Consider the following 144,179-nt stretch of genomic DNA (forward strand, 5'->3'; position numbering starts at 1 on the left):
TTCTGCATTTCTCAAAAAAAAGAAAACCACATAAGATATGAGTTTGAATCCCAGCTTTGCCACTTGTTTATTAATAGGGTACACTTGAATGAATCACAGCCTTTTCGAGCTTATCTTTTCATTAGTAAATGGGGATAATATAATTTTAAAATACTATCTATTTTCCCAAGGTTATTATGAGGAAAGTGCTTTGTATATCTTAAAAGCCTACTTTGCACTGAGATATCATTTTTCAATGATATCTGGAACTAACATTTTTCTAACTCCTTTAAAAATTCATCTCATTATTGCTTTATTCTATTTGGAAAAGTTGTCTTTTCTCAACATGTTGATTAATCACAGAATGCTAATGATATCAACTACAAATACTAAAATCACAATTTTGGAAATAAATCCATAATTTTTATTCCACTAACAATTAGCCATAGATGTAATAATTTTTTAAAAAGGGTACAATGCACTTCATTACAATCCAAGACTATTATAAAAGAATAAAAGGAAGACTCATTAGATTGCTAAGGAAGTGCTTCACTTTCCATCAAAAATTATGTTTACTACCTCTGTGACCTGAGACAAGTCCATTCACCTTTACAGGGCCTCAGACAGATCCTCTAGTGCAAGGGTCCTCAAACTACGGCCCATGGGCTAGATGCGGCAGCTGAGGACGATTATCCCCCTCTCATCCAGGGCTATGAAGTTTGTTTGTTTAAAGGCCCACAAAACAAAGTTTTTGTTTTTACTATAGTCTGGCCCTCCAACAGTCTGAGGGACAGTGAACTGGCCCCCTATTTAAAACGTTTGAGGACCCCTGCTTAGCACAAGGCCTGGCCTATAGCAGGTGCCACACAAATGCTAATTAATTAACTTAGGAGTCCTAATCAATAAGAGAAGTGGGACTAGATCACCAAAGAGCTCTGGTAGGTCTAGAACTAAAATCAAACAAAGATAAAAATTAATGGCTATTGAATGAGCTATAATTCTAACCATGTGTTCAAGATGCTTACCAAATAGTGCAGGAAAAAATCTGTAAATGGAAGAAAATCTTAAATTTGGTTTTATTTTTAGATATATTTAGCATAGAAAAAATAAAACACAATGAATATGTGCAAACTAATATTGTTTTAAACTCAATATAAATGCATAGCATAGTACAGAATCAACTCATGGAAGATATTCTCCTAAATTCATTCTTCTGAACTCCAATTTGGAAAAGAAAAACTACTTTCTCATCTTTAAAAGAATAGATATCAATCAGTTCCTCTAAATTTTAATGCCTGAATTGTAATTAACAGATTAAATTTAGACCATTTGCCAACCCAAGGTCTCATCAACTGTGAGCTGCAGTAGTTACTATTTATCAAAACAAAAATATTTTTAAGGCTACTCCTGGGTACAACAGTATAGATATTGCATTAATATCATCAATAAGTTATCCTGATGTTTACATAGTAATTTCCTCATAGATAAAATTTAGTTGTATGAAATGAATGTTAACTTAATTTCAAAGGAAATTAAACCTCAAGTATAAAAAAGTAAACGGAATAAATGACAGCCTAATTAATACTGCTTCCAAGTTTTATAAAGAAATAAAATTGAAAAATTATAGGATCTGGAGATAGTAGTAACTACTCTCTTTTAAATTATTTATTCTGTCTTAAATTATCAGTAAATGGATTAAGCCAGAAAGATTAACACTGTCAACCACAGACCTTGAGAAATAATTTAAGAAGAATATTATAAATGAAGCTGAGTTAATGTTCCACGGCCTAGATTTCAATTTCATTTCTCTCTACTAGAAATACTAACTTACAATACAGTCAAGACAATGTGCAAAAAAAAAAATAATAATAATCTTCCTGTAATTTATAAAGCAATAACCAAAAAATCCTATAAACTACACAATCCATTAGCTGTTAAAGTCACTGAGAAAGTTTAGTTCATTCTTCTTATCAACATACAAGCTACCATGTATAGTTTACTTCTAAACTCCTCAGAATTTTCTCAACATAAGTTAAAAAAAAATTCCCCTAATTATGTCATCGAAGATAGAGTTATCAGTCCTATTTTTAGATCACAGTATACATGGCATTTCTCAATTCAGCAACAGAAAGGCACAATTAATAAGCAGTAAAATACAGTACCTGAATCATTATAGAGAAATCTAGAATGAATGCAAACCAAAATACTTTAAACTGTACACAGTACTAAAAGAAAAAACAAAAGTTTTTAAAACCAAAAAATTTTGAATGCAGAAGTTAATTTTACTTCAAATTTGGTCCATTAAATGCCTCCTCTAGACCAGCAAGTTTACCATGAAAGGTGATAAGAAGAGACAATAAACAGATAAATGGTTTGCATACTAATTTTGTTTTCATTAACCATGTAATTAAATTAAGAAATGGCTCACATTCTAGATAAAGAAAAAAAAATTTTTTTTGCCAAGCTATCACAACGTACCTGGATTAAATCCAAATACAAAGGCATAACTGAAGGAATATTATTTGTTTATTTATACAGCCCCATTGTTTATTTAGACTCACATATAATATATTAGGTACATAAATATATAATTACATACCTTAAAATATATTATATGTAGATCTACAACCCAAATGCATAAAATACCCCAAAACATCATACTTAAGGGATGTCCATAATGTTCACAATGTTGAAACTTCTCAGCATTCTCCAAAACAATATCCAGATGCAGTGGTAAAAAGCGCACTCTCTGCTTTATGTTCACTTAAATACTTAAAATTCCTGCAAAAGCATTGAATTGACTTTTGCCTCAGAATTATTCTCACATACTGCCTTTCTCATAAATGATAGGCCATCAGGAAAGGCCAATAAAGAAAAATAAGCAAGGAACCAAAAATGTGATAGAGAAGCCAACCATTCCATAGGTTATATAACGATAAGTAAGTTCAACTTCCATGCACTGTCTTGCTTTTCGAATATCATCACTTTTTATACCAAATATTTTACAGGCCAATGGGATGGTGATCTTTTTCATTACAATTCTAATTAGTAGCAAAAATACCATTCCTATTAGAATCCGCAATATGATTTTTCCAAAACGAGTCACAGTGATGAAGGGAACAGTTAATGGCAATGTATCAAGAGGAGGATCTGACATTAGACCAATGCAGTAAGCAGCATGAGATCCACATGCAATTCCTGCACCACTGCCCAGGATCTGAGCTGTATCTCCTCGTGATGTACTCCAAGTGTCAAGGGTGAAGGAAAAGATCCCCAAGGCTAAATGTAAACTGATGATAATTAGTGGAGAATATTTGTAAGTTTGGTTGAAGTTATCAATCAGCTCCACATATGGATAGAAGACAGCCAAGATAAAAAGTGCATACAGGAATCCAGCAATAATGTCCTGAAGATAGAAAGAAAAAAACAGTTTTAGTCAGGTGTAATTTTGCTCTTTTAAAGTTAAAACTTTTTAACATTCAGAAAACTAAAGGACTATTAACTTTAGGAAAACAATAATATGAAGAAAACAATCTACATAATAGGCATAAAACAGAATAAATAGAAGATTAAAAAAAATTCTGCCATTTTTATATTAAACCAAAGCTTAAGAGATGCACTCTCAAATAAATGAAATCTTCTCTAAAATTTGAGGTGTAAGTTGTCATAATAAAAAAAATCATAGAAATGTGAATTGTAAAGAGTTCAAAAAAAGATGTTTACCTTTTGATAAAATATTCCAATAAAATTTCTATAGATATGAGGCCAGATAATGCAATAACAAATGAAAGACTAAATTTTGGAGCTATGGACTGATTAGAGGAGGAATATGTCTCTTTTGTCAGATCTGGTCTGAGATTCAGGTCACCTAAGATTATGGACAGCCTTAATTAACTTCATTAAAAAATGTTAGAGGTGAGATGAAGAAGGATTAATTACTATAGGTATCCATTATCTTATATTAAAGTAATTATTTTTGCCATAATTTTTTTCTTAAAAATATATCAATTTCTTTTAAACATTATTCAATGCTTAATAATCCTCCTCTGCCCTTTAAGAATTTCCCTTTAGTTCTGATAAAGGCCTCATTTCCAAAATATATAGAGAATTAACTCTAATTTATAAAAAATCAAGCCATTCTCCAATTGAAAAATGGTCAAAGGATATGAACAGACAATTCTCAGATGAAGAAATTGAAACTATTTCTAGTCATATGAAAAGATGCTCCAAGTCATTATTAATCAGAGAAATGCAAATTAAGACAACTCTAAGATACCACTACACACCTGTCAGATTGGCTAAGATGACAGGAAAAAATAATGATGATTGTTGGAGGGGATGTGGGAAAACTGGGACATTGATGCATTGTTGGTGGAGTTGTGAACGAATCCAACCATTCTGGAGAGCAGTTTGGAACTATGCTCAAAAAGTTATCAAACTGTGCATACCCTTTGATCCAGCAGTGTTACTACTGGGCTTATATCCCAAAGAGATACTAAAGAAAGGAAACCTGTATGTGCACGAATGTTTGTGGCAGCCCTCTTTGTAGTGGCTAGAAACTAGAAACTGAGTGGATGCCCATCAGTTGGAGAATGGCTGAATAAATTGTGGTATATGAATATTATGGAATATTATTGTTCTGTAAGAAATGACCAACAGGATGATTTCAGAAAGGCCTGGAGAGACTTACACGAACTGATGCTGAGTGAAATGAGCAGGACCAGGAGATCATTATATACTTCAACAACAATACTATATGATGACCAGTTCTGATGGACCTGGCTATCCTCAGCAATGAGATCAACCAAATCAGTTCCAATGGAGCAGTAATGAACTGAACCAACTACGTCCAGCGAAAGAATTCTGGGAGATGACTGAAAACCATTACATTGAATTCCCAATCCCTATATTTTTGCCCACCTGCATTTCTGATTTCCTTCACAAGCTAATTGTACAATATTTCAGAGTCTGATTCTTTTTGTACAGCAAAATAACAGTTTGGTCATGTATACTTATTGTGTATCTAATTTATATTTTAATATATTTAACATCTATTGGTCATCCTGCCATCTGGGGGAGGGGGTGGGGGGTAAGAGGTGAAAAATTGGAACAAGAGGTTTGGCAATTGTTAATGGCTGTAAACTTACCCATACATATAACTTGTAAATAAAAGGCTATTAAATTTAAAAAAAAAAAAAAAAAAAAAAAGAATTTCCCTTTATACAACTAGGGAAAAAAAGGTCAAACATGTGACTCATCATTCCCCAATGATAAATAGTGAAGGAATATGAACTGCAGTTTCCAGAAGAAGAAAACCAAGCTATTAATAACTATGACAAAAGAGTGGTTTAAATTACTAATAATTAGACCAATGAAAATTAAACAATTTTGAGATTCTACTTCATATCTTTTATTCATTCAATGAATTTTTATTAAATGCCTACTATGTGCCAGACACTGTGCTGAGAACTGAGGATGCAAGAGGCAAAAAGGCAGTCCCTACTCCTCAAGGAGCTTATTCTCAAACTAGGTAAAGGTAACACAAAACAGAAAAACAGCAAATGCTAGTGAGGTTGTGGGAGAATAGATTTAATAATGTATTGTTTTTGCTTGTGGAGCTATGAATTTGTCTGACCATTTTGGAAAGCAACTGGGAAATAGGCTCGAAAAGCGATTAAACTGTGCATACTCTTTGACCTAGCAATACCATGATTAGGACTTCTGCATAACCCAAAGCTGGAGTAGCTAGGTGGTTCAGTGGATAGAGTGTTAGGGCTGGAGTCAGGAAAACCTGAGTTCAAATTTAGCCTCAAGATACTTTCTAGTTGTATGAACCTGGAAAAAGCAACTGAACTACTCTTTTGCCTTAATCTTATGGAGAAGGAAATGCCAAGATCTTTGTAAAGAAAACCTTATGGCTGCTGCACTGGCATGCTAAGGTCTACAGGGTCACAAAGCCAGGCCTGAACAATAACAGCAATGTTTAAGAAACAAATGTTTAAGAAACTCTGATAAATACAGAGGAAACATGTAAAGATTTACATGAACTGATAAAAACATGATGTAAACAAAGATATGGAAACAATCTAATGATGAAAATGGAAACAGAAAGAACAATCATTAAATAATCAAAGATTAATGTTCAGAAATTATAAAGAACAAAATAAATAGAAGACATTTTCAGAGCCTAAGAAAGTATCCTGACACCTAATGGGCACTAACATTTTTTTATCAATGATTAAAAGAATTTCCATGGAACAGTAGAGATGAATGAAAATAGCAAATCATCAACTAACTTTTAAAAGGCTTGTTCTTTAAAAACTTTTAAAGAATGAAAAATTGCAAATGAAAAATTTACAAAATCTCATTCCTTAAGTTGTCTTAAGAGTTTTATATAAATAAATTTCAGAGTAAAGAATTCTACTATTATAATAATTTCAAACACTCATAAAACTTTAATTTTAAAAAGTACTTTACCTATATTAACTCATTTGTCCCTAATGACAGCTCTGTAAGAAAAGTAGAGCAAGTGTTAAGAGGACTAATGATCAATGTTATCCAATTATGTCTATTTTGTAGATAAGAAAACAGGCTCAGAGAAATGGACAACTTGTCCTAAGATACACAGCTAGTATGCACCATACCTGCAATTTCTAAGTTTAATGGACTGGTTTACATTATACTATTTATCTGCTCTGTTTCAAACACAACTTTATCTGACTGCTATAGGAATCGGAGAGGGAAATACTTTAACATGGGGCTCTAGGTCTAGTCTTTAAACCTCAGACTTAAGATATTAAAAAACAAAAAAACAAAACAACCAAAAACAAAAACACACCAAACCTCCAAAGTTTTAGTCTTTCACAAACCCATGTGTGACTGTCCTTTGCTTATTACTGTGTTCTCTCCTACCCATTAAATGGGATTTTTTATGGAAGAAAGAACAAAAACAAACAAATGCCTCTGTATATTTGGTTATAACAACAGAAAGCTGTTAATTATTTTTTCTATTCACCATTAATAATGTTTTAGATTTTAAAACTATATACTATGCTGAAACATTTAATAACTTTTTTTTAATATCAAGTGGAACTATGTGATTGTGGTATCAAAAATCAGGACAACTTGGGAAGAAATGTGTATTGACTCTGAGGCTAGTACTTTGTAGCCCTGACTTAGTTAACAAGCTCTTAGCTCAGAGCTTGAAGAGCTCTAAACATCATTAAAGAGCAGCTACACATCTGCACCCAGAGAGGGAATTCCCTTACCTGTTTTGTAAGACAAATATCTAAAACTTAGTTCATTCTTCACATATTAGCTATCACAAGGATTTCTACTTCCATGAAATCATACATGTTATAAAATGTGTTTTATGAGGTTAATACAAATGAAATTAACCTATATTAAGAATTTTTAAAAACTAAAGCCTATTTTAGGCAGAATGTATTTCCTCTAAAATTTTGTTTTTAAATAAAGTTTGTTTCACATTATCTTATTAAACTTTTTTTTTTAAACTGGACTCACTGAAATGTCTTAAATTTTTTTTTAACCACTGAACTTTAACCATAGAAAACTTTTGAAACTGAAAGCTATTCACCTAAGTCAATTTGTACTTTTACATAAAAATATTACCTGGTGGCTATAATGGTTAAACTATTTAATCATTTAAGACAGTGTCCTTGCCAGTAAGAGCAAATAAACTTGATAAAATTGGCCTAGAACCAAGGAACAAATAATTAACATAATGAATATGAGGGACCCTGTATTTGAGCCAGTAAAAAGTCCATCTGATGCCAAAAATTAGCACGAAAAGTATAAACTAATAATAAAAAGCTCACTTTTATTAGTTAAATTTAATTAAAATTTCTGCAAATAAGCACTCCAACAAATTAAATTTATGATTAAAAATATTTTTTAAAGTAAAACATATTGCAAAGAGTTAAGGTAAGTATTGTGGAAAACTTTTGAGCTCTAAAAATGATCAGAGGGGTCACAGGATGAATGAGCTAAAAAGTTTTAGAAATAATTTGTCCAAACTATGAATCTTCTATATGATATACCTGACAAATTATTCATCCAGCCTATATTCAAATATCTTCAGAGCACTAATGACCACTATAAAACTTATGGTATAATACTATTTCCAAAAAAATTCATAATGTCGTAGATTCCCAAAAGACTCATAGAATATTAGAGCAGGTAAAGATCTGAAAATCACCTATTTTATACAAAAGAAAATTGAGGCCTCATAAGATTAATATGTTGCTTTTTTCTGTCTCAAGGAATGAAATTTCTGATAATAAAATATACTGTTACAAGACAGTTCTTTTATTAATAGAGGTACTGCCATAGCTTAATAATTTCAATATCCATCACTATTTTTCCAAAATAGTTGCATAACTACAAAAAGACTTTTAAATATGCTGTAGTTGTAGGCCCAAGCTATAATACATTAAGTAGTAATATCACAAATGCATAAGAACAAAATAATTCTTCAGAGATGATTTGATTCAAATAATTTTCAAATAAGGTTTGATTTTTTTAAGTAATTAAAATTTGAAAGTTTGTTTTAAACAAAAAAATTATATTAAGCTCTTTTACTACTTTCCAGTAGACTATGGAAACTATTACAACTAACAGCAACATTGAGAAAATATAATAAATTATTATATGTTGTTTCCCCCCAATAAAATGTTTGTGAGAAAAAGATTCCTTCATTTTTGTCTTTATATTCCCAGTGACCACAGTACTACTTAGTAAGAGGTCAGTCAATACTTTATAGTTTAATTATAAAATTATATTTTATATTACATTTTAATTAAAAAATAGAGCACAAAATAAATGCTGAATAAAGTTGCCATTGTGGAATTCAGAGTAGATTTTTACAATTCCTAATCATTGAACTCAGATGACTGCTCTAAAAAGTCATATAGTCATTCATTCATAAATTACAGAAAAATCACTGCTTGCTCTTCCAAACTAATTTTAGAGTAAACACTGAGGAGAGTAACACAGTATCAAAGAAACTAACTTGAATTAAGAAAGATATTAAAATTTAAAGTATTAGCAATTTAGGAGGTTATCATTTGTGATTTTGTCAAGTGCCATAATGTAAATAAAAAGGGGTTATCAGTAACAACTCAAATATTGAGTAATAAAAATTGGTAAGATAGAACCTTATTGATTTTGCATAGTCATGTCTATACAATTATTACTGATAATTCTATCAACTTGTCCTTGATCTGAACTTTTTAATGTCAAGAAAACAAAGGGCATGTTCCATTAGTGATAACACACAAAAGCCTAAAAAAAACAGTAGCTCTTCTGACTGATAGGCTGTTCTGCAGAACTGACCTTGAAAGTCAAAGGAGGAAGATGGTCAAAATCATGGATAATGCTATCATATACCCATTTCTTTCATACATCTTTTTTAACTTATTCAAAGACTTAACCTCACTAAAGATATTAAAAAAAAAGTGAACTTGGGTTCACTTTTTTAAATGATCTTGGATCATAGGATCAGAAATATCTTATACTTCACTAAATAATGTACACACAAAGCACAATCTTAGGGAATTATATCAATGTATATTTCCTTTCTACTTTTCAACAACTGTTGACCATGTCTGATCTCAGCTTTGCCACTTATAAATTGGGAATGGGATTTACAAGACCTATTTCAAGTTGTGAGAAAATCCCTTTGTAAATCTCAATATGCTATATAAAAATTGATTATTATAAGTACTACCTTTTAAATCAAAATTTAAAGGAGAACATAAAATCTTTGAGGAAACAAATTATTTATTTTTTAAAAAATTTCTACTGTCCAGAATAGGACCTAGCACATAATAAATGCCTAATAAATTCTGTTACATTTAAAGAGATACACCCACTCAATCAACAAACATTTATGAGATGTCTGGGAAACAAAGACAAAAAAGAAGCAGTCCCTATCCTCACAGAGTTTATAATCTAATCCTGGAAAACATGTACATAGACAGATAGACAAAAAAATAATAATAATAATAATTTGGAATAAAGGCAACTAGCAACTGGGGAAAATCAGGAAAAGCTTCATGTAGAAGGCAGCTTTTCAGCTGAGGTTTGAAAGAAATAAAGGATTCCTATTTTATAAGGCAAAGGAGAAAATGAGCACATTTCAGGTATGAAATATAGCCAGTGCTAAGGCACAGAGATGGATTTACCTGAAGATGAGTAATGTACTTTAAAGCTTGAAAGGTAAGCTGAAAGAATTTGTAAATGGTTTTAAAAACTAATCAGAGGAGTTTCTATTTATGGCTTGAAGTAACAAGAAATCATTAGAGTTTATCAAGTTGGTCAGACCTGTGCTTTAGGAAAATCACTTTGGCAGTTAGTTATGAGGAGGTTAGATTGTAGTGGGGAGAAACTATATTTAAAATGGCAGTTATTCTTGAGAATATGTAAGTTTTTAAGACCAGATTTCTTATTTATATCTAATAAACATGTTTGAAAAATAAATTTCAAATCAAAAAGTTAAAAAGGGACCTATCTGGGGCAGCTAGGTGGCACAGTGGATAGAGCACCAGCTCTGAAGTCAGGAGATCTGAGTTCAAATCTGGTCTCAGACACTTAACACTTCCTAGCTGTGTGACCCTAGGCAAGTCACTTAACCCCAACTGCCTCAAAAAAAAAAAAAAAAAAAAAGAGCCCTATCAGTCATTTGTCTACCTCAAAGAAATGTCTAAAACGCTACTACTTTGTTAACCTACCTATTCTATTAAAAAAAATTTTTTTAAACTTGTTATAACTGATTTTCAGGAAATCCATTATATGAAAACTTTCATAATTTTCAGAGAAAAACTAAAATAAAGGACATAGGGTATCCAGATAATACATTCATCAGTTGAAACATATATATATATAATAAAAATTATTCTGACCATAAACTTAAGGGAAAAGGATCAGAAAGAAAAAAAAAAAGTATTCCAGAAATAAAATGGCAATTTAAAGGATTTATAAATAATTAAAAGCAAACAAATTTGTCATTAAAGTGCGGTTTGATGCCTTCTAGAAATCACTAAGTAATAGTAAATGCTATCTGGAAGTAAGGAATCTGAATGAGAGAGAGAGAGAGAGGAGGAGGAAGAGAAGAATATATTTAATATCAGAATTCCTTAGAACACAATCTCTTCATGTGCAAAATGAGGGAACTAGACTAAATCTAAAGTCCCTTTCATTTCTAATGTTTTATGATTCTAAGCACAGCCATAAAACCTGAACCTTTCCTTAAGACTGCTATTATACAAGCTGAAAAGCACATGCCCACTAAATCACCTGATGTTCTATCCTACTGATAAATAGCATGCAGTTGTACAGTCACATAAAAGATCTCACCTACTAGAGAAAGTATTGAACTATTGCCAATTAGCAGTAACTGAAATGGGATTTTTTAAAGTATACTTTGGGTTCACTTTTTCAGCAACTGTCAGTTTTCATAACTAGACCAGGGCAAGGCTTGAATAAGAAGAAAATTAAAATCTGGAAGACTAGGTGAATGTCAGTAGATGGAAGGAAATGTGAAAATCTCTTCCTCATTCACAGGCATTACCCTTCCCCAACTGATATTAGCTGATTGTTACTAACAAATACTTGAGTATCCATAACATATAAAAAAGCTAAAGTCTTTACCTTTGAGAAGTTTATATTCTAAATGAGACAAGGCAGATACACAAGTATCAAAAAAGTGCTTTTTCTTCTGTTCCTATTTTTTCTTTTCACTTTAAATTTTCATTCAGTTGCTTTAACCTACAAAAAAATTTGGATATTCAAGCTTATGTTCCCATTAGATTTATTTTAAAATTATGTAAATCAAATTTTCTTTAAAACTTTGGCAAGGTTAAAGCATAACTATTGATTGACTTAAAGGTATTGCTAGAACTGATTTAGAAGCCTATTTAGTGAAGGGAAGAGATTTTAATTACTGTATTTAAATTTTGGTAAGCTGCACTACATGTTGATATTTTTGGAAAACAAATTAAAAGAACTGCAAATTATTTTCCCATTTAGATTTCATATGAGTTTATCATTGTGATAAAATTGCTTGTTAATTCTGCAAGATATAAGAAATATGAAGGGCAACATTTTTCTTACCAGAATGGAGTGCATTCCCAAGTAAATCCTACTCAGACAAACCAGAGAACACCAGCAGGTAGCAAAAACCAGTCCATATATAAGAGGATACTACAGGGGGAAAAAAGAGAAAAAGTTATATTTGAATTGAGCTTAATATAATAAATGCTCTAATATTCTAAGATGTAAATAAACCAGGGCTCCTTTTTAGCATTCATTTCTAGAAAAGGCTCCAGATCATACTAGCTCATCAGTCTAGGAGGGGATAGGGTAAAAAATAAACAGACACAATAACAAGACTAAACTTTGGGAATCTTTTAGGATTATGACATTGACTTCCTAACTTTGATTTCCCAGGCCTGAATTTTTACCCACCAAGTCTATGTGACCCTCTCTCTCAACCTATAATTTGACCTCAAATAATTGATCTCAGTTAATATTTTCTCTTCTTTTAACACAGATTCTTTCTCCCTATTTCTAGGCACATATGGGCCCTCCTTTAACTCTGGAATTTGCCCACTCACAAGCAGTTGTCTATAATGCCTCAGATGGAATATGACATAAGTAAACCATGGATATTCTGTGATTACTTGCCCAGCAGAAAAATCATAAACACATTAAAGACATGAAGATTTATGTAAGTATTGATTAAGAGAGTCCCTGTTCAATGTGCTAAGTTTCTCAATCAATATGATGAGAGTAACTTTGCTAATTGAATTTGTATAACTATGTCAGAGAATAATATCTCCTTTAGTTATGGGAACTCTGGATCCTCAAAAAATCCTGCCAATTTGAATCGAGGAATTTCTAAGAATCATATATTTTATGGAGAATGGGAAAGGCAGTCAAGAAGAGGCTAAATGTAAGAGCCCCCCCAAGTTAATGACAACAATAATTGTTATTTCTAAAGTTCTTAAAAATTTGCAAAGCATTTTATAAATTTCTGTAAAAACCTTGGAAGGCAGATGCTAGTATTATCCCTGTTTTATAAATGCAGAAACCAAGGCAGACAGAGTAACGTTAAATGACTTGCCCAGGGTCACAAAGCTAATAAGTTTCTGTGACCTGATTTGAACTCAGGTCTTGATTCCTGGTTCAACATTTAATTAACTCTGCCAGCTAAGGTACAAGGGAGCTATTCCGAATTCTCTCTCCCATGGATCACTGTGCCTCAAAGCACCAAAATTTGATTTTCTGGAACAGGAAATATTTAACAGAAATGAGAATATAAAATATAGTGGAGGAAAAGTGTTAGTTAACAGTAAAGATCCTGTTCAATTTGATGAGTTTCCCAACCAACCTGATGAGATCAAGGGATAATGTGGCTCTTTGTTTGTCAGCATCTCAGAGGCACCTTACCAAGAAGTACATGTGTAAATTCTGGCACATTAGTGATTGGGTATTAATGAATACACGCTTTGAAAGTAATGAGATGCCTGAGAATTAGGAGGATAAATTCACATCAGAGGAACTACTCCTTCCTGTGCTCTACACAAGTGAGCCAATAATTGGTCCTTTTCTCCCTTCAGGACGTGGAGTTTTAGGATTTATGTCAAAATGGTGGCTTGCTACAGAAGTACATGGTTTATGGCCTGAGAGGAAAGCTCTTAATGATAGACTTTCCCAGCTCAATAAGTGGTAGCAATTGGAAGATACGGATTTCCCATTGAAGAATGTGACAGAAATAAATAGATGTGCAGCCTTTTAGCATATGAGAAGTTCATGAACAATGTCTATAGCACCAATTCCTGGTGAAGACAGAGACTTCTGGATTTCCTAGTCAATGTGATTCTAAAAGCAAGCATTTTATCAGAAGAGGAAAATTTTTTGAATAGCACTAGTTTTGGTAATTACTTTGCAGGCAACCCCTAGTTCAAGATTTAAAGGATTTTATATTCAAAAGACGAGAAATTTTTTGATTCAGGATACACTTCAGAAAAAAGGGAGAAAGCTAGAGTTGTAGCATGGCCATGCATGACTCAAACAATGCAATCCAATGAGAAGGGAATAGTTCAGCAGTCCCTCAAAATATGTTTATGATGTTATATATCATTTTGGGAGACTGTATAGAACTTTGTGAAAATAAGGGCTTTACTGGAATGTCTGCAACCTTTGACATTGCTGATCACCCAGATTAAACTCTCTAATACTTTCAAGTGTCTCTCTGGGTTCAGTAGGGCCTTCTTTTCTAATTTCTCTTTTTATTTCTTCATTTGATGATCTCATCAGTTCTCATTGATTTAAATCTACCTATCTTGCCCTTACCTATTGCTGCTGACCTCCAGTCTCACATCTCCAACTGACTTTATAAGACATCTTGAATTCAGTATGTCCAAAACAGAACTTAGTATGTTTCCCTCTCCTTCTCTCTTCCTAACTTCTCTATTATCCTCTGAGTTCCTCAGACTCACAATCTCCACATTATTATGGACTCATCACTATCTCCCTCCCCCCACATCTAATCTCTCTTTTTTTAATAAAGCTTTTTATTTTCAAAACATATGTACGGATAATTTGACAACATTGACCCTTGCATAGCTTTGTGTTTCAAATTTTCTCCTCCTTCTCCTCACCCCTTTCTCCAACACAGGCAATCTATTATATGTCAAACATGTTAAAATATGTTAAATCCAATATGTACAAACATATTTATACAATTCTCTTGCTGCACAAGAAAAATCAGATCAAAAAAAAGAAAGTAAATGAGTAAGAAAATAAAATGCAAGCAAACAACAACAAAAAGAATGAGAATGCTATGTTGTGATCCACATTCTGTTCCTACAATCCTCTCTCTGGATGTAGATGGTTGTCTTCAATACAAGATCACTGGAACTGGTTATCAATCATCTCATTATCGAAAAGAATCATGTTCATCAGAATTGATCATCATATAATATTGATGTTGCCATGTACAATGATTTCCTGGTTCTACTCATTTTACTTAGTATCAGTTCATGAGGTCTCTCCAGGCCTCTCTGAAAGCATCCTGTTGGTAGTTTCTTACAGAACAATAATATTCACAACATTCATATATACCATAATTTATTTAACCATTCTCCAAATAATGGGGAGACATTGTTTCTAGATTCTAGCCACTACAAACAGGGCTGCCACAAACATTTTTGCACATGTGGGTCCCTTGCCCTCCTTTAAGATCTGTTTGGAATATAAGCCCAGTAGAGACACTGCTAGATCATAGGGTATGCACAGTTTGATAACTTTTTGAGCATAGTTAGTTCCAAATTGTTCTCCAGAATGGTTGGATCCCTTCACAGTTCCACCAACAATGTATTAGTATCCCTGTTTTCCCACATCCCTCCAGCATTCAGCATTAACTTTTCTTGTCATCTTAGCCAATCTGAAAGATGTGTAGTGATATCTCAGAGTTGTCTTAATTTGCATTTCTCTGGTCAATAGTGCCATATCCAATATCTTACAAAGGCCTGTCAATTTCTGTTAGAATCCTTACAAAGTGTTAAGTCATTAGAGTTGATAGAAACAATGCTTGTGTTTACACCTTTAAGAGTTTACACATTAGAGCTCACATATTGGAGTTCACAAGTACTCCACAAGTACTCCAAGTACACACAATACTCACAAGTATTGGAGTCTCACAAGGAGAAAAATATTTGTACCTTTGTACAGGATACAAAGTTAACTTTGTAACTTTGTGAATTCACACCTCCCATAATCCCACTCTCAGAGGAGGAGTCAATCTTTGAATTTACATCTCTAAAAGAACATAAAAAGAGCTGAGTTCAGTCAGGAGAAGTCAGTTGAAAAAGATTGAAAGCCAAAAGTCAGTGAGTTTGGGAGATTGACAAGCTAGAGACTGCAGTCGGGCAGAACAAAGGATTCGGAGGAATAGAAACAAGATTCAGAGAGAGCTGGAGGCTAAAGATGGCAGACAAGCTGCAAGAGCTCTTGGAACCAAGGAGGGAAATAGGCCTCTAAGAAATATAACCAGGCTATTTTAAAGGAGACAATAAAGGATTTAAACTTTTAACACCTGGCTGTGTTTGAGGTGATTATTACTTGGAACTGAAACTACGGATGCCTCCAGAAACCTTCCCAAGAAACCTGCTCACAGAGAACCATCATATTATACAAAAGAAGAGAAGACCACAAATTTCACCTTTGAAACATCTCTCAAATACACCCCCTTCTCAACTTTGACACAGGCACTACCTTGGTGTAGGCCTTTATTTCCTCACATTTGTACTACTGCAATAGTCTGCTGGTGGATCTGCCTGCCTCAAATCTCTCCCTACTCTAAGCCATCCTATATTCCGCCACCAAAGTAATTTTCCTAAAACTTAGGTTTGATCATGTCCCCCGCCTCTACTAAATAAATTCCAGTGGTTCCCCATTACCTTCAGGATCAAATATAAAAACCTGCATTTGTTATTCAATGCCCTTCATAACCTATCCTGCTCCTACCTTTCTAGTCTGCTTACACCTTACAAACTGGTTGATTCTGGCTGTTCCACAAAAGACATTTTTGGCTCTGGGCATTTTCTCTGGCTGTCCCCTACGCTTTGAATGCTCCTTACTTACCTCCATTCACTGATTTCCCTGGCTTCTCCTAAATCCCAACAACTCTTTCCTAACTCTTCTTAATTCGATCACCTTGTCTTTTAATTATTTCTTACTTATGCTATATATGGTTTATTTGTATATGTTTGTTTGCATGTTATATCCTCTATTAGATTGAAAGATTCTTGAGGTCTGAGACATTCTTTTGCTTCTTTTTTGTTTTTTTTAAATCATCAGTGCTTAGCACAATGCCTAGTACAAAAGGTGCTTAGGAAACATTGCTAAATTGGTTGATGAACAAAAGGTGTCCTGAAAGAAACTTAAATTTGGTTCCTTTCTTGGGGAACTACTGATGGGTTGAGTAACATAAATACTTTCCATATATCTATCTATTCTTGGGCATCTCTGGGTCTTCTGCATGTTATGCATTTTCTGTTGAATTAAAATAAAGGCTATGTCAGCATTTCTACTCTTTTTATTATTATCTGCTTGCAATTTTGTTTTCCTTCTCAGATTATTTTTATCTTCTTTCTAAAGCTGATTTTTCTTGTGCAGCAAGATAACTGTATAAATATGTATACATATATCATATTTAACATATATTTTAATATATTTAACATGTATTGTACTACCTGCCATCTGGGGGAAGGGATGGGAGGGAAGAAGAAGAAAAGTTGGAACAGGAGATTTTACTATTTGCTATTATTTTGCTATTTAGTATCTGCTATTACTTACAAATAGTATTTGCTATTACTTTAGCTATTCATATTATTATCTACCTGACAGAGTTAAGATAAAACATAACAATATACGTAAACATATTCTGTTAAATATTATCTCTAATAAATTTGTCATTCAAAAAGAAACTTTTGATACTTGAAAGATCTGAAATGACTTGACTTGTATTAAGTTGATTAAGTTGATCGTATTAAATGATCTTACATAGTTCTTTGAGATGATCTTGCTATTCCTTATCCAAGACAGTTAAACTAAAAATGAAATGGACAAGGAACATTTTTGCTCTATTATATCACTTACCAAAAAAAAAAAAAAAATCCTATTTTTCTCCCATCAACTTGTCCTTCTTTGATTTCCCCCTGGATTTTTAAATGAGTGATATATTTTTGAAGTAAATGGTCCAAGTTTATATTTATTTTAATTACATAAGGTTGCTTTTTTCCTTAAGTTGCTAGTCTCATACTCAAGACCCTTCCTCATAGTTAGAAATCTATTATAACTTATGCTACATTCAGTTTAAGTTTTCAAAAATCCAGGGTGAGCATCTGATGGTCATGCGGCACAGAGCATGGTCCCAAGAATTGAGTATGTATGCTTTCTGATGATCAGCAGATAAGTATAAAAAGGCTCATCTCACCACATAGGTCATTCATGACAACTTACAAAACTAGGAAAAATATCAGACAGCCCACCCTGAGGGCAAAATGTGCTTAGAATTCCATCTATAAACATTAATTTAGCTCTTGATTCTCTTAAGTGTGAGATTGTTACTTACCCACCCAGCGATATAACATAGCATTGCAATCTTATCAAACTTGACTTCTCAGTATAAATGAAAACAATTGATTATATTAAGTGCTTACTATGTGCCAGGCACCATGCTAAGTGTAGAAGGGGGAAAAAAAGGAACTTAAGAGCTAAATGGAAGGTTGGTTCAAAGATTCTATTTAGACAAGTAAATAAAGGACTCTGGAATTTTTTTTATGTGATCTAAAGACAACAAGAAACAGTTTCATTGGTCACTTGGTTGTCTCATATTGTAATGTTTCAATTACCAAGATCTATAGCAGAGGATGAAGAGGTAGAGAAAAACTATGAAGAAATCAATAAGATTACAAATACTTCAATATTTAATGATTCTGGGCACATTTGGCATAAGGAAAGAAAGCAAAACAATAACACTTATTATTTACATAGTACTTTAAAGTTTGCAAAGAGCTTTCATGTTATCTCATTTGATCCTCATAACAATCCTGTGAGATAATCCCATTTTACAAAAAAGGAACTGAGGCATTAAGTTACTTGCCTAGGGTCCCAGAGCTGAGGCAGAATTTTAACTCAGGTTTTCCTAAGTCCAAGTCCAACACACTGTTCACTGTACCACCTAGATGTTCCACAGAGCAGGAAAAGGAAACCAGAGTACAGGACTTGTAAACTATATACTACAATTGTAACCGGAATACTATCTATAAGAAAGTCAAAATGTACTAGACATAGTGAGCACCAAGTAACAGCTTCCTAATTCTAATGAAATAGTTTATATTTTAGTAAATAGGCAATAACTGATTTATATAGGAGTCATTTCTTCATGAATTCATCAAACATTTACCATCAAATGCTTAGCATAAAATAGGTAGTATGCTATGTTGCTAGATTCACAGACACAAAGATGAAATAATCCCTTTTCTCAGGGAGCCTACATTATATGGTGGAAACAATACATTCAAAGAAAAATAACTAAAACATACATACAAAGTAGTGACAAAGTAATTTCTTGGAGCATTAGTACCTGGGATAGGGTGGGAAGAGAGATCAAAATGAACTATCTATCTGCAGGAGGTGGCACTTGAAAGGAGGTTGGAAGGAAGCTAGGAATTATTTTTAAATTAGCTATCCATGTAACATTCAGGCCACTGAGCTGTTAGAACAAAAACCATAAGAAGAAGAAAAAATAAAAATGAGAAGTTATGGCACACAACTGAGACAACTTCAACATGACCTATTTAAATAAGCTACTGAAAAATTGTAAACTGTTAACAAAAGACACAATTACCTCACCATTTTCTAAAGAAATTTAGCCTATATAAGTCAACTGCCACAACAAAGACAACACTGATAAGGCAGTCCTCATCTAGGTAACACTTGGTTTTTCAGTCAAGAAGGGTAATGTATATAGCCAGAACAATATTGGTTTAGAATAATGGAAGAAGAACGAGTAGGATTTAATTACCTCATGAATAAAACAAGAAACAAAGGATGGAAAAAACAAGTCCAAAGAAAGCTTGATGAGAAACTCCACCATGCCAAAACATGTAAGGGAGGAGGGAAGGAGGGAGGGAGGGAGGAAAGAAGGAAAGAAGGGAAGGAAAAAGAAAGGAAGGAAGGAAGGGAGGGAGGGAGGAAGGAAGGAAGGGAGAGAGGGAGGAAAGAAGGGAGGGAGAGAAATAAGGAGGGAAGGACAAATAATGAACAGACAAAAAAATGACAAAGATCTTAAAATATTCCTAAGACAAACTTTTCACCAACAATAACAATAGAGGTAATGATGTGGGTTGTGATCCCTTTAAGAAACTAGATTGATTTATTCCTTTCTGAACCCTTCCTAGCTGATGCATTATCAATTCAGGAAGCAAGGACCTTGATTCACAAATCCTGGTCAGATCCCTTTGAATTCCAATAGGAGATCAGGCTCTCCCAGCTCCCATTCTACTGATCTGCTCAGGTTTCCCAACCCCCATCAAGCAAACTCTAGCCCCCCATTGAAATCCAGCAAGAAGCCAACTTGGGACTCCACTCATGGGCCCCTTTAGTCAAATCTCTCATTATAAAAGAGTCAAGCTGGTGCCCTCTCTTTGCAGAGGGTTGAAACATGTCAGCACCATGCCTGGCACTAAGGACTCTCTGTCCACTGGAACCCTGTTTCCGGTGCCCTCCTCTCTTTTTTTCTCACCTAATTCCTTAACTATACTTTAACCTTACTTCCAAACCCCATAATAAACGTCTTTTATCAATCTAGGTTTTCGGGCCTGTAAATTCCTTTGCGGGGGACTCTCGAGCCGCTACTAGACCTCATTTAACTCTGTATCCTTACGCTGAATCCAAAAGGGTTTCAAGGGAGCTCTATTTGACTCCCTGTACCCCAAACCTGCCACTGGACCTCAATTAAACCCTAATTTCATTTAGATACTCCATATCTAGATCTCATCATTACCACATTTGGATTCCAACATCACAATGCTGTAATGAGAAAGGAAAAATGATACTAAAAAAAAAAAAAGAGAGAAAAAAAAAAAAAAAAAACCAAGACTGGAAGAACAGTAGAATGAGACAAGACATATAGAAAACAGGTCCATGCTAGTAAATCTGAAGTTCACTGTGAAGATGTCACAGGATCAATTTTCAAAGAGGAAACCAAAAAGTAGAAGAAAAAATCTTAATATCTAAAGGTCATTACACACACATAAAGGATAGAGAAAATGTAAATAAAAAGAATTTTGAAAGAAAATGGGGGGGGGGGGAGGAAGGAAAGAGAAAGAGAGAGAGAGAGAGAGAGAGAGAGAACACACTCAAGTTTCCCAAATAGGATTCCTTCTATACTTGACAGACTGTAATCTTATCAAGGGAAAGATACTTTCTACAACAATGCAAAACATAACCTATCCTGTCTATGTGCCTAATCTAAGTCCTTCTATATAAAAAGGCCACTCAATGTTTTGAGGGCTTTCTCCTGAAGCCCTTAACTTTATATATGTACTACTGGAACACATGACCTTGATTTTATACCTTATATCACTATGAGTGGCTCATTTTCTTTTCTAGTCATAAACCTGTGACAGCATCTTTTATGTCTTCTCTTGTACAATTATTCTTTAATCATAAGTTGTGCATTCGTGCCCTACACATACACATACACACACACAGCTATATACAGCTTCAGTGACTCTGATAAGATTCTATAAGCAAGTATGTTCTAGACTTCAATCTAGTCCTAAATCCAGACTAACACTTTAATCAAATCCCATGCATGACCATTCCCAATAAGATCAGGAGTGAAACAAGGTTGTCCACTATCACTATTACTATTTAATATTGTATTAGAAATGCTAGCTTTGGCAATAAGAACTAAGAAAGATATTAAAGGAATAAGAATAGGCAATGAGGAAACCAAATTATCACTCTTTGCTGATGATATGATGGTATACATAGAGAGCCCCAGAGATTCTACTAAAAAGTTATTAGAAATAATCCACAATTTTAGCAAAGTTGCTGGTTATAAAATAAACCCACATAAGTCATCAGCATTCTTATATATCACTAACAAAATCCAACAGTCAGAGTTACAAAGAGAAATTCCATTTAAAGTAACTACTGATAGTATAAAATATTTAGGAATCTATCTGCCAAGGGAAAATCAGAAACTTTATGAACAAAACTACAAAACACTTTCCATACAAATTAAGTCTGATCTAACTAACTGGAAAAATATTAAATGCTCTTGGATTGGGCGAACAAATATAATAAAGATGACAATACTACCTAAACTAATCTATTTATTTAGCGCTATACCAATCAGACTTCCCAAAAACTATTTTGATGACCTAGAAAAAATAACAACAAAGTTCATATGGAAAAACAAAAGGTCAAGAATTTCAAGGGAATTAATGAGAAAAAAAAAATCAAATGAAGGCGGCCTAGCTGTACCAGATCTAAAATTATAAGGCAGCAGTTACTAAAACTATCTGGTATTGGCTAAGAAATAGATTAGTTGATCAATGGAATAGGTTAGGTTCAAAGGATAAAACAGCCAATAACTTTAATTATCTAGTGTTTGACAAACCCAAAGACCCCAGTTTTTGGGATAAGAATGCATTATTTGACAAAAATTGCAGGGAAAATTGGAAATTAGTATGGCAGAAACTAGGCATTGACCCACACTTAACACCGTACACCAAGATAAGGTCAAAATGGGTTCATGATCTAGGCATAAAGAATGAGATCATAAATAAATTGGAAGAGCATAGGATAATTTACCTCTTAGACCTGTGGAAGAGGAAGGAATTTATGACCAAAGAAGAACTAGAGATCACTATTAACTAAAAAATTGAAATTTTTGATTATATCAAATTGAAAAGTTTTTGTACAAACAAAACTAATGCAGGCAAGATTAGAAGGGAAACAATAAACTGGGAAAACATTTTTACAGTCAAAGGTTCTGATAAAGGACTCATTTCCAAAATATATAGAGAATTGACTCTAATTTATAAGAAATCAAGCCATTCTCCAATTGATAAATGGTCAAAGGATATGAACAGACAATTCTCAGACGAAGAAATTAAAACTATTACTACTCATATGAAAGAGTGTTCCAAAAATCACTATTGATCAGAGAAATGCAAATTAAGACAACTCTGAGATACCAGTATACACCTGTCAGATTGGCCAGAATGACAGGGAAAGATAATGCAGAATGTTGGAGGAGATGTGGGAAAACAGGGACACTGATACATTGCTGGTGGAATTGTGAATACATCTAGCCATTATGGAGAGCAATTTGGAACTATGCCCAAAAAGTTATCAAACTGTGCATATCCTTTGATCCAGCAGTGTCTCTACTGGGCTTATACCCCAAACAGATGCTAAAAAAGGGAAAGGGACCTGTATGTGCCAAAATGTTTGTGGCAGCCCTGTTTGTAGTGGCCAGAAGCTGGAAAATGAATGGATGCCCATCAATTGCAGAATGGCTGGGTAAATTGTGGTATATGAATGTTATGAAATATTATTGTTCTGTAAGAAATGACCAGCAGGATGAATACAGAGAGGATTGGCGAGACTTACATGAACTGATGCTGAGTGAAATGAGCAGAACCAAGAAATCATTATATACTTCAACAACGATACTGTATGAGGATGTATTCTGATGGAAGTGGATTTCTTCAACAAAGGGAAGATCTAACTTAGTTTCAATTGATCAAGGATGGACAGAAGCAGCTACACCCAAAGAAAGAACACTAGGAAATGAATGTAAACTGCTTGCATTTTTGTTCTTCTTCCCGGGTTATTTATACCTTCTAAATCCAATTCTCCCTGAGCAACAAGAAAACTGTTCGCTTCTGCACACACATATATTGTATCCAAGATCTATTGTAATCTATTTAACATGTATAGGGCTGCTTGCCATCTTGGGGAGAGGGTGGAGGGAGGGAGGGGAAAAATCGGAACAGAAGTGAGTGCAAGGGATAATGTTGTAAAAAATTACCCTGGTATAGGTTCTGTCAATAAAAAGTTATTTAATAAAATAAATAAATAAATAAAAACAAAAACAAAACAAAACAAAAAAACAAATCCCATGCATGGTATACTAAATATTTTCTTCATTAGGGAAATCAAATATTTATTATATACAAATATACATTACATATTATATTACATAATCTAAAAAGATTAACTAGCATGATGTAACTTTTTTAGTAAAACTATTCAAAAAAAATCTATGAACTCATAAAATCTATGAAACATATATGCACATAATGGAAGAGTGCTATTTTCTATATTAAATTTTTAAATCTGGTTAACCAGCAGATTTCCCACAGCAATATTCCACAATAGAGCACATTTCTGCCAATATACAACTAACTGAAAGATGTAAAAGATACAATATCCCGATTATTTGTAAATTTTTTTAAAAAGCTTTAGATCTACTAGAGCAAAATGTCAACTTAAAATTATTTCTATTATTTCTTCATGCAGACATCAAGATCATTCAAAATTCCTTGAAAGTTATACAAAAAGAAACTTGTTCACTCTTTCCAATTGTAAGATGAGGCATAAAACAAAGAGATATATTTGTCAAAAAGCATTCAGATTGTGATGCTCTTAATTAGAAGATAACATCTGGCTGACCTCATCAAGCCCTGGAATTCTCTGTAGAACCTTTTGGGAAATGCAACTATTAACCACTCAAAAGAGTTTAATATGACTCTCCAGAAAGAAAAAAAAATCCAACTAAATAATGAATGTCTAATGTCCAGATAGATATGGTGGTATGGACAACCTAAAAAGCTGGTCCATCAGCTTTTTGTCCATCTGGGACAAAAGGTACAAATGGCAATGAATTGAGGTCAGAATTAACCACCTGAAGGAGAGCAGCCTGGATAAACTTCACAAAATTGCAGTTATTTTATTAATTCCAAACTTGTCCCAGAAACAAAGGGCCATCTTTTTAATTGCAATAGTCTAGTAGTGTTCAAAAGGTTATGGGACAAGAAACACAATGGTTTCTTAAGAACTGAAACTGAGTACTACACAGAGGGGAAAGAGGAGAGGTATATGGTAGATGGAAGAGGATAAAAACATATTACAAATAAATGAATTAGATTAAGAACAACATATTAAAAGATGTCACCTGGAAAATGTATGATTGAGAAAGAAGATGAATGGGTCACATTGAGAGGAATGACAGTTTGAATGTTCCATCTTTCAACATCAGGAGAAAACAAGTATGGCCTCCAGCATGTTGGGCATATTCCCGGGGATGAATTTATGGGAGGATGTGAGTAACAATTGGGAGAAGGAAATAGCAAACCACTTCAGTATCTTTGCCAAGAAAACCCCAAATGGGGGTCACAAATAATCATTCACAACTGAAAAATGACTGAACATAGTGAGCAAGAATACATAGAATGGGCAGACATTGATGGGTTGTCATTTGCATCCCTGTTGGATCATACAGCCATATGAATACAACATTCTATATGATAGCCAATTCAAATATGAATTCGGTCAATTTATTTTAAAAGTACTAAGATAAAGAGGGAGAAAGTAGAATTCATGGATGAAACAAAGCCTATCACTACAATAATTGCAGTCTTTGGCCTATGATTACAAAGCTACCAAAACCCAAGCTCACTTTTAGCCAACTCTCTGCTTCAAGCAGCTTGCTAACTTTCAGTACCTGATCCACTTTTCAAAACTTTCTTTTCAATTTTACAATCTGAGAATAACTAAATGGCATAAAGAGTTCCTCTGCCAAGATCTACAGAATTCTATTCAAAGATAAATGAGTGATAATTATTTTTTCAGGGAATGATGTGTATAAAATCATATAATTACATAGGCAAAAGGTTTTAGTATCATAATTTTACAGCTGGGAAGGGTATTAGAGATCATCTAATCTAACTATTAAAGATGGTCTAACATTAAATCAGTCTACTATTAGAGACCATTTAGTCTAACCATTTTATAGTTGAAAAAACTGAATTCCAATGCCTTTCCCAAAGTCAAAAAGTCAAGTGGCAGAGTTTGAACTTGAGTTTTCATAAACTGGTCCTCTGATTTTAAATATAGTGCTTTCCAAGATTTTATATGCTAAATAAATTCTGGTTTCTAGGTTGTTCTAGTATTTCCCAACATCTAGAAGTAATCACTAAATGGCATAAAGAGTTCCTCTGCCAAGATCTACAGAATTCTATTCAAAGGTAAATGAGTGAGAATTATTTTTTCAGGGAATGATGTGTATAAATTCATATAATTACATAGGCAAAAGGTTTTAGTATCATAATTTTACAGCTGGAAAGGGTATTAGAGATCATCTAGTCTAACTATTAGAGATGGTCTAACATTAGAGACCATTTAGTCTAACCATTTTATAGTTGAAAAAACTGAATTCCAATGCCTTTCCCAAAGTCAAAAAGTCAAGTGGCAGAGTTTGAACTTGAGTTTTGAGTTTTCATAAACTGGTCCTCTGATTTTAAATACAGTGCTTTCCAAGATTTTATATGCTAAATAAATTCTGGTTTCTAGGTTGTTCTAATATTTCCCAATATCTAAAAGTAATCCTAGTATCATATACATGGCACAAGGGGAAAAAAAAAAAGAGCAGGTTTTATCTAGAATGGTTGTGAGAATTTCTAACATGGCTCCTTAGTTAGCTCCTATTTGTGAAATAATTCTCCAGACTATATCAGTCTTCTGGTGAGAATAAAGAAGCACAAAAGAGAAGAAAAAAACAAAACATTTAAGACTCCTTAATGCACCTTGGACATCCCAAATCTACAATGGATGCTCTTAGAGCTCCTGGGTAAGGAGGCCAGTCTGGCACTTCCTTGAAAGCCTAAATATTGGAATAAAGTTAAACCACGGTACTGTTGGCCACTAGGGGGCCCCAATCTCACATATACTAAATTGGGAGCCCTCAGAACCTTTGATTCCTTGACTCAAATTTGTTATATTTTATTTCAAGGAGTATAGAAACATAACATCACAAAATGTTTTTACTGAAAAGGATATTATAAGGATCTCTGGCATTAAGTATAACTACAGTTCAAAATAACTTCTAACAAATTTAGAGAAAAGTCTATTGTAAAATTTTACTAGATATTAGCAAACAATTTTTAGAATTAGCATTTCCAGGTGGGATTCAAATGGACAGTAATTTTAAAACATTCTTTCTAAGCATTTAAGAAGAAAATGAATCCTAGCTACTGTGTATTAGAAAGGCAGAGAATTTCCCTGAATATTATAGATATTCATTATAGATACAGATTCCTATTAGAAAGCAAGCTCTTTCAGCAAAGGGACTTTAAAAATTTTGACTCTGTGCCCTAGAACCTACCTATTAGTGACTTTCATGTATATATAGGTTTAGTAATGGATTAAATTATGCCAGATATTAAAAAACAAATGAAATAAAAACAAGATATAACCACAATTGAAAATTTTTCTGATAGTTTTTATTTCACTAAACTCAAACATTAGTTTTTCCATTACATTTAGCAGTTTTAAAAAGACCATAATAGATGTGACATTTAAACAGATGAAAATAGAAAAGTCAAATATTAAATTTACTAAGGTTAGAATGAATAATTAAATCAGAATAACATAAGAATTTTAAAAAATTTTAAACTACAACACTGAAAAATTCTAGTTTTGATTTATGCATTAGTTTGGCTCCCTTTCTAACAAGTAAAAAAAGACCCAAGTTATTAGACAAGTAATAGATTAGATTCAGCAGGAATACACAATATAATTTTATGTCAATTCTGCAATGTAAAGTTACAGAATGTTAAGCATTAATCTAGCAATGATACTTTTTTATTATAGCTTTATATAAATATATATATTATATATAACTTTATATACAAAACATATGCATGGGTAATTTTTCAACAATGACCCTTGCAAAAACTTGTTTCAATTTTTTCCCCTCCTTCCCTCCATCCCCCACCCTGGATGGCAGGTAGTCCCATACATGTTAAATATGTTAAAGTATATATTAAATATAAATGTATGTATACATATTTATACAGTTATCTTGTTGCACAAGAAAGATTGGATTTAGAAAGAAGGTAAAAATAACCCGAGAAGAAAAAAACAAATGCAAGCAAACAATAACAGAAAGAGTGGAAATGTTATGTTGTGGTCCATACTTATTTCCCAGTGTTCTTTCTCTGGGTGTAGCTGGTTCTGTTCATTACAGGTCACTTGGAACTGATTTGGATCCTCTAGCAATGATAGTTTTTGAAATAGGTTATAATACCTTCTTTAACAAAAATTACCTAGAATCTGAGGGAGGAACAGAGAGAAAGAATCCCATGCCTTGTAATCCATCTTCCAAGGCCTCACCCCAGGCTAGAAATGCTTTTTTCCCCAATTCAGTATTAACTAATTCCACTAAAAGCCAGAACCTTTAAGATTACTGGGCCATCACCTGGCATAAGATTACTGAGCAATTTCCTGAAACAAGTTTATTACTATGGCTCATTCTTGGTCTACCCTCTTGGTACTATCCAAAAAGATAGAGAAATAGAGACAATCCCCACAGGCCATCATTTTACTTAATAGAGTCCTATAGGACGCTACATGACTCACTTGCAGTACAGTAGGAACAAATCCTATTCAAAGCTCAGAGAGCAGCATTCCAGGCTCTCGGGGGTGCTTAATAGAGGAGATGGGACAAGAATAGTTAATGAACTTTCAAGATATAGAAACAGAAACTATAGATCAAATCTAGCTCCTTCCAGAATAGGAAGTTCAGATGTTCCAAAAGAAGGGGGCTAAGGGAGAAAATTTGCTTTTTGGAAGAAGCAGAGTTGGATTAATATAGGGTAAGCCCTCATCAACTCCTTTTTTCTCTATTTGATCCCATCTTTGTTGGCTATTCCCACTTCTTCTCTGTTACTTGACAGTCTCTTCCTTCAGTTTTTTCAAACTAATCAAATATTTTATTCTATTTGTATTTAACAACAGAGTCATGAATGCAGATCTTATGGGAATGAAGACAAAATTGTTTGTAACTTTTGTTTTCCAAAAACAGGGGGCAAATTTAGGCTTAATGTCTGTTGTTATAGAAGCCACCCGTTAATGGCTGCTGGGGATCTAACTCTGATCAGCAGAATAGATCTCTTCATGTGAGAGGATAATAACAATAACACAAGGAGACTGAGATTCACTGACCTCTCTCCTCTTGCCTCTGATTTATTTCATTCTCAATTCACCAGCAACATCTGAGTCAGTAAAGGCTGGTTTGCAATTCCATCAAGTCCCAAAAAGCTGTGGGGCTTTTAGAGAACCGACCTGCCCCTTCACACTTAGGTTATGTGCGAGTCTGTGAGAAAGAAATTTCTACTAATCAAAGATGCCCAAAAGGCAGAAATTAAAGAACACAAACCATCTCTGCTAGTCCTCCCTAGACAACCATATATTCTAAGAAATTGTAGTATATATAGCAGCCACACCCCAGTAAATAGTTTTGGCAACTTGGCTAAGCCAGTTTGAGGGTAACCAACAAGTTTCAAACTAGTTTCTGACTCAGGGGTATAGCTACCCCAAGCATGTTAAAACTTTCCCCTGGCAGAAGGGGCAGATGAAAATGTCAAGATGTTAAGAAACACCCTATTTTCCAGAGCTAAGGCCCAACAAGCAAGCTGTTCCCTAAGCTTAGTATAACAACTGCCCTTTGTACTCACCCTTTGGATGATCTTGGCCACAGCAAAATCCCAGAATTGTTTCATACAATTACTGTATTGCTTTGACCAGTACCAGGTGTTCCCTGAGTTCAGACATGTGATATCCATGTTCTGGTCATGAAGCCCTGCTATAAAATAAACTTGTCACATTGTTGCTGTTACCCCTCATTGTCGGGACTACAGCTCACTGTACAGCTAATTGGTATAAGTATTGAGATCTCCCCACATTAAAGTAGGGCCCCCCCCAACTAGGGGTGGGACTCCAGAACTTATGTCCTTGCTTACAAACCATTTCCCTTACTTTGAAATTAAGCTTCTCTGACTCTTTGTCTCTAGCCAGTTCTGAAACTGGTCACAAGGTTAGAGCCTGCTTCTGTCCCTTTGACTAGAATAATTTGTTTCAACTGCCAGGAAGGTGACTGAAGCAGGTTCCATTAAGTGCTGAGATCTTAAATCACCCACTGCCCTGCATCCTAGGCCATCCCAATCACACTAACTTTTGTCTTGCCATTGGACTTCGACGCCTTTGAAAGAAATAGTAAGACTTGGGACTTTGTGCAACTCCACTCATTTAAATCCAATTAATCATAAGTCAAGACATCTAGTCCTCTTTGAAAAACACAAACAACAAACAACAATGTTGCTCCTGGTTCTGCCCTCTCCAGGGCCAAGAAGAACACATCTAATCTCTCTTCTACAAAAAGCCCTTAAAATATTTAAAAATAATTATTGCATTCTTTCATTAGTCTTCTTCCCAGGGAAAACATTCCCAGTTTCTTCAATGAGACTTCAGATGGTTTGATCAAGGCCCTTCATTTTCCTAGTAATTTCTTCTGGATGTTCTCCAGCTTATCAATGTGCTTCCTAAACTGTAGTGCCAATAATTAAACGTGATACTCTCATTAATGAAAATATAGTCTTTACTTTCAAAGTGAGCATCCAACATGGGATATTTAACTGTTTTTAAGTTCAGCTCTCGGAAAATAAATAATCATTTTCTGATAACAAATCATAAAAATGTAACAAATAGATGGAGACTATTATTCATAAGTTTTATTTATACAACATTTTAAAAATACACATTTTATTAATGTCTTTTGCTTACATCATTTATTTCTTTTTTTTTAAGTTTTTTTTTAATAGCCTTTTATTTACAGGTTATATGCACGGGTAACTTTACAGCATTAACAATTGGCAAATCTCTTGTTCCAATTTTTCACCTCTTACTTCCCCACCCCCTCCCCCAGATGGCAGGATGACCAGTAGATGTTAAATATATTAAAATATAAATTTGATACACAATAAGTATACATGACCAAACGGTTATTTTGCTGTACAAAAAGAATCAGACTCTGAAATGTTGTACAATTAGCTTGTGAAGGAAATCAAAAATGCAGGTGGGCATAAATATAGGGATTGGGAATTCAATGTTAGTCATCACCCAGAGTTCTTTCTCTGGGCGTAGCTGGTTCAGTTCATTACTGCTCCATTGGAAATGATTTGGTTGATCTCATTGCTGAAGATGGCCAGGTCCATCAGAACTGGTCATCATATAGTATTGTTGTTGAAGTATATGATCTCCTGGTCCTGCTCATTTCACTCAGCATCAGTTCGTGTAAGTCTCTCCAGGCCTTTCTGAAATCATCCTGTTGGTCATTTCTTACAGAACAATAATATTCCATAACATTCATATCCCGCAATTTACCCAGCCATTCTCCAACTGATGGGCATCCATTCAGTTTCCAGTTTCTAGCCACTACAAAAAGGGCTGCCACAAACATTCGTGCACATACAGGTCCCTTTCCCTTCTTTTATAATCTCTTTGGGATATAAGCCCAGTAGTAACACTGCTGGATCAAAGGGTATGCACAGTTTGATAACTTTTTGAGCATAGTTCCAAACTACTCTCCAGAATGGTTGGATTCGTTGACAACTCCAACAACAATGCATCAATGTCCCAGTTTTCCCGTATCCCCTCCAACAATCATCATTATTTTTTCCTGTCATCTTAGCCAATCTGACAGGTGTGTAGTGGTATTTTAGAGTTGTCTTAATTTGCATTTCTCTGTACATCATTTATTTCTAATACACCAAGTTCCCTTCTCCCATCCCTCATGATGGAATCTTCCTTATAATAAAATTAAGCACAAACTCATAAAATATGTAGCACTTATTAGAGCTAGAACCTAGAACATTACTTGCAGAGTTGATGAAGTAGTCTAGAAATCACACAAGAAACTGTAAAGTACTTTACCACAGGTGATCAAGCTCTACTGGGCGATTCTGGATATTGTGTCTGTTGGTAGTCCTTGGATTAGAAAAGAAAGAAATGAAAAGTAGATAGATCTGGGTTCTCATGCCTACCTACAAAATTTGATTCTTTATATTATGAAGCTATACAACTTAAATGGCTAAAGCTAAGAGGTGGAAATGTATTAAAGAACATAATTCATTGGATGCCCATCAATTGGAGAATGGCTAAATAAACTGTGGTATATAAATGTGTTATGGAATATTATTGTTCTATAACAGAACAGAATAATTTCAGAAAGGCCCAGAGAGATTTACATGAACTGATGCTGAGTGAAATGAGCAGGACCAAAAGATCATTATATACTTCAACAATACTATATGATGATCAATTTTGATGGACATGGCCCTCTTCAACAATGAAATGAACCAAATTGGTTCCGATAGAGCAGAAATGAATTGAACCAGCTACATCCAGCAAAAGAACTCTGGGAATTGAGTATGAACCACTACATAGAATTCCCAATCCCTATATTTTTGTCTGCCTGCACTTTAGATTTCCTTCACAGGCTAATTGTACACTATTTCAAAGTCTAATTCTTTTTGTACAGCAAAATAACTGTATGGACATATATACATATATTGTATTTAACATGTACTTTAATATATTTAACATGTATTGGTCAACCTGTCATCTGGGGGAGGAGGTGAGGGGAAGGAAGGAAAAAATTGGAACAAAAGGTTTTGCAATTGTCAATGCTGAAAAATTACCCATGCATATATCTTGTAAATAAAAAGCTATAATAAAAAAAATTTTTTTTAAAAAAAGAACATAATTCATTTCACTTACCACTCCCCCCATCAGTAAGAAGTTAAAAGAGAATAAGGTAAAAATTAGAGAGGGAAGAGTATCTACAATTGGTGATGTCAAGAAAAACTATATAAAGTAAATGAAGCTACAAAAAATAAAATGCCTATAGTTAGTACCAGAAAAAAATTCTATTCACTTTTATACTAGGCTAATCATTTAAGAGCTTGAATTTCCATTAATAAGACATATTTTTGTCTCCAAGTATTTATTAAGACATTTGAGTATCAGGCCTTGTAATAGGCTGAGGCTTGAGTTGATGCACTGAGGTCCCAAGCACATAGGCTAAATAGTAATTGGACTATACTCTATTAATATACATGATTGGATAAAGAATGGCCCTCGTCCACTCTCTGTGCAAGTCCTGATGTGTTGTATAGGAAATGACGATTTTGGTGGGTGGAGGCAGAGAGAGAGACAGGAAGAGAAGCTGGGAGAGATTGAGCCTGGGTTCTGTACTCCTAGCTGCTGGTCGTGTGGCTGCTGGTCTAGCTAGCTTCTTGACTCCGCTACACACATTGCTATTGCCCATTCTCTTCCACCTCCGATCTTTCTTCACTGAGAATAAAGACTGACGATTTTCCCCTAACCCGAATTCCTGACTCCGGCTGATTTTAAAATACACGGTCTTCACAAGGCCTAGTGCTAAGTGAAGATACAAAGAGGGCAAACTATGTGGTTCCTGGTCTCGGGGGCTCAAAATCTATTAAGGGAGACAACAAACAAAATATTTGCAGGATAAATTGAACATAATTAACTGAAGGAAGCCATTAAAATTAAAAAGGATTGAGAAAGGCTTCCTATAGAAAATGGGATGTCAATTAGTTTTTGAAGGAAGCCAGGGAAGTCAGGAAGCAAACATGAAAATAAAGAGAATTATAGGTATAAGAGAAACCCAAAGAAAATGCCTAGAGCCAAGAGATTTGAGTGTCTCCTTCCTAAAACAGCAAGGTCAGTATCACTGCATCAAAAAGTAAGATAATGGAGTATTTACTAAGACACTCTAGAAGATAAGAAAGTTTGGAAAGAAGGGTGGGTTATGAAAAGCTTTAAATGCCAAAGAGATGATTTCATAGTTGATCCAAGAAGTGACAGGGAGCCACTGGAATTTATTGAGTATGGGGGTAACATGGTTGGATTGGCAGTTTAGGGAAACAGAACATGTAGACTATCATCTTGTATATGTACTAGTCTACAGAGTTCTTGGGGGAGCATTATATTACTAGATATAAAAGTCCTTGATCCAAAGAGTGGCTCATTTTTTACTCTCTCATAATTATATCATGACTTTGTGGCAAATTTATTTTGATACATCTTTCATACTAAAAATTCTTCATCCATACTATAAATTCTTAAGCTTCACAATGTACTTAATATACATAGTTTGTTTTTTTTTTTTTGTTTTTGTTTTTGTGGCTAGAATTTTATTAAAGGCCATTGAGAGCAATACAATTATCTGGGACAAGACCTGATAGGATATACACCTTTTATACTAATGCACAAATTAATGTATGCTGCAAGACCATCCCAGAGTGGCAAATTTTATTAGCCACAGCTCCAAATTTTGCACATGGGTCTCCATTAAAGATGACCAGACTATATTACATAATTGGCAATGGACTTTTGAGGAGAAGATTTCTAAGGTTCCTCTTAAAGGACCCACCATCTTTACAGACGCATCTAAACAAAATATTTGTGCTTATACATAGGTTTTCTATGAACATTTTAAAAATTGTACATCGAGTATGACAGACAATTTTCAGATGATGAAATTGAAACTATTTCCACTCATATGAAAGTGTTCCAAATCACTATTGATCAGAGAAATGCAAATTAAGACAACTCTGAAATACCACTACACACCTGACAGATTGGCTAAGATGACAGGAAAAAATAATGATGAATGTTGGAGGGGATGCGGGAAAACTGGGACACTGATGCATTGTTGGTGGAGTTGTGAACGAATCCAACCATTCTGGAGAGCAATCTGGAATTATGCCCAAAAAAGTTATCAAACTGTGCATATCCTTTGATCCAGCGGTGCTACTATTGGGCTTATATCCCAAAAAAAAATACTAAAGAAGGGAAAGGGACCTGTATGTGCCAAAATGTTTGTGGCAGCCCTGTTTGTAGTAGTTAGAAACTGGAAAATGAATGGATGCCCATCAATTGGAGAATGGTTGGGTAAATTGTGGTATGTGGATATTATTGAATATTATTGTTCTGTAAGAAATGACCAGCAGGATGAATACAGTGAGGCTTGGAGAGACTTACATGAACTGATGTTAAGTGAAATGCGTAGAACTAGGAGATCATTATATACTTTAACAATGATACTGTATGAGGATGTATTCTGATGGAAGTGGATTTCTTCGACAAAGAGAAGATCTAATTCAGTTCCAGTTGATCAATGATGAACAGAAGCAGCTACACCCAAAGAAAGAACACTGGGAAATGAGTGTAAACTGCTTGCATTTTTGTTCTTCTTCCCAGGTTATTTTTACCTTCTGAATCCAATTTTTCCCGTGCAACAAGAGAACTGTTCGATTCTGCATACATATATTGTATCTAGGATATACTGTGGCATATTTAACATGTATAAGACTGCTTGCCATCTAGGGGAGGGGGTGGAGGGAAGGAGGGAAAAGCTGGAATAGAAGTGAGCTCAAGGGATAATGTTATAAAAAATTACCCAGGCATATGTTGTCAATAAAAAGTTACAATTACAAAAAAAATTAATAAATGTACATTCAGGCTAATTATGCTATTTTTGGTGAAAGAAAAGCATTACTCATAAAAATATACTGCTTTTCAGCATATTTCTTCAAAGATCTATTATTTCATTGGCATAAACACTTCACTATTCAGATAATAATCTATAATTTAGCAGTTGCTATTTTTCTTTGATAGAAAAATTATAATGCAACCAACTTGAGGATTCCTTCACTTTAACTAGACTGGCCCTTAGAAAACACACATAAAATTCATCAACTGGAACTATGCCCAAAGCCTTTCCTGTTTGATAGCACCTAATGCAGACTGCAGTCCATAGGCACAACCTTTCAGAACTCAGGATCACTTCTGTGGTACAAGACAGTAGAGTAGCATGCTCTGAGAGCTTGGGAGAAAAATATGACATAATTATGTCTATAGAAGTACAAATCAGTATCCATAATACTTGTGATGGCTATGTTGTTCAAAATGGTAGGGAAAGGGAACAGATGACAGAAATCCAGATAAGACCTCTTTTTTTGTTTGTTTTGTTTTTTGCTTTTTACTGAGGCAACTGGGGTTAAGTTATTTGCCCAAGGTCACACAGCCAGGAAGCGTTAAGTGTAGGAGGCCAGATTTGGACTCAGGTCCTCCTGACTTCAGGGAATGCTCTTTTTATAGACACTTTTCCCATCGACTCTAAACGGATTCAAGAAGCATTTTATTAAATGCAAAGTAGATTTTTAAAAAATTTTTTTAAAGATTCCTGACCCAGAGTAGCTTAAATTCTAGTGAGGGTAAGGAATAGGATATAAAAAGATAAGCAATATAGATGATAATCTAAAAAAGATAAAGGGAGTATCAACAGCCATGGGGAACAGGAAAAGTCTTCCCATATTAGGTAGCACATGGCCTGACACTTGGAAAGAAATTAGTTATTCTAAAAGGCAGAAGAAAGGAGAGACTACATTCTTATGTATGAGAGATCTCCTGTTTAAGAGACAGGGATAATAATAGTAAAATGGTGAATTGAGAAACAAGTAGACCCGTTTTTAAATAGTTCATTCATCGTAATGGTCAGGAAATTACCTTTATTAAGTGTAAATAAGCCATGCCTCTTCCCCTAAACATTGAACTCATATTTCCCCAACTGGCTAATATAATTATCTAGCAACTGCTACCAAGAGTCCAAAACAGTCTGGATCCCTCCCATTCCAACAGAACATTCCTGAATACCACACCAGTCATGTTTATTTCAAGCACCTCATCTATTCCAAAGTCATTCCACATACAGAACACCTAAATGCATCTAATCTCCCTCACACTCATTCCAGCAACATCTTGTTGTTGTTTAATAAGTAGTAGTTAATGAATTATAATTATTGTACATGCTGACCTTTTTTTTTATCTCTAAAGTTTGCATTGTTTTCTTTCCCAAGGCTGCTAATTTTCAGTGAAAATTTAATCAAATACAAATCTGATTTAATTGTATCAATTTGGACAGTCACAGTTAAAGAACAAATTGGCATCTATGAATAGTGAAAAAGAACAGTGGGCTGAGTCATTGGTCTACACTTAACAGATAAGACTGCCACACTCCAAGAGAAGCATAAAAGATGAAGGTGCAAGGAGAGAAGAGCTGATCCTCTATTTCTTCTCAATTTTGCATCCCTACATTCTTACTTAGATGGTAAGAACTATTTAGCACATAAAACCTGCCAACCAAAGAAGAGAATGAAGAGGCAGCTGGGTAGATAAGTCAATAGCCCACAGGACTTGGAATCTAAAAGACCTGAATTTAGGGGACTTCCGGCCAAGATGGCGGCGAGGAGGCACACAACTGTGTAAGCTCCGCATTTTCTCTCAGAATCCATCTCATTACAAGCCTCTGAATTAATGCCTGACTGAAAAAAAGACCCACAAACAGTTACCAAGAGAAGACATCCTTGAGATTCGCCAGGAAAGGTCTGCTTTTGCTCGAGGGCGGGACGTTTTAGATCGGGCACAGGCTGAGGGCAGGCAGCTCACAGCCGAGCAGACCGGAGGGGATGGGGTGTAATCTCAGCCGTCTCTGCGGGGAGAGCTTTGCTACAGGATTGAATACTTTGCCCTGGCAGCAAGTCAGTAGCCCAGCAGAGAAGCTAAAAACACCAGGGGTGAAGAATACAACCCCAAACAGCTGGAGTTCCTTGAGACCAGCCACCCCTCCCCCACAGCGTCTCAGCACGCTCTCAGAGTCTTAGAGTCCAGGCTCAGCACAGTCCTGCTAGTGCCTCATTGCTGCCCCCACAGTCTGTAGAGGAAGCTCGGTAACGCTACCCAGCCCCTCCCCCAAAAAAGCAGATTCCATTTGTGGTTTTTCTTTTTTTTCTTTGCTAGTTTGTCTCTGATTCTTCTCTGACAAAATGAGCAAAAAGTTAAAAAGGACTTTAATGATTGACAGCTTTTATACAGACAGAGAACAGACTCTAAACCCTGAGGAGACTAAAAACAGATTATCTCCAGGTGAAGCCCCACAGGAGGAGATCATCTGTGCCTCAGCACAGACGAATCTCATAGAAGAAATTAAAAAGGCTCTCACAAGAGAGGTAGAAGAAAAATGGGAAAAGGAGAGGGAGGCTTGGGAAGAGAGAATGGAGAAGTCATTCCACTCATTTAAAGACAGAATGGATAAAGAAAACAAATCCTTGAAAAATAGGATTAGTGAACTGGAAACATAAAATAGCTCACTAAAGAATAAAATGGGCGAAATGGAAAAACATTCCATAGAACAAATTGGACAATTAGAAAAAGATATAAAAAAAGTGAGTGAAGAAAACACTTCATTGAAAATAAGAATAGAACAAATGGAATTGAATGACTCGAGGATACAAGAATCAGTCAAGCAAGACCAAAAAAACCAAACAATGGAGAAAAATGTGAAATTCCTTCTGGGGAAAACAACAGACCTGGAAAACAGGTCTAGGAGAGACAATCTTAGAATCATTGGACTCAGAAAAATACGATGAAAAAAAGAGCCTGGACACTATTTTCCAGGAAATTATCAAAGAGAACTATCCAGAAGTCATAGAAACAGAGGGTAAAATAGACATTGAAAGGATTCATCAATCACCCACTGAAAGGGATCCTAAAATCAAAACACCAAGAAATATAGTGGCCAAATGCCAGAACCCTCAAACAAAGGAAAAAATACTCCAAGCAGCTAGAAAAACCCAATTCAAATATAGAGGAGCCACAATAAGGATCACCCAAGATCTAGCAGCATCCACATTAAAAGATCAAGGGCCTGGAATATGATATTCGAAGGCTAGGAACCTCGGTATGCAACCAAAATAACTTAGTCAGAATGAGCATCTTTTCCAGGAAGAAGATGGTCATTCAACGAAATAAGTGAATTTCACCTATTTTGGTGAAAAACCAGAACTTAACAAGAAGTTTGATCTGCAAATATAGAACTCAAGAAAAACCTAAAAAGGTAAAAAGAAATCTTGGGAACTATATTTCTGCTGTAAAGATGTATAAAAATACATGCATACCTTGTTCTAGAAATTAGAGGTGGAAAGGACATTGTATCAGAAAAGGGTAAAGTGGGTACTATATCTCTACAAAGAGGCAAAGGAAACCTATTATATCTGAGAGAAAGAATGGAGGGGATGAATATAGTGGGTATTTTACTGCCATAAGAATTGACTTTAAGAGAAAAATGTTAGACATATTCAATATATGAAACTTCTCCCATCTCATTGAAAAGTGAGAAGGGAAAAGTGAAAAGGGAAGGAATAAGCTAAGCAGAAGGGAATACAGAAACTGAGAGGGAAAGGAGTAAGATAGGGGGAGGAACTCTAAGGTGGGGGGGAGGGATACTAAAAAGGGAGGGCTGTAAGAAGCAAGTGGTGCTCACAAGTTTAATACTGGGAAGGGGAGAAGGGGGAAAGAAGGGAGAAAAGCATAAATAGGGGTTAACAAGATGGCAAGTAATAGAGAATTGATAATTTTAACCATAAATGTGAACGGGGTAAACTCCCCCATAAAGAGGAAGCGATTAGCAGAATGGATTAAAAGCCAGAATCCTACAATATGTTGTTTACAGGAAACACACCTGAAGTAGGGAGATACATGCAGAATAAAGGTAAAAGGATGGAGCAAAATCTACTATGCTTCAGGTGAAGTCAAAAAAGCAGGGGTAGCCATCCTGATCTCAGATCAAGCAAAAACAAAAATTGATCTAATTAAAAGAGATAAGGAAGGGCACTACATCTTGCTAAAGGGTAACATAAATAATGAAGCAATATCAATATTTTTTTTTAACTTTATTTTTTTATTTTTATTTTTTTTTATTTCATAGCCTTTTATTTACAGGATATATACATGGGTAACTTTACAGCATTAACAATTGCCAAACCTCTTGTTCCAATTTTTCACCTCTTACCCCCCCCCCCTCCCCTAGATGGCAGGATGACCAGTAGATGTTAAATATATTAAAATATAAATTAGATACACAATAAGTATACCTGACCAAAACGTTATTTGCTGTAGAAAAAGAATCAGACTCTGAAATATTGTATAATTAGCTTGTGAAGGAAATCAAAAATGCAGGTGTGCATAAATATAGGGATTGGGAATTCAATGTAATGGTTTTTAGTCATCTCCCAGAGTTCTTTTTCTGGGCATAGCTATTCAGTTCATTATGCTCCATTAGAAATGATTTGGTTGATCTCGTCTGAGGATGGCCTGGTCCATCAGAACTGGTCATCATATAGTATTGTTGTTGAAGTATATAATGATCTCCTGGTCCTGCTCATTTCACTCAGCATCAGTTCATGTAAGTCTCTCAGGCCTTTCTGAAATTATCCTGTTGGTCATTTCTTACAGAACAGTAATATTCCATAATTTTCATATACCACAATTTATTCAACCATTCTCCAACTGATGGACATCCATTCAGTTTCCAGTTTTTAACCACTATAAAAAGGGCTGCCACAAACATTCGTGCACATACAAGGTCCCTTTCCTTCTTTATAATCTCTTTGGGATATAATCCCAGTAGTAACTACTGCTGGATCAAAGGGTATGCACAGTTTGATAACTTTTGAGTATAGTTCCAAACTACTCCAAAATGGTTGGATCTGTTCACAACTCCACCAACAATGCATCAATGTCCCAGTTTTCCCGCATCCCTCCAACAATCATCATTATTTTTCCTGTCATCTTAGCCAATCTGACAGGTGTGTAGTGTATCTTAGAGTTGTCTTAATTTGCATTTCTCTGATTAATAATGACTTGGAGCATCTTTTCATATGACTAGAAATAGTTTCAATTTCTTCATCTGAGAATTGTCTGTTCATATCCTTTGACCATTTTCAATTGAGAATGGCTTGATTTTTATAAATTAGAGTTAATTCTCTATATATTTTGGAAATGAGGCCTTTATCAGAACCTTTGACTGTAAAAATATTTTCCCAGTTTATTGCTTCCCTTCTAATCTTGTCTGCATTAGTTTTGTTTGTACAAAAACTTTTCAGTTTGGTATAATCGAAATTTTCTATTTTGTGATCAGTAATGATCTCTAGTTCAAGCAATATCAATATTAAACATATATGCACCAAGTGGTGTAGCATCTAAATTCTTAAAAGAGAAATTAAGAGAGCTGCAAGAAGAAATAGATAGCAAAACTATAATAGTGGGAGATCTCAACCTGCACTCTCAGAATTAGATAAATCAAATCACAAAATAAATAAGAAAGAAGTCAAAGAGGTAAATAGAATACTAGAAAAGTTAGATATGATAGACCTCTGGAGAAAACGAAATGGAGACAGAAAGGAGTACACTTTCTTTTCAGCAGTTCATGGAACCTATACAAAAATAGACCATATATTAGGACATAAAACCTCAAACTCAAATGCAGTAAGGCAGAAATAGTGAATGCATCCTTTTCAGACCACGATGCAATAAAAATTACACTCAACAAAAAGCCAGGGGAAAGTAGACCAAAAAATAATTGGAAACTAAATAATCTCATACTAAAGAATGATTGGGTGAAACAGAAAATCATAGACATAATTAATAACTTCACCCAAGAAAATGACAATAATGAGACATCATATCAAAATGTGTGGGATGCAACCAAAGCAGTAATAAGGAGAAATTTCATATCTCTAGAGGCTTACTTGCATAAAGTAGAGAAAGAGAAGGTCAACGAATTGGGCTTACAACTAAAAATGCTAGAAAACGAACAAATTAAAAACCCCAAGTCAAACACTAAACTTGAAATTCTAAAATAAAAGGAGAGATCAATAAAATTGAAAGTAAAAAACTATTGAATTAATTAATAAACTAAGAGTTGGTTCTATGAAAACCAACAAAATAGACAAACCCTTAGTAAATCTGATTAAAAAAAGGAAAGAGGAAAATCAAATTGTTAGTCTTAAAATGAAAAGGAGAACTCACTAATGAAGAGGAAATTAGAGCAATAATTAGGAATTACTTTGCCAACTTTATGGCAATAAATTGACAACTTAAATGAAATGGAAGAATACCTTCAAAATATAGCTTGCCCAGATTAACAGAGGAAGAAGTAAATATCCTAAACAGTCCCATCTTAGAAAAGAAATAGAACAAGCTATTAACCAACCCCTAAGAAAAAATCTAGACCAGATGGATTTACATGTGAATTCTACCAAACATTTAAAGAACAATCAACCCCAATGCTATATAAACTATTTGAAAAAATAGGGACTGAAGGGGTCCTACCAAACTCCTTTTACAACACAGACATGGTACTGATACCTAAACCAGGTAGGCTGAAAACAGAGAAAGAAAAGTATAGACCAATCTCTCTAATGAATATCAATGCTAAAATCTTAAATAAAATATTAGCAAAAAGATTACAGAAAATCATCCACAGGATAATACACTATGATCAAGTAGGATTTATACCAGGAATGCAGGGCTGGTTCAATATTAGGAAAACTATTAGCATAATTGACTATATCAATAAGCAAACTAACAAAAGCCATATGATCATCTCAATAGATGCAGAAAAAGCATTTGATAAAATCCAACATCCATTCCTAAAAACAGTTGAGAGTATAGGAATAAATGGACTTTTCTTAAAATAGTCAGGAGATATATTAAAACCATCAGTAAGCATCATATGCAATGGCGAAAAACTGGAATCTTTCCAGTAAGATCTGAGGAAGCAAGGTTGCCCACTGTCACCATTATTATTCAATATTGTATTAGAAACACTAGCCTCGCAATAAGAGTGAGAAAGAGATTAAAGGAGTCAGAATAGGCAGTGAGAAAGCCAAACTATCACTCTTGCAGATGATATGATGGTATACTTAGAGAACCCTAAGATTCTACAAAAGCTATTAGAAATAATCCATAACTTTAGCAAAGTTGCAGGTTATAAAATAAATCCCCATAAATCCTCAGCATTTTATACATTACCAACAAAATCAACAGCAAGAGATACAAAGAGAAATTCCATTCAGAATAACTATCGATAGCATAAAATATTTGGGAATCATCTACCAAAGGAAAGTCAGGAATTATATGAGCTAAATTACAAAAACTTTCCACACAAATAAAGTCAGACTTAAACAATTGGAAAAATATCAAGTGCTCCTGGATAGGTCAGTGTTAATATAATAAAGATGACAATACTTCCTAAACTAATCTATTTCTTTATTACTATACCAATCAGACTTCCAAGAAAATATTTTAATGATCTAGAAAAAATAACATAATTCATATGGAATAATAAAAGGTCAAGAATCTCAAGAAATTAATGAAAAAAAAATTAAATGAAGGTGGCCTAGCTGTACCTGATCTAAAACTATATTATAAAGCAGCAGTCACCAAAACCATTTGGTATTGGCTAAGAAATAGATTAGTTGATCAGTGGAACAGGCTAGGTTCACAAGACAGAATAGTCAACTATAGCAATTTCGTGTTTCACAAACCCAAAGATCCTCACTTTGGGATAAGAATTCATTATTTGACAAAAACTGTGGGATAACTGGAAATTAGTATGTAGAGAATTAGGCATGGACCCACACTTAACATCGTATACCAAGTTACGATCAAAATGGATCCATGATTTAGACATAAAGAACTAGATTATAAACAAAATTGGAGGAACATAGGATAGTTTATCTCTCAGACTTGTGGAAAAGGAAGAAATTTGTGACTAAAGACTAACTAGAGACCATTACTGATCACAAAATAGAAATTTTGATTACATCAAATTAAAAGCTTCTGTAAAACAAAATTAATGTAAACAAGATTAGAAGGAAGCAACAAACTGGGAAAACATCTTCTACAGTTAAAGGTTCTGATAAAGGCCTCATTTCCAAAATATATAGAGAGCTGACTCTAATTTATAAGAAACCAAGCCATTCTCCAATTGATAAATAGTCAAAGGATATGAACAGACAATTTTCAGATGATGAATTGAAATCATTACCACTCATATGAAAGAGTGTTCCAAATCATTATTAATCAGAGAAATGCAAATTAAGACAACTCTGGATACCACTACACACCTGTCAGATTGGCTAAGATGACAGGAAAAATAATGATGAGTGTTGGAGGGGATGGGAAAACTGGACACTAATACATTGTTGGTGAGCTGTGAACGAATCCAACCATTCTGAGAGCAATCTGAATTATGCCCAAAAGTTATCAAACTATGCATACCCTTTGATCCAGCAGTGTTTCTACTAGGCTTATACCCCAAGAGATACTAAAGAAGGGAAAGGGACCAGTATGTGCCAAAATGTTTGTGGCAGCCCTGTTTGTAGTGGCTAGAAGCTGGAAACTGAGTGGATGCCCATCAATTGAGAATGGTTGGGAAATTGTGGTATATGAATGTTATGGAATATTATTGTTCTGTAAGAAATGACCAGCAAGATGAATACAGAGAAGCTTGGAGAGAATTACATGAACTGATGCCAAGTGAAATGAGCAGAACCAAGAGATCATTATATACATCAACAACGATACTGTATGAAGATGTAATCTGATGGAAGTGGATTTCTTTGACAAAGAGACCTAATTCAGTTTCAATTGATCAATGATGGACAGAAGCAGCTACACCCAAAGAAAAAAACACTGGGAAATGAATGTAAACTGTTTGTATTTTGTTTTCTTCCCGGGTTATTTTTACTTTCTGAATCCAATTCTCCCTGTGCAACAAGAAAACTGTTTGGATCTGCACATATACATTGTATCTAGGATATACTAGAACATATTCAACATATATAGAGGACTGCTTGCCATCTAGGGGAGGGGGTGGAGGGTAGGAGGGAAAAATCGGAACAGAAGTGAGTGCAAGGGATAATGTTGTAAAAAAAAAAAATTACCCTGGCATGGATTCTGTCAATAAAAAGTTACTATAATAAATTAAAAAAAAAAAAAAGACCTGAATTTAAATCCAGCCTCAAACACTTATTAGCTATGTGACCTCAGCAAAGTCACAACCTCTGCCTGTTTCAGTTTCTCCCTCTATAAAAAGCAAATGGCACTTACTGAGAAAAATGATTTAATATTGGTAAAGTACTTTGTAAACGTGAAAGTGTCATGTAAATGCTAGTTATCTTTCTAGCTTCTCAAGCTGCTTGCAATTATCTGGAAGAGAAATGGTAAAAATGGGAATAAGAAAAGAGTACGTTATTAGACAGCAAAGATAGAGGGTGAATGAAGAAAAGCAAGATAGAGAAGAAAGGAAATAGGAAAGGTTTTTAATATAAGACAAAAACTCAACAGTGAAAAATTAAGGGGAGAAAAATGAGAAAGAAAATATAGGGGAACAAAAAAATGGCAAACTGAATTTTGCATACAATTTTCTCTTAGATGAACCAAAATGAAACAATTTATCAAAAATTTGAAAGTAATTTTCTAGTCTCTAAACCAGAAAACCAATAACCACTTGTCAAATGTGGACATACTTTAAATTTGTGATGAATGTCCTCATTTGACAGATGTTCTGTAACTATCTTTGTTCTCAGGAAGTTGAATCCATTAATTCATTAATAAATTTATGTATGTATCTCAAGAAACTTGAATGATGAAATTTTGGGAGGATGAAGGAAAGAAAGAGGAAATTCAGGATCTGTGATTTTCATTGGCATAGGATTAAAAAAAGTATAGGGAATGTACACAAGGTAATCAAGACCAATGCAGATAAGCAATTGCTTTGCAAATTCATACTCGGACAGTATCATAGACTACTAATGTCATATGCCTTGAGTCATAAAGTCAATTTGTGTCAAAGGTAAAGATTTGAATCCAGGACTTCAAAACACTGAGGCTCAATTTATACACGTGCTTATGCATGCACACACACACACACAGACACACACGCACACAATTTAGCAAATCTTTTGTATATATGTAAAATGACCTCTTAATTCAATTATTAATTTATAGCATATTGAATAATAACTATTTTAATAATTTAAAATTTGTAAAACAATGTACACAGTGAAACCAAAATTGTCAGTATCTTTCCCTGATAATTAAAACGAGTTACCTAAATGAAACCAGTTGGATATATATATATATATATATATATATATATATATATTTTTTTTAACCACTGCAGAAAGCATATCCTATAAAGATTGGGGACAAATCTATCAAAAACTTCCCTTCAGTTACTAAACTAATCAGTTTTCTTATCCTAATTCTAGAGCATACAGTATTCTAGAATATAGTTTTCTACAAATATTTACCATATATACTTAGAATTCACATAAGCAGTTTCCAATTTAAATTTCAAGGTAATTGAAGACCCTTCTTAATGTCTAATTATCTATCTAGCCTACTTATAGAGAAATTATAGCATTTTAAATAATTATGATGAACAGTTATATTTAATAAGAAGTCTTTTGGACCTCAGCTCATATTGTAACAATATGCCTGTATTGTATATCAAGTATAGGGAAACTTTTACCCATATCTATAAAAGCCTTTTAGGATGAATTTCCTGAATCTGTAATGATTCTAATATTAAAATAAGGATTTCATTTTTTATTTATCTCTAGGACCAAGAACAGTGTCTATAGTGTTATGCCACAGTTCTCTTTTATTGTCCTGACTCAATTTCCCTAATTATCCTGCCCCAGTCCTGCCTCAGTTTCCCTAACTGTTCTGCCTCAGTTTATAATTGCTCTGCTCAACCACCCCTCCCTCCTAATCATGATGATCCAGATAAGGAGAAAGACCTTCTATCTTAGGCATCATCAGAATGTTGGGAGCCTCTCCCCATTCTGTAATCCCAATTATCCAATATCCCCCATGCCTCCCCTTCTCCCTGTCAGAACCAGATTGTCAGAGTCCTGTTCCCACTCTCAGCACCCTGACTCTGCCCCTACCTTACTCTACTCCTAGAATCTGAGCCACGTGTATGTATATATGTCATTGAGAACTCACATTGTTAGCTGGATTCTGGGAGATGATAGTCTCATTCAGCCCTGAGACCAAACCATGGATCCATTTGGTCCCAGTAAATCTCTCCCTTTTAAATAAATTATTAAATACTCTCTAATCTCTATCTTGCCTCAGTTTCTCTGGAATTACAATAGAAACTTTTAAAGACTTGTTAATTAGCCTATTCATTCCCATTCTATTTTTTATATCTGACATGTTACAGGAATGAGTAATATACAAATAATAGAAATTAAAAGTATGAAATTATATTATCTTAAAAATGAGCATATTTTGAACAACCACAGAAAAGAAATTTAAGCTTTTAGTAGAGATTTATTTCTGAATGGGGGACATCTATCCTTCATTCACCTTTTAGCAGAGCTACCAAAGAAGGGCTAAAAGGCAAAAAGGTAAAGAACAACAAGAAAAAATAAAGAGTTTGGATAATTCACAATTCAATTTCTGAAAAGTCTATTTAAGGGAAAACTGTGTATATAAAGAGCCCATGAATGATAATCAAGTAAAATTAATCAGAGATGCTACCAGATCTTCATATCAACTTGATGAGATTCCCAGGCATAGAAATTTGTTGGAAGCACATCTTCCAGCAAGTAGAAGTGCCTTAAATTGACAGAAAGCCTTTGATTGGCTTTCAGTGTCTGGTACCCATCTTCCAAGATGATTGACAAGTACAGCAGAGTAAATAGATTAATTTCAGAAGAGCTGCCCCTGCAAATGTTCTATAGAAGTGACCTATGAAATTATTTGGCCCTATTTCATCAGGTGCTCCCCTCCCTTGGAACTTTCAGCAATATTGAGGAGAGATTTTCCACTCTTATAGAAAATGGTGATTTGTAGAAGAAGCCTATGTTCAGCAGTGTATTTTGCCTAATTGGTCTGAGGTTCCTGGGTCTCAGGTACAACTTCTACTTTTGTTTCCTTTCCTGAGAAGAGATTAGAGAATTCCTGAGAATGGGCTCACCCTGCCTTAAGAGTTACACACCCAAGTTTGAGAGTTCTAGCAATAGATGTCTAACTTGAGATTTTCGTTAATGGTATTCTTGGAGAAGGAAGAGAAATGCCAATATAGGCCATGAGTCTGGAAGACTTGGGCCATATCATGGCTAGGAGAGAGAAGCATGAGTTACTGGTCTTGACAATTCTTCCCTGCTATTATCATAAGTTACTGGAGGGGGAGGGGACAACAAAGAAGGATTATATTTAGCTGCCTCCAAACTGTCTTCATGTTCCAGAAGGAGTCTAATGGACTAAATGCTTTGTGTTTCTGAATAGGACTCCCATGGATCCTTTATATCTTAAGCATTTTCTGTGTTGGGTGAATTAAAGGCTCTCTCCTAAAACCAAAGCCCATTTAGTATACTGAGTGTTCTTTGGGATATAGAAAACTTTATCCACACCTGCAAAAGCCTAAATTTTGTTTTGGAGATTTACCTAAAACAAAGCTCTGATGCTGAGGCAACAAACCAAAGAGAAAATATGACTGAAGATAGGCTTCTATTTATGATATTCTATGACTGGGGGAAGGGCTGTTACAAATATAACACCAACTAGATTTCCCACCAGAAGTTACCTTACTTAATTTTGATGACTTTCTCTAATTAAATTTTGTGACTTCTTTGAACAGCAATATAAATCTGCAAGTATTTTTATATTATGAGTAATTTGATCAATGGTGGAAATAATGATTTAACTCTGATTACCTTCAAATGTATTAATATATCCAAAAAGATACACACGAATCTATGATGTTTCTAATGTAGTCTCTTTATTGATGGAGGATGCAGCTCATCTAAACCTACCATCTTGTCCATGTCCTCATGGACAATCCTGAGGAGAAAAACAGGGACAGAAATCTAAATTTGGGAATCATCAGCAATGTTAAGGAAGGGAAAGAAAGGAAAAGGAAAGGGGAGATAAAGAAGAGGGACCAGAACAGAATGTTGGGCTAAATAGAACATGGCAGATAGATAACCCCACAAAAGAACCTAAGAAGTGGTTAGATTAGAAGAACTGAGATCATAGTATTGTAAATTTAGAGCTGCATGAGATCTTATAAGCTATCAAGTCAAACTTCCTCTTTTTAATAAATGAGGAAACTAAGGAAGAAGTTAAGTTATTAAGTCAACAGGTATTATTAAACATTTACAAAGTGCCATGCACAGTCCTAAATGGTGGGGATAAAAAAAAGGTTGGGGGGGGGGGAGGTGGGAAAAACAGTCTCTGTTTCCAAGGAGCTCACAGTCTAATGAAAAAAGAAAACATGCAAACAAGTACAAAACATTTAAAGGAGGAATTGAAGGTTAAGTGACAACTTGCTTAAGGGCACATAGCTAGTGTCTAAAATATGAGTTGAGCTCAAGTCTTCTTGACCAAATCTAGCATTCCATTCTCTATACTACTTAGCTGCCTCCTAAAAAAAAGAACAGTATCATAAAACCAAAGGAAGAACTAGAAGGAGGAAGTAGTATGAAAAGTCATGGAAAAGCAAGAAATCTTAGGACTGAAAAAAGGTCTTGAATTTGTTAACTAAGACAAAACATTAAATATTAAAAACATAGATCTAGAGCAAAAGATTGGGTGTGGATTAGGACCTAAATTAAGAACAGAAGGATATAAATTATGCTTAGAAGTTGAGAAGGGGAAGGAGACCTAGAAGGAAAGAATATGCCTGCAGGGAATCCTTGAGTAGGGCGCTAAGAGTTTGGCAGCCTTACAAGACCATCTGGGGAAAATGAGAAGATCTGATGAAAAAATATCTTGGACAGATTTTGGAGGAAGGAAAATTTGGAATACACATTCCCTACCAGCAAGTAGGCCTTAGAAGAACAAAATCAGATTGATTTTTAGGACCTATCTGAATTATGAATTATGAAGTCCCAAAATCCATAAAAATCTTTTATATTGGATACTGATGACAGAAATTCTTATAACAGAGGGAAACATTTTTCATTATCTTCTTAGAGATAAAAGACTTAAGGCATAAAAGCATGCTTGAGTTTCACATGAGTTTCGCATGAATGAGTGATAATTACCCTGAAGCTCAAGAACACATTTTTAAAAATCCCAAACAGATTGTCAAGTCCTTTCCCGTTTTTGATTGGGAGAGAAGATGATGTAAGCAGAGAATTGTCTACAGGAAAAAGAAAGAGGGATTCACATCGTCAGATGGTAGTCTAAGGATAGGGGGAAAAAAAGGCAAAACTTCTCAGCAAGCAAGTTGGTCTAAAGTTATCCTTTTACCTTCCATTTAGCATAGAGAAAATAAAAGCTATGTACTAAGGTACTTTTTAATGCAGCTTCACATGATTTATGACGTTTTTACCTTTTTCTTAACACTTCAAATGAAGGAGTTTTGTTCCCAGGGAATTCATTAATCAAAATATCACTTTAGTGTAACTGATTCTCATGTAGCCTATTACAGTTTAGTGATTCTTTTTTTTTTTATAGGATTCAACTATTTTACTTCACAGAATGTAGACTGACCATCCATTCATCCATCCATCTTATCTACTATTTCCTTCTTTGAATAAAGTTAACAAGACAGCAACATTTGAGATTTTTTTTTTTTAGGTTATCAAAAACCTCTAGAGTGGGAATTTTCTTTACCATTGATGGAGGGTAGGGGGCTTAGATTGATGGGAACTTGCCAATAACTTTTATACATGGAGAGTAGTCTGAGGCTGAGAGATTTTTCTCTCACCATGGAAATTATTTTAAGTGTCAAAGAAAGGAGCTGAATCCTCTTCTTTCTATAGAACTATAGAATTATCACTCTTGCCATATTGTCTCTCAACATTTAATTTTCATTGTGTTAAATTAAAAGTTTTCTAAAATTTTTCATATCCATCCCAGTTCTATTAATAGGGATGGCATAGAAACAGAGTATCAAATCTGGAGTAGGATTCAAATTCTGCTTCAAACACTTACTTGCTATGTGACTTTGGGCAAGTAATTTAGATTCTTTCGGTTTTTTCATCTGTAAAATGGGGATAACAACATAATAATTCATGATGGTTGAAAATTAAATATTTTAAATTAAATATTTAATTTATTTATTAGTTAAATTAAGTATCTTCAAGCCTTTTGCAAGGCTATATAAATGTTAGCTATTATGAAGATAAAATGAGATTAAATTTTGTTTTATGAACTTTTAAACACTATATCAATGTTAGCTTATTATTACTGGAAGACTCTTTTACTGTCTTCATCATTCTTTTTAACTTAACTTTCTTCCTGATTGTCCATAATTACCCAAGTCCATGCCCTTTTTTCACTTTGAAAAGATTTGAATGATGGTTAAATCAACATAGATTTTGGACTACTCTTTAATATCTAGATGCTATTATTATGTTAAAATATTAAAGTATAAACAGTTCTCATTTTGCATAAATTTGCATTATGGAAATTTGACTTTAGGAAAAGAATTCTGAAAGAAATTGATGCTCCAAAAAAAAAAAAAAAAAAAAAAAAAAAAACCTAGGTTAACTTTACTGTAGAGTACTGTGGCTCCTGCCCACCCCCTTTGCCACTCAAACCTTCCAAATGAAAGCAGAATAGTAGAAAATGAGAGACACCACAATTGCCAGATATCTGGGTTGCCTTGAGATCTCCTGAATCCATCTATATCCATACTACCCTTGTAGTGTCTGTCTTCCCCTGTCATCAGACCTCTTCTGTCTGTGTCTGGCCTCAAGGTAGCTGGCCCCTACCTCCATGTATACCTCCTCTGGCTCTAGCTCCTCTTTCTCTGACTCCAATGTGTCCCTCAATCTTGTACAGGCTCTCTCCCTCCACCAGTTTCTGGGCCTATTTCTTTCTTACCTCCCTCGCTTCCCTATCTCAGCAGGTAAATTTAATTTATGTAAAAATCACTTAGAGATTTATAGAACTGTCCATTTACATTAAGCAATGAATTGTCTTCTTAAAATCTGTTACACTTGTACTTACTGCTCTGTGCCTCAATTTCTTCATCTATAAAACAAAAATATTTAAATTAACAATCTCTAAAGTAACTGCTCACTCTAGGTCCTATGGTCTTAGAAAATGCTTAATGATATGTCTGCCCTTTATAAGGGAATAAAAGAACTAGTCTTATATCATTAAAGCCACATGATAAAAATTATATATATATATATATATGTATGTATATATATAATACATATAACATATATCTATGTATATACTTATATATATTTATATATACATATACACACATATCTCACAATTTCTGAAATTTATATACCAATAAGACTTGTGATACTATGTGCCATGGTTATACCTAATTGGCAGATTCATCTAAGATCCCAGGATTCTAGAGTTGGTAGGAACCTCAGAAGCCATTTAAATGGTTTAAAATATAGAAATGACTAATTCCTAGTGAAGAATGATGAAGTAAAGAAAAACAGAAAGAGAAACAAGTTTCCTTATTGAAGCATATACTACAGAGTATATGTACTGAGTATAGTAGAATGAGGAGTTGGCAAGCCTTGCACACAGCAAAGTCTAACGATAGAAGATTCCAATTACACAGAGATTTTCTGGAGTTCGTTCTCTGTCTGAAGGGTTTCAAATTCATGTCTTATTAGGATTAGTTAAAAGTAGTAGTTATATTTAGCCTAGAGAAGAGATGGCTCAAAAAGGAAGAAGGATCATAATAATGATGTTTAAGTAGTTGAAGAACTATTACACAAAAAAAGGATTAGATTTGTTCAATTTAGTCTCAATAGACATTAACAAAAACAATGGATGGAAGTTACAAAAAAGAAAAAATTTAAGTTTGATGTTGGAAAAACCTTTCTAGTCATTATTGTTGTTCTATCATTCAATTGTGTCTGATTCTGTATGACTCCACAGACTCCAGCATCCCATAGGGTTTCCCTGGCAAAGATCCTGAAGTGCTTTGCCATTTCCTGCTTCAGTAGATTAAGGCAAGCAGAAGTTTAATGACTTATCTATATGTCACACATCTAGAAAGTGTCTGAGGTTGGATTTGAACTCAGGTCTTCTTGACCCCAGCCCAGCACTCTAGCTACTGAGGTAGTATCTAGCTGCCTCTTTCCTAGTTATTACAGCTATTCAAAAAATGCAATGAGATTTCTGGGGGAAGCGATCCTTTTCAAATAGTTTTCAAACAGAGGCTAAATGCCCACTTGCTATTTTACAGTGGAGGTTCCTTTCCAGTTTGGGATTGTGGGATTACAATCTAACCCATCCCTGAACAAGAATCTTCTATATACGTACACACACACACACACACACACACACACACACACACACACACACGGTCTTCACCAAGCTTTTGCTAAAAATCCTCTAGCAGAGGGAAATCACTATCTCTCAGACAGCACATTCCACTTTTTAAAAATATTTAATCATTTGGAAGTTTTTTCCATGATGCCTCAACCTCTTTTTCTGCAATTTCTATCCATCAAAATCAATTCTTTCCTTTGGGAGCAAGCAGAACTATTATAAACATTAGTACATTAAACATGTATCTGTGAAAGGGCATTTGGGTCCAGAAGTGAATAAGAGAAAGAAAGCTTTATGGACTTGGGAAATCGCTTTTAATAATTCCAACCTCTTCACAAAGAAAACCAATCCAGCCAAGATTAGAAGGAAAGCAACAAACAGCAAGTTCTCTGATAAAGAGCTCGTTTCTAAAACGGAACACATAGAGAAACAAGTTAAACTTAAAAGAATAATGAATCATTCCTGAATTGATAAATGGTCAAAGGAGAGGAACAGTTTTCAGAAGAAATCAGAGCTATTTATAATCATGTTTAAAATGCTCTCAGTCACTAGTGATTAGAGAAATGCAAAGTAAAACAACTCTGAAGTACCTATCAGACTGGCTACTATCACAGAAAAGGAAAAGAACAAACATTGAAAGGGGATGTAGAAAAACTGGGATACTAATGAACGATGTGCACGATGAAACCATTCTGGCAAGCAATATGGAACTATGCCCAAAAAGTTACATGATATGAAAAGGTATGGTAATCCATATCCTTTGACCATTACTAAATATGCTTTTCAAGAGATCAAAAAAATAGAAAAAAGTCCTATATGTACAAAAATATTTGTAGCTTATCTTTTTGTAGAGGCAAAGAAGTGAAAAGTGAAAAGAATCCATCAATTGGACAAATTTGTAAAAAGAGGATAACATCTACCTCAAGAGTTGTTGTGACAATCAAAATAATATTCAATCAAACGATATTTGTAAAGTATTCTACAAATTTTAAATTGCTTTATAAATGCTAGTTATTTTAAATCTCTAAACTTAAGGTTTATATTGCAACTAAGCCAAAAATATCATGTAAAATTTTAAATCAAAAAGTTTGGCTAATACATATACAATCTCTGTATTACTAAGTCTCTGGGTGTATATTTATGTGACAACTAAAAATTGAATATGAACTAATGGATCCAGTAGCAAATTAATAAATTGTGCTTCATCCCACAGAGAGAATAAAGCCCTTAACCCAAAACACTGTTTTAGCACAAATATTCCTTTAATGGTACTCTATGAAAAACATCTTCCCAAGAATCAAAGTTATGGACAATTATAGATCAATACCAGACAAAATAGCCTATATTACCAAGGATTCAAGAACTGGCATGAAAGATGTTTGAGAAAACATATGATTAGAAAAGGAATTTATATAATACAGACAGACAGTTTTGAGTTCTGTTATTAATTCTGATATTAATAAAAAGTAATAAGACCCAGAAGAGGACCTTCAGTACACTGGGCAGATCCTCTGTGATGGAAATGTAGGAGAATACCATGCAGAATCACATAGAATGAGAAAGTATGAATGCATTTCAGTATACATATATGTGTGTGCGTGTGTGTGTGTATACACACACATATCGATGGGGGGGGAGGGAGAAGAAATAACTATAAACAAAACTGTGGAACTAGTGAAGAAATATTAAACATTTATATGTTTTCAAGTTACTAAATGCTCTCTCATACATCATCCCAATTGATCTTATCAACTTTGTGAAATTGATAGGGCATGTAATATTTTAAAATCAACACTTGAAGGGAAAAGTTATTACTGAAATACCAAAAATAACCAACCTTAGCTACTTCTTAGATTTTCCTTTCTACAACTGGATCCCAAGTACTGTAGTATGCTAATTAACTTGCTGACTGGTTTTTATGGTTGATTTTGGCTTTTTGTTTTGTTTTGCTATTTTAATTTTCTATTTTTAAAATCTGTTGAAGTTGGTAATGATGTAAAGGCATGAATTTTTAGAAGAAGCAAAAATAATTATCTATGCTATCTCTTCTAGAAAAACTTCTTAGATGAAATGTGATGTGAGAGGGTTTCTTACATGTACTTATGGAAAGCAATGAATGTAGGTACAAAAGAGTTGTAAGTAATGTGATTAAATACTGAGTGAGGTCAGTAACAAAATTCAAATTCATTTGCAAGACTGGCTTAAACCAAATGTTAAAAAGTCATCAATGGAACTGACTAAATTTTGATTATTTAAAAATATTTATTTCAGGAAACATATATACATATAATGATTTTTCAGTCCTCTCTGACTCTTTTGAGACACTATTTGGGGTTTTCTTGGCAAAGATACCAGAGTATTTTGTCATTTCCTTCTCCAGCTCATTTTACAGAAATTGAGGCCAAAAAAAAAAACCCTTAACTTACATATGTTCATGCTTCTAAATCTGAGTTTTTGAGATTTACACTCAGGCAGATGAGTCTTCCTAACTCCAGGTCCCTGAACTATAATCAGTATGCCGCCTAACATAAAAATCCACAATAAATACCTGACAATAAGAGATTGACATGTTCATAAAGAGAAATATGTTTTCTAATTCATGTTATACACAAATCTAACTAATAAAATAAGAATAATAATCATTAATATTAATATAAGACAATGGTTCTAAAAACTTTTCATGCCAGAATTACCAATTCCCAAGACTGTAGCAAATGCACTAAAGCAAAATGTTCTGCCTTATTAACTGCTTGAGGCACTACAGTTTCAATCTCTCATTCTGATGTCACAAATAACTTTGAAAGGGTAGCAAGTTAGGAAGGCAGACAAGTAGAATGGCAATACAAATGCCATTTGAGGTTTATTCCCAGAGCTAAAAGAATTTTTTCCATAGGATCAAGGAGGTGGGGCTCAGAAAGGAATACTGTTGCTTGGGAGAATAACATTCTTTCCTCAAAATGTATTTTTGGAATATATCCACAGAGGAAATCATACTAAGTAAATAGACCCACATAAAAATTAACAGTCACTTTGTGAAGGGGTTAAGAAGGTAAAATAAATGGATTCCATGAATTAGGTTAAGAATGGCTAATCAAAAAAAAACTAAACATTCAATCTTGAGGAGAATTTTGACAACAGAAAGGGGTGTTATTTCAACGTAAGGTAAAAGAGATAGTATGAAAACTTAACTTTGAGAGTAGGGTTCATGGGAAATAGTTATAGCAGGTGTTGGGCAGAGGGCTCAATTCAAACTTGTGAGCTATAGGTTCATGAGACTTTTTTTTTTTCCAAATTGGGGAAGGGGCTTCAGATTCCTATTTTAACAATTTCACCTTCCCTTCACCATTCCTCCCTAGAAACATGAAAACCCCATGAATAACACCAAAGCAGCTGACCTATTATATACTATTTTAAGGAAAGGCAGAACAGGCATATAGCTTTTCACATGACTAAAAGACTAGAAAATCACAAAGATCAGGTAGGTTCTTTCTCTTATCGTCATATACTGGTTCTGGTAGAACTTTCATTAGACAAATTTTCAAATCACTAAGAATAAAATTTTTCTTCAAATGCAAAAGCATTTTATTTTTTAAGAAGAGGTTTTTTAAAATGTAAGGGTTTTAAAATTAAAATTAATTTAAAAACTAATTTTATAAGACTTATTTTTTGTAATTTTAAAGTCAATAAAAAGTCTTCATTATAACCATGCCCCCCAAAATTTAAAAGATCAACTTACAAATAAAATATACTAAATTGGACAAAAAAGTTGCATCTGACTCAAACATGTCAAAAATATCAAGATTTACACTTCATAAATGACTCATATTTCATGCCAGTGTCTAAAGACCAAGGAACAGCATTTGCTTTGCATGAATAGCCAAAAACAGCTTTCTTATCTACACTAAGATGAATAGAACATAAATAAGTACTGACTAAAGGAGATTAAGAAGAGAATCTGCATAGAAAATACTGTACATCTGGAGATGATGTGTTGTAGCCTAGAAAAGAATAAACTTTTAGGTTGGACATGAGACCTATCCTCAAGTGTCTGAAGGGCTATTAATTAATATGGAAGAAGGGTTAGACATGTTTTGCTTAGCCCAGAAGCCACAACTAAAATAAATGGTTGAAGTTAGATAAAAGTCAATTTAGGCTTGATATTAGAAACTTATCCAAAAGAGGAATGGACTGTTTTAAAAAATAGTTTGTTTTTCCTCACTGGAGGCTGTCAAAAACTAGATGAGTGCTTGAAGGCCACATAAGGGATTCTTGTTCAGGTGGGTATGGGTTTAACTATATGGCCTCAGAGACCCCTTCTACCTTAGTTTCTTTAATGAAAAAATCTGAAGATAGCAAAAAACAAAATATTAGCATTCCAAGACATTCTAAACCCCATTGCTCAATAACTAAGCTTAAATTAGGAAGTGTTAATTTTACTTTGAAAGATTTTCAGAGTTCATTTACACAAGCAAAAAAATGTGAGCACCACTTTGAGATGTGAATTATTACTTAAAAACTGTTTCCTATGTAGTTGAAATCTATTGCCATATGAAGCAGATAAATCACATTATTATAGTACAATCCTGCTACTAGCACAGTGAATGGAATTCCATCTTTGGAAGTCAGAAGACCTAGGTTCCAGTCCCAGCTCTGTCAAAATACGTTCTCTCTATGGTCCAGATATGTGGCTTAAATTCTCCAGACTTCAGTTTCCTTACACTGTAAAATGAGGTTTGTTGGGCCAGATATAAAATTCTTCAAATAAGTGATTAGTGCAGAGATGTCATTTTTATAAGCTCTTGTTACATCAACAGAGACGCACTATAGAATACACAGGGGAAATTATTTCATCTTTCAGTATTAACCAAATCTATGATATAGTGAGGTAGCTTCTAATGGGATTTTTAGTAAGAACGTATCTCTAAACTTAAGGTGGTTTGATTGTTTTTTGAGATGGAAAAGAAAAGTCTTCACTCTTAGAAAGATCATCCCAAAGCTCGACTAATCTGCAGTACCTCTTCTTTAAAATTTGGGAAAGGACACATTAAGCAGATATAATATTCTACATATATATATATATATATATATATATATATATATATAATATGAAAAACTGGTTGTAAAAACAAGAATATTTATGAAGAAGGAAAAAGGGGGTATAGGAGGGCAAGATAATCAAGAATTTTAAAATCTACTTTTTGGAGCTGAGTTGGTCCTTCTTCTTAAATAACCACTGTAAATTAGAATCATATTTTTTATCTAATCTGTGTCTTCCTTAAAAATAAGGACATAGCATGACTAGTTTGAAGTCGGAAGACATAAGCTATTCAAAATACATTTTTTAAAAAACCACACATTTTACAGATTTTGAAATAAAAAGTAGTAGTTCAGCACACGAAACTAATTAGTGATCCAGAAAATAAAATGCTTTTGCCTTTAAAAGCAAATAACCACACCCCTTTAAAAAAAAAAAAAAAAAGAGTTCCTAAGTCTACTACTAAATTTCATTAGCTCTAAGTGCATTTTTAGCCTGAACTATAGTCCTTCATAGTATGCCTATTATTAACATTCCTGACCTGCAGAAGTACACTTTGAAATTATACTCAGGTTGTGTTGTCACAGAAAAGGAATACTTTGCATCTCAATTCATTCTGTGTACTGAGTCATAGACTGCTTGGGTCTTAACTACCTTACAATTACCTTGAGGAATGGGTTGATTTATCTGGATCCTCCCTAAGTAAGCTTAAACTAGGATCAGAAATTTTATTAAAAGCATCTCAAATAAGCAGCCCTTTAACATACTAAGAACTGTTTGCTTCCTTTAGATCTAGAGGAAGATTTGTTCTTTTGATGTTGGGATATACAAGTGCTCTCTGAATAATTACATACTGACTGGCAGTTAATCGTGCAAAACTACGGGAAAGAGCATGTGGAAGGGGGCTCGTTAAAACTCGAAGGGCAAAAGTTACTTACTTAAAGCCTCCGATTTCTACTAAACCTTCCACCCACCCCACCCCGCTTCTAGCAGCTCATTGGCGCCTTCAAGTTTTGCAGATTTCTTCAAGGCTAGACTCCAGGAACACCTCCTGCAAGTCCTTAATCTTGCAGCTTTCCCCTTGAGACCATTCCCAATTTATCTTATCTGCACCTTAGGGTTTTTTGGTTTTTTTTGCTTTTTTGCACTATGGTCTTCCTCCAAGAGACTGTGAGTTCCTGGAAAGCAGGGATTGTCTTTTGCTTTTTTCTGTGTCCCCAGGACTGAGCTCAGTGCCTGGCACATATTAAGTATTTAATTAGTGCTTTAGTTGATTGACTTCTCAAACCATATAGGAACTTCTCCCCCAGTTCAATTTCAACCACCTAGCCGGATACCAATCGGCCCCCAAACAAATCTTGGAGGTAGGCAGAGGTGGGTGGGAGAGGAAGGGACTGCACGAGATAAGGGAAGGGGAGAGAAAAGCGAACGAGGTCGAAGGCAACTGAAAAGAAGGGAAAGGAAGGGATAATTAGGGTACGGGAAGGAAAGGGGAAAGGAGGCGGCGAGAGGAGAGGGCACGCTTACCTGCCAGCGGCCGTAGGTGAGGAGGACAAGGGAGAGGGGTATGGCTGTGCCAGACATGGCATGAGTGGAGGGCATGCTGTATTCTGAGTTATAGAAAACCTCTAACTTGATCACCGGCGGCGAGGCGGGCCGGGGCCATCGGATGACGTCTTTGGCACACTGGCCCAGGTACATGACCAGGACCCACATGATCACCAGCCTCCGGCCCACCAAGGCATCCAGGTTCCAGATCCAGAAGGGGAAGAAGGTGATGTAGAAGAGCTCGTTGCCCAGCTCGGTGCCAAAGCAGAACAAGTAGAAGAGAAGCCAGTTCCGCACTCCGTACACTTCCCCTTCCTCCCCGGTGAGGGAGTTGCGCCGCAGACCCTGCACTCTGTTCCGGAGGGTCGCCTCGCCCGCGGTCGCGACCGGGTCGCCGCCGGCCTCCGGCAGTCCGTTCCTTACGCCGTTGCTGGCGCCGCAGCTCCGGGGCTTGCCTCCGCCGCCCTCCGAGATGGCCGGCCGGTCCGGATTGCGGCCGCCCCCCGCCTCCGGGGCCGTGCCGGGCTCCCCCCCGGGCCGAGCGTCAGCCCCGGCCGCTCGCGGCTCCTCCACGCCGCACAGCCGCTGGAAGCTGGCCACTTTCTGCGGGTCCCGCAGGCAGGCCAGCAGCGCGGTCAGGCGCTGTCTCAGCGACATGATAACGGGGTCCCCCGGAGCTCTTGGCGCTGCCCCGCCGCCCTACCCAGGGGTGGGGTGAGGGCTCCGTCCCGGCGCCGCGGAGGCAGCGGCGGCAGGAGCAGCGGCGGCAGGAGCAGCGGCGGCAGGAGCAGCGGCGGCAGGAGCAGCGGCGGCAGGAGCAGCGGCGGCAGGAGCAGCGGCGGCAGGAGCAGCGGCGGCAGGAGCGCCAACCCAAGCGGCCGCAGCGCCTCCCTCTGTCGGTCGGGTTCCGCTGGATGACGACGGCACCCCAGGCCTCAACGGCAGCCGCCCGCGCGCCGCCCTCTCTCCTCGCCCCCCTCGCCCCCGTCCCTCCCCCCGTTCGCTTGGCCGCCGCCGAGGCTTCTGAGCCAGCACGCGCTCGTGCGCCTCCCGCCGGTTCTCGCCCCCACAGAAAGGGCGGGGGCGCGCAAGGGACCGGGGGAAAGCGGCGCGGGCTGGGGTGGGGGAGGAGCGCGTTCCAGCGCCGCGATTGGGGGAAGGGATTGCTGCTCTGCGTGGGAGGGATGGAGGGAAAGGGTGGTTTGGTGCTTGTCGTCTGTTTGGTTTTTTGTGTTTTGTTTTACTTCCTAGTTCCACGAAGACGGGCGGGGCCGGACGCTTATTTAATCGATCTTACTATCCCGGGATAATTTGTTTCGAAAAATACCTATCCCCGTCTCTACCCCAACCCTTTCCCCCGTGCTCATAGAGTACGTTGGTTTCGTTTTGTAGGAGGCTTGAGGAGTCATAGCAACTTTAGTATCAGTTTGGGGATGCCAGTGGGAGCGGGAATTAGCCTACCCGGACCTTACTGGCAAGCGTCGAGCGCGCTTGTACCTCTTGTCGACGGAGACTCAAAGGCGAGCTAAGAGGAACTGCAAAATACGCACCTGCTGCAGGAGGTTTTATGGGGGCACTTGCGGGGGATGTCCATAAACTGTTAACGTCACCGTGATGGTAAAGCCAGTACTGGAATTCTGAAATTTACCAGAATTTACTAGGAAGGTTTTGAGTTGAACATTTTATTTAAAAGACAGTTTCTGTTTTTTGTTTTTTTTAATTCTGAATGGGGGGGAAGGGAATGACCCCCAATTTTCAAAAATTTCATTTCAAGAAAAGGAATTTGTGGAAGTCTAAGTACCTTTGGCCACAAGTTTAAAGCATGTTTTGTTTCATGGAATTGGCCAGTTCATCCTGACTGGGATAGATGATACGTACGATTTCCCATTCAAAAAACTCATTTGGCTAAAGGCATTGCCGTCATAACAGTAGTCTACATATGGCACAAAATGCTTTAACGCTTCGGATTTCATTCGATCCAACAGCCCGGTGATGTTGAAGCTGGATATGAACCCCGGTTTACAAATGAGGAAACTGAGGCTGAGAGATTAAGTCACTTGTAAAAGGTCAAGCAGTCAGTAAATTATCTGAGGTAGGAATTGAATTCAAATATCCTTGACCCTATCCATTAGTCCACCTAACTATATATGACTGAAACTTCGAATAGATTTTTGGATTCTTTAAATCCCTTTCAGAGACAGTATGGTAATTTTTACTTGAAAATTCCTCTATTCTAAAATCGCAGAAAATTAGTTCTCTTGTTTTATTTGAATAGTAAAAAAACATTTACCTGGAAAGCAGAACCAATCATTTGTCCAGGTTCTACTATTGACTTATTTTAGAGAAATCAGAGAGCTTTCTGGGCGTCAGAAACACCATTTATAAACTATGGCGTATACCATAACATTTGAAGTTACATTTAGGGAGAGATAGTTTGAATCCATTTCATCACTGTGAGAAAAATTGAGTGAACAATCTTAAAAGTCGAACAGAGAAAACGACTGCTCAAGAAATATAAAAAGCATGTCAATAATTAAAAGGTTGGAGTTGATCTCTGAGATTCCTTCCAGTTCTTAACAATTTCTTTGGACAGATTTCCTTTTTTCTTTCCTTCCAAAAAAAAAAAAAAAAACTAATGCTACTTTCCTTACCCGTAGTTCACCCAGAAAATACTGAACTACTCCAATTTCAATAAGAAAATGTAGTATTTGTGCTTCAGGAGAATTAACAAAATGTAGGATAAAATTATATAAAGACTTAAAAGAAGCTATAAACAAAAATAGGTGGAAAAGCTGTATGAAACTGTAAATGAGGCAGAGAATGGGATTACGGCATATGATGGGAGTAGTAATGCCTTCCAAATAGGTGACACCATGGATGAAGTGCTGGATCTAGAGTCAGGAAAATTCATCTTCAGTTCAAATCTGGCCTCAGACGTTTATAAGTTGTCTGTCCCTGGGCAAGTCACTTAACTCTGCCTCAGTTTTCTCATCTGAGGAGGAGAAGGAAATCACAAACCATTCTATTATTTTTGCCAAGAAAACCCCAAATGAGGCCATGAAGAGTAGGACACAACAACTAAAACAATTTTTTCCTGATTTCATGAAGCAGAGTAACTTATAGCCTTACACTTGAAGAAGAGGAAGAAAATTAGTTTGGTGGGTAGAAAAGGAAGGGCCATTTTTAGACAAGGCTTTTCTTTTCAAATTTTGCCCAAGGAATTCTGGATCACATGCACTTTTTAAGACCAAAGATAATCGAGAAATAGGGAAGGACTTAATTTATAGTAGGCTGACTCATTCTGCCTCTTAGGGCAAAATTTTAGTTCTTTGCCTTAGCAGATTTTTCTTTTCTTAGAATGTAATGTTCTCTTTGAAGTTAATAGGAGCAGAAAATGAGGGGTAGAAAGAGCCTCTGAACCTATGAGTTTATTGAAGGGGAAAAATTACAAGCTCTGTACTTCTGATTTGCTTGACAAACCTCAAAGTGCCTGGTATTGTCCTTTTGGTACAATAAATATTTGTAAATAATAATAAAGTTTTAATTATAAATAGCAGGAAGCCTGGAGAAAAGAACAAAGATTAGTACTTTTACTGTTTTTCACATTGATCTATTATAACAATTGCACATTAAAATTTAATTGAAATTGAAATATATTATTGGATTCAAATACATATAATTTTGTAATAGGCATTTCTTTTTTTGCAAGAAGGAATTCATTTTTTTAAATGAAATTTGTAAGAAACCTATGTTTGATCTGGAGAAATTCTTAGTGGAGAGATTCTAAGACTAAATGGATTTAAGTATATTGGTTAGAAGGGTTGTGTTATACCCAGAGGTCTACAATTAGCTAGTTAAATATCCTTTCACTAATTGAAATGAAAGTTATAGGATAAAAATAGAAAATTAGAAGGAGACTGGGATATTGTACACTGGAATTTTGATTCCCTTGGAGGGAAATCTAAACACCCAGAAAGCATTATTTTTGTTGTTGATACTTTGACTTCTCTATGGATTTATTTGAAAGAAATAAGCAAGTGCTAAAAAAAACCAACCAAACAAACAAAACCAACAACAAAATACTTTTGGCCTTGAACATTTTATCTTATTAGGAAAGCAATTTAAAAAACTAAAATGTAAACATCTCCTTTGACCTCTGAAGATTACTGTATTACTACTGTACATCCACTTTTGCAAAATGAACTCAAAAAGTACTTTAGAAATATACCTTTAAAAAAAACCCACAAAAGTCATTCATATGAAGTTCAAAAAAACATTCAGTAGGAAAATATAAATATGCAATTTAAATAGTGTCAGTTTAATATTCATCTGTTACCTACTTCCTAATAGGCAAACCTATTGTATGATGTTTAAACTATGAACTTTCTTTTGTTGTCATTTTCAGTTGTGTCCCACTCTCTGTGACCCTATTTGGAGTTTTCTTGGCAAAGATACTGGAGCGATTTTCCATTTTCTTCCCCAGCTTATTTTGCAGATTAGGAAACTGAGGCAAACAGGGTTAAATAACTTGCCCAGAATCCCAAAGTTAGAAAGTTTTTCTTCTATTTTCCATTCCCTTGCAGCCTCTTCGTCTTTATCACTGTCTCCCTAAGCCCTATTAAACTTATTTTAAAACTCTGGCCATGCTGTTCTTTATAAAGAAAGGAAATGAACAAGCTCATTTTGTTTTATATTGCCTTTCATATATCACTCTACAGATTTAAAGACATGTATTCTTGTCACAAACCTTCCCATAAAAGTGTCCTACAAGTTTTAGTGGTTTTTATTGCTTAAAACTGCACTCAGATGCTTGGTACACCCGGAATTACCAGAGGTTTGAAGAGGGAGATTGTTGATAATATATACTGATTGAATCAATTAAGGGCCTGAAATTATTTTTCTCTCATTAAGAATTGAATTGTTTTCAATCTTTGTATTTATGATGATGATGTATTAACATTTTGACTTCAGACCTTCAACTCTAAAATATTCCAGAGGTTTTTGTTTGTTTAAAATTGTGTTAAAATATTTCTATATTTTTGTTTATGTTATCAATATGGCTTCCCTCCATCAATACAGATTACAAGCTTCCTGGCCTCTACATTTTATTCATTCTCTTCAATATTTTCTTAATAATCTTCCATAAATGATCCACTCATTTTTATTAAACATCTCTTAGAGCTTTTCACATTTTGTGGGTATTAACTTTATACTAAGGCTACTTATTGGATTTTTTTCCCCCTGAAGCAATTGGGGTTAAGTGACTTGCCCAGGATTACACAGTTAGGAAGTGTTAAGTGTGTGAGGTCACATTTGAACTCAGGTCCTCCTGACTTCAGGGCTGCTATGCTATCCACTGCGCCACCTAGATGCCCCTTATTGGATGCCACACTCTCTATATAATTTCTTTATGATACTTTGTTACTTTTTGCTAAAAAAAAAAATTTCTAAAATGTTGGTTGACTTTTCTAGTTAATTTTTTTTTTCATGGTAATCATAACCAAATTATTTCTTTAGTAATAGTGAACTTTCAGTGCCTTGGTATCGGCAATGGGAACAAAGAATCATAGAATTTTGGAATTAGAAGGAATCTTAGAAATCATTTCATTTTTTTGCATGATTACACAAGTATAACCTATATTGAAATGCTTTTATTCTCAATAAAGGGGAGTGGGAAGGAGGGAAGGGAAAAAAATCAGGAACTCAAAGTTTTAAAAATGAAAGTTAAAAATTGTTTTTACGTGTAATTGGGGGAAAATAAAATACTAAATAAAATTTTTGAAAAGTCATTTCTGCACATTTATCATCATATTTCAATGATCACCAAAGAGTATCTTATAATGTTATAATAATACTATTATAATGATTCTATCATGTAATAATACTAATTTTTTTTATTCCAGGATTGATGAGTTAGAATTGTCTTTCACCATTTCAGCCTCCTACACAAAAATTCATTAGACCTTACTTTTTCTTATATCAAATCCAAACTCCTCTAACTGGTTTTCAAGGCTCCCTACAATCTAGTCCCACCCTATCCAAACTTATTTCTTACCATTGACTAACATATATCCAGTAATCCAACATGGTTTGTCTAGATCATAGATAATAAAACTGTGTCATTTTTTAAAAAAGCTTTTTTATTTTTCATAACATATGGACAATTTTTTAACATTAGTCCTTGAAAAACCTTGTGTTTCAATTTTCCCTCCCTTCCCCACACCTTTTCCTAGATGGCAAGTAGTCCAATATATGTTAAACATGGTAGAAATATGTTAAATCTAATATAAGCATACATATTTATAAAATTATTGTGTTGCACAAGAAAAATCAAATCAAACCAGTAAAAAAAAAAAAAAAGCAAAATAAAATGCAAGCAAGCAACAACAAAAAGAGTGAGAATGCTATGTTATGAACCCCATTCAGTTCCCACTGTCCTCTCTCTGGGTGTAGATGATTCTCTTCATCATTGAACAACTGGAACTGGTTTGAATCATCTCATTGTTGAAGAGAGCCATGTCCATCAGAATTGATCATTGTATATAATCTTAGTGTTGCTGTGTACAATGATCTCCTGGTTCTGCTCATTTCACTCAGCTTCAGTTCATGTAAGTAAGTCTCTCAAGGCCTCTCTGAAATCATCCTGGTCATTTCTTACAGAACAATAATATTCCATAACATTCATATACCATAACTTATTCAGCCATTCTCCAACTGATGGGCATCCACTCAGGTTCCAGTTTCTTCCCACTACAAAGAGGGCTGCCACAAACATTTTTGCACATGTGAACCCATTCCCTTTTTGGGATATAAGCCCAGTAGAAACACTGCTGGATCAAAGGTATGCACAATTTGATAGCACTTTGGGCATAGTTCCAAATTACTCTCCAGAATGGTTGGATTTGTCCACAGTTCCACCAACAATATATTAGTGTCCCAGTTTTTCTACATCCCCTCCAACATTTGTCATTATCTTTTCCCGTCATCTTAATCAATCTAAGAGGTGTGTAATGGTATCTCAGAGTTGTCTTAATTTTCATTTCTCTGATCAATAGTGATTTAGAGCACCTTTAGAACAGTGACATTAAAAGAACCTTAAAAGTCATCTAGTCAAATGCCCATATTCTACAGAAATTGCGATCCAGGGATGTGCAACAATTTGCCCCAGATCACACTGTTAATAAGTAGCAGAGGTCTCCTGACTTCTTGTTCAATGGACTTTTCACTCCACACCCAGAATACTCAGTGCCTTTGCTCAGGCAGCTCTCTCATACATTCCTTTGCATGAAATAGCCTATCTCTTGTTATCCATATTCATCTTATCCATCTCTCAAGAATCAGCTCAAGTTTCACAAAAGTCCCCCACAAAATATTCTCTTACTGCTTCAATCCATGTTAAGCTCTCTTTTCTTTAAAGATTTATTGTGATTAAAGTGATAAATTGAATGTCACTAAATTGCCATCTGTTTTCATAATTTTTTCTCTCTCTAACTAGATTTTAAGTTCCTTGTAGCCAGGGACCAATTTTTGCGTTGTTTTGTTTGTTTGTTTGTTTCAGACATACTGCCAAGAACAAAATAGAATAAAAACTCAACAGATTATAGATATTTATAATAGGTGTTTTTAAAAATATTTTTAAAATATTAAATATTTCAAGGCCCTGGGATTGGGGCTTTTAGTTCTAGTGAAAAGGAGAGATTAGAATGCAGGCAGCACGTCATGGAGATGCTTGAGAAGTGATTCATCTGATTTCAATTTGTTATGGTATGTTATGGAAGCATTTATATTTTCAGTACACCTAATGGGCACTCATAGTTTGCCAGGTTTCATGATTAATGTTGTCTTCACCAAAGCATTTCCAGCAAGTGAGGGTACTGCTATTTTTCATTTGTTCTACCTATATCTTGCCTTTTTCTGTTCCTTGGTATGAAGGAGTTCCAATTGTTACCCTTTCTTCTATGTCATATTACTCAATGTGACAGTTCTGAATGATTTTATACCATTCTACTTATTTGGCACTAATCCATTCAGGAATATTGTGAGAGCCTAAAATTGCCCATGTTTCAGAGTTCCTGACAGACTTTCCCAGATACTTTAATGATCTCAGGGCACATTGTGTCTACATGGTATATTACCCTGACTGGCATTCTTTTACTTTTTTTTTTTATTATCTCCTCCTTCCACTTTTATTTTATGATCCTTATGAACTATGACTATGGGTTGGGTTTTGAGAGAAGTATCATTATTAGTAATACTGAATGATAGGAACAGGGACTGAACCTGTGCTTTCATTGTCATGGAGAATTGCTGATCAGGAAATTCCCCATGCCAATGCAAGTTGGCACCTTCTCAGCAAATTAAAGCTTAGAGAATTGCTTAGCACACTAAGTATTTGAGTGACTTGTCCAAAGTCATATATTGTCCAGATGCTTTAGTTGTGTCCAAATCTTTGTAACCCCATTTGGGTTTTCTTGGCAGAGATAATGGAGTCATTTGCCATTTCCTTCTCCAGCTCATTTTACAGATCAAGAAACTGAGGCAAATAGAGTTGTGACTCTCCCAGGGACACACAGCTAGTCAGTGTCTGGGATCAAATTTGAACACAGGTCTTCCTAACTCCAGGTTTGGCATTCTATTCCCTGTACTACCTACCTGCCTAAGGTTAGGTAGCTAGAATATTTTAGGGGTAGAACTTGGACTTAGGTCTTCTCAGCTTGGAGACCACCTCTCTATCTCTTATGTCATGATGCCTCAACCATTATCTCTTCACTGTCTCATCAAACTTTTTGGAGATTCTTAGTCAAAGTTTTCCACCTTATGGTACAAAACATTCAGTTGTCCCTTTATAAATATCTGTCCTTAATGCTGGATTTTTGTCTTTCAGTTAATCAAGAATTAGTTAGCAAGTCAACATTGAGACAATTCTTTACAAGTTTTACAATGAGGAGATCCAAAGCAAATGTTTTTAGATAAGCTCTCCATTCAGAACAAAACAGTGTAAACAACTTCAGAAAATTTATGTTTAGATACACAAATACAGAAATACATATAAATACATAAATAAAATAAAGAAATACATACTTTTAGACCATTTGGGATTCCTAGAAAACATATTACTGTTTTGGATGTTAATCTTCGACCAGCATTATTGGTATCATTTTAAGTTTCTAACCAGATTTCCCCTATCTTGCCTGCAAAGAGGCATATTATACAAGAAATTCTGGAAATTTTAAATTTTATTTAGAATATAACCATTTCATTGCTATCTAAACTAGGTTCATGGCAGTTCACTGCTCAGGATAAGTCATATAAAAATGGCTACTGAATGGCTGCCAGGATGCTTTAAGTTGAAAGGTAAACTATCTTTAGAATTATGATGCCCAACTCAGTAGCAGAGTGAGAGATGATTGGCAAGAAATTATCTTAGATTTTCTTATGATGGAGGGAGAAAAAAGCTACTATGATAACTATGAAATTGAGACGAGCATAACAGCAACAGAAACTACAAAATAGCCTTTGTAATATTCAGATGTGGAAAATTAATAAGAGATTCATGACTCATGTATAGTTCATTATTGAGTAAATATTTATTTTTTAACATTCCTTATGAATACTCTTCAAAGAGAGAGAGAGTAATATTTTGTCTAGTTATTGCAAAAAATTTGAATCACGGTCTTCATTGTTCCAAGTCCAACACCCTATCCATTATTCCTCAAATTCTACCTTGATAAATTTCATTTAGTATTCTTATATCTTTTTATGAATATATTAATGAAGCTGGCTGACTTCACATTTTCCATTTTTAATAATTTTTCAAGGAAGATATCTCTGATTTAATGATGATTTATGTATAGAATACCTCAAAATCTATAAAATGCTTTCTTCATGACCACCATATAAAATAGATAGTACAAGTACTATTTTCATTTTTCAGATGTTAAAACTGAGGAATAGAGAACTAAAGTGACTTGCCCAGGAACTCAGAGATAGGAAGGGACAAAATCAAGATTCAAATACAAGTCTTTAAACTCTTTTGCCTGGGTTGGGGGGAGAGGAGGCTGGTCTTAGAGTCCAGATACTTAGGTTTGCTTTCTGGCTCTAAATGCTATGTGACCATGTTGAAGTAACTTTCCAACTCTAAGCCTCAGCTTCTTCATCTGTTTAAAACAAAAACAAAAACACCCATAACTGTACTATCTATATATGATCTACTTCACAAGATTATTGTGAGGATCAAAAAAAAAATTATATAAACGTGAGGCTTTTTATTTTAAAATTTAATAATTATTATTAAAGTTTATTACAATAATACTTTCACTAAGAGACTATAATTGAGAGAGAAGTTAAATAAAATAAATGTAGAGTATAGAAATTTAAGAAAACTGAAATGTAAATAGAATTATATTCATAATCAGAAAAGTATCCTTGTAGAAGTTCAAGATCAGACTATATCAAAGATAGATTATTCTACATGTTTTGTAGCCGTTCCTTAACCTACAAAATCTCAATATAGTTCAGAAATGCACTTACAAATAAGAGATGGAGCAAGGAGAGCATGGCCTTAGCTCATACTGACTAGAGAGAGCCAATTGTTAAATTTCCAGTGTGACAATTTAAAACTTGGAAATCTTTAAGTGGTACAAATCATGGCTTAATTTACCATCCTGTTGATCGTCTCTACTTAATGTGATGGAGTAAATGTTTATAATGTAGATTAACCTTAAAAGTGTATTAAGTATTAACTCTCCTCCTTCCCCCTCCCCTCCCCAAAAGTTGTTAAATATGTACCAGCATGCTCCTGGTTCCAGATCATTAGGATCTGGAGTCCACTTCTTGGGATACTCAGAGATCTTCCTCTTTTGCTATGGGTGAACTAGATGATCTCTGAGATTCTTCAACTAACTGTGACATTCTGTGAGAGACAATACTTTGCATAGGCAATTATATAAAATATGAGGAATTGCTTGTGTAGAAACTCCTTCCATGAATACAGTTCACAATGTACCTATTGCTTCATAGATAAGTTCTAGTAAGTTACTTGCAATAAAATGTACATTATGCTTGACAGAATAGGGTATATTTAAGCAATACGCTATTATAAAAGTTGTGACTAGCTCATAGTCATTCATCTGGTAATTGCCAAAGACAGAATTTAAACCAAGGTCTTCCCAGTTCCAAGCCCAACATTCTCTCCACAATGTGTCAATTCTATTATCCTATGTATCATTCAGCATTCTTATACTTTTTGATGAATATATTGATGAAACGTATTGAAAGCTTAAGTTTAGATACACTTCATCTACAAGGCTGAATGCAATCTTCCCCATTCTAGAAAGATAATATTTCTAGAAATGATTTTTTTTCCTCTTGTACTGGACCTGGTATTTCTCGTTGACTGTGATTTTTATGGATGATAACATAAGACAGTTACTTAAAAGCTAAAATAGTATTACCAGAAACTTTACCAGAACTGTTTATTCTGAGAGTCAGTATTAGTCCTAGAACAATTAAAATTTAGTTATAAAAACCTAAATCATTCCCCAACTGATAGATGGTCAAAGGATATGAATAGACAATCTTCAGCTAAAGAAATTAAAGCCATAGGAATTATAATCATATGAAAAAATGCACTATATTCCTATTGATTGGAGAATGTAAAACAGTTCTGAGGTATCACCTCACACCTATCATATTGTCTAAAATGATAGGAAAGGATAATGATAACTGTTGGAGGACATGTGGGAAAACTGGGACACTAAAGCTTTGTTGATGGAGTTGTGAATTGATTCAGCCATTATGGAGAGCAATTTGGAACTCTGTCCAAAGGACTCTTAAATTGTGCATACCCTTTGATCCACCAGTATCACTACTGGGTCTGTATCTCAAAGAGATCAGAAAAAAGGGAAAAGAATCCACATGTGTAAAAATGTTTGTAGTAGCTCTTTTTGTAGTGACAAGGAATTGGAAAATAAATGGATGCCCATAAATTGGGGAAGGGCTGACTAAGTTATGGTATATGAATGTAATGGAATATTATTTAAGAAATAATGAGCAGCTAAATCACTATTGATCAGAGAAATGAAAATTACGACAACTCTGAGATACCATTGCACACCTCTCAAATTGGCTAAGATGACAGGAAAAGATAATGACAAATGTTGGAGGAGATGTGGGAAAACTGGGACACTAATATATTGTTGGTGGAACTGTGAACAAATCCAACCATTCTGGAGGGTAATATGGAACTATGCCCAAAGTGCTATCAAACTGTGCATACCTTTTGATCCACCAGAGTTTCTATTGGGCTTATATCCAAAAGAGATTTTTTAAAAAGGGAATGGGTTCACATGTGCAAAAATGTTTGTGGCAGCCCTCTTTGTAGTGGGAAGAAACTGGAACCTGAATGGATGCCCATCAGTTGGAGAATGGCTGAATAAGTTATGGTATATGAATGTTATGGAATATTATTGTTCTGTAAGAAATGACCAGGATGATTTCAGAGAGGCCTTGAGAGACTTACATGATCTGAAGCTGAGTGAAATGAGCAGAACCAGGAGATCATTGTACACAGCAACACTAAGATTATACAATGATCAATTCTGATGGACATGGTTCTCTTCAACAATGAGATGATTCAAACCAGTTCCAATTGTTCAATGATGAAGAGAATTATCTACACCCAGAGAGAGAACAGTAGGTACTGGTTGTAGTTCACACAACATAGCATTCTCACTCTTTTTGTTGTTGTTGGCTTGCATTTTATTTTGCTTCAGTTTTTCTTTTTTTTACTGGTTTGATTTGATTTTTCTTGTGCAGCATGATAATTGTATAAATATGTATGCATATATTGGATTTAACATATATTTCTACCTTGTTTAACATATATTGGACTACTTGCTGTCTAGAGAAGGGCATGGGGGGGGCCAGAAATTGGAATACAAGATTTTGCAAGGGCTAATGTTGAAGAATTGTCCACACATATGTTTTGAAAAATATAAAAGCTTTAATTAAAAAAAAAGAAAGAATGAATGACTAGGCTGATTTCAGAAAAGCTTGGAAAGACTTGCATGAACTGATGCTGAATGAAGTAAGGAAAACCAGGAGAATATTATACATAGTAAGAGCAAGATTATGTGATGATCAATTATGATAGACTTTGCTCTTCTTATCAACACAAGTGACCCAAGGTAAGTTCAATTAGATTTGGGAAGGAGAGTGCCATCCACATGTATAAAGAGAAACTATGGAGACTGAATGCAGATCATACTATTTTCACCTTTTTTTGACTGCTTTTTCTTTCTTGTGATTTTCCCCTTTTGTTCTGATTTTTCTTTCATAACATGACTAAGATGTTTAAAAGGACTGTATATGGTTTAACAAACCCAAAGACCTCAACTTTGGGGATAAGAATTCACTGTTTGACAAAAACTGCTGGGAAAATTGGAAATTAGTATGGCAGAAACTAGGCATTGACCCACACTTAATACCGTACACCAAGATAAGATCAAAATGGGTTCATGATCTAGGCATAAAGAATGAGATTATAAATAAATTAGAAGAACATAGGATAGTTTTTTTTTTTTTTATTTAATAGCCTTTTATTTACAGGTTATATGCATGGGTAACTTTACAGCATTAACAATTGCCAAACCTCTTGTTCCAATTTTTCACCTCTTATCTCCCACCCCCTCCCCCAGATGGCAGGATGACCAGTAGATGTTAAATACATTAAAATTAGATACACAATAAGTATACATGAACATAGGATAGTTTACCTCTCAGACCTGTAGAGGAGGAAGTAATTTGTGACCAAAGAAGAACTAGAGCTCATTATTGATCACAAAATAGAAAACTTTGATTATATCAAGTTAAAAATGTTTTGTACAAACAAAACTAATGCAGACAAGATTAGAAGGGAAGCAATAAATTGGGGAAACATTTTTTACAGTTAAAGGTTCTGGTAAAGGCCTCATTTTCAAAATATATAGAGAACTGACTCTAATTTACAAGAAATCAAGCCATTCTCCAATTGATAAATGGTCAAAGGATATGAACAGACAATTTTCAGATGAAGAAATTGAAACTATTCCTAGCCATATGAAAAGATGCTCCAAATCATTATTTATTTATCAGAGAAATGCAAATTAAGACAACTCTAAGATACCACTACACACCTGTCAGATTGGCTGGGATGTCAGGAAAAGATAATGATGAATGTTGGAGGGGATGTGGGAAAACTGGGACACTGATACATTGTTGGTATTGTGAATTGCATCCAACCATTCTGGAGAGCAATTTGGAACCCCTAAAGGTTATTAAACTGTGCATACCCTTTGATCCAGCAGTGTTACTACTGGGTTTATATCCCAAAGAGATCTTAAAGAAGGGAAAGGGACCTGTATGTGCAAGAATGTTTGTGGCAGCCCTCTTTGTAGTGGCCAGAAACTGGAAACTGAGTGGATGCCCATCAATTGGAGAAAGGCTGAATAAATTATGGCATATGAATGTTATGTAATATTATTGTTCTGTAAGAAATGACCAGCAGGATGAGTACAGAAAGGCCTGGAGAGACTTACATGAACTGATGATGAGTGAAATGAGCAGGACCAGGAGATCATTATACACAGCAATAATACTATATTAGGATCAATTCTGATGGACGTGGCTCTCTTCAACAATGAGATGAACCAAATCAGTTCCATTTGTTCAATAATGTAGAGAACCAGCTACACCCAGCGAAAGAACTATGGGAAATGAGTGTGGATCACAACATAGCATTTCCACTTCTGTTTTTGTCTGCTTGCATTTTTGTTTTCCTTCTCAGGCTATTTTTACCTTATTTCTAAGTCCGATTCTTCTTGTGCAACAAAATAATTGTATGGATATGTATACATATATTGTGTTTATCATATACTGTAACATATTTAAGATGTATTGGACTACCTGCCATCTAGGGGAGGAGGTGAGGAGGAGGAGGGGAAAAGTTGGAACAGAAGGTCTTGCAAGGGTCAATGGTGAAAAATTACCCATGCATGTCTTGTAAATAAAAATCTATAATAATTAAAAAATACATTTAAAAAAAAGGACTGTATATGTTTAACCTAAATAAGACTGCTTGTTGTCTTATGGAAAGGGGAGGTAAGGGAGTGAGGGGAAAAAATTTGGAACTCAAAAAAAATGAATGTTGAAAATTATCTTTATATGTAATTTGAAAAATAAAATATAATTGAGGAAAAATTAATCAAATTTTTGATATCCAAGATTTTTATCTTTCTGTTGGTGGTCTTAAATTTTGTTTAACTCGGGAACAAAAGTAATTTCTGAAATGCTTTATTATTTGTTATTTAATAAAGCAAGACTAAAAGTTTTATGGCATTCATCAGAATGCAGCTAAAATGTAATATAGAATTCTGCTTTCCAAGTTATTGATTCAACATACAATTATTCAATGCTAAGAAATATGCATGTGTTTATTTATACATACATGTGCATATATATCTAGTAAATAGTCTCTACTCAAGAAGTTTATAATCTAAAGAAGGGAAAGGGACCTGTATGTGCACGAATGTTTGTGGCAGCCCTTTTTGTAGTGGCTAAAAACTGGAAACTGAATGGATGTCCATCAGTTGGAGAATGGCTGAATAAATTATGGTATATGAATATTATGGAATATTACTGTTCTGTAAGAAATGACCAACAGGATAATTTCAGAAAGGCCTGGAGAGACTTACATGAACTGATGCTGAGTGAAATGAGCAGGACCAGGAGATCATTATATACTTCAACAACAATACTATATGATGACCAGTTCTGATGGACCAGGCCATCCTCAGCAACGAGATCAACCAAATCATTTCCAAAGGAGCAGTAATGAACTGAACCAGCTATGCCCAGAAAAAGAACTCTGGGAGATGACTAAAAACCATTACATTGAATTCCCAATCCCTATATTTATGCACACCTGCATTTTTGATTTCCTTCACAAGCTAATTGTACAATATTTCAGAGTCTGATTCTTTTTGTACAGCAAAATAACGTTTTGGTCATGTATACTTATTGTGTATCTAATTTATATTTTAATATACTTAACATCTACTGGTCATCCTGCCATCTAGGGGAGGGGGTGGGGGGGGGTAAGAGGTGAAAAATTGGAGCAAGAGGTTTGGCAATTGTTAATGCTGTAAAGTTACCCATGCATATATCCTGTAAATAAAAGGCTATTAAAAAAAAGAAGAAGAAGTTTATAATCTATATCAACATTTAAGGAAAACATTGACTCTATTTCTCTTCATCATTCAGAATTGAGAAATCAAACAATAATCTGAATACAGGGATTTTGTAGCTCCAATTTTACTGAATCAATATGTCAATGAGAACCTTTCCTAGAATAAATTAGGCATCCACTTTTCTGTGATTAAATGTAAAATTTGCCCACTAAAAATGTGGAGTGAGAAAAATATTTTTCTCACATAATAATACAGGAATTCCCAGAATTTCTTGACTCTAGTTAATTCACTTGCAGAGAAAGCCCATGAGGTTGGGTATTGATTTCATAGATCAATGTAATCCCATCAAGTTGTCACTATAAATATATATGGTTGTGTACATATCTACACATCTATATCTTTAAGAATAGACCTTAAAGAAACTTCTTTCAAAAACCCAAAGCTTTAATATACTTATAGAAAACTATTGTTATTATATATAATATCATTGAATATCTTGCTATAGTCCTTAAGGGAATTTTATTGTAAAATTTCATCTTTTATATACATGATAATAATTGCCTGATTATCTAAAGACGTTAGTAATGTTGACTCAGAAAAGTAAGCCAACCAAATACAGATCATTCATTATTCAACAGTCTCTCTTCCCCTCCGTTTGTCCATATATATATTATAGTATTATTTTGTAGTTAGCCATACATTATAATTAACTGAATAAAATATATTTAAGAAAGTGTCATTATATCATATAGACATTATTTTAAAATTATCATGAGCATAAAGAAAAAATTATGAAAAAAGATTTCCTTCCAAAACACCTTGTCCAATTTTTATCAGTTTAAAACTATTTCTTTAATTTTCTCTCTGGCAAACTCTGACTTGACAAGCATCTGCAACATATATGCTAGGCAATCATAATGTGATGTTTGTTCACACATATAGGTAAAATTAATAGTTCTTTTAGTCCTGGAGTCCTTTGAAATCCTGGGATATTTGGAGGCCTCATTTTACCTAAGAACTGCATTAATGTGCTCTAGCACATTCTAGAGGAGTTCTTACTAGTCTGAGATGTACTCAGAGTATCTGGTTTAGTCTATAAAAAGTTTCATAGTTACATGTTAAAGGAGGAATCTAGATCATTGTGAGTCATTTCATAAATATGTCTCTGGTCCTATCCTTTACCACTTAGTTTCCTAAGGATTCGCTGGACCAATATAAAAGCATCCTGAGATTGAAATGAGCTATTTGAGATCAGTCCAAATCTCATGCTCTTAGGAGAAATAAACAAAAATCCCCAGAGGAAACTCTGGGAACATATAGACAGTACAGGAAGGTGAGTGGTTGAGACACATATCTGAGCCAAAATCACTGAATAGTAACGTTTGCATAAAAGCTATTTCTAGGAATTCATGTAATGAAGCCTGTTGACATTTGCCACGATTTCTTCTTACAATTGTTATGTTATGTTTTAGAAGACATATATCTCCTGTATATGATTAATAAATACTATGTGGATGGAGTCATAGATTGCCTTGATCTCAAAAGAATGGAAATTGTAGGCAAACAAATGCCATGTAAAATATGTGAGGAAGACAACCTGGCTACAATAACAATTTTTTTGTTATTGGTAATAATGTCTTGCATTACAGAAACATCAAACAAAACAACAAAAAGCATCATTGAGTATATATAATACAGTTGGTGTAGTAGATAGAGCACCAGCCCTAAAGTCAGGAGGATCTGAGTTCAAATCTGACCTCAGTCACTTAACACTTCCTAGCTGTGTGACCCTAGGCAAGTCACTTAACCCCAATTGCCTCAGCACAAATATATATAAGTACTTTTTTAAAAACCTAGTCAATGAGCTAATAAAATGTATAACAGATATCCTGCATGTCTGAATCCTGCACTAGTATCAATGGAATATCAAAAATTCCAAAGAAGGCCTCCAGTGTGTTGAGTAGATAATTTATGAAGGATTTATAAAAAGACAAAAATCCCATTGCTTGAAAAATTAAATTGATGAATTTTGATCTGCACATAGAGGAGTATTGTCCATATTGAGGAAATCAAGGATCTTTCACAATAATCAAAGTGATTTCCTGAGAATAGTAATAAAAATAAACAATTCCAGTGTTTTATCCTTCTTTTATATCTTTCTTAAACTATGCCTACTTTGGCAAGGAGGGCAACATTTACTAAGACCATGGAGCTGAGCATGATCCCTGGGCTGCTTGAGACTTTATGTCCTGTTGACATTCAATTAGCAGTATGCTGGGGCCAGCTCCACCAAGCAGAGAACTGACTGTTCAATTTTCATTGGGAGCATTTACAACTTGAAAACTAACAAATGCTACAAAATAGGGCTTGCTGTTTTGTTTTGTTGAATTGTAGACTTAAGAAAGTGATGGAGAAAGTGGTAAGAATGAAGCTTGAATTTAATAGTGTGTATGTCAGGAGTAAGCTTGTTAAACATTTATCAGCACACTACTTCATTGAACATATTAACAACTATCATCCAACTAATTCTGAATCTATCCAAGTGTATTACCTTCTAATTCACATCTCCCTTTTCTCCATTAGAATTATATGAAGTATCAAAAGATTTGCTAAAATCCAGGTAAACTATGGACAGGTAGCTGGCAAGGTGGATAGAATGCAGGACCTGGAGTCAAGGAAACTTGAGTTCAAATCTGACCTCAACACTAGCTTTGTGACCCTGAGCACATCCCTTAATTCTGTTGACCTCAGTTTCCTCATCTGTAAAATGAGTTGGAAAAGGAAATGGCAAACCATTCTAGTATCTTTGTCAAGAAAACCTCAAATGGGGCCACAAAGAATGGGACATGGTTGAAACAACTCAACAAGATCAACCATATACACAGCATTACCTTCATACTAGGTTAATAATCCTGGCCAAGAAGAAAATGAAGCTAGTTTTTGAAGTTATTATGGCTTTGTTGTATTCACCATATCTCTTTCCTGAAGCTTACCAACCATCTTTTTAATGAGTTACAAGACTCTTCCCAGGAATTGAAATCAATTCATCAGCCAAGAGTTTTCAGGTCCTGTTTTCCTTTTTATGAAAATTAGAACAAAATTACCAATCCTGTAAATAAAAGGCTATTAAATAAAAAAAAAAAAAACCTTTCTACACTAGTAATTAGTTAAGGATTAAAGGAGCTAGGCAGGTTTAGCATAGAAAAAGGAGACAAAGTGGGGGAAGGGACTCATGATGACTGCATTCAAATATTTGAAGAGGTGTCATCTGGAGGAGGGATTAATCTTGTTCTCCTTGGACCAAGAGGGCTATGGATGAAGTCACAAAGGAGAAAATGTATGCTATGTGTCAGGAAAAGTGTTGTAACAATTACACTTGTCCAAAAGTGGATTGACTTGCCAGGAGAGAAAACTTTAAAACAGAGCTAGGATGATCATATGTTGGGTCTCATACAGTCCATACATAGTTCTAACTAAATGGCTGATGAGATCCCTTCCAATTCTCAAATTCTGTGTTGGTGAAAATCAGATCCTTAATAAAATTTCTCCTTGTAAATTACTCTTTGTGAAAAATTAAATTATGATCAATTCAAGCCAGGAACCTATTAGTTGTTCTGTTTTTGGCAGAGATACCTCCAAATGATGGCTAGATTATTGAACTCTTCACATCATATGCCTCTGTACCTGGCTTATGATATTTCTTCAAACTCCACATCTATTTCCTTCCAGGCCATCTGTAATTTATTCCAATGGCAAAATTAGTTTTGTTCCTTCTTCATTTGACCTTTACCCAAATACTTTCATTTATGCTTCCCTACTCTGATTCCTGAATTTCCTTACAAGTGTATTCTTAGTAAACATTTTTAATCTAAGATGACAGGAAGAAAATAATGATAAATGATAAAATGGGAGGGGAGGGGGGAAAACTGGAACACTAATGCATTGTTGGTAATTATGAACTAATCCAGCCATTCTGGAGAGCAATTTAGAATTGTGTCCAAAGGGTTGTAAAACTGTGCATGCCCTTTGATTCAGCAATGCCACTACTGGATCTGTATCTTAAAGAGATCATAAAAAAGGGGAAAAGATCCATATGTGCAAAAAATGTTTGTGGCTGCCCTTTTTGTAGTGTCAAGGAACGAGAAATTGAATAGATGCTCATCAGTTGGGGAATGATCGAGTAAGTTATGGTATAAGAATGCAATAAAATCTTATTATTTATTTTATAAGAAATGATAAACAGACTTATTTCAAAAAAAGACTGAAGACTTACATGAACTGATGCTAAGTGAACAGAGTCAAGAAAACATTTATATACAGTAGCACAAGAATGTGTGATGATCAACTGTATTAGATTTAGCTCCTCAGCAATACAATAATTCAAGACAATTTTAGTAGCCTTGGAATGGAAAATGCCATGTGCATCCAGAGAGAGGACTATGGAGACTGAATGTCAATTGAAGCATAGTTTTTTCACCCTTTTTTGTTTATACTTGTTTGTTTGTTGTTGTTTTTTCTTTTTTGTACAATATGACAAAGAAATATGTTTCAAAGAATTGCACATATTTAACCTATATCAGGTTCCTTGCTGTCTTGGGGAGGGAAGAGGTAAGGAAGAGAGGAAAAAAATTTGGAATTCAAAATCTTACGAAAATGAATGTTGAAAGTTATTTATACATGTATTTGGAAAAATAAAATACTATTATATTACTACCCCCAAAAATAAAATTTTAGAATATAAAAAAATACAAAAAAAAAACCCAAAAACAACCCTAAACAGTTTTAGTACAGTGTTCCTCCTCATCCTCTTTTTTAATCCTATTCTTTTGGATATATTATGCTTTTCCAGAACCATTAACCAAAGATGGGTTTCATCCCACTAAATCTCAGTGATAACTATAAGGTCAAATTTTCCCCTTCTGCCAAGATTACCTCTCTCTTTTCACTCCTGTCTGTTTACTATCAGGAAATATCCTGTTTTCTAGAACTAAGGCCTAGCAAGTGTTCTGAGCCTGGCAAAATGTAATGTTGATTCTTTTACACTCATCTTCTGAATGAACTCTACTGCAGCTAAATCACAGAATTTGTTCATACAAGCCTCAGATGGTCCTTGAGCTAGGACACAACTGCAGGAACCACATTCAGTCGAAAATGTGCTAAGAATAGAGATTCGGTCATATATACATATATATACATTATTTTATATATATATATATGTCTAACATATCAAGGTTTTGCCTCACTGCCTTGGGTCTCCATCTAGAGGAGGTCTCCATTTGGCACATATATCTAATTTTCCTCTTCCAACCAATAAAGAAGACTTTTTGCCTATAACCTCTGTGAGCCATTTGGTTTTATTTTCATTTATGTTATCAATATGTAATTTTATATTATAATATATAATTAATCTTTAATACTGTTAATTATTAAATTAATTATTGATTGATGCTTGTTTTAACATTATTAACAATATTATTATTATTGTTAAATATATAATATATATGTATTATTAATATTATTTTGGCTTATTATTTATTTTTTAAAGTTAACAATTGGTGAATAACCTCCATGACAATTTGGCCATTTATTTTCAAAATTTGACAGTCCTGACCAGAGTAATTTATTTATGTAAAACAAATAATTGACACAAATAGCTTTTTTTGAAAAATACATTTTATTTTATATTGCTTAATTTCAGTGGTGCAAGTGTACCACTTTCCACTCACAGATATCAATCTATTATGACAAATCTTTTTTTCTCAAAAAAAAAAAAAAAAAGAGGAACAAAAAAGCAGGGTTAATCAATATATAGGGAAAATCTGACATTGTATACAATATTCCACACCCATTCTTTGTCATTTTGTCAAGTTAATTCTTTGTAATTTTGCATTCATTTTTTAAAATAAATTTTTAAAAATTTTATTTTCTCCACTTACATGTAAAAAGCAAAATAAATATTTTTTGGCTATACATGTACATTCATTTTTTACATATTTCCATATGGATTGTGTGGGAGAGAAAAGTCAGAACAAAAGAGAAAAACTAAAAGTATTTTTTAAAAAAAGGTAAAAATAGTATATGTTGATCTATATTCAGTCCCATGGTTCTTGTTTTTGGATGTGGATAGCACTTTCTATCTCCCAAGTCTATTGGAATTGTCTTAAATCATGATATTGTTGAGAAGAGCTAAGTTTATCATAGTTAATCATCATACAATTTTGCTTTACTATGTATGTTTTCCTAGTTTTGCTCACTTCACTTAGTATCTTTCCAGTCTTTCTAGGTTTTTCTGAAATCAGCCTGCTCAGCATTTCTTATAGGACCAAGGTATTTCATTATATATAATTTATTCAACCATTTCTCCAAATGATGGGCTGACACGATTACAAAGGGCACTAATTAAAACTGAAGAGGAAGGACAAGATATGTCTGATTTAAAAATAGACATGTGCCCTGTGATTGAAGAGTTTAACTCTTCAGGTCAAGAAAAAAGAAATTACACTTAGTTTAATTTAGAAATTATCAAAGATCTGAAAAAGGATTGCATTCTTTATGGATCTACATCATCTTATGTTAAGATGTTATTAGAGAATTTGGCTTTTGAAGTTTTAACCCCTAGTGATTGGAAATTTATAGCAAGGACATGTTTAGAATCTGGACAAAACTTGTTGTGGCTTTTGGGGTATAGCGAACTCTGTAGAATATAAAACCAATGAAATAGGCAAACTGGAGTTAATATACCAATCACTTTTGATCAACTAGCAGGTATAGGTTATTATGCAGACACTTTAGCACAGAGTAGTTACCCTTTGATAGCATATGAGCAAATTGCTGCTGCTGCTGCTATCAAAACATGGGGCACCCTCCCAGGAAGGCAAGTTAGAAAGGAGGACATCACAAAATAGCACAAGGTCCAAATGAACCCTTTGCTGATTTTGTCGGACCTCTGCAGACAGCTGTCATGCAAACTATTGGTGAAAATGTAGCAACAGAAATTATGATAAGAAAACTTTCTAAGGAAAATGCTAATGAGGTTTATAGAAGAATCTAGGACTACACAAGAATGCTCCTTTAGATGAGATCATAAGATGCTGTGCCACAGTGGGCACAAATACCTTTTATACCCAGACTATGATGTAGACTTCTTAAGATCTGAACATGGGAAGACAGGGTCCCTTTTGGCAAGGGACTTCCAGAGTCAATGCTTTCAGTGTAGTTAAAGTAGGGCATCTGAAAGGTCAATGTTGGCATAGAAATAAAGTGAAAAAACAGGGTGGAAGAACAAGATCCAGTACCCCAGAATGTAGATTGACTCAGGGATATGGGAAGTGAGACTCAGTTCCAGGGCCCCAGGCAAAAAATATTTGGGGCATAATGGCAACTGAGGTTACACCCAGAGAGTCTTTAGAAGTTCAGTCCTTAGACATGATCAATCAGCTGAGAAGAAACCTGATGGGAGAAAGGGATTACAAGATCAATCAGCTAAGAAGCAATCCAATGGGAGAAAGGGATTGCAATTAGGAAGAATAGAGTTGTCTGCAGCTGGGAGTACAGAGATATCCCCTGGAAACATGAAATCTGTCCCTGTCCAGCATATAGATCCTTTGCCTCCAGGCACAGTAGGCTTGACCATTTCACCTCCTGAGAGTGCTTACAAAACAATGTCCATCCATACATTGATTTGGAAAACCAGGGAATGTGTAGATACTATCCCAGTCACTAATACAGATAGACAATGTGTGACTGATCAATCAGGAGAAGTAGTAGCATCAGGTTTACTGATACGGACTCCTAATAGTCAATTTGGTAATATTTACCCAGATTTTGACTCCCAACAACAGAATCCAGGAATATTCTGGACTGCAGCTGTTACAGCTGACCATCCTATGCTCATGTAAATGGCATATCATTGAAAAGGTTGGTAGACATGGGTGCAGATTGTACAGACTTTAGAGGTGACAATTGGCCCAGTCATTGGCCAAAGATTAAGGTATTCACCCATATGTCTGGTATAGGAGGATCAATAGCAGCTGAAGTTAGTGCTACTCCTTTGAGATGGATATTTGAAACAGGAGTTTTTACTCCTTTTGTAGTAGAAAAAATCCCCATCAATCTATGGGAAAGAGACATCTTATAACAGTTAGGATTACAATTGAGCACTTGGCTTTTTAGGCAGGGCTGCTGTTGAAGGTCTGCCTGCACTCTCACCTGTTCCCATTCAATGGAAAACTGATACACCAATGTGGGTAGAACAGTGGCCCTTAGCTAGTGATAAAATTCAGGTCTTATTAGATATAGTACAAGAGCAACTTGACCAAGGACATTTACAACCTTCTCTAAGTCCTTGGAATTCTCCCAAATTTGTTCTAAGAAAGAAATCTGGAAAATGGAGGATGTTGACTGATTTAAGAAAAGCAAACAAACAGATGGAAACTATGGGAACTCTTCAGCCTGGACTTCTACCTCCTATTCAATTGCCTAGAGAATGGCCTCTTTGGGTTATAGACATTAAGGATTGCTTCTCTATTCTATCCCTCTAGATAAGGAGGATATGAAAAAATTTGCTTTTTCAGTAGCCAGCATTAATTTAGCTGAGCTTTATAAAAGATATGCATGGACAGTTTTGCTACAGGGAATGAAAAAGAGCCCTACTATGTGTCAAATGTATGTTGCTGCTGCTCTTCCTTCAGTAAGAAAAGCATTTCCAAAAGTTATGTTGTCACATTACATGGATGATATCTTGGGGTGTGCACTTGAGGAACAAATGTCTACAAAAGACCATGGAAACACAAAGGAACTACAAATTGTATATAGCTCCAGAAAAAAATTCAAAGACATACTCCTTTTCAATATTTAGGATATGAAGTATATCCTAAGGTACTTTCTGAAAGTCATTCAAGGTGTTCAATTTCTGTGTTCTTAAAGAAAGCTTAAAGTACAAAAGCTTTCTTTAAGAACACAGAAATTGAACACCTTGAATGACTTTCAGAAATTAATAGGAAATATCTAATGGATGCATCCAGTATTAGGTTTAACTATCTATCAATCGCAACCATTATATAACATTTTAAGGTCAGACAATGCAATGGCCTCTCAGTCAGAGAGGTCAGAGAACAGCAACTGCCTCTCAGTCTCCTTGTATCATCCTCTCACAAGAGGAGATCCATTCTGCAGGTCTGGATTGGATCTCCAGCAGCCAGTCAGGTGGTTCCCAGTAGCTCAACAATGGGCATCTACTCAATTTCCAATTTCTTAGCACCACAAAAAGAGCTGCTACAAACATTTTTGCACATGATTTTTATGATATCTTTGGAAGTTGTTTTAATTTGTACTTCTCTAAACAACAGTGATTTAGAGCATTTTTTCATATTGATGGGGATGTGAAACTGTTCCCTTTAATCTGTAAAATTATCACTCTGAAATTTTGTCCCCTTTTGATCTGTAAAAGAAGAAAGATCAGGGTCTCCCAGGCTCCAGAAAATCTAGAAAGAAGGCACATCTTCCCAGAATGAGATAAGCAGTATCATTCAAGGACAAATCAACTCTCATTGATCTTCTGGGGAGTCACATCCTCATTCAGGAAACTCTATTTTCATTCAATTGGGAAATCCTGGTCTGACAATCAGTTCAAACTTCTCCCAGATTTGCTCATAAAATAGGTTTCTGTTCACTCATTCTTTGCAGAATGTCCAAAGCAGGATTGTGCCTTGTCAAGTAACTTCTGTCCTTGGCATAGCTCCCTGCCAGGACCCTGCCCACTGTGAAGACATTCTCTTCTCAGTGTTAATACCTCTGTTTACTTCTATGCCAGGACCTTGTAACTCAGAGGTCAGTCTTCCTAGTAAGATGGACTTCTCAGTGTCAACAGAATAAAACTTCCCTTTTGCCATTTAAAAATTTTCAGGTTCGTGAATTCTTTCACAAAGGACCTGTGCTGATTAGAAGAGGATTCCCACACCTCATCTCTCTGCACTGCCACTAGCCTCATCAATATAACATTCAATTAATGAGGAATCAGGGGAGGGACTTGTACCTCAGGATAGGAAATAAAATGCTGCATTTGGACTTTAAAAGGTATTTCTGCTCACATAGGCACCTATTCTTGCAAGAATTTAAAATAATTCTTTCCTGCATTTATCAGTGAGTCAATGGAGTTCTTGGTAAGATACTTTATTTTTTACAAATTGGGGTCATCCAGGATCCAGGCATTATGAGTTTGGGGTGGCCCTGTTTAAGCACAAAGAGACTTATCCCAATGATTTCAACAGGCTCATGGACATCTCATAGACTGTTCAAGATCACACAATCATGTTGGTAAATAAAGTCACTGATGCATCCAGGAATCAGGAAGAGAATTAGAGTAGGTTCTGCAGCAGTCAGGCAACTCTGTGCACAGACCAAAAGTAAGAACGTGAACTATCTAATATTGCCTTTGGTGACTGGGGCCATCTTATGGGGGGTCTAAGGTGGCAGACAGATTAGTATATGGGGAATTTAATGCTGCCAAGGAATGGGAATTCATGGAATATACCTCTCATATATTCCTGAAAGAAAGGGGATGTCAGAAAACCTAGAGTTCAGTAAATATAAGTGATCTGGGATAAATGGAGTATAGAGATCTCCATGGTGAGGATCTGTTGTGCAGGAAGGATCTGCACAAGAGAAATTTACAAGAAACTCTAGTAAAGAAAGAAGTGGGGTTCCAGAAGAGAAAAGGTTCTTGTCTAGGAAGTTGGGAAGAACAACTTTGTAGTAGACAGAACAAAAGGAATTTAAATGCAGTTTGTTGTTTGTTTGTGTGCATGTGTTGTGTGTGTGTGCGTGTGTGTATTTTGTCTTCTGTGTTTTAGTCAGCTGAGTTACAAAAGAAAAAATGTGGCCATTTTGGGATTTAAAAGTGCTTGTAAGGCATCTTGATGTAAACTAACTTGCATTTTTTCTTAAGCTTTCAAGCTTCTGTCTTTAGAGGGGATGGGAATGACCAAAGCTGCTGTGTGTGGATTTATGTCCAGGCCAGCCTCTTCAAAGAACAGTAGTCAGCCTCAGTTTTTCTCTAGATGAGTCCCTATGTTTCCCAACCCCCTGAGTCCCAAAACTCTTCTCAGGGAGTCTCTGGACTCTATAAAAGGGTGTGGTCTATTTCCATGTGGTTTGGGGAAATCTAGGGAAATACACTTTACACTTTAAAATCTTTCCCCTTCCCAAAACAGCAGTTCACATAAGAAAGAGAACAAAATTTAGATGAGAAGATATTTCATTTTGCTCCCAGGGGCCTCTGTTTTCATCTCAGTTCTTAAATAGTTTATTGCTATTTCAAAGATTTCAGGCAGTCTAGGGGAATAGAGTTTTTGAGGGGGAAGAGGAGTTTTCTCTCAAAAATGTGACCTAAATTACTGTGTATTTAAATTTAAATGGTATATGATAGAATTATTTTCAATTGATGCATTTGGAAATAAGGTTTTAGAAATATGTGTACATTACTACTGTAGTAAATCTGTATTTGATTTGATTTTAAGTTTAAAAAATGGTTATTAAAACAAAGTTCTCTGGTAACTTACCTAAAAAGGTTACGTTTGTATCTTCTAATTAAATGAAATATGTTGCTTTCTAAACTGTATGTTAGATAATTTGTAAAAATTATGAGCTATGCTTTAAAATTTTGTCAGCTCTGCTTGACATATGTATAAGTTTTATGAAATTTGGTCAAAAGTTATTTAGATATTACCTAAATTGTGAATATTAAAGTTTGAAAAAAGTGGTTTTAAAAACAAGGAAAAAGAAAGATTGATTTGCAAAAGCAATTGATAATTTGGTTAGTTAGATAATTGGATAGTTAGAATCTCACAAGCTAAAGTATTGACTTTTAAAATAACTTTTTTTTTCAATTGGTATTAATTGAAACTTAACTGTAAATTACATAAGATTCCTATCAATTTTTGTGATAGGCTATGTTATATCTATTTGGCTATCATTTATGAAAATTGTGAGATTACTCATTAAGTTATTTAGAGTTATTGTTATAAAATTGAAATCTAAAATCGATAAGTACTATTGATGTGGATTATGATGTTGGGCAAAGAGAAAGGAGTGAGATATTGGGCACAGAAAGAGAAATGGGATATTAGGCACAGACACAGAGAGGAGTGGGATGTTGGGCTGGCACCAAATGATGTGGTTTGAGGATCCAAAAATGATGTGAGTTGTGTAGATACCAGATGATGGGGGAAAAGGAAAGACACCATGGGGTGGAGTGTTATGGCAGACTGACCCAAAGGAAGGCAGCAGCATGGCCAATAAGTAGATTTTATAGAGAAAATTTAACCTCAAGGACATGACTGGGATTTCTAATAGGGCATGGCAAGATGAAACTGTTCAATACCTCAATAGAGGGTGGGTCTTAGAAGTTTGACATAACTTGGATTTTCAAATGGACCACCTCCCCAGAGGGTGGAATCATGATGCTGAACTGATCTCTACTGGGGCCTTTTCCCTACCTGCCTCAGGGAGTCTAAAGTAGGGTTGGACTGGCAATGGAAGTAGGCTCAGCCCCTGCTCTGGGATCTATTCCCTGATTTGTGAACTTGCCAGGTTTGGAAAAAGCTTTGTTCTGGGGGTAGCGGTCCAGTCTCTTCATCCTTATGTTTTTGAAGGTTTTTGATTGGGATTTTTGGTAGCTAATTTGAAATTTAGGATTGAAAACTGTATACTAATTATTCGCATGATCTGTTGACTTAGAAAGGTAAAGGCTTAGTCCGCCTTTCCCCACTGGGTTTAGCTACTCCTCAGAAGTGAGAAAACAAACCCATTCACTGGAGCTCACTCCCCAATCTCCCTTCCTGCCTTGATGGTTAATTAATTAATTAATTAATTGCTTCTATTGTTTAAAGGAATAGCTTATGTTTACTTGGTGTTTAATAACTGAATATTTGTTTTTATTTTTCAAGTCTGTGGTTATTTTAAGGCAAAATCATTTGTGGTGCTACATTAAAGGTTTTACTGCTTAGTAATGCAAGGAACTTCTAAGAAAAGTTTCTTAGACTTCTGACTAACTGCGAATTCTCTAAAATGTTTTTTCCTCTTATAGCAAATTTCTATAATCAGAGTAAATGGCCAATAGAAGCCATAAACACAGTTCAAGTATGTAATATCTTGCTGTTTTCAATATGAAAATATATAGTCATTATATCTTATAATTAAGTAAATGAATAATTTGGCTTAGTCATCTATCTGTTGCTAGATGTATATATCTGTATGAAATAAAGTTGTAAAGGACCTTATGTCCTTTATTATAATTATAAAAACAATTGATACAACTGTTTGTGGAACCTGTTATTTTATTGATTATTGAAACTGAACCTGAAATATCTTTTGTATGGTTTAGAGAAGAGGATTTTATCATAGTTACATTTTCTTAGAGGGATGTAATTTATGGAATATTTTGTTACATCAATGGGAAAATCACTTTTATTTAAGTTTGTTACTAATGTGGGGGTAACATTTATTTGTATAATGTTGTGCATTAGTATTTTCTTTTGAATAATTTATATTGAAAAACTTCTGGCCAATCTATATTAGCCTTTCCCACTCTATCCTACAACAAACCTTGGCAAAAGAGGGGGAATATCTTATTAAGTCAAGGAGAGTAAATGATGAATTCAAGATTAGAAATCTAGTTCTGGATTTAGGTCATTTCAACTCTGGTGAGAGAATATTATTGGATAAGTTACACCAGAGAAGCAGTGAAGGGAGGGAATAGACAAATAGTTAGATGCCACTAGTAGAATGGTATGGGAAACTAGAATAACTCTAGAAAGGTTATTGGCAGGAAGAGAAGGAACATGTGTTACAATTGAAAGTTTCACTTCTAGTATAGCCCTATCAAAAGAATAGACTTTTATGAAGTGGGATGTAAAAAATTAGCCAAATTTGAGGGTTTGGAAAAGGATGTGGAAACCAAATTATTAAAAAGAAAAAGAGGGGAAAATTGTAAGAAATGGATAGGCATTTTGGTTTCCATAATTATGAAAATCACATTGGAGAAATGAAACTTAAATTAGAAAACTGAAAGTCATAAGGATATCAAAGAATAATCAGGAAAAGAGTTTATTTTTTCCCAAAAGAATGTAAACTCTTTGGGGGCAGGGACTGATTTTTGTCATCAGGGGTGGTAGATTGAGATTTTGAAGAGTTTAAAAACTGAAATTGAGCATGAGTGAGATTAAATGATTTTTTCAGCAAATAAGTATCTGAGACAGAATCCAAATGTCAGGTCTTTCTCATTTCAAGTCTAACACTCAGTCCACTAATAGTGTATCCCTGAAACAAGATCAAGTTTTCAGGCTTGTCTTCATTAGAGTTTAAAAGTCTTTTAACACTTAGTTTAAGACCCATAAGTGACTGATGAGACAATTTCTCAACTGTCAATACTAGCATGGAATTGGTAATAATTCAGTATACTGGATCATACTATTCCAACAAAGCACACAATGTTTATCAAGGAGAATGGTCATACTCTTACAAAAATTTCAAGCAGGGAGACACATGAGTGGGGAAATCATGTACCTGGAGTAACTCAGAACTTTGGACAGCAGGTCTTGATATCCCATGCCTCTTATGGAACAGTACACTGTTAAATTTTCCCCCTTTTGGCCCTACAGATTGACAGGCAAAATTTCCTTTTTTGCTCTTGAGCCCATAAGCAGAGAGAAGCTCTTTTCACTCATACCCTAAAGAGAGATTTACTATAAGTGGCCAACCATTCCTTTAAGCCAGGTGTAAAAGTGGTGATCTAGTCATTATCTCTCCCTACTTAAATCTGATTACCATTGTTAGATAAATTCAGAACTGGGAGTAAATGGGATCCATACACTTCCTTGAATGATAATCAAAGTCACTGTGTGAGAGACCAGATCACACCCTAAAGAACTATCTTAAAGTCTGATACTGAAAAATAAAAAGAAAAGAGTGGGGTCATGTTGAACTGAGCAAGAAAGAATCCTGGAGCAAGATCAGTGGCAAGCAGTGAAAAAAGAATGAGAAGACAGGACTCAGTTGTGATTAAGAAGAAAGATACCTCAGAGAAGGATTATCCCTAAAGGCATCTTGAAGCAGAAGACTTTGATGTACCTGGGTACATCAATATAAATGTAGTTTATCCATATACTCTAGAACTGAGGGAAATTCCAAGAAAAGGTTTGCTTCTTCTTCAACTTCTTTTCATCTGTAAAATGAGCTCCCTACTTCCCTTCCTATGTATCCACAGACATTATATGATTTATTCTTTTATTGCCTACATGTTTCTAATAACTTGAATTTTGCCTCAACCACAATCGGGGCAGGAGATAACTGAAGATAAATGGAAATATAAATTAAGGCAAAGAATTTTACCTCTGGCTAAATGTTAGGAATTTCAAAAGAGGTTTAGAGAAAAATATGATTTCTGTTTTGAGGAAGAAACTGGATATTCAGTTTGAATTACAACAAATAGCTGATGATGTTGGACTGATGCTTAGGAGAAAGACTATGGCTGGAGATAAATAGAAATCTCTACATCTAGATCTCTAGATCTCTCTTTCTAAACATCTATCTCTGGATATATAATTGTGTGCTTTTTTTTTTCCTATGGTGCATAGACCCCATCCCTCCCAACTTCTCTCTCTCTCTCTCCTTCCCCCACTCCCCTTTTCTCTCCACATATACACATAGATACAGTAGATATCTGTGAATCCAATGCTTTAAGGTTTACAAATTGCTTTTCATATATTAGCTCATTTGACTCTCACAACAACCCTGTGATGTAGGTGTTATTATCCCCATTTTGCAGTTAAAAACTGAAATTGAGGATGAGTGAGATTAAATGATTTTTTCAGTAAATAAGTATCTGAGACAGAATCCAATGTCAGGTCTTTCTCATTTCAAGTCTAACACTCAATCCACTAAACTTATTTGAAAAAATCTTACAAAGAAGGGTGGTGGATGATAATGAGGAATATTCCTTCTTAAATCAGAGTAAAGCAATGAAGTATAAAATCATTTTTAAAGACTCATTGGTCAGGCATCAAAATAAGCAAAAATCATCTGAAGGACATTTAAGGATAAAAATGGAAGGATTAAAAAAAAAAACCCTCCAAAAATTCATTCATTTGATCACAATCATCTGTCATTTTACCTCTCTCTTTGCTTTCCAACCTCAGTTCCTGTTTATCAGCCACATTCTTACTTCCAATTCCTCCACCCCTCAAATCAGTCCAACAAGACAGCACTGGCTACAATCTTCTCCATTTTTAATGCTAGAGAAACTGAGGCAAGACATAGATTAGAGATTTTTAATATTTTAATAGTGGAGAATTTGGACTGGCAGCTGAGCAGGATCCACGTCCAAGCCTCCAGCTGGCTGAATGGGACTCTTGCCTCAAAGCATCCAGCAATGAGTAAGTAACTCCAGAGACTTTTATAGGGCTCCAGCTGTCAGGGAAACAAAAGCAAGTGGGGGGGGGGGGGCAATAAGAAGGGAGGGAGGAGAGCAGAGAACTGGGTGAATAGAAATTCCAGGAAAGATCATAATTCAGTTCTGACAGGTTGGGGGTAAGAAGGAAGGATCAGAAATTCTGATAAGTTAGGAGTGAAGAAGATGGTTAAGCAGGAAACAGGAAGTCTGGGCCAAAAGATCCCAGGCATTTGAGATAAGCCATCTGAAGCTTTATAACTCTTTGGAATGCCAGAGTGGCCAGAGCTCTGAAGCCCTAATTATCTCAGTCCTAATGGCCAGGAAGGGGGGATGGCCACCAGGAAAACTGAGGCAGAACAATTCAGGGAAAGTGAGGCATAACACCTTCACTATATTGACCCCTTTGGTAAACGAGTTCTTTTCTACACTACCCTCTTCTCTTATGTACTTTGTGGCCCTTATAGTACCAACAATCTTGCCCGGCAAAACCTCACCCTTGGATCAATTGCCCACTGATTTTGCTCCTACAAACCTTTATCAATCAATCAATGAACATTTATTATGAATTAATTGGAAGATAATCATGAAACTATGTTGACTGGGTCCACTATAAATTTTTGTTAACTGTCCTTAACTGAGTCCCCACTGAGGCAAGGAAATCCCTTTTTTAAATAAGCTTTTTTATTTTCAAAATACATGCAAAGATAGTTTTCAACATTCACCCTTTCAAAACCTTATGTTCCAATTTTTTCCCTCCCTTTCCTCTACTCTTCTTCCCTAGACAGCAAGTAATCCAATATATGTTAAACATGTGCAATTCTTCTATACATATTTCCACAATTATGTTGCACAAGAAAACTCAAATCAAAAAGAGAAAAAAATGAGAAAGAAAAAAACCCAAGCAGACAACAACAAAAATGGTGCAAATGCTATGTTGTAGTCCACATTCAGTCTCTACAATCCTCTCTTTGGATGCAGATGACTCTCTCCATCACAAGTCTATTGGAACTGCACCTCATTGTTGAATAAACCATATTCATCAGAGTTGATCATCATACAATCTTGTTGCTGTGTACAGTGTTCCTTTATTTCTATTCATTTCACTTAGCATCAGTTCACATAAGTCTCTTCAGGTCTTTCTGAAATCAACCTGCTGATCATTTTTTATAGAACAATAATATTCCATAACAATGGTCATACACTCAGTGTCCATTAAGGAAATCCTTTTAAGCCTCCTTAATTAATTCTATCTCACTCATTTTTTTCATCTCTTCCTCCACTTTCCATATAGGTCTCCCTTTCCACAAACCTCTCACTTGAAAACTTTGAGTCATATTTTATTGAAAAAAAAAAATGAGGTCATTCACTGCGAACTCCCTCTTTTACTCACTCACATCATTCAGATGCCTTCTGCCACTGTTAATCTTTCATCTCTGTTTCATATAATGAAGTAGTCTCTTTTCTTCTTAAATAAAATCTATCTACATGCACACATCTCATTTTCTCCAACAGATTGTCCCCCTCATCACCATTCCCATTCTGTCATTTATCTTTATCCTCTCTCCTTGACTGCTGGCTGCTTTCCTATTGCCTACAAACTTGTCTACAAACAAGATCTTCCCCATCTTAAAAATCCTCACCTGGTCCAATCCTTCCTCCTAGCAATCATCCCATATTGCTCTTCCTTTTTGTGGCTAAACTCTTTGAAAAGTCCATCTGCATCAAATGCTTCTACTTCTTTTCCCTTCATTCTATTTTTAACTCTACAGTCTAGAATCCAACCTCTTCATTCAACTGAAACTACATCTCTTCAAAGATACTAATGATCTCTTAATTGCCAAATCTAATAGTTTTTTTTCCTCAGTCTTCATCCTTCTTGATCTCTCTTGGCCTTTGGTACTGTGGTTAACCCTCTCCTTGATTCTTTCTTCTCTCTAGGTTTCTAATGACACTATACTCTCCTGTTTTTCCTTCTCTGTAACTGGTCTTTTTTAATCTCCTTGGTTGAGTCTTCATCCAGGTCATGCTTGCTAGCCATGGGCATTCTAAAAGGCTCTGTTCTCTATCTATACTAATTCACTTGGTGATCTCATCAGCTTCTATGTATTTAATTTCATTTCTTTGCTGATGATTCTCAGATCTACTTATCCAGTTTCAAGCTCTCTTATTCTTTCTAGCTTCACATCTCTAACTGCCTATATTAGATATCTGGAACTCAATGACCTGGACATAATCCATACTGAGTAAATAACAAGAAGTAAGGGAATCCCTGATGAAGGGGAAAGAGATGTAAAGGAATAAGAATTTATCCTCACAATAATTCTATAAAGTAGGTGATATTGTTATCCTCATTTTAAAGATGAGGAGATTGAGGCAGACAGAGGTTAAATGACTTGTTCAGAATCACACATCTAGTGTGTATCTGAGGAGGATTTGAACTCAAGTCTTCTTAATTCCAGGCCTAGAGCACTCTTATCTATTGTATCATTGTTGAGGCTAAGTAGGGAATCAAGAGGTTTTTGCAAATAATATTCAACAATGGACCATATCTTTATTATTTCACAACTAATTGAAAAAAAAATAGAGTATCATTGTGCTTGTTGTTTGCTGATTATGAAAGTATATTTGATTTGGCAAAGCAAAACATGGCTTCAAAAAGCTCTTTGTCAACATTTTTCTCTTATCTATACATCAAAATCATTCAACATATTGAACATACTTAAGTAGAGATACCTGCAGGACAGAGATATGTGACTGTAGCTTAGGAAAATGATCTATGATTATGGTTTTTAAATAGCTGGGTAATTTTGATAGTATTTTTGATAGTATAGTTTTATAAAGTTATTATTATAGAATAAAAATTCTTATTTTTATTCATTGGATTTGATTATAGATTTATTTTTTCATAGAACCTTACTTAATATGAACCTGTATCTTATACTTGCTTTTTATACAATTGAACTCATGTTCTAGTTTACTATCTTTCCTTGGATTATTCAACTTTAGAATTATTAGTTCTGTAAAGAATTAGTTTCCTTCTTATCATGTGGAAAACATTTCTTCTTAAAGATCTAGCAGCTACCCAGATTTTTTAGTCCAAAAATCTTCCCGGCTAAGAGAATTTTCCCCTATAGAAATTTTTCAACAGCAATATTTAATGGGAGGATTTATAATTTGTCTAAAATGAAGCATAAATTTTCTTGATCAGGGTATGAATAACTTTAATTCAGTGAACAAATCTTTATTTGATTTCATTGCTTGCTACTAACCTAATCATTTCATGTTTGTCTACATCAGAGGTTCCTACCTAAGAAATCTGACAAATGCCAAGGATACATCAGTACATTTTAGCATTATGCTTAGAATCAGTTTTCTTGACTAATTCTTTATTTAAAATGTTTTTTAATATTCCAAAACTCTTCCTCCTCAGCATCTAAGCTTTCAATACCTGCTGAAAAAGTTTTACTCTTCTTTTCTCAATGAACTATAAACTCTTGCTCCTTTCTGCCAAATATTCACTCAAAAAACAGTATTTCACTACTAAGTAGCACTAATTGTTGATACTGAATGGGTAGTTCCCACTTACTAATCAACTCTAGATCCTTTGGAATATGTTATATTTTAATATTTGATAGAATTTTTTTATTGTTCAGTCATGTCCAATTATTCAAGATACTGGAGTAGTTTGTCATTTCCTTTTCCAGCTCATTTTACAGGTAAGGAAATAAGAGTCAGAGGCTGGACTTGAATTCAGGTCTTCCTAACTCTAGGCCCTGTGCTATGGAAATATTAGTGTAGAATATGTAAATAAAAAGCTTTTAATAACTGTAAAGGTAACAGAAAGAGGAGGAATCACAGCACTTCGCAGTCAGGAAATAAACAGAGGCTTTAAAACCCTCTTGCTGTGAGCAAACCTTGTGAGCGGGAACTCTGGCCTCATTGAGATGGCATCCTTGGGGAAGTGTCTCCTTCTCTGGTTGGCTGTGTATGTGACCTCATAGACCCTACTTAAGCAGTGGGATGAGGAAGTAGGTCCTCTTTGACCTGGTGTTCATTTGGGAGTCATCAGGATGTCAGCTAGGGGCAGGATGTGAATACATGAATAAAAGACCTTGAGCTTGCACATGGCTGTTCTTAAGCGTGCTGCCATCCAGGGGTCCTCAAACTTTTAGGGGGCCAGTTCACTGTCACTCAGACTGCTGGAGGGCTGGACTATAGTAAAAACAAAAACTTTGTTTTGTGGGCCTTTAAATAAAGAAACTTCATAGCCCTGGGTGAGGGGGATAATCGTCCTCAGCTGCTGCATCTGACCCGCAGGCCATAGTTTGAAGACCCCTGAATTAAACCATTGTTCTTATGAAAACAATGACCAGAGATTTCTGAAGACCTCCAACAGAGGTTTGGCAAAATTGGTTTAAGCACTGAAAAAAACAGTGACCAGAGATTTCTCTGAGGGCCTGGGAATTAGGCAATAGTGATTGCAGAGTGGTACAAGCGTGTTTGCAAATGTAGTGAATGCCCAGAGCAAACATTTACAAATAACAAAGTTACAATGAATAATAATATGTAATAAACTTCAATTGAGCCTCTGTAAGCCCATTGCTCATCTAGACTGAAAATTCCCAGACATAATCTAGGCCTGGCAGCTCCAGGTATCTGTAGCATGAGTCCACTCCTGAGAAGGCAAAAAGAACGCAACGGCATAATTGTTAGGGACTTGCCTTACACTTCCCTCAGGACTAACAGTCAATTCTATTTATAGAATTGGATCTTGGTTCATCCATGACAAGCTGAAATGTGCTATCCATTGTTAAATGAAAGTTCAAAAGTTTGGAACTTTCTTGTTTCAACTGTCTGTTCATTGTTGGAGCTCTGACCTTGTCTAGATACAGCTAAACCATCCCAGAATGAGTGGAATTGGCAAGTAACTCAAGCAGGGAACTATGCCATAATCAGTTTAATTCATCCTTTTTGCTCTAACCTTGATCATAACATTCTACTGTCACATCCTCTTTCTCAACACCAATTCTAAAGCCCCGGGGATTGCTTCCAGTTGGAGGAAAGTTAGCTGCAAAGACAAGAGCATTGTATTTATCAAACACCCATTTTGTTCAATGCACCACACTAGATACTGAAATAAATGAATCATAGCTGTGCTCTCAAGGAATTTACAATATTTCATCCTATTATCTTATCCATACTTGGTTGGCCCTTTGGATCTTTGCACAAACTATCATTAGAGAAAAATTATTCTTGGGAGTATTCTGAACTGGTTAATTTAAGCAATTGAATAGAAGTTAAGGGCTGCAAGATGGACAATGGGTTCCTTTTGGACTATTTTTAGGACTTATGGACATGTATAATGTTGTATATGAAAAATTGTTTACCTCAAAGCTTACAGGAATCATTGGATTCCTGGTACATGAACGAATAGACAATGTGTAAATGTGTAAATTCTCATGTTAATTCATGTTGTTTGTTACACTACTACTAGCCTGTGTTATATTGCTATGTGCTTATGTAACTATGTGTAATGCCTCCCATATCGATGGATTTGAATGTTGTTGAAAACTTCAATCCCATTAACTCTTATGTGAATTCTTATCCCATAGTTTAAACAGATCCAGTAAAATATTTCTGACTGTTGTATCATTTTGTGAATCCAATTCAATCAGACCCAATAAGCATTTATTAAACTTACCAAGTACACTTCAGTAAACTGAAGATACAATCACAAATTAGGAAAAAAGAAAAAAGAAAAGAAACACTACTAGACTTTGTCCTCAAGGAATTTACCTTGAGGTGAGGGGGAATGATGGAGCAGAAGGGTTACAAATTATCAATAGTTTGTTATTGCTGTCATTGAATATTTATTAATTATTTCTTATGTGCTAGGTGTTGTCTCAAACACTGGAAAAACATAAACAATCCCCACCCTCCAAAAATCTCATATTATTATGGGAGAACCAACTTGTAATAATGACAGTAAATATTGGACCACTTTCTTTAGTTTTGGGCTAAATTTAAGTGTAAAAATGTGGGCTTGGCATAGAGGAAATAAAAGTTAAAATGAAGGGATCCATCCTACTTTTGTGTTACAAGATGAGCACCCTTGAAGAAAAAGGATAAGAAAAGTCTGAGGTGCAAACTGCTTTGTTTCAACTCTCCCTGAGGCTTTTTATAAATAAGCAGAGTAGGAATATTTCTGAGCTTCAAATCAGTCAGGTTAATGGATATTTATTAAGTGCTTATTATGTACCAGGTACTGTGTACTAAACTGAAAACAAGAAATACAAAGATAAAATAAGAAAAAAATAGTCCCTATCCTCAAGGAGCTCATCATATCCTACTGGAAGAGACAAAGCATTATATGCACACTATTAGATGCAAACTATTATCTACACAAGATTTATACAGTGCAAAACGTAGCTAAATGAAGAGAGAAGACACTGACTAGCAGAGGAGTTGGGGAAAGAACTGGAGAAGGTAAGATTTGAGCTGAGGCTTGGAGGAAGCCAGGAGATGTAGATGGAGAAGTGTATTATTTCAATTATGGGGGAGAGCCAGCATAGGCAAAGAGTCAGGATGTGGCAGACTATATACAAGAAAGAAGATCAGCCTCTTTGGATTGTAGAATATGTTGATGGGAACAAAGTATTAGAAGGGAGGGCCAGGTTTTTAAGGGCTTTAAATTCCAGAGAGGGAATTTTATATTTGATTCCAGAGGTAATAGGTAACCATTAAAGCATATGGAGTAGAGGAATAGTTAAATATATGCTTTAGGAAAATCATTTTGTCAGCTAACTGAAAGATAGATTAGAGTAGAAAGAAACTTGAGGCAAGGAGACCAACTATAGAAAACAATTGCACTAAGCCAGGTTTGAGATGAAGAGGGCTTGTATTAGATGGTGATGGAGAGAAGGTGGAAAGAAAGGGTCATAAATGAGAGACATTGTGAAGGTAAAATGACTGTATTTGTTTTTTTTTGTTTTGTTTTGTTTTGTTTTGTTTTTAGACTTTTTTCCTTTTTTTTTTTTTTAATTTAATAACCTTTTATTTACAGGATATATACATGGGTAACTTTACAGCATTAACAATTGCCAAACCTCTTGTTTCAATTTTTCACCTCTTACCCCCCCACCCCCTCCCCAGATGGCAGGATGACCAGTAGATGTTAAGTACATTAAAATATAAATTAGATACACAATAAGTATACCTGACCAAAACGTTATTTTGCTGTACAAAAAGAATCAGACTCTGAAATATTGTACAATTAGCTTGTGAAGGAAATCAAAAATGCAGGTGGGCATGAATATAGGGATTGGGAATTCAATGTAATGGTTTTTAGTCATCTCCCAGAGTTCTTTCTCTGGGCATAGCTGGTTCACTTCATTACTGCTCCATTGGAAATGATTTGGTTGATCTCGTTGCTGAGGATGGCCAGGTCCATCAGAACTGGTCATCATATAGTATAGTTGTTGAAGTATATAATGATCTCCTGGTCCTGCTCAAAATGACTGTATTTGACAACAGACTGGGGTGTATGTAAGTGAGGAACTGAGGATAATTCCAAGGTTTTGAATGTGATTGATTGGGAGGATACTAGTCCCTTTAACAGCAACAAGAAAGGATTTGAGGGGAAAGATAAGTTCTGTTTTGGACATGTTGATTTTCTCATGCCTTTGGACATCTAACTGGCAACATCCAAAAGACAAATAGTATATACTTCAACAACAATACTATATGATGACCAGTTCTGATGGACCAGGCCATCCTCAGCAACGAGATCAACCAAATCATTTCCAATGGAGCAGTAATGAACTGAACCAGCTATGCCCAGAAAAAGAACTCTGGGAGATGACTAAAAACCATTACATTGAATTCCCAATCCCTATATTCATGCCCACCTGCATTTTTGATTTCCTTCACAAGCTAATTGTACAATATTTCAGAGTCTGATTCTTTTTGTACAGCAAAATAACGTTTTGGTCATGTATACTTATTGTGTATCTAATTTATATTTTAATATACTTAACATCTACTGGTCATCCTGCCATCTGGGGGAGGGGGTGGGGGGTAAGAGGTGAAAAATTGAAACAAGAGGTTTGGCAATTGTTAATGCTGTAAAGTTACCCATGCATATATCCTGTAAATAAAAGGCTATTAAATTTAAAAAAAAAAAAAAAGACAATTAGTGATGCTGGACTGGAGCTCAGGAAAGAGACTGGGGCTAGACAGATACAGCTGAGAATATTAACATATAGATGATAATCAAATCAATGGAAACAGATGCAATCACCAAGTGAAATAGAATAGAAGGAAAAGAGAAAAAGGACCCAGAATGGACCCTTGGAGCATACACGTGGTTAGTAAGGTATGACATAGATGAAGATCTAGCAAAAGAGATTGATAAGAACTGTCAGATAGTTAGAAGAAAACAGGATCACAAAAGCCTAAAGAGGAGAGAGTATCCAGGAGAAGAAATTGATCAGAAGTTTTTTCAGAGAGGTCAAAAAGGATAATGACTGAGAAAAAGTCATTAGATATGGCAATTAGAGATTTCTGGTAACTTTGGAGACAGCCCTTTCAAATGATATGATGAAGTTGGAAATCAAATTTACAGAAGCTTCAGAAGCAAGTGAGAGGAGACTAAAAGGACACACCAACTATAATAGCTTTCTCAAGGAGTTTAGCAATGAAAGGGATGTAGAACCATAGCTAGCAGGGATGATAGGATGACAGGATTTTTTTTTTTTCTGTAAGGATTGGGGAGAAATGGACATGTTTTCATTTAACTGGGAAGTGGCCAATAGATAAAAGATTAAAAATTAGCAATAGAGTGAGGATGATAATAGGGACAATCTACCACAGAAAATGGCATGGGATCAAGAATGCATTATAGATATTCTAAGACAATTGTAAAGAACTCATGATGAATAATGCTAATTACTTCCAGAGATGAAACTGATGAACTCTGAGTGCAAATAGAAGTATAATTTTTTCACTTTATTTGTCTTACTTTTTTGCCAAATGGCTAATATGAAAATATATTTTACAAGATTTTGTCTGTATAATTGGTATCATATTGCTTGCCTTCTCAATGAATGGGAGATGGTCTATGGAAAAGGAATTATGTGGAACTCAAAATTTTTTAAAAGTTAAATATCAAAAAGTAATTTTTTTTAATGGAATGCATTGTAGGGGAGTTTACTTTGGGAGGGAGAAAGGCCACTGCTTCATGAGAGACTAGAGTGAAGGAGGAAATAATGGAGGAAGACATCTGAGTGATGTGAGATTGAGCAGAAGTAAAGAGGTATCTCTTAATGAATGGTCTTTTTTTTCTGAAGTATGAAGTCCTCAACTGAGATAGAGAAGGGGTGGCATGGAAAGATTGTGATCAAGGCCCAGTTAAAATCATATCATACTGATGATCAATTCTGATGGACGTGGCCCTCTTCAACAATGATATGAACCAAATCAGTTCCAATAGAGCTATAATGAACTGAACCAGCTACACCCAACGAAAGAACTCTGGGGGATGACTCTGAATCACTACATAGAATTCCCAATCCCTCTATATTTGTGCACCTGCATTTTTTATTTCCTTCACAGGCTAATTGTACATTATTTCTAAGTCCAACTCTTTTTGTAAAGCAAAATAACTGTTTGGACATATATTACTTATATTGTATTTAACTTATACGTCAACATATTTAACATGTCTTGGGGGAACCGGTGGGGGGAAGGAGGGGAAAAGCTGGAACAAAAGATCTTGCGATTGTCAAGGATGAAAAATTACCCATGCGTATATCTTGTAAATAAAAAGCTATAATGAAAAAAAAGAATCATATCATATAAATCAACATGGTTACATTATTTTCCCTAGTTTCCTTCAGCAGCACATGGAGAGGTAAATGGTAGGAGTAATCCAAAGTTGTGGTTTGGCAAGTTATGTTCAAAGACAAAGAATCAAGCAATTTGATTATAGAGTTGAACTGATTTATCAAGAGGTCAATATATAATATGAAGGAGAGTATATTCAGTGCAAGGCTTGGAAAGAACTGAGTAGAAGTCATCTGAGGTTGAGAACAGGATTAAGAATCATGAAGATGAAAGATAAAATAATGAAAGATTATAATCAAATAAAAGAACTTGTCTTTTATTAATATTGTTAATAAAATTCTATATCAAAAACATTTTATTGTTTCATGATAGTAGCTAATTTATATATATAATGTATATTCATTTTCTACCAATTCCAACCAATACAATTTTTCTGCATTTCTCTTAAAATTATACTTAAGCAAATTCAAAGGCTAAATAATATTGAAGGGGGAGGGAAATTGTTCTCTTTATTGAAACTGTGTTCCCTTTGAGATTATCATTCTGAAACTGTATTCCCTTTTGATCTGTGATCCCTTTTGGAGTCTTCCCCCCCAGATAAGTTATCTTTCAGGAAGACCAGACCCTTTGATTCAATTAGAAATCTTGGTCAAAAAAGCTTTTCTTTGAAATGTTGTTAATTCAATGGGAGATGTGGGCCAAATACTGAGAAGCATCTAGGCCTGGGAACTTTTGGCTTTCTGAAATCTGAAGCCTCAAGACCCCCTTTAAAGGGCAATTTCCCTAATAGGACCTTGCAGAATGTCCAAAACAGCTGGACCCTGCCCGCTGAGAAGGCATTCTCTTTTCAGTGTCAGCCTCTATTTCGCTAATAGGACTTTGCCACTAATAAAGTCAGTCTCTTAGCAAAACTGGTCTTCCTATCCAATAATAAACTTTCATTTTTGCCAGTTAACATTTTGGGTTTCACGTATTCTTTCATGAAGAACCTGCGCTCACCATAAGGGGATTTTAACAGTTCTCTGCCACTAACCTCATCAATATCAGCAAGTTAATGTTTAAGATACTTCTAGGAAGTAGAGAAATAGTAAATATAAATATGCCTGCTTTATAGATACTATTCTGGACCAGACTTAACTAAAGACAGTCTAGTGATTCACAGTCAGTATTAAAATTCAGTGAAAAACTCATGGACAACAAAATGCAATAAAATCACTTGTTAAAATAAAAATATATGCTATAATTACTAAAAAGAGATGTTTCCCTCTGCTCCAAATTTATGAGGATCAAAGAGAGATCCCATAGGTCAATGAGAGTTTCAAAAAAATTCAGAAACACCAATTCCTTTATAGTGGGTCTTTTTACAAATCCCTAGTCCTTTGGACCAACCAAATCTTGAGGCTGGGTTCCTTGTTTCTCTAAAATTAAAATATTTTGACTAGTTGATCAGTGGAATAAGTTAGGTTTACAAGACAAAATAACTTTAATAATCTAGTGTTTGACACACCCTAAGACCCCAGATTTTGGTCTAAGAATTCACTGTTTGACAAAAACTGCTGGGAAAATTGGAAATTAGTATGGCAGAAACTAGGCATTGACCCACACTTAACACCGTACATCAAGATAAGGTCAAAATGGGTTCATGATTTAGGCATAAAGAATGAGATTATAAATAAATTAGAAGAACATAGGATAGTCTACCTCTCAGACCTGTGGAGGAGGAAGGAATTTGTGACCAAAGAAGAGGGGGAGATCATTATTGATCACAAAACAGAAAACTTTGATTATATCAAATTAAAAAAAACTTTTGTACAAACAAAACTAATGCAGACAAGATTAGAAGGGAAGCAATAAACTGGGAAAACAGTTTTACAATCAAAGGTTCTGATAAAGGCCTCATTTCCAAAATATATAGAGAACTGACTCTAATTTATAAGAAACAAGCCATTCTCCAATTGATAAATGGTCAAAGGATATGGACAGACAATTTTCAGATGAAACTATTTCTAGCCATATGAAAAGATGCTCCAAATCATTATTAATCAGAGAAATGCAAATTAAGATAACTCTGAGATACCACTATACATCTGTTAGATTGGCTAGGATGACAGGAAAAGATAATGCTGAATGTTGGAGGGGATGTGGGAAAACTGGGACACTGAGCATTGTTGGTGGAATTGTGAACAAATCCAACCATTCTGGAGAGCAATTTGGAACTATGCTCAAAAAGTTATCAAACTGTGTATACTCTTTGATCCAGCAGTGTTGTTACTGGACTTATATCTCAAAGAGATCTTAAAGAAGGGAAAGGGACCTGTCTGTACAAAAAATGTTTGTGGCAGCCCTTTTTGTAGTGGCCAGAAACTGGAAACTGAATGGATGACCATCAATTGGAGAATGGCTGAATAAGTTGGGGTATATGAATGTTATGGAATATTATTGTTCTGTAAGAAATCACTAGCAGGATGAATACAGAGAGGCTTGGAGAGACTTACATGAACTGATGCTGAGTGAAGTGAGGAGGACGAGGTCATTATAAATTCAAGAACAATACTATATGATGATCAATTCTAATGAACATGGCTCTCTTCAACAATGAGATGAACCAAATCAGTTCCATTTGTTTAATAATGAAGAAAACCAGCTACACTCAGTGAAAGAACTATGGGAAAGGAGTATGAATCACAACATAGCATTTCCACTCCCTCTGTTTTTATCTGCTTGCATTTTTGATTTATTTTTATTTTTTATTTTTACCTTATGTCTTAGTCTGATTTTTCTTGTGCAGCAAAATAACTGTGGATATGTAAACATATATTGTATTTAACATATACTTTAACATATTTAACATGTATGGATCTACCTGCCATCTAGGGGAGGGGGTGGGAGGAAGGAGGGGAAAAGTTGGAACAGAAGGGTTTACAAGGGGCAATGCTGAAAAATTACCCATGCATATATCTTGTAAATAAAAAGCTATAATAATAAAATAAAATTAAATTAAATTAAAATATTTCATTGCACATAAAATAAGTGCTCTTTCTACTGCTTCCTACCCCTTTATGGCAAGGGCATAAAGATCCTTCACAGTATCTTCTACCACTTAAATAACCTAAAAACAATTCTGAATTTGGAAAGATGCCTAATATATGTATCACTAGAGGAAGAACTTTGTCAAAATAAAAGAAAAATGACTATGTATGAATGAGATAAAATGAGTGAAGACCTCTGATAAAAATGTGGGCTTGCCATTTGCCCTAATTGACTTGAGACTTTGTAATAACAAGGTGAATTATAGCTAAAAACTGCAGGTGTTCAATTATCTTACATAAACAAACATTTCCTTCCATTTCTTCCCTCACTTCCAACTTTTCATTTTCATTTCATACTAATATTCACACTAATTCACACTAACATTCACACTAATATTCTTTGTTTCTGGGCTCTGGGTAAATTAGAACTCCTCAGCTAATCAGAGAAAAGATCAGAAGAGGGGATGGAGGCTTCTGGTTAGAGTCTATATAATCTTGTGTTTTGCAGTTTACCCTTTGAGTTCCCTTACTGACACTTTGTCTGTCGGGAGTTGCCCTTTCTCTCAAGATTGTAATAAATCTTTTTTTTATTTGTTTGTTTTTTGCTTTTTACCTTGAGAATCTCTAATTTTAATTTGGATAAGGGTCATTGTCCCATACAGCTTGGGGAGCTCGTTCCAGGATATTTCCTGTTCATGAAGGGATCTCTCCTGTCCTGAATCCTTGGGCAGGTGCCCTCCTGAGAATTCCTTGGTGGTCCTTGGATTCAGCTAGGAAACTCCCACTCCAATCAGGACATTTGGAGAAAGCAAAAATGGAAGTGGGCTAGCAAAGATAGAGGATTAATTCTGCTCAGGTGATAAACCAGCTGAGAAAAGTTTGAAATTAATCAGCTAAGTTGTGCACAACCCAGGTTGGGCAAAAAACTGATGAAGGAGTGAGAGACTTTAAGTGGTTAAAATCTATGAGAGGACCTTCTCTTTGACAAGAATTGATGAGCCACATGGGTGCCTGGGATTGGGATTGGAAGACCATAAAAATCTCCTATTTCTTTTTGATATTGGTATACTCTAAATGATTAGAGTCCATAAAGATGCTCCCATTTTCCTTTGATAAGATCCAGTGAGTCCTCCATCAAAGAGGATGAGATACTGTGAACCACAGAACAATCAAAGGTAGCTGGCTCTAAAAGCCTATCTAGTATCTTGGAAAGATAGCCCTTTAGGAATAATTGGGATGAAGTACCAAAATGTAGAAGGATTAAATACTGTTTTTGTTTTTTGGGGGGTCTGGTACCCTACTCAGAGGAAATATTGATTCCTGGATGGCTGGATATAAATTCAAAGGAGCCTTCAATACCCAGTCAGCCAACTCCTAAGGCTATACTCTAGGACTCCCCTCCTGGTTTCTACCCCAAGGTGGGGCTGAGAACCGAGTTTGAATGATTTAGAAAAGCAGTTTGTGTTTTTATGTGTGTGAGAGAACCTGTGCTTTTGTCTTCTATGTTTCTCTCAGGCAGCTGAATTGGGAAGGAAAAGATCTAGTTACTTGGGATTTTAAAATGCTTGTTTTGCACATAATTGGATTTATGAAAATAGCTTTTAGCTAGAGAGAGGAAAGACTAGTTCTGAGACAGGTGTTTGGGACAAAAAGACCTACCCAAAGTGACTACTTAGAGATCACTCATGGAAAGCAGAATTATTTATTAGAATCTCCAGAAGCAGACCCTATCCTGGTCTGAGAGCTAAATTCACAGCAGGAGAGAGCCACTCCCTTGAAAATCTTCACAGTTTTTATACATTTCAAACAAAGAACCTCCAAAATTCCACCCTCTATATGTTGTGATTGGTCACATAAACTTTTATTCCTCTATTTGGTCAGTGGAATACAGTACACAAGGTGATATACAGCTTCTGCCTGTAATCCCTTCTTTGGACAATAGAATGTGTCTGGGCCTTATCTAAAATCACATGACTGGGGCCTATAGGCCTGATCTACTTTAACTAACAGTCTCTGATCAATATGTGCTTAATCTGTAAGTTCACCTTTCCACACAATCCCCCCTGTTATTCATAAATATATATGTATATATATTTCCTCATGAAGAACTAACATAATGGTCAAATTCGATTAACATCTCTACACATTGCTTGTTAATCTCCTCATCTGGATCATCCCCTGCTACCGCCTCCCATCCCTCCTTCTGTAAGATCATCATTTTAATGGCATCCCCTGTATGTAAGATTTTTGATAGTGATCTTTGAACTATTCTTGTTACCAATGTAATCATACGGGGTAAACATAGTGGCAACAGAATAATATCACTGATTGCAATGTCTGTACCAAAAGAGCTGTTTTCACCAGCCACCATCAAACCAAGACCACCAGCTATTTGTGAAGGGAGATTTCCAAACTTGTACAAGCACATGAATATGAATACCCTTAATAATTTCTTTTACTGCTTGTCCTTTGTCATCAATTTGCATACAACAGGTGGACAGGTTTTGTTTCTCACAGACCCCTCCTTCCTTGCTAACAGATAATCTAAAACTAACCTATGTTATAAAACTGCTTTCCTTGTCTGGGTGGCCTGATCGACTAATAGATCAAGGACCTGAGCAGTTTGGTTAGTTGTTACCTCTAAGACTGCTTGCAGTTGAATTAATCTGTTTAATATATATATATATATATATATTGGTGTCCAATATCCCCAACCACCATCTTGGGCCCATGTTACCGGTCCATATTCCTTGATAATCTGTGCTGGGGCCTGACATCTCCCCACCCATTAGCATCACCAGTTTGAATAGATTATGGGGTGTTTGACAAATAGGCTTTAACTAAATTCTTTCAAACATCCCTCATTACCCCCTAATGAATGCTGGTAGACACAATTAAGCACCAACCCATCATCACAAACAATATTTGACTTGTTCCATCTGTTTCTATACTCACTACAATCTATGATATCTACCCTCTCTGGTCGACGAGTAAAGGTCCATTCACATTTACTCTCTCCCATCCATGGACCTGCACCTGTTTGATTTAGGCAATGCCCTAATAAGGTCCCCCAGATCAATACCACTATCAAGATTTTACATGTACAATTCATCAGTTCCTTTTCACTGTTTGTCTCGACTTGTTCTCTGGATTCAATTTGGAAGTCCATACTCTTGGAGTGTCCACCAGTCCTTTAATTCTGGTATACTCAGTCCACGCCCTTTCCTGTGTAGCACTACTGTGTCTGATGTCAAAAGGATCTGGAATGGTCCTTCCCAGCTCAGGGTCAGCTTGTCCTCCTTCCACGTCTGAACCAGGACCCAGTCTCCAATCTAGAACTTATGCACTGTGAATCCTAAGGGAGGAGTCTGAGCAATAAGCCCTTTTAGTTGTAAAGTTTTCAGATGTTACAGTAAAGACAGAACATATTTCCTTAAAAATAAATCTTTGGTCTCAAATATTGGATCTAATTTTGAATTCCTTTTGGATAAGGGAGACCATATAATAATTCATAAGGTGATAATCCCACATCCCCTCGAGGTTTTGTTCTAATTCTTAATAAGGCAAGGGGAAGGCACTTGGTCCAGGCCAATTGTGTCTCTGATGTCAATTTAGCCAGTTGCTGTTTAACTTCCTTATCCGTATTTTCCACTTTACCTGATGAGGGTGGATGCCATGGGGTATGTAAGTCCCATAATATTTCTAGAGTTTGGGCCACAGATAGGAGGATCTTAGCTGTGAAATGGGTGCCTTGGTCTGAATCTACCTGCTCCACCAACCCATACCCTGGAATTATATGCTCAAGGAGTACTCTTATGACTGCCAAGGCAGTTGCACAGGCAAGGGGGAGGCCTCTACCCATGAGGTCAGATGGTCCACTACGACCAACAGGTATTTGAGATGTCCCACTGATGGCAGCTCGGTAAAGTCCACCTAAATGCTTTGGAAAGGCCTGATACCAGGGGGCCTTCCTCCTTTTTGGACTTGTCATTGGGCTGCCCTATTCATCCTATGACAAACAGGATACCCTCTGGCCAGTTGCCTGCTATTGCGTACAAGCAGGTGCCACAAACTTAGCACCACATCACACAGGCCTTGAACACTCCAATGACTGCCCTGATGTAAATGTGGGAGCACATGTCTCATACCTGCTGTGGTCTCAGTACCTCCCTGCCAGCAGGAAGGAGCCAGTGCCCCTCTTTCTTCTGAGCACCAAGGCTTTGGATTTCCTGCTTCTCTTCTGGGGTAAGGAAAGGTGGAGGCATTTGAGACAAAAATGCCAGAATTAGCACCATCATCTCCTCTGTACTTACAGATTTCTCTTCTCCAGCCCATTTCTTCTCCTCATCTGCAAAGCAGCTTCCCCTTGTCTCAACCTGAACATGAATTACTGCAATGTTCTTAGGTAACATGAGATTAGTTAAAATTTCAGTGACCAATGCCCTGTGTGCCAATCCCTTAACTTTACTGTTTCCATTCTTTCCCTCAAGTAATTTACAGGATCTAATTTCTTTTTCCCTTCACTTATACAATGACCTGAATAGTTTACCTCACATTTCACAAATTGCAATTGGTCTTGAAAAATTCTCAGTCCCTGTGCTCCTAAATAATTTAACAAACTGATAGTGACTTGGACAATGTCACTCTTTTTCCACCCTGCCACAAGAAGATTATTTACATATTGTAAGACTTTTAACAGTAAGAAATTTATCCCAGAATGCTCACACAATTCTTACATACCCAAGTAGATGTTCCATAAACTGAATATTATACCAATCATTTTGCTTTTAAAATACCCAATACACAGAAAAATCCCAAACTACATATTGTCCATGACAAAAACATTTTCAAACAGATGAAGGCAAAAACTATTTTCCTTAGCGTCCCTTTCAGATAATTGGCATCAATACAGTTCATTAAAACTTCCTGTTTTCACATAAAAGAATCTGAAAAGTAAAATATTTAGGAATCTATCTGCCAAGGGAAAATCAGAAACTTTATGAGCAAAATTACAGACCACTTTTCACACAAATTAAGTCTGATCTAACCAACTGGAAAAATATTAAATGCTCTTGGATAGGGCGAGCAAATATAATAAAGATGACAATATTACCTAAACTAATCTATTTATTTAGCGCTATACCAATCAGACTCCCAAAAAACTATTTTAATGACCTAGAAAAAATAACAACAAAGTTCATATGGAAAAACAAAAGGTCAAGAATTTCAAGGGAATTAATGAAAAAAAAATCAAATGATGGTGGCTTAGCTGTACCAGATCTAAAATTATATTATAGAGCAGCAGTTACCAAAACTATTTGGTATTGGCTAAGGAATAGATTAGTTGATCAGTGGAATAGATTAGGTTCAAGGGATAAAACAGTCAACAAATATAGCAACCTAGTCTTTGACAAACCCAAAGATCCCAGCTTTTGGGATAAGAACTTACTGTTTGATAAAAATTGCTGGGAAAATTGGAAACTAATATGGCAGAAACTAGGCATTGATCCATACTTAACGCCGTACACCAAGATAAGGTCAAAATGGGTTCATGACCTAGGCATAAAGAATGAAATTATTAATAAATTAGAGGAACATAGGATAGTTTACCTCTCAGACCTGTGGAAGGGGAAGGTCTTTATGACCAAAGCAGAACTAGAGATCATTACTGATCACAAAATAGAAAATTTCGATTATACCAAACTGAAAAGTTTTTGTACAAACAAAACTAATGCAGACAAGATTAGAAGGGAAGCAATAAACTGGGAAAATATTTTTACAGTCAAAGGTTCTGATAAAGGCCTCATTTCCAAAATATATAGAGAATTAACTCTAATTTATAAAAAATCAAGCCATTCTCCAATTGAAAAATGGTCAAAGGATATGAACAGACAATTCTCAGATGAAGAAATTGAAACTATTTCTAGTCATATGAAAAGATGCTCCAAGTCATTATTAATCAGAGAAATGCAAATTAAGACAACTCTAAGATACCACTACACACCTGTCAGATTGGCTAAGATGACAGGAAAAAATAATGATGATTGTTGGAGGGGATGCGGGAAAACTGGGACATTGATGCATTGTTGGTGGAGTTGTGAACGAATCCAACCATTTTGGAGAGTAGTTTGGAACTATGCTCAAAAAGTTATCAAACTGTGCATACCCTTTGATCCAGCAGTGTTACTACTGGGATTATATCCCAAAGAGATTATAAAGAAGGGAAAGGGACCTGTATGTGCACGAATGTTTGTGGCAGCCCTTTTTGTAGTGGCTAGAAACTGGAAACTGAATGGATGTCCATCAGTTGGAGAATGGCTGAATAAATTGTGGTATATGAAAATTATGGAATATTACTGTTCTGTAAGAAATGACCAACAGGATGATTTCAGAAAGGCCTGGAGAGACTTACACGAACTGATGCTGAGTGAAATGAGCAGGACCAGGAGATCATTATATACTTCAACAACAATACTAGATGATGACCAGTTCTGATGGATCAGGCCATCCTCAGCAACGAGATCAACCAAATCATTTCTAATGGAGCAGTAATGAACTGAACTAGCTTATACCCAGAAAAAGAACTCTGGGAGATGACTAAAAACCATTACATTGAATTCCCAGTCCCTATATTTATGCACACCTGCATTTTTGATTTCCTTCACAAGCTAATTGTACAATAATTCAGAGTCTGATTCTTTTTGTACAGCAAAATAATGTTTTGGTCATGTATACTTATTGTGTATCTAAGTTATATTTTAATATATTTAACATCTACTGGTCATCCTGCCATTTAGGGGAGGGGGTGGGGGGGGTAAGAGGTGAAAAATTGGAACAAGAGGTTTGGCAATTGTTAATGCTGTAAAGTTACCCATGTATATATCCTGTAAATAAAAGGCTATTAAATAAAAAAAATAAATAAAAATTAAAAAAAAAAAAGAATCTGAAAAGTTCTTAAAATCATTAATTAAACTTTTTGAAATAACCCTTTCAAATTATAAATCACATTTCTGATCATATTCTTTAAACAAGAAAACCATTATGTTTCAAAGAAACAAATATTCAATCAATTAACCAAGCCACTACAAAAAAATGACTGGAACTCACTTGGTATGGGGGAAGGGAGGAGAGAATTCCATGTGGCCACCCTTCCCCCACTCAATTTCCTACACGGGAATCCTTCTCAAGATTTAGGCAATCAGTTTATTTCCTTCCTTTTTCCAACTGATTCGTTCTTGATATCATTCAGGTTCTCAATTTGCTCCTACAAATCAATCCTTCATAAATCTCCTGCAGTCTTCTTTCCAGTTCCCTTCAGAACTTTTAAGATTCACAATAAAGTGAATAGCTAGAAAAACTCCATAAACCATAACTTACAATGTTAGCAAATTACCCAATATGTTTCAGAAGGTAACATACTGAATCAAACTGAATACAACTGTTTTTAAAAGTTTTCTTTCTTTTTTTCTTTCTGCCAGATTTCTTCTCACAGCAATTAGCATCTCTCTCTTATATGTCCAGGAAGCTTTTATGGCCCAGTCCAAGCTAAGTTTGAATTTTACTGCTCTTTCCCTTTAATCTTACTGCTTTTTTTTCCTGCCATTACTAAAATAGACAATTTTTTTCTCTTTAGTAATAAAGGTATCAATATTCAAACAAATTCCAAGATCTTTTACTCAAATCTAGCACGCAAAGGCAATGCAAAATTATTACCCACAATTTCAGAATCATCTTTAAAATCTCCTGCCTGAGTTTCAATCAGATAAGGTTTTTATTGCCTTTTACTCTAACAGGCTCTGAAAACTCTTCAGCCCAGTTTTTCCTTACTTACAAATTAGTACATCAGGTTAAAAAATTTAAAATCACAAGCAAATTTTATACTAAACATCAAAATAGCTAATTCCCAAATTTCTTAATTATTGTTTTTAAACCTTAACAGAGCTTTTAAATCAACAAAACAGACTAGGGGCTTTTCCCAGGACTCCCCCGGAGAATTTTGTATTACCTTGAACATCTCTCAGAATCCAAACGGAGCTTCTCTAAACTTCCAAGTCCATTTAGTGCATCTCTCTGCCTTCACAGAGAATGCCTAGATATTCCATGATTTAAGACCAATATATTCTGAAGCACTCTGAAAGAATTACTACTCTGAATGAATTTCAACTCCTAACTTTCAGCCTGATATTTTTCTAAGCCTGTAATTCAGAGGCTGAATTCTTATCTCTTACAAGCTTACTAACTTTTTAACACAGAACACAAAATGCAAAGCAATCAAACATATACACACAGACAGACACAGAGCTCTATTTTTCTTGAATTCCCTCGCTAACATCCTGAAACAAACTCTTGGACTGCTTCTATACCACCCTGGACTCAGTCTCCAGGTTTTTTGGGGAGGTCCTGCCTCCTTCCCCTCTCCTCCCCCCACAGCCACCTGAGAGCCTTGTCAGGAAGTCCTTTCACTGGGGTCTAAAGCAGTCCCAACACAAAAACAAATTTAAGAGGGCTAATCCCTCGGGGGGCCCCCTCGACCCACCCAGACTTCTGATTGCTTACCTTGAGTTTACATGTGTAAATATTTTTCAGGCTTGTGGTGCTGGCCATCAGAACTCCATTTCCTTCAGTTTTCAATTCTGCTTTCCACCGAGTACCTCTGCCTCGGGCTGTTATCTAAGAGGGAGGGAGGCTGCACACCCAGAACCAGAGACCATGGAGAAAACTGTTCCATGGGCACCTGTCTCTGCCCGGGGTGCACAGTCATCTCCCCCAAAGACCCCATCCCAGACGAGCCCCCAACTGTTTGGGACAAAAAAGACCTACCCAAAGTGACTACTACTACAGAGATCACACATAGAAAACAGAATTATTTATTAGACTCTTGAGAAGCAGACCCCATACTGGTCTGTGAGCCAAATTCACAGCAGGAGAAAATGTTCACAGCTTTTATAGATTTCAAACAAAGAACCTCCAAAATCCCACCCTCTATATGTTGTGATTGGTCACATAAATCTTTATTCCCCTAGTTGGTCAGTGGAATGCAGTAGACAAGGTGATATACAGCTTCTGCCCATAATCCCTTCTTTGGACTATGGAATGCAGTCCAGGCCTTACCTAAAATCATGTGATGGAGGCCTATAGGCCTGATCTACTTTAACTAACAGTCTCTGATCAATATGTGCTTAATCTGTAAGTTCTTCACCTTTCCACACATAGGGAAAGTTTTTAACTACCATATCAAAAAGAAAAAAAAAAAAGCTGTCATATTTCTGTGGACTTAGAACTGGCCAATTTGGCTCTGCAGAAATAGTTAAAGTTATAGAACAGCTAAAACATTTTAGAGATTTGGGGGTATTTGAGACTAATTATTAAGTTGCTTGGCACTGTCTTTCAGATAACTTGAGTCAGTCTATTGTATTTTTAAGTAGGTCTAATTTATATAACTAAAAGCCTTCTGAGGGTCTGAATCTGAGGTTTACAGAAAAGCCTGCCCTTTCTGGGATTTTCCAAGCTTCTCTCCCTTCCAGAGACTTGTGGAATCTATCCTGGCTGGGTTTTTATCCTTCAATGGCTTGGATTCTTCTGAGGTTTGCGCTAGTGTCCCAATATCTTCAATATGGTCCCTGAAATTTCTGGCATGCAGGGTGGGCTAGTCATTGGGCCTCAATCTGCAGCCGGACACCTGGGTCCACATTTCTTCTACCCTCTTCCTCAGGGTCTTAAAATCTACCAATTTCTTAAAGCCCTGTAGATGGCTTAAATTTAAAAATTTATCTTAAATTTGGGGGCTGCGTATGTTTAAATTGGAATTCTGATTCTGAAATTGTATGAGATAATTACTATTAATTAGTGTGTGCTAAAATTGTGAATGTGTTTATTCTGATATAAAATTTTAGAAATACATGTGCATCAATAATGAAGAATTGATACTAGAAGTTTAAATCTGTATTTGATTTGATTTTAAGTTTTTAAAATTGGGGTATTAAAACAAAGTTATCTGGTAACTTACCTAAAGAGGTCATGTTGAGGTTGGGAAGGGATCCCAAAAGGTTGGGGGTTGCAGACAGGTGTCACGAGGGGTCTCAAAAGAATTTGTAGTCTTGAACTCATATCCAAGTCAAAATTGTAATGCCAGTTGAAGCAGGCTAAAATCCAAATATTTTAGCAAGGAATTTGGAGAAAGGAGACACTTTTATCCAGTTCCTTATGTCATTGATATGCTAATTTTATGGTCTAGAGGTGAAATTTAGGAGTGGTCTCAGGAATTTGATTATCACTCACCAGCAGTCCTAGGACTATCCGAAAGCCAGAAGACTTTAGAATCATTGACAGAGAACAATAGTACTTTAAAGTCATAGAGCCTCAGGATCACAATATGTTTTCCCTTAAAAATCTAAGGGAAGAAATATTATTATATTTCTAGGCTAGAGGACTTTTACAATCATTGACAGATTGCCAGAACAATAGTACTCCAAGGTTGGAGGTCCCTCCTAGTGCTGTCTCCCCTAGAAGCTATACTCCTTCATTTCCCCTCTCAAGCAGTTTGAATTCCCAAATTCATTTGGGACAAAGGGACATCTTTTGGAGCTGCTTCATGCTGGTAAGGAGTGTAGAGCTGTCCCTGCCTAGTGAGGTCCAGATTGAGTAGGGAGGCATGCGACTTGAAGTTGGCGGCAGCAATATCCAGGGGGGTGCTTAGTGTCAGTATCAGTTAGCCCATGGTATTCAGGGTGCACAAATAGTTGGAATTTCGTAGCTTGGAGTCTGGAGGAAACAAATCTACCAATAGGAATGTTAGTTCTCAGGAGTTATGAAAAAGCTTCAAGGAAGGTGGTATAGAAGCATTATGAGTGAGTTTGCCAGAATAATCTTGGAATGGATATCCTACAACTATTTCTTGGGATGGTCCACAGTCATAGGTACAGCGAGCCCCTGACTCATCGCATAGCTAGTACAGGTTGCTGAGGTAAGGCCATTATGGGTCACAGTGACAGCTGCTGTACTTGTGATAAAGGTGTAGAGATATGTGGATAAGAGATCCTTCCAGCAAGAAAATGGGATAGTCAGTTAAAGTTATTCCCCTGGTGGGATAGCTAGCACAAATGGGTACTATTTGCCTCTAACTGTGGCACCTTTAATTCCCCAAAATAGAGATGGTGACATTTGGGAATGGAGCCTTTGCAAATAATGCATCAGGTGGCATCTGTGGAGCTGGCTTGAGGATGCTGAGGACAAACCCAACAATCTGAATGCCCCCACTGCCCATGGACTTCTTTAGCTAGACCAAAGTACACCAAATACTAGGAGCAAAACTCTCATGCTTGGAGTGTTGTGTTGTTAAAAGTACACCTGGAAAAAAGTGGAAAAAAAAAACAAGAAATCTAGAATGAGGGAAAGAAGGACACAGATAATTTCATTCTTCTCTATCCAGTATATTTCCAGTGTTTCCAGGAGTCCTATGGAAGAGAAGTTTCAGAAGGTCCTCTGTGGGTTCCCAGGAATATTCAGGAATGTCTGAGGGAGAAGAAGTAACAGGAGTAGCATTGTTAATTCTAGAAACATGAGTCCATCTGGGGAAACCTTCGAGTTTGACTTAATTTGGAATAGTCAGAATGACCTTATGAGGTCCTTCCTGATGGGAGATTCTTCACCCAATCCTTTTGAGTCTCCAATCACAGTTTAGTAAGAAGAACTTGCTTGAGGATGCAATTCATTTTTTCCACCTTCCCAGGACTGAGGCCACCAGGCAGGGTGGAGATGATAAGTAATCTTAAGTGCCTTAGCCACCTTCTGAGTTATTTGAGAAGTGGAGGCTGGGCCATTGTTGCTTTGCTAAGAGCTGGGCAGACCAAACAGAAGTTTCCACTGGCTTGCCTCTGAGATTAGAAGCTGGCCTGAGAGTGTTTAAAACCACCCCGAGAAAGGGCATACGCCTTTCTTTAGCAAAGGCCTGTTCCTGGGAGATACATAAGGGAGTGTAGGAAGCTGGGAAAGGAAAGGCACCATGGTCAGAAACAAATAGGCAGCAGCACAGTTGGCTGAATCTGTAAGCCTGTTTCCTTTGCCTGAAGTGAACCCTCCCCTTCTGGTGTCCTTTCCCCAATCCTAAATCTCTGTGAAGGCAAAAATGCTCTGAACTCAGTGGGGGTGAGGTGGGGAGGTAAAATCTCCACTGATTGGCTTAAGGTGGGCTTAGAGGCTTTCTCAATTAGAAGGACTGTGGCAGCTAGCTCTGAGGCGGGAGGGTCAGCCCCAAAACACCAAGTTTCTTTGAGAAATAAGCAAGGGGTCTAGGATAGGTTTCCAGAGACTGAGGTAAGATTCCTAGGACCTGCCTTTCATCAATGTACAGTGTAAAAGGCTTTAGGTAGGGCTAAGGCCAGGGCAAGGGATTAGTTTAGCTAATTTAGACAAATTTCATAGCCCTTTGTGAGGGTAGGGGGACTGGAAGTTAGGAATTTGTATGACTGCAGCCAAAGAAACCTCTCGGGTGGGACTGCAGATGAAGATATTATCTACATACTGGATAGCCAGTGCCTGTCTAAATATGTGGGTGCTGTCACAGAAGCTCTGAACTACCTCCACGTTATGAATATGACTGCCTATATTAATTAGTGGGGATTACATTCCCCTGGATTTGTCCCTTGAGGGGCAAAAAGAAATTGTAAATCTTTATGCAATGGTATACAAAAGAAAGCACCTTTAAGATCTAAGGTAGAAAACCATTGTGTCCCCTGGGATACATTGTATTGGGGCTCATGGCTTCTACTGACCATTTGCTCTGATTATAAAAATTTGCTATAAGAGGAAAAAGCATGGACATGATTATAATACCATCAAAACAAGTGCTTCAGGCTTCTGTCTGAGAGCACACATGACAGGATAAAGCATCCTTGGATCTGTTTGACAACCGACCATACAGTAATAATTTCACTTCATAGCCAGGCTCAGGAACAATCAGGTGGAAAACAAAGAAACAGAACTGGAAAACTGAGTCAGAAGGATCCCACCTTAAGAAGAGGCCAAGGTTGTCCTACCAACTTTTGCCCACATAAGATGTATGGGGTTAATTTATGGCATTTCTCTGGAATGGTGGGTTACTGATTTGATGATCAGGCAATCAAATTCAAAACTCAAAAAATTATCAGTTACAATTCCAAGAGATTTTCTCTAATAGCAAATTCTATTCATCTCAATTTAGGACTAGATACATTATTTTAAAAGTTTACCAGGACTTAGACACATGAGATTTTTTGTTTAACATGTTTTATATGTTTAAATTTATCCTGGTGCAAAGGATCAATCATTAAACAAGCTTATAGATTCTTAATAAACACATTCCTTGTTTAGAAACTATAATCCTAAATAGGCTCATTTCTCAGGGTGGATGGCCTTGCTTACCCTGATGGTTTCAAGAAAACTGGCAAGCTTATAAATTAAGGGGAGTTGACAAAGACTCCAGAGAAGGGGCTGAGCGTGGTGTTGCCCACCCCAACTATTCTTAGTGATTTCATGAGTTGTACTGTGATACCTCTCCCCACTCTGTAAGGGGTGAAAAGGTATTGCACATCTCATACTTAGAGGTGAACTGGTAAGGCTTTCACTTCATCCCTCTTGTTCCACACACAGTAATTACCAATTTTAGCTTTAACAGGATGACAATAACTCCAAATAACTTAGTTAATAATTTTAGATTTTTCCTAAGAAATAGCCAAATAGTCTTAGCTGTAATTTTTATTACCTTAAATAAGTTTCCTTTTTGTTTTAGAGAGAAAACAAGGCAATTCTTAAATTGAGATATAACAGATTTTAAAATTGACTTAACTTTAGTTAATGAGATTCCCTAGATTCTGATTAAATCATGCAAGGGTCCTCAAACTTTTTAAAGAGTAGGTCAGTTCACTGTCCCTCAGACTGTTGGAGGGCTGGACTATAGTAAAAACAAAAACTTTGTTTTGTGGGCCTTTAAATAAAGAAACTTCATAGTCCTGGGTGAGGGGGATAAACGTCCTCAGCTGCCGCATCTGGCCCACGGGCTGTAGTTTGAGAACCCCTGATAATTGAATTGCCATTTGGTTATTTTTCCAATTCATGCGAATTATTTCTCTTTTGTGAGCCATGAAAAGTAGTAAGGTGCCAGTTTTTCCTGACAGGGTCCTCAGAAATCTGATTCTACATAACTCAAAAGCAGGCTATTGGTTGCCAGAGTTTTTAAAGTAGAAGCAAACTGTTTTTCTGTTTTCTTAAAGTTCCCAAACTCTTAAACATTCCAGTAACATGTCATTGCAAATAGATTACAATATAAATATCCCTTTAGTGGGCTTTCAAATATGTAACAATTATATCCAATAAAACAGTTAACATTTGTATAGAATGTTTTATGCTAAGCACATTTGCAATCATGTGATCTTCACAACAATTATTTCTCTTTACAAATCAGAAAACTGGGCAGAGATAAAATAATTTGCCATAAATTACATAGCTAATACATATCCACAATTGAAACAGAATGATGGGGTTACCAAATGTAGAAGCTGACTGACTTTCTCACCTCACACTGCCATGCTGGGTGGTATCAGGAGTACCATAATTCTTCCCAGGCAATTCCTGGACAGAACCTGCTGAAGGCGAATCTCCCTTTCATGATAGTTTCAGGTGCCAGGACTTGGGGAATGCTGAACATTGGGCCTTCCCTCCACTCCCCCACTGGGTTGGGGAAATGTTTGGACAAGGTTGGGTGGGGTCCTCATGGCTATTATTATTGTTATAAGATATTGCTGCTTCTGCTATTTCTACAGGTGAGGCAGAATTTAAGTTTCCCTACAGTTCCTTAGCATTCTCTTTTTTTTTAGTCTGTTATGAGATGAGAGGAATTAGCAAACAGAGGAGCTTGGGCTGTATTGATCTTGTTAACAATTCCCACAACTGAGATGCACTTAGGACCACTCCAGGAGTGGAGTGGAGAAGGTCCCTTAATACCTTCTGCGATGTTTTCCCAAAAGAGCAGAAGAGGACTCCAAACAAGATAGGAGTCAAAGAAGGGTTAGCAAAAAGTTACTATTTACCTAGTTTGTTTTTTCTTGTTCTTTCCTTTCAGAATGGAGTAAATTCCTAGAATTATCCCCAATGTTTCAGGAATTTTTTTCCTTGCATTCTTAAAATTACTAATTGCCAAACTTTTTAATCATTGCTTTCAAAATTTTGAGATTCTGCTAAGATGTTATTTTAATTTTAATTAGCTAAGTTTTTTGTATAGCTCCCACTTGGCCAGAGCAGAAGTCCACAGAAAAAAAAGTAAGTTTTTTTTTTTTTTTTTTAAAGAAATCTTCCCAGCTTTCTAGCTAAAGCATAGAAATTTTTTCTTGTTGTTTGTGTTTTAAATCTTTCCAGGTAACAAAATCTAGCTCACAGAACAAACATGACACAGGCATTCTGCACAGAGACAGACACAGACAAAAATAACATTACAGAGGACTGTCCCATCTTTGCCAAAAGCCATCTTATAGCATTTTGTCTCCTCTGACATCCCAGAGGAAATGAATAGGTGGCAAAGGTTCCCTAGGAACTTTGTCAAAATTTCCAAGAATTTCCAAGTCTGGGTGTCCCCAGTCAAGAAAAACTTGCTGAGCGTGGAGCTCCCAAAAACTCAGACAAGACTTCTCCCAGTGACTTGGGGTGTCCCAGCTATAAGATTGTGGGAGAAAAAAATGGGATGCTTACCTTGACAAGGAGGGAATCAAGACGGGGGAAGCCAGACTCTCCCCAAACTGGGCCACCAAATGTTGCAGTTGGGAAGGGGAACCCCAAAAGTCTGGGGGTTGCAGACTAGTGTCATGAGGAGTCTCAAAAGAATTTGTAGGATTGAACCCTCTCCAGGTCATGGGGCAAAATTTGTTATAATTGTAATGCCAATTGAAGCGGGCTAAAGTCTGAAGAATTTAGCAAGAAACCTGGAGAAAGGAGATACCTTTATCCAGTTCTTCATGTCAATGATGTGCTAATTTTATGGCCTAGAGATAGAACTGAGGAATGGTCTCAGGAATTTGATTATCACTAACCAGCAGATCTAGGACTATTCTAAAGCCAAAAGATATCACTGACAGAGAACAATTGCTCTCTAAAGTCAGAAGGCCTCAGGATCACTATTATGTCTTCCCTAAAATCTAAGGGAAGAAATATTATTATATTCCTAGGCCAGAGGACTTTTACAATCATTGACAGACAGATTGCCAGAACAATAGTACTCCAAGGTTGGGGGCCCCTCCTAGTGCTGTCTCCCCTAGAAGTATAGCTTATATATATATATATATATAGTAATGTGTGGTTACATATGTTTATCTCCTAATTAAACAATGTTGCTTTCTAAATTGTATAATGGGTAATTTGCAAAAATTGTATAAGCTATGCTTTAACATTTTGTCAGCTCTGCTGGATATATGGTATATTGGTCCAAAGTTATTTGAATATTACCTATATTCTAAATCTTTAAGTTTGTCTTGCATTCTCCCTTAAACAAAGAAGAAAAAGCAAGAAAATTTAGCATATAGGTAATGTGTATTTGCAAAACAAATTGTATCTGAAAGGTGTGTAATATGTCTAAAGATAAATAAGAAGGTATTGAAGAGGTATCTCTCTGGAGGGAGGAAGCCTGGCTCCAGAATATTTAAGTTAGGTTTTACTGAAATGACATCAGTGGGAAAACTAAGCTATTTACTGATAATAGCGGACCATTTGATAGGATGGTTGGAAGCTTTCCCCTGAGCTCTGCTGCCTTAAAAGAGGTTAGTGTTAAAACTTTGGAACAAATTGTACCTAAGTATGTATTGGTAGAGACTAATGATTCTGATAATGGAACATACTTTACTTCCACGGTTTTATAAGAAATAATGGGGAGGGATTGCAAATTGAGCAGCAATTCCATATACTTGGGCATCTGCCTTCATCAGGGAAAGTGGAAAGAAAGAAGCAGATTCTTAAGAAACTGATTACCAAATTGATGTTAGAGATTAAATTGCCTTGGACCAAATGTTTACTTACTGCTTTGTTAAAAAATTAGAATTATCTCCAGAAGTGATCTGGGACTTTCCCCATATGAGATGCTGTTTACTTGTTTTATTTGAGAGGAGAGAGGGAAAGACTCTCTTTTGAAACAAAGGATGTTTTTATGAATTATATACTGGCAGTGTCCTCATCCCTTTTAGCCCTTAAAAAGCAAGGCACCCAGGCAACACCTTTGGAGTTTTGGAGACTTCAAGAAGAGTACATGCTTACTAAATTATGGAGGAAGCAAAATGGAAAGGACCTTACCAGACATTACAAATGACTAAGAATGCAGTCTGAAGACTGAGAATACCAGGGTTAAAGGACTGTGGAGGAACCTCAAGAATGGATTGTTAAGAACAATTTATAACCTCTAAAATTGAATTTGCACCAGGGCAATTAGGAATGTTTTGGTGGGAGGATAGATTAATTGCACAACAACATTGGTATCGTACCTGTTATATTACCAGAAAAGTATATAGGAATTCCTTGACCGAAGAAAATTGAATGAATATTTTTTAGGATTTTTAGGATGAAAAATGTTAATGTTAATTCTGATAGGGTTCTTTAATTCGAAATTAGAACAGGATATTCTGTATTCTATGTGAGTTTAATTAGTTGTATTGTGTCTTTTTAAAGTTGTTCCCATTGTTTAAGAAGATCCTGAGAACAGTAGTCTATGTCTTTTGTCCCTTTGAACATGGCTAATGCCTGAACATATTTTTATATAGATTGGCTATTGAGCATCTTAAATAAAATGATTTGTGTAATGTTGCATTTAAAATTCATCTACTTAGATATGAAGATAAGCTGTGAACTTTTTAGGAGAATCTCTTACTATTATTAATGTAAAATTATGGCCAATTCTTATTTAGGATATGTGATCCTTGAGAGCTAAATTCATCTGAATCTTTGATTAATGAGATTTACTATTTGAGATAAAATCTCTTGGGACTGTAGCTGATATTATATTATTATCTGAAGTTTTGAATTCAGGTATGATTAATAGATCATCAAGCCAGTAATCCATCATCTGAAAGAAATATGCCACAAGATACTCAGAGGAATGTGATCTTGAATTGTTAGAGGTGGAAGTTAGTATCTGAGCAAGAGTTAGGAGGACAACCTTGGTCTCTGTTTAACATGGGATCCCTCTGATTCAGTTTCTCAGTGGTGTTCCTTTGAATAAGAACCCACCGGATTATTCCTGAGTCTGGCTGTAAAGTGGAATTGTTATTGCATACAATTATATAAAGTCAAATTAAGCTAAAAATGCTTTATCCTGCCATGAATGTGCTCTCAAGCTGAGGCCTAAAGGACCAAGTTTTTTACTATAATCACATTCCTGTTTTTTTTCTCTTAAAGCAAATGTCTATAATCACAGCAAGTGGTCAGTAGAAGCTATGAGCACAATTCAGTATGTAAAATCTTGAAGTTTCCTCTCTGAAAATATGGTCATTATATCCTAAATAAGTAGGTAATTGAGTATTTGGCCTAAACATCCATCTGTTGCTAGTTGCATATGCCTGTCTCTTTCTTTTAGCGTTTCTGTTGTGCTGACTTTTCTGATAGGCATTTTTCTGGGAGTTGGGGGTACAGAATGCCAAATTGTATGCTGAATAGGCTCATTAGACTCCAGGCCATGGTTAAAATTATTACTAACCAGATAACAGACCTGGCCATTCAGGCTAGAGAAACAGTACTCCAGTATAGATTGATATTAGACTACTTGTTGGCTGAAGAAGATGGAGTTTATGGCAAATTAAAGCTATCCATTTGCCATGAAAATTGATGATAATGGACAGGTAGTAAAGGAAATTGCCAGACATCAGAAAATTGGCCCATGCCCTAGACCTGGTCCTCACTATTTAATACCTGCTGGTGGTCTTAGTCTGGAGGCAGCTGGAGGGAACAGGTTCTTTGACCCCTGCTGATAGCTTTATTAAGTTAATTCTCTGTCTCCTGTGTGATGTAGCTTATCACAAGGGTAATACAGGCATCACTGGCCAGGATGGTAAAGATTGAACAACCTAGAGGGGGAGGCCCAGTTAGACTTGGAGTACCTAAAGGACCAGGATGGATCCCATTAGGGAAAAAGGACAAACCAGTCCAGAGAGATTGGATACTGAGATGAGATAGCTGAAGAAATGTATCAAGAATGATGTGAGAAGTCTTTAAAGATAAACTGAGTGAAGACCTCTTATAAAAATGTCCTTGACCCTTGCCCTAATTGTGACTTGAGACTTTGCAATAACAAGTTGAACTACAGCAAAAAGCTATAGGCATTTGGTTATCTTAGATAAACATCTAGCTCTTGTTCTTCCCTCACTTCCAACTTTTCATTAGCATTTTAATACCTAATGTAGTAAAAAAAAAAAAAAAAAAAAGTGTGTTATTAACTACTTTTCTTTGTTTCTGGGTTCTGGGTAAATTAGAACTCTGAAGTCAATGGGAGAAAAGGTCAGAAGGAAGGGGGACGGGACTTCTGGTTAGGGTCTATATAATCTTGTAAAAGTTTTGCAGTACATTTTGCACTCCTCTACTGACACCTTGTCTTTTAGAAATTAACCGGTCTCTTGAGATCATAATAAAATCTTTTTTACTTTTTAAGACTCTGATTAGGGAATTGGGAATGGTCTCTGATTTTAATTTGGTTAAGGGTCTCTGTCCCATACATATATGATGTATGTATAAAAGTCATTTTAAAAGTAGGTATAAAATATCAAGGGAAGTTCATAATAAGTATCATGATGTAAAATGGCAACAATAAGAAGAATTAAGATCAAGGACATCAGGCTCAAGGCATTATTGCCAACACCTCTGATTAGTCAGTGATTTTCATCACAGGTAACAAAGGTCATAGTTTATAAGGTCATAAAATAATTGCATGCCATCTGTCTTAAAATTTAATTGTCATGGGGCAGTAGATAGAGCACCAGTCCTGAAGTCAGGAGGACCTGAGTTCAAATCTGGTCTCAGACACTTAACACTTTCTAGCTGTATGACCTTGGGCAAGTCACTTAACCCCTCAGCAAAAAAGAAGAGAAAAAAAAAGATCTAGGTGTCATAAAAAGACTCCATTCTGGAACCCATTCACGGCTCTCTGGCACACCAGCCAAAACATTTCTAAGAGTCAGACATGATTGAACAACAATTGGATTTAACTGAACAATAGTGATGAACAACAATAGCTTTAGGAAGTAGGGTTTCTTTCAGATAGACACCAAAAGGTGGTAATTTCCCCTTCTGGCTTTGCCTCCTACTTTCTTGTCTTTGTAATTATGACTCAGTTGTTTTTCACCAGTAATATCTCTTCCTCCATGTTCATGAATTCCTTCCAAGAAACTGGGCTGAGACTGATCATGGTTCATTTCCTTATACTTCCCATGGACAGTGTGTTCCCATCAGAATTGGCCTTTTTACTTGCAGTTTACTTAAGCTCATAAACCTCCTGGGGCAGTTTAAGGATCAAGATACAATACTTCAGAAACAAGAAAGCATTTATCTCTGTCTCTAAGTGTTGAATGCTTACAGACAATTAACTTTAATTGTCTATATGATGTGACCTAGCCTTTATAAAATTCTTAGTCAGAGCCAGGGAATGGTTTATATAATACTTTTGTTGTTATTAAGCCCCTTAAAACCTATCAGGCTAATCATGTAATAGAGCCAGCTGTCTCTACCCCATTGAGAGGCCACCCAAGGTGCAGCTAGAATCACTACTGCTGATTATCAGACTCTTCTATCTAGTCATCCAGTCGCCTCATTTTCCTTTCTCTTCCTGCTCTGTTTTCATTTTTGTTTTCTCTCATTGAATGGCTAATAATAGCCCTAACCCAACAATCTGAGACTTAGGAAAGACCTTAATTTAGAAAGGCATCCTAAGCCATCACTAGTCATTTTGCCTTTTATCTAGCCACTGGACTTTGAGACACTGGAGGAGAAAGTGAGACTGGTTGAGGACTTTGCATACTTTTGTCTTATTTAAATTAAATCCAATTCACCAAAAGTGAAGACCTTGATGTTGTTGGTCCTCTATCAAAACAAAGGACTAGCTACAGCAACATTATCAATTTACATGAATATCTTTTTTTGTTTCTTCTTCATGGCCCTTTCCTGACATTAACCACAAAGTAATAGGCATCCAATCCTGCTGAATAATAACAAATATTTGGTGCAAATCTGGTAATTCAGGTTGAGACTTAAAATTCAATTCAAGATACATAGACAATAAAATGCCACGAAAATCACTTTAATTATACTATAGTGTAGAGGCCCAGAACTCTGAAAAGGTGTACTTAAATCTAGGTCAGCATGGTGCTTATAGTTATGTACCTATTCAATGTGAGATAATGGTTCTCTATGGTGATGTAATGGTTGCCTGTGCTCAGTGTGGTGTAGTAATGTAATCATACTGAAGTGTTTAAGGGCTGGGACAACTAGGAATACCCTCTCAGCCACAGCTCTCAGCCACAGACACAAGAGAAGATGCCAGATTCCAGATTCCCGCCTCCTTCATAAGACCAATCCTGAGGTCCTCCAGAGAGCTTGTCCGGACTTTACAATATAGGATTGAAAAAGATATAAAATACAATTACAAAAAAAACAGATATTATCTGCCTTGATTCCAAATTTGACATGACAACCATACTGAATAAATGCCATATCCCACAGGGAAGTAGGAATTTGAACAGACTTCAGGGACTATACATGTGTTGGACTTTTTATATCCCTAGTTCTCTGAACAAGTCAAATCTTGAAACACTTCTCTTTGCCTCTCTAAAAGGAAGCCATTTAGTCCATGTAAAATAAGTGTTCTTCCTACTACTGGCAGAAAAATTGAGATGAAATAGTTTAAAACAACTTGTTCATATAAGCAAGTCAAAAGTAAAACCAAGAAGAGAAGCAAATGATAGTTTCCAAACCCAGTGCTTTTTACTAGAGCATTATACTTCCTTTATATATATATATGTGTGTGTGTGTGTATATATATACATATATATATATATATATATATATATTAGTGTATACAGAGGTTAGTGGGTAATAGAGTTAGGAGTGAGGAAATACACTTGTAGCTTTTTATTATTTATTAGGTAATATATGTAAACTACTTAGCACAGTGCTTGACATATAATAGACAATAAATAAATGCTTGTTCCTTACCTACTTCATTCCCTTTAAAATTTTTTTTGTCTACATATTTCCAGTCAAACAAGATAGTCTTAATGATGCCAACAATAAACTCTAGTAATAATTACACTTACATATTTGTAAATATTAAGTGTATAGTTTCAGCACCTACCTGGGTTATTACAAGGCTCCTGACTTTTGTTGGATAAGAAAATTACTTATTGAAGTTCAATTAAATTCAACACAAATTTCTTAAGCACCAGCACCATAAGCTAGACAGTGGTGATACCATAACAATAGCAACAATAATAACAGCTAATATTTAGATAACAATTTGAAATTTTAAAAACACTTTACACATACTATCTCATTTAGTCCTTTCATCAATCTTATGAGGTAGATGTAATTATTATCCCCATTTTACAGAAAAGGAAACTGAGACAGAGAGAAATTTAGTGACTTACCTAGGGTTACTGAGTAAATATCTGTGTCAGGATTCAAACTCATCTTCCTGATTCTAATTTTAACTCTATCTACTATGTCAACTAGCTGCTTTGCACTTTAAGGGCAGGGTTGGAGGTGGGGAATATTATCCATATAAGTAAATACAAAATAATAAGCTTCAAGAAGATACCAACTTTTTGAAGTGAGGGGGTGGGTAGTAGTGGTCAGAACACATCTTTTGTGGGAAGTAAGACAAAAGCTGGCTTTTGAAGAAAGTGATTCTAGGAGCTGAGGAGGCCATAGCAATTTTCAACTTGGAAAATGAATTCTTGAAGGAACTGAAATATGAGGTTTATGTCATACAAAAAAAGAAGCTTCAAAATGGAGGTTTTAAATGAAGATGGTGATAAAGATTCATGTTGAGTACTGAATTATTTTTATGACTATAGAGATGAATTTATATTGAGCATAAAGTCATGGCATGTTTCTTCTAGAAAAAAAAGAAAATGATCTACTTAAATCTCATAATTATATGATGCATACTCTTTAATAGTGTTTCCTATAACATTTTTTGGGAAAAGGATAATGTGCTAAGAAAGGCACCATAAAAAAGACAAGTATTTTATGTATAGAAGAATGCATAATGTTTGTAACTTGGATATTATAAGGAAGTGATATGTCATAATATTCAGGAATGGGCTGGGTACAATGTCCTTTAGTTTTGAAATAGTGCTCTAATTTGACATTGTATTATGGCTGGATATTTTCCATCAGTAAACATAAAGAGGAGTAGGAACCTACTATTACACCTACATTGTCAAGATACTGAAGCTATTATTAGGAGAGTCATCTAAAATTTTTGAGACCATTTGAAAAGAGAATTTGTCAGAATCTCAAGCCTTTAAATTTCTTCCTCACTTTTTCATATTTTGTATCAACCCAGAAAGATTTTTTTATTATAAAATGATTCTACCAACACAGATGTCAATGTCATGTCTAGAAAATGCTATCTCTATTTGTTGCCTTCATTTCCTTTCCTCATTTCTCAATCCTTTGTATAATCTTTTGTCTTTTGACATCACACTTCACAAAAAATGCTTTTTTCTAAACCTGTTGATTTCCTCTCTATCAATTCTCTCTGCCATTTATGCTGTTCATCCTAAGGTTATAGAAAAGAGCTGTAAAGGTTATTGTTTATTTTATAGATGAGGAAATTGGGGCCTCATTAGGTGATTTGCCATGGATGATGTTAGATATATACTGCAAAGAAAAAAAGGGCTCAGGAGTATATGAAGTAAGTTAATTTATGATTTTTGCAAGAAACAGGTGATCCACCTGGGGCAGTCCCTGGGCAGATCTGAGCTTATAGAAATGGAATGAACCTTTTATTTTCTATCCTGAAGCACAAGTTACCACTCTTATTTCTCTCCCTTCCCCTCCATTCTACCCAATCAACTAGGAATGATGAATTAACAGACTTCTTGCTCCTCTCATTGCATATTCCTCCTTGATATGTTCTCTCTCCCTTATCATACAACTCATGTTCAAAAATGGTGGAAAACTCCTCCTTTGGGGAGGATAAGCTAATATTAATTAACCCATTAAGCATATGCATGCAGTGGTTGAAGTTATCTTTAATCCACTTCTTGTTTTTGGATTTTTAAAAATCATTTTATCAGTTCAGTGACTCAGTATCTTTTTTTGTACAATTCAGTCAGCTAAGGAGACCTTTCTCTAAATTCTTATCTATACATGGAAATACAGCTCCAGAGGTTACTCACAGATGACACAACTGGGTAATGTCTGAGGTGGAAAGGGAGTTTAGGTCTTCCTAATCTTAAATCCTGTGCCCAATCCCCTTACAAGAGGCTTATTTTCTAAGAGTCCTAAAATCATTTAATACACATGACTTCTATACAAGGCAGCTAAGTGACTCAGCGGATAAAGTACAAGGCTAAAAATCAAGATCTGAGTTCAGATCTAATCTCAGACACTGATTAGCCCTGTGAACTTGGGCAAATCACTTATCCCTGTTTGTCTTAATCCACAGGAGTTGGAAATGGCAGCCACTCCAGTGAACAGTCCAGTCCAGAGTCATGATGAGTCAGAAATGAGAATTGACAATAATGACAATAAGAATTCTTAAATACTTTTCCTTGGTTCTCTCCCTGCCTGTCTGACTCTTTCTTCTCAGTTCTCCTTTGTTGCTTCATCTATCATCTTACATTCCCTAAATTTATATATGCTCCAGAGCTATCTCTTGGGCCCTCTCCTCTTCTTCCACACACTTTCACTTAGTGACTTTACCTTTAGTGTTTATGAAATTATCATCTCTGTGCACATGACCACCAGGTTTATATATTCAGCTCTAGTCTCTTTCTGAGCATCTCTATCTATTGAACATTTGAGATGTATGTCCCATGAATATCTCCAAATCAATATGTCAAAAACAATATTCATTATCTTTATCCTCAAACTCCGGTTCACAAATTTCTGTTAAGTGCATCCAGTCATTCAAGTTTGCAACTTTGTTATCTTTGAGTCCACATTCTCACCATTAACTGTTGAATCTTGGTTTGTTAATATTTCTCTTCTTTACTCACGTAGCTACCAGCTGCCTTGCTGCTCTTTTTCTTTTATCTTCCCATATTAGAATGTTAACTCCTTAGAATAGGGACTGTCTTGTTTTCTTGTATTTGTCTCTAGGGTTTAGGATAGTGCCTGGAACACAGTATGTACTTAATACATTCATTGCCTATTATCTTTCACACATGGCTCTCTTTCTCCCAACTTATCCTGGTTGTGTCCCTTCCTGGAGTGCCCTCCTTCCTTACTTCTGCTTTGTATGCTTCAAAACTCAATTTCATGCAAATGCTGGTCTGATTTATCATTTCTTACATTCAGAGCAATAAAGTAAAATAAAAGAACTTTATATAGCAGCACCTTCTGTATAAAATCTTTCCTTATCTCCACAGCTGCTTTTCTTTATATACTTATGTATGTCTTGTCTTCATCCAATAAAATGTAAGCTTGTTGAGATCAGGGATTGCTTTATGAATTTGGGACATATCAGATGTTTAGTAAATGCTTTTTGAATGAACTTAATAATGATTCAGAGCATTGTTGGGTTTGAAGTTAGTTAAGTGACTTACCCCTGGATGTATATCTAATATCAGAGATGAGATCTGAACCCTGGAATTGGTTTGGGCTTAAAATGCTAACTAAGATCATGCTGCCTCTTAGTTTGCTATTGTCATTGTTGAGAGTTGACGGTTGACTAGTTATAGTTTTTAACAATTGGCAAACGACTTCCTTACAACAGCCCTTACGTAAAACAGGTATTGTGCTTGCTATTTTAAGGGTGAATAAAGTAAAGCTTAGATGGGGGGAGGTCTAATTGTTACAGCCTGGATTCAAATCCTGGACTCCCAACCCTTAAGTATACTTTTCACCTTACCACTGAAATATAATTTGATCATGAATACTCTCATAATTTAGAAATGTTTCTATTAGCATTTAACATTTATTAAACATTAGTGAAGTACTGGAAAGAACATAAATCTCAATCATGTCCAAGTTTGATGAGTTTGCCATTTAAATGCCTCTCAACACTGAGAAATGGCTTGGTTTTTATGGATTATGCTTCTTCAGAATAGGCAATTTGTTATAACAGAGGAGAAAAGCACAATATTATTGCAACAAAGTATAGACTAAAGTCAGAAAATGGACTTTTCAGTGTGTGTATATTATATATGTGTATGTATGAAGGGGCAGAGGATAGAGTCCTGGGTTGAAAGTTAGGAAGACCCATTTTCCCAAGTTCAAATCTGGACCCTAGACACTTACTGTGTGACCCTGGCAAGCCACTTAACCTTGTTTGCCTCAGTTACTCATATGTAAAATGAAGTGGAGAAGGAATGGCAAACCACGCTAGTATCTCTGCCAAGAAAACCCCGAGTAGGTCACAGTCATACATGACTCAACCAAAAAAAACACATACGCACAAATACATACACATGCATATATATATATGCACACCTACACAAAACAAACCCACAGATATATATACATATATATAAAACTTATAAATACTTATATAATAATAACATACACATCCTACACATCTATATGTTTGCTTCATCTCTTTTGGTAATCAGATGGATTAACTCACATCAAAGATCAGGGTCAAGTGTTCGCTTTTGTTAATTTAAGGTCAGAGACTAAAGAAAAAGAGAACCGTGTTACAAAAGAGAATTAGGAAGGATTCACCTCAAATTTCAATTCCTGAGCATTTTCATTGTTACCTTTTCTCAGTTCTTTAAAGTCTAACGCAGCTTATTCTGTTTAATGTGGCTTTCTGTGGGTGCCAATAGACAGCACCTCTTTGTTCTCTTTTTCCTCTTCAGATTTTCTTGTTGACTTTGTTGGCTCACTTATTTCTTTTATTCTTTATGGTTCTTTTCCTGGTTTGACAGAGCCTTCTTTGTTGGGCACCATCCAACTATGTGAAACTCTATCTAGTTAAATAGCAAGATTCTTAAGAAGAGGAAGTGCTTGAGAAAACTGTAAGATGAAATAGAAAACTCACTGGCAGTGTTCTCCTTTTTACCAATTTTTTTCAAGGTCCAATATTAAATGATCACAACTATTGAAAATTCATACAAGCCAGGGATTTCTATATTCATAAAACCTCTCTGGAAGACAGGGGCTATATTACTTATCACCTATCTATTCCCAGCATCTAGCACAATATCTTGTAATAATGTGTTTAAAAATGTTTCATTGTTAAATTGAATAGATGACTGTCTTGACTAATAATATTGGTTTGAAACTAATTAATCTAACTGTGATTAAATGTAAATCCTAGTTCACGCTTTATGCTGATCAGTAAGTCAAATTCAGGAAAAGAAGAGTGCAATACTGTTATTTAGCACACCAAGGCAACAAGCAGTGGGTCACCTAACTGAAGAAAGCCTTGGTGTTGGATGTCTGAAATACAAGGTGGGCCTAGAGAAAATATTAGACACAAGAATAAGGAAGATGAGGAAGAAAGAAGTGAGAAACACAAGGAACTCAAATTGTGGAACTATAGCCCTAAAGATGTGGAGCTAAAAAAGAGGAAGTCCAAACCAGCCTCAGTGAAAGAGAAAGTAAAAGACTAGTTGAAAGAAGCAAAGTCAGCCCATCGTTGAGGAAGTGGATTTTGCCAACCTTACTAATCTTGCCCTCAGAAAGCCAGATTGGAATTTAAAGAGAGATGTGGAAAAGAAATTGGAAAGGCCAAAGAAAAGGCATGTTTTAGAGGTGTGATTTGTAAATCTGGTCTATTATTACTGCAATCTAAATTAGGGGGGAAAAAAAGAAAGAAAGAAAGCCAGCATATATATATATATATATATATATATATATATATATATATATATATGACTTTTTTTTTTTAAGAAATTAAGATAAATCCATGTGTGTGGCTGGAAGGGAGAAGAACACAAGGAACAAACCTCTTTCTTGTGTTGTGCCACAGTTTCTTTTTATTGTCTTGCCTCAATTTCCCTAAATTGTTCTGCCTCAATCCCCCTGGTTGCAAACCCTGCCCCCCTCCTGAACATTAGGATATAACTTAGAGCTGGCTACTCTAAGGTTATAAATTGTAAATGTATAATCTCAAGATAAGGGGGAGTTCAGACTTCCTGGGTCCTAAGTCCTCCTAAGTTATCAAGAATTTATAGTCCTCTGTGAAGATCCCGTATTTTAAAATCAGCAGGAGTCCGGAGTTCAGGTTAGGGGAAAATCGTCAGTCTTTATTCTCAGTGAAGAAGGATTGGAGGCAGAAGAGAATCGGTGGTGGAAGAGAATCGGCAATAGCAATGTGTGCAGCTGAGTCAAGAAGCTAGCTAGACCCATAGTCACACGACCAGCAGCCAGGAGAATGAACCCAGGCCCAATCTCTCCCAGCTTCTCTTCCTGTTCCCCTGTCTGCCTCTACCCACCAAAATCGTCATTTCCTGTACAACACATCAGGACTTGCACAGAGAGTGGGCAGAGACCATTCTTTATCCAATCATGTATATTAATAGAGTATAGCCCAATTACTATTTAGCCTCATGTACTTGGGACCTAAGTGCATCAACTCAAACTTCAGCCCATTACAGTCCTCACCCCCCCACCCTATCAGAACTGGATTGATGATCTCTTTCTGGAAATTCCTATGCTCACCAGAGTTTGGACTCCATCCCTTTCTATCCTGATCTTTGGAAACTCACATTCCTTGCTGCTGCTGAGGCTGAGGCTGCTGCTGAATGCTTTGAGACATCAGCCCTGGGACCAAAATGGATCCTTTGGTCCCACAAAATCTCTACTTCTCAGAAATCCAAATAAAATATTAAAAACTCTCCAATCTCTATCTTGCCTCAGTTTCTCTGGCATTATACTTGCTTTCTTTTGTGTGTTGTCTTCCTCTTTTAGACTATAAGTTCCTTGAGAGCAAGAATTTTCTTTTTATTAATTCCATCTGCAGTAGTAGGCACTTAGAAATGTTAATTGGATTGGACTGAGATGTCACCTTAGTTTTTCACTCTCTGATGTATTCAGGAAGGAAAAAAAAGAAAGAATGGCAGAAGGTGGCCATTTGAGGTACAGGAATTCTTCTGTCAGTCCATCTGTACAATTACATGCAGCTCACTATTCACTCTTGCCAGAGTCACTATTACCTGTTCCCAAGGGGAGAGTACTGAGTGTGGATATAGGTTTCTCCTTAAACTAAGTGCAAATACATGTTGATTCCTGCCATGTGTATCTATTGTAAATCACTACCAATTGTTCCTGAAATGAAGAAACTGCCCCCTCCCCCAAAACACTTTGCCTCAGAAAATACATATCCAGTTAGGTAGGTCTATTTTAGCTGTTCTTAGGTCTATCTTTTTAGTCTCAGATTGAAAGAGCTGAAATTATCTTGCAGCTTACTTTCATACATCTCAGGGAGATTCTTCTAATGAATGTTTTCCCGTCATTATGGATTCCTTATGTTCTGTCAGCAAAACATGCATGAGTGGGAATGTTGCTCTTCCAAGGACATTTCATATTTAATTTTGATGTGTGATTGCTGTGATTTAAAACTAAACAGATTTCTCATGGAGTTCCTTTAAATATTAAACCTCTCTTCTTACCACAAAAGATTCATGATTTCTACCTTCTTCTCCATACCACATTTTTTAATGTGCTGCTGTACAAAGAAATTCAGTGTCTGTGGAAAATGAATGGATGCCCATCAATTGGAGAATGGTTGGGTAAATTGTGGTATATGAATGTTATCGAATATTATTGTTCTGTAAGAAATGACCAGCAGGATGAATACAGAGAGGCTTGGAGAGAATTACATGAACTGATGCTGAGTAAAATGAGCAGAAGCAGGAGATCATTATATACATCAACAACAATACTATATGAGGATGTATTCTGATGGAAGTGGATTTCTTTGACAAAGAGAAGACCTAACTCCATTTCAATTGATCAACGATGGACTGAAGCAGCTACAGCCAAAGAAAGAACACTGGGAAATGAATGTAAACTGTTTGCGTTTTTGTTTTTTGTTTTTTGCCATCTGGGAGGGAGGGAGGGGAAAACTCGGAACAGAAGTGAGTGCAAGGGATAATGTTGTAAAAAATTACCCTGGCATGGGTTCTATCAATAAAAAGTTATAATTATTAAAAAAAAGAAAGAAATTCAGTGTCTGGGAACTATTGGTGATGTGTCTGATAGTGGGCACTCTTAATTTAGCTACTAGTTAGGCTGATTTGGGGATAGAAGGGAAACAGTTCAACTTGGGCCAAACTCAAAGCCTTACTAGTATGGTAAGATGTAATAGAATATACTCTTTGATGGAATAGAGAAGCCTCCACGCCACAGAAATAGATTTTTAGAAGAAAGTAGTTTCGTTGATACATTAAAAATTATCTAATTATAAAAATTTGATTTGTGCTCAAATTTGTCTTTAGTTATGCTTATGGAATTTTTTTCAATATATAGGTTTAAGAATAATATATTATCGTAAATTAATACATATAATCCCCAATTTAGCTTGCATTTCAGTTGTTTATGTGGAAGTCAGTTGTTTAGAAATTAGAATGCATTTTCTTTTAGGAACAATGTTACATGACAAGTTCCCAGGGCAGCCCTCAAAAATCTATTTATCCTATACTGTAATTGAAATATAGGATACTATTCATAGTACTGAAGATAACCGTTTCATAGGATGATGTATAGAAAGGAATTCCATGCTACAAGTTCAAATGGTAGAAATACATCTTCCTTTGCTATAGTGGGAGCCAAAACCATCTGAACTTCAAGCCACTCATGAGGAAGAAGTTTTAGTGGAGCAATAATAGGATAGAGACTGGGCCAAGGAAAGATGGTGGGGAAAGGCTCCAGGATAATAATTGTTAGATAATAAATAGGGATAGGGACTCCAGGGAATTAAGGGATAAAGAATTATGGGGGACTCGGGCCGATGCAAACCTCATAAAATTTGGGGGGAAGAATAACTCCCCCCTTATGGCATCAGGAGTTGTCCTGGTTGATTCTCTTTTCTCCTTTGTTAATAACAATACAATTTATTACTTCATACTTCTCAGATTGCCTAAGATGACAGGAAAAGATAATGATAAATGTTGGAGGAGATGTGGGAAAACTGGGACACTGATGCATTGTTGATGGAGTTGTGAAATGATCCAACCATTCTGGAGATAACTTTGGAACTATGCCCAAAGAGCTGTAAAACTGCACATATCCTTTGATCCAGCAGTATTTTTACTGGTTTGATATCTCAAACAGGTCGAATCCATATTTGCAAAAATGTTTATAGCAGCTCTTTTTGCAGGGGCAAGGAATTGGAAATGGAATGGATTCCCATCAGGTGGCGAATGGATGAATAAGTTATGGTATATAAGTATAATGGAATATTGTTCTACAAGAAAATAATGAGCAAGCTGATTTCATAAAAGCCTGGAAAGACTTACATGAACTGATGCTACATGAAGTGAGCAGAACCAAAAGAACATTGTACACAGTAATAAGATTATGTGATGATTAACTGTGATGGACTTGGCTCTTTTCAAAATTGTGATGATTCAAGGCAACTCCAATAGACCTGAGGAGGAAAATGCCACTTGCATGCAGAGAGAGAACTGTGGAGACCGAATATGGATTGAAGCATAGTATTTGCACCTTTTTTGTTTGTTTGTTAACTTCTTATGTTTTTTTCCCTTTTGGTCTGATTTTTCTTGCACAACATGACAAATATATAAATATGTTTTAAAAAATAATGCCAACTACATAAGCAAACTTAAAGTTTGCTAAATGCTTTATATATTTTATTGATTTTATCTTCAAAACAGCCCTGTGAAGTAGGTGCTAATGCACTTATTTTATAAATGAAAAACTGAGACAGAGATTAAGTGACATATCCAAAGTCACACAACTTGTTAGTATCTGAGTTAGAATTCAAACTCAGATCCCTGCACCATCTAGCCTTTTGTTTTGTCATTTTTATATGATAACTGTATCCCAAATCTTCCTCTCTAACCCCATTCCCCACATCCACGATAACATCTCTAGAGCCAGGAAAAACATATAAGCAACTCCAACTGACAAAGGGACTGTGTCTAGCAACATAACTGTAGACCTCCATCCTAAAATAGCCCAGGCAATAAAATTCAAGACAGCAAGGTGGTTCATAATTTAGAGACAATTTATTTTATCGGCCTGGGGCCAGGACGGACCTCCAGTAGGTGGGTTTCGGTAGGTTCCGTGTCGAACTGAAGTAGGGACAGCCTTATAAGCATTCTTGTTCACCCTTGCTGTCACATTTTGACATTAAACAGTGACTGGACTTTACAGGACAAAAGATACAATGGCAGATGTTTAACATAGTTTATAGGTCAGGGTTATCGAACAGATACCCCTCATTGTTGATCAGGCACTTTGGAGGGCAAAACACCTCCTTTAATCTAGCTGAGCAGACATTTCTCTGCAAGCTAGAAGCCCTTTAAGTTAAAGACCGAGGGAGGGGAGGGGAGGACAATCCTTTGTCTATTTCAACCCCACTAAAGACCGGAGGAATATTTGTTTCATCTTCTATTTTTTTAAACCAACATTGTTGAGATTCATCAGAGTTCACTGAACTTTTAGTATTGTTTCCATTTACATTACTGTAATCATCAGATGTATTGTTTTTCTTAATCATACTATTTCCACCCTGTATTATTTCATACACCTTCCCATGTTTCTTTGAATTTCTCATATTTCCTATTTTTTGACATTCTATATTAATTTATATACTGTAATATGTTCAGTCATTCTGCAATTCATGGCCACTCACTTTATTTCCAGGTTTTTACAACCACACAAAAAGCTTATTCTTCTAATATTTTTGTAAATACAGGTTACTTTTCTTTGTGTCACTGACTTCCTAGGGACATGTGCTCAATAGTGGAGATGATTGGGTCAAGGGATAGACACAGTTTAGTTGCAAAATTCCAAATTGTTTTCCAGAATATTAGGGCTATTTCAGAATTCCATTGATATCATATTAGTGTGCTTTTCTTCCTATAGTTTTCTCCAACATCAATGATTTTTCATCATTTATCATCTTTGTTAGTTTCAGGTGTGAGATGAAACCTGAGAATTGTTTTATTTGCATTTGTTTTATTATTAGTGATTTCAAGAACAACCCAAACCTATCTGGACATGTCCAGATCACCTAACTTGGAGATGCCCTGAGGGGCCTTTGGAGCACGTTCAGATTGCCTAACAAGGAGGCTTCTGTATCCCATACAAGTGGGTGTAGCCTCCTTTAGTTGACTCCATTACTGAAAATGTTGATGCATATAAAATTAGAAAGTAGTGAAAAGTACTTTTTTTTTTTGCCATACTTTCTGACTGGTTCTGTTTCCTGAGTGCTACTTCTGCTGCATCCAAAGGATGAAGATTGAGATCTTCACTGAGGTTCACTTATAGGAAGGGTACCATGAACAAACCAGGGAAAGAATCTCTTCTGTTCTCCCTTGTTTTCATCTATCCTCTGAAAAATTGGCCTGACGATGTTTGTTTCTGTTTCATGTTGCATGTCCTTCTCAGTTTTTGGCAGACCCACCAGTTTTAGCTATGATGACCTTGGAATCAGGATTGCAAGCAGGATATTATAGACAGTCAGTCTGTAGGAAAGCTTGTAGAAACCAGAAAGTTTGGGACTTAGGCCTAATGAGAGGGGTTTCGATTTGGAATTAAGCCTATGTGCTTTATAGGAACTGAATTAAATTAATCTCTTCTTCTCCCCAGAGATCCCAGAGTGCAGGGATCTGAGTTTGAATTCTAACTCAGATACTAACAAGATGTGTGACTTTGGGTATGTCACTTAATCTCTGTCTCAGTTTTTCATTTATAAAATAAGTGCATTAGCACCTACTTCACAGGACTGTTTTGAAGATAAAATCAATAAAATATATAAATTTGTTTGCTTGTGATCACACCTTTAGAAGTAAATATTTCTTTGTAAAAGCCAATTCAACTGTTAGTGGTTAAATGGAATGCAAGATATTCTCCCTTTGGTGGGAACTAGAGCAATTGACAGGGTGCCTGGACATATACCCCAAATGGTCCTTAAGGGCAGCAGAGAACTCTGGGAGAGGGTGAAAATCTAACCTACCTGGGTTTCCAGTCAAAGAGGGCCATGCTAGCCAAGTGTTACACAAGGAACCTTTCATAGTTATTCACTAGTGACCTTTTCCCTTGAACTTCCCTTTCCTTACCATCTTTTGTTACTTCTAATTTGAGCCTATTCTACTGAGGGGCACTAGAGAACAAACACAACCTTTTGATTTCTTATAAAGACTTTTGCCAGCAGTATCAAAGAAGATACATAGATTATAAGGACTTCGCATTTGTAGCTACCCTTTTACTTTTTCCATTTTTCATGTCACAGACAGTCAGGTAAAGGTGCTAATGATGATTTTTTTCTACCAACCCCCCCCCCCCCAACTAGATTAGGAGTTTCATTTTAGAGGAGGAGTATAATGCCGGAGAAACTGAGGCAAGACAGAGATTGGTTTTTAATCTTTTAAAGTGGAAAGTTTGATAAACTAACTGACCAATGGGACTATCTTTGAAAGCATTTGGTATAAAGTGACTTAGGTGCAGCGTTTATATAGGATTGTAAGTAACAAAACAAATGATACATAAGCAAAAAGAATGAAGTTAGATCATCAGGCAGCAATTATACAAAAAATTATATTCCTTACAGCCTAAAGCTATAACCAGATGTATACAATGATGGGAATGATCTTAGGATCTATGCAATGGTAGGAATAATAGGATGTATACAATGATGGACAAGGGCTTAAAAGGACCTTCCAGGGTCAGTATTTTTGGAGAACAATAAGTGATCTTATCTGTAGAAGTGATGAGGTATGGATCATGGTAGGAATATGGGTTGGCCTCCCAGTTCTCCAAAACACCAAGTTAGGGTGGGTTCCAGCGAGAAACGCTACACAAAAGGCTGTGATAAGAAAAGGCACTTTATTAAAGAGAGAAAGACACTAAGATGTTCTCTTAGTGGGCAATGTCAAAGAATTGCAAAGAGACATTTTCTCAGGGCTTACTTATATACAGAAACAAAACAATTTGGGCTTTGCATCCGAAAGAAACATATTTGAGATAGGGTGTGGGAAAAGAGTCTTTCCCAGGGAATGTAGGTTTTGCATCCAAAAGGTGTATAATGTATGGGAAGAGAGTCTTTCCCAGGGAATGCAGATGCTCTTCTGGAGGAGGCTGTATTGTCCTCATCAGAAGCACCTCACCGGTGTGATGCCAAGTAAGCTGAAGAACAGAATTAGGTAAGGTCATTCTTTGGCCGTGCTTGTCACTTTGGTCTAGTGTGTGAAGCTAAGTTCAGGTTCTCATGAGAACTTTACAGGGTCCTTTTAGAAGCACACAGATAACATTGACTACTTCATCAGAGGAACTGGTCAAGGCCTAGACTCTACTGGAGTAGCCTGAACATCCAGATGGTTACCTTATTGTTTTGTTCTAGTTTATCCTTCCTTCTCCAAGAGAGAGGAAGGCAATGTCTTGATTTCAAGTGAATTAGAGTTAATTGAGGCAGACCTGTGCAAAGTCATCATCCTCTTACTCCTCCAGAACTATCTGGGTCTAATGGCAAGATGTAGATATGTTTGACTGGAGATGATTCTGGACGTAGTGAGAGACCTTTGCCCAAGATTTTAGCAGATTTCAATTTGTTTGAGACAACACCTATTCAATGATTAAGGCTAGGTAAGAAATGAAGCCAAAAAAATCAATCTGGAAGGAAAAGACCTTCTGGATTTCTGGTCAAAACAGAAACAATTCATATTTCTCTTCACTCTAAGCCATCAAAACCCAAATAATGAGCAAGCGAGGGCAGAATTGGCACCAATTGTTGGCCAATTAATGAGAACCAGAATGATTTGGGTTTAAGGCATGCTTTTGTTTTTAAATGATAGAATAAATTAGTATGAGAGAGAGAAAAAAAAGAAATCTAGCCTATAGACCCAAGATAATTTTTTTATGAAAGCTTTTTATTTTCAAAACATATGCATGGATAATTCCTCAACATTAACTCTCACAAAACCTTGTGTTCCAATTTTCCCTCCCTTCTTCCACCCCCTTTTCTAGATGGCAAGTAATCCAATATATGTTAAACATGGTAGAAATATATGTTATATCCAATATATGCATACATATTTATACAATTATCTTGCTATACAAGAAAAATCAAATCAAACCGGAAAAAAAAATGAGAAAGAAAATAAAATGCAAGTAAATAACAATAAAAATAGTGAAAATGCTATGTTGTGAACCACGCTCAATTCTCACAATCCTCTCTGAGTGTGTATGGCTCTTTTCATCACAAGATCATTGGAAATGCCTGTATCATCTTGTTTCTGAAGAGAGCTATGTCCATCAGAATTGTAAACCGAAAACATTATTTATTTTTCTTTGAACAGATCATTCACAGGTAAGTCTATATTCCTTATGTGGACAGAGGGAGGGAGGAAGAAAGGAAAGAAGGGAGAGAAGGAGCAAGGGGGGAAAGGAGGAAGGAAGAAAAGAAGGAAGGAAAGAAGGAAGGAAAGAAGGAAGGAAGGAAGGAAGGGAGAGAGGGAAGGAGGGAGGGAGGGAGGAAGAGAAGAAAGGAGAGAGGGAGGAAGGGAAAGAGAAAAGGAGGGAGGAAGAAAGGAAAGGAAAAAAGGGAGGGAGGGAAGGAGAGAGGGAGGGAGGAAGAAAGAAAGAAAGGGAGGGAGGGAGAGGAAGAGAGAGAAGAGGGAAGGAAGGAAGTGTGTGAAACAGGAAACTGAGGACTTCTCAGAATAATAAGACTCAGCACCAAGGGTTTAATCATTAAGGCTCTGGGAAGAAGAACAAAGACTTTCCAAGAGAAAACATTTAAGAGATAACTGCTTAGAGAAAAATCTGACTAACTCTTTAATGACCTGGAGATATTTGAGAAGTCTACAAACTGGCTAATCTCTATTTGTTGATTGAGAAAAGCCTGAGGTAAAACCAAGTCTGTTTAAATTATTTTAGAAACCTCTAATTCCTCTGACTTGATTATAAATCTTAGAAGCAGAACAGACTCTTTGTTTCTTTTGAAACAGGTATTACTTAACCAAAATCCTAGTGCCACAAAAGCCCACCTATATTCCAGAGACAAATAAAGGAATAAAGATTGAGTTTGCCAATGATTTTAGGAGGATTAACAGGAGATGAATGGGCGAATACTTTCTGTAGTTTTTTTTTTTTTTCCTGACCATTTAAATTCTCTCTCAGCCTTTGTGAAATTGGCCTTCTCTCTCTGAGACACCAGTGAGTGGACTGTCCACTTCTTGTGAGATTCTAATGAAGCTTCTATTCTTCACTTTGAGATATCTCTGAGTATTTTGAATTAGGGATTGTTGTCCCACACAGAAGGAAGGAAGGAAGGAAGGAAGGAAGGAAGGAAGGAAGGAAGGAAGGAAGGAAGAGAGGGAAGGAGGGATGGAGAGAGGGAGGGAAGAAGGAGGGAAGGGAGGGAAGAAGGAGGGAAGGAAGGAAAGAAGGGAAAAAAGGGAAGAAAGGAAGGGAAGAAGGGAGGGAGGAGCATTGCTTAATTGGAACTGGCCAGTTGGGTGGGGCAGTAGGGCAGGTACTACTAAGCACAGATTGCTGTTTGTCCTTTATTCTCAAAGAGAACCAATGAATATGTGAAAAGAAAAGTTAAGGAGAACTGGGCATGTTGCATAAAAATAATGTAATTATAAAAATTATATACATATATATATATAATTATTTTTTAAAAAACTACTTCCTTTTATCCTTTTTTCTTCTGTTTATCCTTCTCTCTTTCTCTTTATTATTATTTTTTTAAATCTTATCTCTCTTCAAATGATTATTTTGCTTTGGACCATTGCTTCCCTCAAGCAGTCTTCCCTTTTATCATTGCAAGTATCCCCTCCCCCATCCCATCCCAACTTTATTTTACCTTCTTCCTTTCCTACTTCTCTGTTGGATAAGAAGATTTCTCTAGCCAACTGAGTAACAAAAGACTTTTTTCAGAAAAATTGGCCATCGTAATTGAGGCTATACCCTAACTAAGGAAATGATTATAAGTAATTGAAAAAATAAAGTCCTCTGGGATATGATTACACATGTATAGTTGTCATTAGTCCTCGAATGATTTGTTTTTGTTTTTATTGATCTGGCAATATATCTGTTCAATCTTGAGGCTTGCAAGCAATGTACTTGCAAGAGAAATTTGTGACAACATTCTTGATGGTTTCAGATAATGAAATGACCAGGTGATCTGGGATGAAGGCAATTAGCTAGAGAAGTGAGAAATCCCTCTTGAAGTGTTCCCCAGCCTAGAGAAATGAGAAATGTCCTCAAATTGTATCCAGATGATTCGTGTCCTTTTAAAATCCCAAACATGAGGGTTACCCTGGTAAAAGCCCCTGCTTTTGAATTGTAGATGAGAAAAAAGACAAACTGATCATATCAGAAACTTGTTTTTAAAAAATATTTATTTTATTGCTCATTTTTTTTTTTCAGTCATTCAGTCATGTCCAACTTTGTGATTGTGGGGATCATAATGTCCATGGGGTTTTCTTGGCAAGGATCCTGGAGTGGTTTACCATTTCCTTCTCCAATGGATTAAGTGGATGCCCAGGATCACACAGTTCTGAGACAGAATTTGAACCTGGATTTTCCCGACTCTAGGTCCAACAATTTATCCATTGATCCAATTACTTAACCCAACTACACTATATTAGATTAGATACAATTTATAAAGATCTCTTCTGAGAAAACACAAGATTTAAATATTTTCTGGGTCAGTTTTTTTTTAAGTTAGGAAAGATTTCAGATAAGAGATATTGTTTAAAACATAGAATTATCACAAACGAAGAGATTTAGTATTCTTTCTTCTGTCTTGGTCTTTCTTTCTTTCTTACTTTCTTTTTTTTAAGAAATGTCACCTTGGTTACTGACTGGTAATGTCAAAGAACCAA

At 35.7% G+C, this 144,179-nt stretch overlaps 1 protein-coding gene across 1 annotated transcript; it reads right to left on the reverse strand.

The window, feature by feature from the left end:
* Positions 1-1,240: 1,240 nt before the first annotated feature.
* Positions 1,241-60,226, reverse strand: SGPP1 (sphingosine-1-phosphate phosphatase 1). Its single transcript, XM_031952700.1, has 3 exons — positions 59,426-60,226; positions 12,112-12,201; positions 1,241-3,385 (listed from the first exon to the last, which is right to left on the reverse strand). Exons 1-3 carry the CDS (start codon positions 60,101-60,103, stop codon positions 2,834-2,836), a joined length of 1,320 nt encoding a protein of 439 aa, XP_031808560.1. The 5' UTR covers positions 60,104-60,226; the 3' UTR covers positions 1,241-2,833.
* Between the last annotated feature and the right edge of the window lie 83,953 nt (positions 60,227-144,179).

This window comes from Sarcophilus harrisii, chromosome 2 (assembly GCF_902635505.1).
Source record: "Sarcophilus harrisii chromosome 2, mSarHar1.11, whole genome shotgun sequence".
NCBI lineage: Eukaryota > Metazoa > Chordata > Mammalia > Dasyuromorphia > Dasyuridae > Sarcophilus > Sarcophilus harrisii.

Coding starts and splice junctions, on each gene's coding strand:
- SGPP1 (XM_031952700.1), bottom strand. CDS start 60,103: ATGTCGCTGAGACAGCGCCTGACCGCGCTGCTGGCCTGCCTGCGGGAC. Junction 12,202..59,425: donor TCACCTACGGCCGCTGGCAG/GTAAGCGTGCCC, acceptor TTCCCCCTGTAG/TATCCTCTTATATATGGACT. Junction 3,386..12,111: donor TGGGAATGCACTCCATTCTG/GTAAGAAAAATG, acceptor TTCTATCTTCAG/GACATTATTGCTGGATTCCT.